The sequence below is a fragment of the Equus asinus genome, chromosome 10, assembly GCF_041296235.1.
Source record: "Equus asinus isolate D_3611 breed Donkey chromosome 10, EquAss-T2T_v2, whole genome shotgun sequence".
NCBI classification, from domain to species: Eukaryota; Metazoa; Chordata; class Mammalia; order Perissodactyla; family Equidae; genus Equus; species Equus asinus.
Genome location: NC_091799.1, coordinates 69506263 through 69650441, shown reverse-complemented (window position 1 = coordinate 69650441; position 144179 = coordinate 69506263). Strand labels below are relative to the sequence as shown.

General features: G+C 36.7%; 1 protein-coding gene across 1 annotated transcript; it reads left to right on the top strand.

Annotated features, from left to right (window-relative positions):
• Positions 1–26301: 26301 nt before the first annotated feature.
• On the top strand, positions 26302–127526 carry NDUFS4 (NADH:ubiquinone oxidoreductase subunit S4). Its single transcript, XM_014860325.2, has 5 exons — positions 26302–26452; positions 70193–70271; positions 102623–102795; positions 108655–108728; positions 127308–127526. Exons 1-5 carry the CDS (start codon positions 26355–26357, stop codon positions 127409–127411), a joined length of 528 nt encoding a protein of 175 aa, XP_014715811.1. The 5' UTR covers positions 26302–26354; the 3' UTR covers positions 127412–127526.
• The last annotated feature ends 16653 nt before the right edge of the window (positions 127527–144179 follow it).

The following is a 144179-nucleotide window of genomic DNA, read 5'->3' as shown; positions in this document are numbered from 1 at the left end:
GAGTCTTGAACTTTACTATGCATTTACTCTTCAACTTCCTCTAATATCTATAATTCCATGGAAACTTCTCTTGCAAGATCACTGTGTCAGAGGTGGAGAGAGTGAAGAGTGCAAGAGGTTTATTTGGGAATAGCACCTGTGAAATATGAAAGAGGAAGGAAGCAGGATCTGGGCATGGAAAGCCTTCAGATGGTGATGCAAATATGAAAAATTCTCAGTCAATCAACAGGAAGCTCTGGGGCAAAAATTGTTCCTTAAAGGAGTCCTGTGTTTGGCAGACATGTCCTTACTTACTCGATGTCCTTGTCATGCTCCACCATTGGCTGTGGGCTATCCAGGAAGAGTTCGGCCTCAGGTCTGAAAGCTGAGGCAGATTCCGAATGTGCTAAAAACTGGACTCTCTCAGCTCAATGCTATTGATCACTCTGTCCTTAAGAACCATTCTTCTCTGATTCTCACCTATTACTCTCTCAGCTTCTTCTCAATCACATTTGAATGATTCTCTTTCTCTGGCCATCCCACTTATGTTGTTCCTCAGGGTTCTGTCCTAGGTCTTGTTGGTTTTGTACCCTGAACTCTCTATCTAGAAAAGTCTCATACATGTTGATAGTTTCAAAGATGTTGATGACTTGCAATTGTATGGCTCTAGCCAAGATCTCTGTCCTAAGCTCCAGACCCATATAGCCTAAAGCCCACTAGACATTTTGCTCACATGTCTCACAGGCACCTTAAGATGTCCTAAATGAATTCTTTTCTCCCCTCCAAACCTGCTTCTTCTCCTCTAGTATTTTCGATCTCAGTAAATAGCACAGTTATCCATCATCCTCCTCTCCTCCTCTCCACAGTCTTATTCAGTCACTGTCTTGTCTTTTTAAACTTCAACCATCTCCCCAGTCCATTCTCTTCATCTTCACTCTGCTATCTTATTTCAAGCCATGACTTTTTTCTCCTCTAAAATATTGCAGCAGCCTCCAAACTGGTTTCTCTCCTTTCTGCTTTGTGTCCCATCTTCACCCAACCTTATTATTAATTAAATAAATAAAAGTTAAAATGACTATGTCTCTGGTGAGGGAAATACAGATTAAAGCAACGTTGAAATACGATTTTTACCCCTTGTATTCGTTTCCTTCAGCTGGTATGACATCACTACAACTTGGTGGCTTCAAAGAACAGAAATCTCGTGTCTCACAGTTTTGGAGGCCAGAAGTCTGAAGTTAAGGTATTGGCAGGGCCACGTTCTTTCTAGAGTCTTCAGGGAAAATCTGTTCCTTAGCTCTTCCATCTTTTGGGGACTGCCGGGACCGCATCCCTGGGTTTGTGTCCCCACCACTCCACTCTCTGCCTCCATCTTCACGTTGTCTTCTTTGCGTGTCTGTCTCAAAACTTCCTCTGCCTGTCTCATAAAAATACACACGATCGCACTGAGGGCCCACCTGGATAATCCAGGATAAACCCTCCTGTCAAAATCTTTAACTTAATCGCATCTTTTGCAATGCAAGGTAATATTCACAGACTCCGGATATAAGGATGTAGATTTATCTTTCTTGGGGGGACCATCATTCAGTCAACTCACCTATCAAATTAGCAAGGCTTTCATTACAATGCAGACTCAATGCAGGCATGAGAGCCAAAAAACAAGATGCGTACACATCCACAGCTGGTGAGGCTATAAATTGGTACAACTCTGTTCAAAACAATGTGGCAGTACGAATTAAGACTTTTAAAAATATTCATACTCCTATCTAGTAATCTCATATGTAGGAATCTGTCTTAGACAAATGTATTTAAATACAAACAGAAGATTCAAATTTATATATGTATACAAATCTATACACATATCCAGAAAAGACTAGGAAAAAATATCTTTCCAAAACTTAATGGAAAAAGCTGCCTATGATGGTTATCTCTGGACAGTAACACATTCTTATTTATACTTGTTTATGGTTTTCAAAAATTTTATGATAAGCATGCATTACTTTAAGAATCATTTAAGTCTCTTTTCAAGTTTAATCGTACGAAATGTGGATTGGAGTTTGATTCACAATGAAGGAGTAAATGACTAGCCATTGAAGATTTGAGAATTACTTTCCAAAATGTTTCAAATCCTATTTGGCTATATCTCTAGAGCCAAAGGAAGACAGAATAAAAAATGGATGCTGGGAATCAAACTTCTGGCATTTGTGATTAAACTCCCAATGTGTCAGGGTTCATCTGTCTCTGGAGAAAATTTAAAGAGAGAGGGGCCGGCCCAGTGGCATACTGGTTAAGTCCACACACTCCGCTTTGGCGGCCCGGGATTCGCAGGTTCAGATCCTGAGCACAGACCTAGCACCACTTGTCAGGTCACGCTGTGGCAGCGTCCCACTAAAATAGGGGAAGATTAGCAGAGATGTTAGCTCAGTGATAATCTCCTCAAGCAAAAAGAGGAAGATTGGCAACAGATCTTAGCTCAGGGCCAATCTTCCTCACAAAAAAAAAAATAAAATAAAATAAGAGAGAGAGAAGTGAAGCTGGCATGGCCTGCTAGGATCACCCTGCCATGTGGCTAAAGAGGACTCAAGAAGTCACCTTGTTCATTGTACTACCTAAAGGCAAGCAGCTGCACTCTAGAGAAATGTAAAAGCCTCCTTTTTAAAAAAAAGTACTCTAGAAAGAGAAATCCAATATCTCCAGTGGGCTTCCATGTTCTTAAATATATCAATTACATTTGACAATGTTCTGCAGGTTAAGTAACTGGAGGAGAGATGTGAGTTTATGAATTTTCTTTTGGGAACAATTAAAGAAACAAAGGAGAGTCTATTCCTTTGATTCTATGCTAAATCTAGCTACAATACAGCACAAAATTATTTTATGATTCTATTTATAACAGACTCCTGTATGAATTCTGGTTTAAGATCAAGGACTTGGTAACAAAATAATTTTTAAGCAAAGGCTATCTTTATGTAAAATATCGTTAAAAAAAATAAAATTTCTCCTACAATAAGAAATTTTTTAGGGGCCAGCCGGTGGCACAGTGGTTAAGTTCGCACGTTCTGCTTTGGCCACCTGGAGTCCGCTGGTTCGGATCCCCGGTGCGGACATGGGACTCCTTGGCAAGCCATGATGTGGTAGGCGTCCCACATATAAAGTAGAGGAAGATGGGGACGGATGTTAGCTCAGGGCCAGTCTTCCTCAGCAAAAAGAGGAGGATTGCCAGCAGTTAGCTCAGGGCTAATCTTCCTCAAAAAAAAAGAGAGAGAAGGAAAAAAAAAGGAATTTTTTAAATGTGCCACATCCAGCTAGGAGTAATGTGTTCAACCCGCATCATTTTCGGAAGAAATCACATAGTTCAACAAAACAAATGTTTTTTTCATTATGAAATGTTATCACATACAGTTAAAGGTAACCTGAGGGCACTAATTAACCTGAAAATATAGTTACAGTGAGTTTATTTAGCATGTGCTTATTTAGTAATTATTAACTTCATCTATTCAATGCATTACTCAATAAAATCACTGAGAAGTAAATATCTTGCAGATCCTGTCTCAGGAAGCCTTAGAAGAAATGATGGCTTCCCCATTCATGACACACAAAACATCGTAAGGATTAAGACAATTGTAGTCAAAGGACTCTCCTCTCCCATTATGTACAAAGATCCTCAAAGCCTTTAACCTCGAGAGATTATGCAGAAAATGTGCATACAGTTTCCCCAGAGGAAATTCAGTTTGGGTGACTAACTCCATGAGAAGATGAAGCACAAAGAAAGGGACAAAAATAACCAAGCAAGACAAGCTGAAGTCGTGCAATTATCCTCAGAATTAAGATCCAGTTAGGTGTATTCATCCTCAAGACAGTGGTTACAGTTCTGAAAGTCATCTTTCAAAGGAAGGGACTATGTTACAAGCAAGGAATTTATGTAGGCTTGATTTGCAAGTACTCTGTTATTTGATGAAGTTGGTAAAAATAGTTGTGTTTTCTTACCATAACCTGTGGCGGGAATAATTTTAAATGGAGAGTGAGACTTAAGAATAAATATGGCAAAAATAAGTACATACGTATGTCAAGGATACATACATATTTCAAAGTTATACACATATATGGGTTTATAAACTCATAAATACATACAAGGACTGTTTTTTGCATTCCTCAGTCGAAAATCACGAAATGATAGAAATATTCATTTTTGGAGTAAACTTGAGAAAGCTTTGGTCTCAAGAAATTGGTGTGGGGATAAGAAATTAAGACAGGCCATAAAAACAGTGATTATAAGTAGTCTAGACTGCATAAAGAAACACTAGACAAGCGTTAAAAATGATGATATAGACATATTTGTTGTCTGTGATGTTTTTTGTTATAAAAAAGCAAGTAACAGGACAGCATGTATGTTGTATCCCTATTTATGTAAAATTGTGTATGTGTATGTGTGTGTGTGTAGAAATATGTCTGTCATACAGCGAGCATAGAATAAATATTTTGTTAAATGAACACAGTTAATCTCAGGATAATAAGACCTGGAGTGAATTTCAGTCCCTTCTTTTTCTATCCATTTTTGCCAAACAAACAATTAAAAGCGGAAAAACATTTTCATTTTTTTTAGAAAGAAAAAGAAAACAAGAAAATAATAATATTGTTAGTTTCCTACACGTAATGCAGTATCCTTGAAACACTATTCATCACTCAGTTTGGATTTCAAAAGAATCCATTCTGCTATCCCATGTCTTCTCTTGTTCAAAAGCCCTGTGTTTTTCAGAGACAGAAGAATTTGGATGAGGAAAACTCATTAAAGATAAAGGTGTATATATGAACGACTACAAAGGTAAGGAAAGAAAAAGAGGATTGCACCTTTCTGTGTGTTAATACAGCATTTCTCACACTTTTCTACTTGGGCACCCTAATTGTACAGAAAAGAATCCGGAAGCTCTCCACAATCTTGAAATTTCTTTAAAGTCTTATGTTTGATTTTAAAATTTTGAGGATTTTGGGTTGTATTCCAGAGTACATCTGTAATTTTAATGCAAAATGAGGTTTAAATTTATTTATCTTCGAGTAAAATTGATGCTCCAAGAAAAAGCTGGCCACATTTTCCTCGTGGTTTGAGCGCCTGGGGGGCTGAGGGGGTGGGGTAACATCCCCGTGGAGAAGAATCAGTGTGTAAAATCCGTATCACTGACGGATTGCCTGCTCTTGTGAAATAAGGCTGCAACTTTGCCCAGGAGGTCTCAGCACCTGATGAAAATCGCGGAACAGGGAAGGAAAACACATGATGAGAATAGAATACATTCGATCGTGCTTACTGTTCATTTAAAAAATATTGTTCATTTTACTAGTTCTCTCTGTTCAACATTCAAGTCCTAAGAATTAAAATAGTATTTAAAAAAGTAAAATATGGACCGGTAAGGTAAATAAAACATTAGTTACTAAGTACTCGTATCAGTACATCGAAAAATCAGGGAAAAGCTGAAATAAATTTTTTATTTCAAGATTTTGTGTGTGAAGAATCTTATTGGTATTCTGACAATATTATGCCTTTAATACAAATGTTTTGTAAAATTTAAAATGTATACAAACATTTTTTAGAAAATGAATAATCCCAGATGTTCATAAATTACCCGCAATATCAAATTTAATTTTAAAATAAAGGGTGACATCCTCCTCTTCCAGGACAACATAACAAAATTTATATGTATCTAATCCTCTAGATAATAATGTTATCTTTTAAAACATGAAGTTTTTCTCTCTAAAAAAACTGTTCTCACAATCCTTGAAATTAAGGGAAAAAATCTTTTAATAAAGCTTTTAATAACTCCATATCTATTCATGACTTTTATCACTCTTCTAGTTCAGAAAGGAAAAATGTAATTACCCAGTATATCTCAATAAGGGGGGGCAAGGAGTAATAAAGATACCAATTGATGAATATTAAATTAAAACCATGTGGAAACTTGGCAAGAGGATCAAGACAACCAAATTACAATTTAAAAATTAATCTTCTTTGAATTTTTGGTAACTGAGTAATCAGGAAAAATAAATTCTATTTTGTAAACCAGTTACTGTTCAAAAACTCCAAAATAATATATCTTTCTGCAGGAGAATGTAGCTGGAGCTGATGGTCAGGGGATTTTCAGTGCTAAATGGAACTTTAAAAGGCTTCTTTTTCTTTTGCAGTTATTCATTTCTTGGGTTCAGTGAAACGTGTTGGGTTACAAAGAATGATCTAATTTTATTTTCTTCCCTAAAAAAAGATAGTGTTATAAATTTAAAATTATAGAAAAAATTAATCTACTTTTAGCAAAAAGGGGCATTTAAAAAGAACTACAAGTAGTTTTTTTACATTGAAAAGCAACTCAGTGCACTAAATTACTGTATCTGAATATTCTATTTTTGCGCCACATTTAAATTGTTGGAGCTTGAAAAGTAGATGCCAATGCTTGATTCAAAGAGATATTTATCACATTCCCTAAACTGATGGGAAGAATACACAGACACAATAGGGATTACAAGTCTCTTTGATGAAGTCTCCCTGATTTGAACCTGTTTTTTCCTCTTTCATGGAACAAGAGATAATCTCCCTGAAATAAATATTTCCCCCTTTGAAAAATGATTCAAACAAAAAATAATTGGGCAAAATAAGGTACAGAATACATCGTTATGGTGGGAAATATTAAGTAAATATAAACACATAAAACACTAAGATTATATCTCTCCATTCTGTTTTCAAAAGAAAAAAGGTAATGAGCAGACACCCACTTGTAATTTACGAGCTGAAGTCTTCCTTTGACAGCCCACGGATCAATTAAATCCTCTTCAAATTAGTTTTGATGTGTTAATGTGTAAGTTCCCCACCTCCTCAAGTTTCCATGGACCATTACTGGGTTTTTATGCTGGCTTTCCACTGAACTGTTTCTAGTGTTTTGTTGCATGTTAATGCAAGGTCATTTAAAGCTATGTAAATACAGAGAAAAATAACTCTAAAGCAGATCATTTCCTACTTTGCTTTATTTTCTCACACTGTCTTCTCTTTTCCACAGGTTAAGAAGAGATTTGAATCTTGATTAGTGTTTCTCTTCTATAGCTGCATTTATAATCTTTAGCAACACTTAGATTATCAAAACATAGCAGGTGGCCATATCCCAATTTCCACAACCTGTTCAAAAACACCTAGCTTCTAAAAATTGTTAACCTTAACCTGTCACAAATACTTAACTCTAACACGGAGCGACTAACAGGTAAAGAAAGAATATTTTAAATTTATGACTGGGTAATTCTTTTCACATATGATGGAATCCAAAACAATACCTCAGTTTTATCTGACAGGGAATTACTGTCACGTTTGCCTCCCCAATGCTTCCTGTTGGGGGTGAGTGGTCTATTCTTCAGCATGACAAAGTCTGATTTCTGAATGGCTGGTAGTGTCAAAGGGCCATTAGTATGCTAAGCCTTTTAGTGGCATGGGATAGCTCCATCCTGCTTTCCTCAATTGTTGCAATTGGGCCACGTGATTAACTGATGATTTCAAGGCAAGCTTTGGAATCTTGATATCTTCCAGAAATTAATATTCCTTCTAGTAATATAATCTATTGACTCCTCCTGCTCAGTTCTTTAATGCCAGAAAGGAGGCAAAGTCTTAGTAAAACTCCCGAACAATAAGAAAACAGAAGACTCAACAAACAAAATTGCTAGCTTCTCTCATGATTGGGTTTTAAGAGTTTAAAAAGACAAGTCTAATCTGTTTGGAAAAACTGTTGACAGCTTTTATCATGTCCTTCATTTCTTAAAATTCTATAGAGAACGGTGACAATTAGACTTTGAAAGCAATTTTTTTAAACTGGAATTAACTATAAAAATGTTTACGGTAACTTTTTTTGTATAGTCAACTCTTTATTACCTAGCACTGGTATTTCTTTTGCACTTCTTGAAAATATTTTTTTCATACTTATTAACTGCCAACGCCTGTAGTATAGCAGAATAAGCATGAAACACTCATTTGAAAATTAAAGGAACTGGACCAGATGATTTCTGATTCTATACTTAGTTATTTATTTTATTATGTCTTATTCTTATTCTACGTTTAGCCTGAAAACCAACAAGGAAGTTTATTGAAATAGCACATTTAGCTCCAAAGAAGATTTGAAAGATGATATACTTTAGATTAGTTTGCTAGCAGTACCAAAGGAAGAGCTAACCAGGGGAGAGGGGTTGACAAAACGGATCAGTTTCTCAGCCTTGCGGGAATGAGACCTATATAGTGCATGTTATTTGGTTAGAGGGGTATTCCAGGAATATCAGCCACATGCATGTTCAAATATAGAAGAGAAAATGCCTGCCAAAGTCCAACACACAATGTTTTTTAGATTATTAATGTATACATTGTTGACAAATGTGCCTTTATTCCTAATGGGTGAAAAACTGAGAACTACGAATATCTTGTCACATTGTGACCTAAAATATCAGAGACTGCCTGGCTTTTCAGAAAACTTGTTTCTTTTTTTTTCCTGGGCACACATCTAGACCACACATCCCTGCCTTCCCTGCAATTAGGTATAATTATGTGACAGTTTCAGCTGTAGGGTGTATTTAGCTAATAGGGTGTACTTCACTGCCAGGACTGGTCCAGAAAAGTCTCCCACGTACGATCTTTTGTGCCCTTTCTCCACCTGCCAGCCTGATTCAGAGCACGGTACTGAAAACCTGTGACCAAGAGGGCAGGCCCACAGGCTAGAACTAGCCTCTATTCCGGAAACACTGCTGAGAGGAGAACTGCCCGCCAATCGGGAATACTTATATTGGACTTTACGTGAGTGAGAAATAAACGTCAATGATTTTTGAGCCATTGCACTTTACATATTGGAAGTGGAGTACTGCCGAAAATAACAACCCCAAATTGGTGACATTGGTTTAGTGGTTGAGCATCAAGCAGTGAGGAAACTAATATTGGAGGCTAGAAAGATAGAAAATCATGATAGCTAGAAGCAGAACACATGGTAAAACTGTCTCCAACGAAAGCTTGAAGGAAGCCCATATAACCACTGGCCCTGTAGCACTAGTGGAAGTGACTAGAAAAAGCAACAGTGACTTCTTTTAGCAAGTTATCACAAGAAACTGATGTACTCAGAAAAGGACAGTTTGCAAACAGAAATGAAAGCGTCCAGAAATCTAGTTCCTCGAAGGACTGGAAAAGTCAACTACTTCTAAACCCTACGGAATAGGAAAGAAGACTGAAAAAAAAAAAGGTTTGAGAAACAAAGGGCCATAAAGCAATTGTACATTCTAGTTTGGCCAGGATAGTCATGGTTTATGCCTGTTGTTTCTGCCTAAATATTAATAGTATTAATGTGACTCATTCTGAAGCAAAAATCAGATCACAGGTGTGGCCTTCCTACCCAAAGTCCAGGTGCCATGAAAGTAGCTAGGTTGTTAAGAGAAAAGAAAAGGACACAGGATAATATAGTTATCTATTGCTGTGTGACAAACAACCCCAAAATTAGTAGATTAAAGCACAATCTTTTATCTACTCATGATTGCACAGTTGGGAAAGAGCTCAGTGTGGATGTCTCATCTCTGCTCCACAAGGAATCAGCTGGGGTCACTCAATAGTTGCATTTAACTGGAACACTGTTTGCCATAAGAGGCAAGGAAGCAAAGAAATAAATGAGGCTTGAGAATTATGTCTAAGAAGGACCTTTAGGTGTGGTTACCGACACATGGAACTGACTGAAAAGTATACGAATCAGAAATCTACTATGATTTTGAAGGAATTGAACTATCAACACAATTACAAGCCCAAACTTTCACATCAGGAGTAAGTGGTAAAAACTCAGCAGCTTTCAAGAAAGGCACACTTCAGATGTATCTATGGAGGATATTGGACAAGGAAGTACCTCCCAGAGGGCAGGGTCTAGAAACCAAAGAGAACAAACAACAAGGGACTTCCTACCAGGGAGAAGAATCAGGGTCTAATCAAGGTAGGGAGCTTCATAATGCCCATTCAACAAAATTTCAAAGTTGCAAAGAGGATTGATGGCTGTGTATCTCTAAGTCTTTCCTTTCCTGAATAGGAGTGTTTATTGCAATTATCTGTTCCCAATCCACCATTATAATTTGAGTGTATATGTTGATGGCACTTGTCTGTTTATTTCATGTTGGTAGGCTATGGATTGGTACATCAATATGGACTTCATCTGGATGTGGTATCTTGCATGGAACTTTGGTTTGTTTTCCTTGGGAAGGGAATGAGTGTTTTCCATATGTAAGGAGAAAAGAGAAAAATAGATACTTGGTGATCAGAAGAGCAGACTGTGGTAGAGACCTTTATGTGTTAACCAAAATCCGTTCCCTTTTTCTTCAAAGTACATAGACATGCTACTTGTTCCAGGATTCCTTATACAGTTAAGTGTGACTATGTGACTGAATTACAGACAATGCAATGTAGATAGAAGTGATATATGCCACTTCCAAGTCTGATCCATTAAAAATTTCCCCATCATGGGGCTGGCCCCGTGGCCAAGTGGTTAAGTTCATGCGCTCCGCTGCAGGCGGCCCAGTGTTTCATTGGTTCGAATCCTGGGCGCAGAGATGGCACTGCTCATCAAACCACGCTGAGGTGGCATCCCACATGCCACAACTAGAAGGACCCACAACAAAGAATACACAACTATGTACCGGGGGGCTTTGGGGAGAAAAAGGAAAAAAGTAAAATCTCTAAAAAAAAAAGTTTCCCCATCATCTTCATAGTTTCTTTTCTTATCCATTTACTGAATGTAACGTTCTCCAAAGACCTCGTGAAAGGTAGAGCTTGGGTCCCTGGCCTGACTGGGAACACTTTATTTTACTGATATGTGAGAAACAAACTTTTATTTTGATGAGCCATCGAGAATTTAGGGTTTATTTATTAAAGCAGTTAGCCTCATCTTAACTAATACAAGGAAGTTAAATGTACCAGAGATAAATGTTATGTGATTCACAAATTATTATAGGGTTAGTCTTGTTTATGATGAATAAATCCAAATGTGTTCATTGTCAAAAAACATTCTTAAGTTTTTATTTTCTTTTATGGGTTTAGGAGAAAAATAAAACATGTATCTCTTAGGCAAAAGTTGGGATATTACCTGGCTCACACGCTTTCTTTTAAAATTTGTCTCTTCTGAAGAGATAGGCACAGGCAACCATATCTAGCCCATGTAGTACCACCATCTAGTCCAGCTGATTGACAGGGGTGGAGATCTGACCCAAGATGGATCAATCTGATTCCTCTTCCACAGGAAGTTGGTACTGGAAAACTAAGTAGGGCATAACTGAGTAATTTTAATGGTGGGATCTTAATGTGAACTCCATAAGCTTCTGCTGATTAATGAGTGAAATATATGATGTCCAAGATTTGTTTTAAAATACTCCAGAAAAAAATGTTGAGGAGGACATGTGTGTATATGGGTCTTAATTTTTTTTTTATTGAGTTAATGATAGGTTACAAACTTGTAAAATTTCAGTTGTACATTATTGATTGTCAGTCGTGTTGCAGGTGCACCAATCCACCCCCTGTGCCCACCCCCCACCCCACCTCTCCCCTGGTAGCCACCAATCTGTTCTCTCTGTCTACATTTTGAAATTCCTCATATGAGTGGAGTCATACAGAGATTGTCCTTCTCTAATTGGCTTATTTCACTTAACATAATTCCCTCAAGGTCCATCCATGTTATTGCAAATGGAATGCTTTTGTTCTGTTTTACAGCTGAGTAGTATTCCATTGTATATATATACCACATCTTCTTTATCCATTCATCTGTTGATGGGCACTTAGGTTGCTTTCATGTCTTGGCTATTGTAAATAATGCTGCAATAAACATTGGGGTGCATAGGACTTTAGGAATTGCTGACTTCAAGCTCTTTGGATAGATACCCAGTAGTGGAATAGCTGGGTCGTATGGTAGTTTTATTTTTAGTTTTTTGAGGAACCTCCATACTGTTTTCCATAGTGGCTGCACCAGTTTGCATTCCCACCAGCAGTCTATGAGAGTTCCTTTTTCTCCACAACCTCTCCAACATTTGTTACTATTAGTTTTAGATATTTTTGTCATTCTAATGGGTGTAAGGTGATATCTTAGTGTAGTCTTTGATTTGCATTTCCCTGATGATCAGCGATGATGAACATTTTTTCACATGCCTATTGGCTATCTGTATATCTTCTTTGGAGAAACGTCTGTTCATGTCTCCAGCCCATTTTTTAATCAGGTTGTTTGATTTTTTTGTTGTTGAGTTGTGTGAATTCTTTAGATATTATGGATATTAAGCCTTTGTCAGATATATGACTTGCAAATATTTTTTCCCAGTTAGTGGGTTGTTTTTTTCTTTCAATCCTATTTTCATTTGCCTTGAAGAAGCTCTTTAGTCTGATGAAGTCCCATTTGTTAATTCTTTCTATTGTTTCCCTTCTCTGAGAAGACATGGTGTCTGAAAATATCCTTTTAATACTGATGTTAAAGAGTGTACTGCCTACGTTTTCTTCTAGTAGCCTTACGGTTTCAGGTCTAATCTTTAGGTCTTTGATCCATTTTGAGTTTATTTTGGTGAATGGTGAGAAAGAATGGTCAATTTTCATTCTTTTACACGTGGCTTTCCAGTTTTCCCAGCACCATTTGTTGAAGAGACTTTCTTTTCTCCATTGTATGCCCTCAGCTCCTTTGTCGAAGATTAGCTGTCCATAGATGTGTGGTTTTATTTCTGGGCTTTCAATTCTGTTCCATTGATCTGTACACCTGTTTTTGTACCAGTTCCATGCTGTTTTGATTACTGTAGCTTTGTAGTATGTTTTTAAGTCAGGGATTGTGATGCCTCCTGTTTGTTCTTTTTTTCTCAGGATTGCTTTAGCAATTCGGGGTCTTTTGTTGCGGGTCTTAATTTTTAAAAAATATGAGAATAGTGTAATAAACCCCCATGTACTCATTAGCCAGCATCAACAACTATTAGCATTTTGCCACTCTTGCTTCTATGTGTGCACCCGCAAACACACACACACATACAAACACACTTTTTTAGACAGTGTATCTTTTGTGTGGTTAAAAATTTAGATTCTGGGGGCCGGTCTGGTGGCCGAGTGGTTAAGTTTGCGCGCTCCACTTCAGCAGGCCCAGGGTTTCGCTGGTTCGAATCCAGGGCGCGGACATGGCACTGCTCATCAGGCCATGCTGAGGCGGCATCCCACATGCCACAACTAGAAAAACCCACAACTAAAATATACAACTATGTACTGGGGGGCTTTGGGGAGAAGCAAAAAAAGAAGATTGGCAACAGTTGTTAGCTCAGCTGCTAATCTTTGAAAACTGAAAGAAAAAAAAATTTAGATTCTGGGATGTGATGGACTGGGCTTCGTATCTTGTATTTGTCTCTTTCTAGTGGTATCCAGCTTGCTCAAGTTACTGTGTCCTCTGTAAAGCGCAATATTCTCATATGCAATGTAAAGAAAATGTTAGTGCTTATGTTGTAGGGATGATTAAAGATTAAATGAAATGTGTAAAGCACTTAGCACATTATCCAGCACATAGTAGGTACATAAGATTTACTTTTTTATTTTTAATAGTACCGTGGTGAAAATTTGTACAGTGTACAGTGGTGGCACCAGGGAAAGACGATGGATACCCCTGAGGGCGTGGGGGAAGGGGCAACATTAAATGAGAGAAGAAATTATTAAGCTGAGTCTTGAAGGTTGCGTTGGACTTTTCTAAAAGGATAAGATAGTGTAAAGGGTGTCCAAGAGAGAAAAGCCACAGCATTTTGGATATATACAAAGATACAGTGAACATTTGTTAATTTTTGGCTGCCCAGTGTGTAAATCCCCTTTGTAAGTTTGAGAAATTATCAGCTTATGAATACTGATGAGAGGTAGAGACTGCATGTCACCAAGAAACCTGAAAATAACACATACCCTTTCCTAGCCCCCTGTGCAGCTAGGATATAAGCATGTGACCCAGACTCAGGCGTTTAGACACATTTGCCCTGGATTTTGGATAGGGAGCCATTGATGCCAAGGGCCCAGGGCAGTGAAGAACCCTTTATGGAGACAAGTGGCAGTAGTAGTGGCAGCGATACCCAGTTTTCATGACAGCAGTAGCCATGGTTCCAGCAGTGGGGTCTAGTGTCCAGTGACACTCCAGGCAGCTATGCATCTGTATTTAACACAGCCATACTAGAGTCCTCACTGGGCTAGTTTCTATGGCATGCTTTGGCTTTGGTCTGGCTTTCTGTCTAGCTTCCCTTGTTGCTGCCCCTTTCTAGTGGAGCTCAGTTCTTCAGACCTGTGATTCTATCTCCTACTCAATACACTTTGAATAACCTCCTTTTCTACAGTCACAGTAGGTTTCTGTTGTGTACATCTAGGAATTCTGATAGATAAGAAAGTGCAGCAGGGTAAGGGGGACTGGTAGTATGCGGTAGATGTGAGGCTTGGGATCTTGCAATTTTAGATAGGGTGGTAAGCTAAACTTTTGCTGGCTTCCCTTAGATTTCTTCCCTGATTTCCCTGCTCTGCCATTTCAAAGGAACAATATCGCCCAGGTTCTCTTGACTTCGGGCTTCTTGGTAGGGTCAATTAATAAGAGGCACTGGCAGACGGGAGGGCAAGTTGGGGTATTTATCTGCCCCCTTGCCAGCTTGGGGGCTGATCTCAGGCACTTTTCCCATGATTCTATTCTAATTCCTGTTGGACAGCCTCTCCCTTCCTGGTCCTAGCTCCCACTTAGCATCCCTTGCTATGGTTTCAGATCCCGCTGGATGGCCCCTCTGGTAACACCACTGATTCCCTGTGGTGCTTAGCCCCAGGGGGTGACAGCAGCTCCTGCTAATTCTGATATCTGAGTTGCCTCTTGATCTCCCTTGTTTGGCTCCTCAGCAGTTCCATCACCTGTGTAAACAATTCCCTGAATTAAATTTCCTCTGTTTGAAATAGTGGTCTCTGTTTTCCTGGCAGGACATTGACTGATATGTATGTCAGGGAAACCCTCATTGAAAAGGTGACATTTGATCAAAGACTTAAGAGAGGAAGGAGTTGGCCATGTTGATATCTGGGTGGGGGGAGTGAATTCCAGGCAGAGGGAACAATCCATGCAAAGTCCCTAAGGTGAGAAAATGCCTGGCATGTTGAAGAAAACAACAGAGTGAGGAAGGAAAGAATAATAGGAGATGAGGTGAGATTGGCAATGGAGCCAAATCATCTGATATGAGGACCCATTGGAGAGTTTTGAACAAGGGGGTGACATGAATTGCCTGCCTTATATTTTAAAAGGACCATTGTGGCAAATGTGTTGAGAATATACTGTAGGGGGCAAAGACGAAAGAAGGGATATGTGTTAAAAGACTATCAGTACTGTCGGTAAGAGATGATGGTAGCTGGGACCTGTGAGCTAGCAATAAAGGTAGTGCGAGTGGTTGTATTATAGTTATACTTTGAAGGTAGAGCCAGAAGAATTTATTGTAGTGAGAAAGAAAGAGAAGAGTTACGGAGGACTCCAATGATGTTGTGAATATCTAACGAGGGATATACAAAGTGGCCAAAAGTCTTTAAGCACGGTAGTGAGAAGTTACCTGCATGTGTTCCTCTAATATCTGCACAAATTTTATTTTTTTATTTATGTTCTTTTGGACATCTTCTAATGTTAATGGTTGAAAGCACTAAAGCCATTTCTGCTGTCTTTAGTTCTTTGACTGTTGTTCAATCTCATGTATAAAGACTTTGTGGCCACTCTGTCGTATAGAATCATTTTCAAGAAACATCCCAACATATTTCAGAACTAGTGTTCCAAAGAAAGTGTGGGAAGTCAAGGATAACTCCAAAGTTTTTAGCCTGAACTACTGAAAAGATGAAGTCGCCACTAGTTAAGATGGAGAAAGGAGATGGATTAAACAGATTTTGGGGAGATCAGGAATTCAGTTTTTGACATGTTAAGTGTGTGATATCTATTAAATATGCAATGGAAGAAATCAAGTAAACAAGTATAAATGCAAATCTTTGATTCATGAGAAAAGACCAAGCTGGAGATAAAGGTTTGGGAGCTGTTGGTAAATAGATGACATTTAAAAACCATGAGACTGAATAAGGTTGTCAAGGGAGGGGGAAAGAAGACCAAGGATTGAGCCTTGGGACTCCAACAAGAACAAGTTTGGGAGAGAAGGAGGAACCAGCATTGGAGTCTGAGAAGGAGCACATAAATGAAGTGGGAGGAAAACCAGGACAGTGTGGGGTCCCGGAAACCAAGTGAAGCAAGTGGATTGTGGACTGAGTAATCAACTGTGTCAAATGATAGTTCAAATAACATGAAGTCTGAGAATTGATCATTGGCTTTAGCAACATGGAGGACATTGGTGACCTTGAAAGAGCAGTTTCAGTGAAGTGGTGGGAGAGAAAGCCCGTGGGGTGGGTTGAAGAGAGAATGGGAGAATTGGAGACAGTGTATATAGGCAACTCTTTAGAGGATTGCTGTTGCAAAGAGATGGGGCAGTAGTTGGTGGGACAAATTGAGTCAAGACAAATTTTGTTTTTTAAAATGGGAGAAATGACAGCGTGCTTGTGAATGGAGGAGAATATTCCAGGAAATAGTGAAATATTTACAGTGTAGAAGAGAAGGGACTGAACTACTGGAACAACGTTCTTGGTTAGGTGGTTTAGGATGGGATGAGATCCAGTGCACAAGTGGAAGAATTCGCTTTAGAAAGGGGCATGAAGAGTTCGTCTAAGGAAAATGATGGAAGGCAGAGCATGTAAGTGCAGCTGCTGGTAAGTGATATGGTGGTGGGTAATCTGATTCTTCTGATTAATTCCATTTTCTCAGTGAATTTGGAAAGTCATCAGCAAGAAGTGACGATAGAAGAAGAAATAACAGAGGTTTGAGGAGAGAGAAGAAGGTAGGAGTGATTTAATAAAGTGAGAAAATGAACGGGATAGGAATATACAAATATAGAATACCGGAAAGTATAATATGACTGCCAAGTAGTGTTCAGGGCCAACTTGAGGTTTGTGGTCCAGTGAGGCAAGTCAGTATGGTTTGGTGCTTTACCTCAGTTGTGTTCAGTTGTGTGGTTGCAGGTGCAAGATAGAAAGAGAGTTGGATTTAATTTAGGTGGCAGTGTCACTGAGTACAAAGAAGTGATAGAGGGGAAATGGAGTTGTTAGTGTAAGCAAGGAAATGATTATAGTAATTGGCTATGGAATTTAATCTTGATAAGGAGGGAGAGTGCTCATCAAGGGAGAGAAGAACAGGGAAATAGTGGTAGGATCAAGGGATTGGCAGTTCTTGTGGAATCAAACGATACTTGGAGTACCAAGCTCCTTCCACCTCATTGTTTGCTCATCATAGAGATCTTGTCTTCATGATCTGAATCTTCACATTTATATCCAGTTAGCAGGATGATAGAAGAAATAAAGAAAAGGCAGGGGAAAGGAGGTACAACTACTATCTATGTTTAAAGAAAGTTTCCCAGAAGTTGTCACATGATGCTTTTTTTTTTACATTTCACTGGCCAGAAATTGTTACATGGCTATTCCTAGCAATGGAGAGGCTGAAAAATAATGTCTTTATTCTGGAGACTTCTATTACTAAGACAAAGGGCAGAAAATATATTGGGTTAGGCAATTACTATATTTCTTTGCTTCTAAAATGTACATTGTCCCAATTTTACTTCCCTGAAATCAGGATATATAATATAGTTGATAGTGTGTCATGGTTTAATTGCTGCATTTTTTCGTGCTTAATAGTACAGAAAATAACGATGCGTTTTACAGTTGATGACATCTTTTATTGGAAGAAAGATGGTAGAATTTTGCCAAGACAGAGAATACTGGATGCGAGGAACAGATTTGCTTCAGTTAAGAGAAAGGGAAAGAATATAATTAGTTTGGTTTTCTACATGTTAAGTTTGAGAATATCCTATGAACAGTTGAAAATTTAGGATTGGAACTCCAGACTGTGATGGGGCATGTGATCAAATTTACATGGGAAAATTCCTGAGTTCTTAGGAGTTTTGATTGTTTGTACCTCTTGTTTTCCAAAAATAATTTCAGTGGCTGTTCTTCACTATAGGTAGAAATTATCTCATTTGTTGCCAAAGCCTTGGAAGCCCTGCCAGATGTCATGATAACTTTATAAGATGATAAGATATTAATTCAAGATTTTCAATTAAATTAGCAGTGAAAAATAAGATGTGATTTAAAACATTAGTTTGTAGCCAATAAGTGACGGTGGAATTTTCTCATGTCTATAGTGATTGCATGTGAAACTTCTGATAGAAATGTCTGGTTTTAATTTATTTTCTTCTGGATGCTTTGCTGAAGACCCATGTGCAAGGGGAAAAAATTAAAACCAGACAACTTTAGATCCACTGTAAATTTCACATGCCATCAGAAAGACTAAACTAAATGTTTCTTTTGGCCACCATGCTTGAAATGCAAGCAAAAAGTCAAATCAATTCACATTTTAATACTCCTATTTGAAATAATAAAATGGTATTTGGATCCAGACAATAATTAAGCCTAGTTGTAGTAGCTATAGTTTCGGTGAAATTGTGAAAAAAATAAATGCACACAATGAAGTATTACTGTTCCATTTTCAGGTCTATATCCTGTATTTGAAATGTGAGAAATAAGGAAATGAAAGGGGTTATTAAATTTTTTTTAATGCAAGCCAAGTGAAAAGTAGATTTATGGTATCCAGTCTCTTGCCAGCAACACTGGGCCCCTCCCGCAACATCCCACCAAGGTCTTCAGGAAATGGCACTTGATCAAAGATGAAATATTAGAAGCCAATAAGATCTGTAGACCTGAGAGAACAATCACATTAAAAATAATTTGTACAAGCTTTTTCTAAGCAAAAGTTAAATAAAGAAAAGCCACTACCTTCCTATTTTTGACATTTTTAAAGTTCCAATTAGCTTCATTTATTCATTCATTCATTCATTTGTTCTACACCTTCTTTGGGGTCTATTATGTGTCAGGGACTAGGCTAGGTATGGGAAAATGATGAGCAAAAATGGATTAAAAAAGTAAGTTCAGAGAGCTTACTTTACCTTCTGAAGAAAGACATGATTACATTGCATTATAACTGCACCATGGGAGGTGCTCTAAGGGAGAAAGATACAGTGCTAGGTGGGTCTACAAAAAGAGGAGCTGACATAGTGAAGGAAGTCAGAGAAGTATTCCTTGTGTGAGAGCATTGGCTGCAGGCTATCTAGCAAATGGAGGCTTAAACAATTAAGCCAATTGTTTTTCCATATAACAAGAGTCTGGAGGTATTTTGATCAGAGTTGATTCAGAAGCTCAACAACGCAATTAGAGCCCTAGGCTCTTTCCCTCTCTCTACTCTTCCATTCCTCCTTGTAGCTACGTTCTTATGCTTGTTCCCTCATGCTGAGATGTCACAGCTCTAGGCATCATGTCCTCATACAACTGCATCCAAAGACAGGAAAAGAGATGTTTTTCCTTGTGTGTCTCTTTTTTTCTGGAAGCCTTTTATCCCAGAAAGGATTTCAGTTCCCCTCGGCCTTGGGCATGTCACGTGCTAGCTGCAAGAGCTGATGGGAAGTATACGACCTTTTTTAGTCTCTATAGTAGGAGTCAGGCTCTGGCAGCAAGGAAGGGGGAGGTGGGAAATGCTTCTAAGACACCAACAGTTTCTACTACAGGGAGTGACTCACCGGCTGTGATCTGGAGGGCAAGGAAGATGATTCGGGAAGAGGCAAGGAAGAGCACTCCTGTGGGCGACAGCTTGTGAAAGCCTCTGGGGTGGGACAGAAGGAGAGCCAGAGAAGAAGGTGGGGGACAGACCATGTGGAATCTATCAGATCAGGATTTTGTCTTTATCCTGGGGGCAGTGGTAAGCCATTGGAGAGATTTATAGAGGTGATATGATCATATGTTCATTTCCAGAGTGGAATATAAATTGGAGGCCAGAATGAGTGTGGTAACCCAGTAGGAGCCATTGCAGATCTCCAATTCCAAGTGAGAGTAAAATTATATAATTTACTAATTATTGTAGGTGAAGTAAAAATTTCCTCATTTGATCAATATTTATTGCAGACTTAAAACAATTGTTCCTGGAAGCATTACTGTGAAGGTAAGGAAAAGTTTACCTCCATAGCTGGAGGGAGATTGACCTCATTTACTGAGGGATTTTCCCTCCTTACTTTATAATTCATATTTATCATAGAAAGTTCATAAAGTACTGAAACTTACAAAAATGCTAAGGAGGAAAAATAAAGCGGAGAGGATGTATAGAAAGTGTTGGAGTGCGGCCAAAATTTTAGAGAGGGTAGTCAGGAAGGATCTCACTGAGAAGGTGATGTGAGCAAAGACTTGAAGGAGGTCAGAGAGAGAGAGGGAGAGAGAGAGAGAAAAGAAGGGTATTCCAGACACAGGGAACAAGATTCTAAGCACAGAGAACAGCAAGCACAAAGACCCTGAGATAGGAGTGGGCCTGGTGTATTTTGGGAATATCAAGGAGGCCATTGGAGTTGGCCTGTGGCTGAGTGGTTAAGTTTGCACGCTCCATTTCGGCGGCCCAGGGTTTCACCAGTTCGGATCCTGGGTGCGGATGTAGCACTGCTCATCAGGTCATGTTGAGGCGGCGTCCCACATAGCACAAACAGAGGCACTCACAACTAGAATATACAACTATGTACCGGGGCCTTGGGGGAGAAGGAAAAAAGAAAAAAAAAGATTGGGAACAGATGTTAGCACAGGTGCCAATCTTTAAAAAAAAAAAGGAGGCAATTGGGTCTAGAATGTAGTAAGTGAACTGGATAGTAGTAGAAAATGAGGTTGGAGAACCTTTAGGGTGCCCATTGTACAGGGCTTTAAAGATTTTATTTTTCCTTTTTCTCCCCAAAGCCCCTCGGTACATAGTTGTGTACTTTTAGTTGTGGGTCCTTCTAGTTGTGGCATGTGGGACACTGCCTCAGCACGGCCTGATGAATGGTGCCATGTCCGCACCCAGGATCTGAACTGGTGAAACCCTGGGCCACCAAAGCGGAGCGCACGAACTTAATCACTTGTCCATGGGGCCGGCCCATGTACAGGGCTTTATATGTTATAATAAGGTCTTTGGCTTTTGCTCTGACTGAGATAGAAAGTCCCTCAAGGGTTGTGAACAGAGGAATGGCATGACCTGACTTTTGCTTCAACAGCTCTGATTGCTATGTGGAAGCAGTTAGAAGGCTACTGTAATGGACCATGCAAGAGGCGATGGTGGCTTGGATCAGAGTAGTAATAGCAGAAGAAAGGAAAACAGTCAAATTCTGGATATCTTCCGAAGATTGAGGTGGAAGGTGAAAGAAAGGGAGGAATTAAGAAAGATTCCAAAGTTACCACATGACTGAGCAATCCCACTTCTGGGCATAAATCCAAAGGAAATAAAATCACTATCTTTGAGAGATATCTGCACCTTTGTGTTCATTGCAGGATTATTTACAACAGCCAAGACATGGAAACAACCTAAGTGTTCATTGTGGATGAATGGATAAAGAAACTGTGCTGTATATATACACAATGGAATATTATTCAGCCATAAAAAAGATGGAATTCCTGCCATTTGTGACAACATGGATGAACTTTGAAGGCATTATGTTAAGTGAAATAAGTCAGAGAAAGACAAATACTGTATGATCTCACTTATATGTGGAATCTAAAAAAACCAAAGTCACTGACACAGAGTAGATGGGTGGTTTCCAGGAGGGAGGTGGGGGTGGTGGGAGTGGGGAAGTGTTAGTGGTGGGGAATGGATGAAGGTAGACAAAAGGTACAAACTTCCAGTTAGAAGATGAACAAGTTTTGGGGATCTAAGGTATAGCGTGGGGACTATAGTTAACAATATCATATTGTTTGCTTGAAAGTAGCTAAGAGAGTAAATCTTAAAAATTCTCACCACACACACACAAAAAGGTAACTATCTGAGGTGATAGATGTGTTAACTAACTTTATTGTGGTAATCTTTTCACAATATATGCATATATCATATCATCATGTTGTACACTTTGAATTTACACAATGTTACTGTGTCAATTATATCTCAATAAAGCTGGAGAAAAAACAATGATTCCAAGGATATTATGACTATTCGAGCCTCTAACATTAACAGTATAGAATCAAGTTTTAGGAGTACCTATTAAAGTCTCTCACGGGGCCAGCTCCGTGGCCGAGTGGTTAAGTTCACGTGCTCCGTCTGCTTCGGTGGCCCAGGGTTTCACCGGTTCGGATCCTGGGTGCAGACATGCCACCGCTTGTCAGGCCACGCTGAGGCGGTATCCCCCATGCCACAACTAGAAGGACCAACAACTAAAAAGTATATATATACAACTATGTACCGGGAGGCTTTGGGGAAAAAAAGGAATAATAAAATCTTTAAAAAAAAAAAACCTCTCTTACAATTAGTGTTCCCCAGAATATCATTTGGGAAATGAGGTTAAAGATACTAAGTGAGTTAAAAGCTATGCTAAACTACTGAGAAGTTAGATAAGGTGAGATAGTGAGTACTCATTGGTAAAACAAGTGTCTTAGGTTGCTGTTTTGTTTAGCAATGATGAGCAGCTCAAGAGGAGGTTTCTGGTCACCAAGTATGAAATGCAAGCAAAAAGTAAAGTCAATTCATATTTTAGTACTCCTATTGAAATAATAAAATGCTACTTGCATCTAGACATTCTCTTAAGCTTAGTGGTAGAATCTATAGTTCAGATGAAATTGTAAAAAAAAAAACACAGCAAGTTATTTCTGTTCCATTCTTAAGCCTATATCCTGTATGTGAGGTCAGCAAGACCTCAGGTAGAGGCGGCTGAAAGAATCCAGCAGAAGGTCAAGAGAACCAGAGATTCTACACGAGTGTATTGCTGGCAATGCTGCTTTTGGATCATGGGCTGTGTAGAAAGGCAAAAAGCCGGAAAGTGGAGGCTTCCCTGGGGATCCTAAATTCATAGAAGGAGGGGACTAGAATACATGGTAGGAAGAGAGGTTGGGTTTTGGTCAATGGGACTCGGGTCAGGGCTACAAAAGGTTGTCCTTATGAACGTTGGCACAGAGAGTAAGTTACTCCTTAAAAAAGAAAAAATCTTCATTAAAATTTAACCCAAACATTAAAGCCACCCTTGGGCTTAAAATTCCCTCTGAAATAGAGAAACCCGAAGCAGTCACACATAAGTATGGCCAACTGATTTTTTGACAAATGTACAACACAATTCAATCGAAGAAGGATAGTCTTCTTAACATATAGTGATGGACCAAGTGGATATCCACAGGTAAAAACTGAATCTCAACCTAAACCTCACATCTTATTAACTAAAAACTTAACTTAAAAACTAACTCAAAATGGATCATGGACTTAAATGTAAAAGGTAAAACTAAAAAAACCTTTAGAAGCAAACATAGGAGAAAATCTTCAGGACCTAGGGTTGGTGAACAGTACTTGGACATGACACCAAAAGCACAATCCATAAATTGAAAAATGACTAAAGTGGGCTTCGTGAAGTTTTAAAAACATTTACTAAGCAACAGATCCTGTTAAGAGGATGAAAAGACAAGCTACAGATAGAAGAAAATATTACTAAACAACATTTCTGATAAAAGACTTGTATCTTGGATATATAAAGACCTCTCAAAATGCAACAGCAAAAAACAAATAATGCAATTAGAAAATGGGCAAAAGACATGACATTTAACTAAATAGAATATACATGTGGCAAATGAACTCATGAAAAGATATTTAACATCATTAGCCATTAGGGGAATGAAAATTAAGACCATAATGAGATATCACTAGATACCTATCATACCTATTATTTATGTTAGCTGAGCTGAAGTTAAATAGTAACAATGCCAAATACTGGTGAGGATATGGAGAAACTGGATCTCGCACATTGCTAGTAAGAATGTGAAATGGTATAGCTACTCTGGAAAATAGTTCGGCAGTTTCTTAAAAAACTAAACATACATGTATCACATGACCCAGTTTTGCACTTTTGAGAAGTTGTTCCAGAGAAGCGAAAATTTATGTTCACACAAAAACCTGTACATAATTGTTCATAGCAGTTTTATTTGTGATAGCCAAAAACGGGAAACAACCAAAATGTTCTGCAACAGGGGAATGGTTAAACCAACTGTGGTCCATCCATATATATATATCTATCCTATTGGTTTTGTTTTTCTGGAGAATCCTGACAATACACTATGGCACGCTACTCAGCAATAAGAAGGAATACACTATTGATACACACAATAACTTGGACAGATCTCAAGGACATTATACTGAGTGAAAGAAGTGAATCTCAAAAAGTCATACACTGCATGTGTCCATTCATAGAACATTGCTAAAATGTCAAAATTATAAAAACGGAAACAGGATAGTAGGGGCCAGGAGTTAGGGGTGGGTGGGCATTACTATAAAAGGGTAGCATGGGGGAGATCTTTGTGGTGATGGAATAGTTCTGTATTTTTTTTTAATTTCTTGCTTTTATTTATTTATTTATTTATTTTCTTTTCAGGAAGATTAGCTCTGAGCTAACATCTGCTGCCAATCCTCCTCTTTTTGCTGAGGAAGACTGGCCCTGAGCTAACATCTGTGCCCATCTTCCTCTACTTTCCATGTGGGACGCCTACCATAGCATGGCTTGCCAAGCGGTGCCATGTCCGCACCCGGGATCTGAACTGGCGAAGCCCAGGCCGCCAAAGCAGAACGTGTGCACTTAACTGCTGTGCCACTGGGCTGGCCCCTCTTGCTTTTATTCTTGAATACTGTGTTTTTTTTTGAGGAGGATTAGCCTGAGCTAACATCTGCTGCCAATCCTCTTCTTTATGCTGAGGATGATTGGCCCTGAGCTAACAGCTGTGCCCATCTTCCTCTATTTTATATGTGGGACACCTGCCACAGGATGGCTTGATAAGCAGTGCGTAGGTACACGCCTGGGATCCACACTGGTGAACCCCAGGTGGCCAAAGTGGAGTGCGTGAACTGAACTGCTACACCACCAGGCCAGCCCCGAATAGTTCTGTATCTTGATTGTGGCAGTGGTTTCATGAACTGACACGTGATAAAATGACGTAGGACTATACAAACACTTTACATCACTGTCAGTTTTCTGGCTTTGATATTGTACTAGAGTTATATAAGGTGTCATCAGTGGGGGAAACTGTGTGAAGGATACACAAGATCTCTCTGTACTATTTTTGCAGCTTCCTGTGAAATCTATCATTATTTCAAAATAAAAAGTTTAAAAGAAAATTCCCTCTGAGACAGCTCTCCTTAGCTTTCCTTCATCTTTCTGTGCGTGAGCTAACAACTGTTGCCATCTTTTTGTTTGTTTCTGCTTTTTCTCCCCAAATCCACCCAGTACATAGTTATATACTTTAGTTGTGGGTCCTTCCAGTTGTGGCATGTGGGATACCGCCTCAACATGGCCCAATGAGCTGTGCCATGTCCTCATCCAGGATCTGAACCAGTGAAACCCTGGGCCACCGAAGCAGAGTGAGCGAACCCAACCACTCGGCCTCGGGGCCGGCCCCTCACGTGCTTAATTTTAAGAGCAGCAATGTTCCAGCGTTTAAAAAAATCTCTTAAAAAACAAATCCTGCAAATTAACCTGCTTTTTATTTTATATAATCCACAGTGAATCATTGTTCTTAAGGTCAGTATCCCATAATACAAACATGTTTCCAACACTCGGCTCAGAAGATAATTTTGTTTTATATGAATAGAGCACTAATCAGATTCTTAGTGGCAATTGATGATTACACATTCAGAATTTACTGGGAAAACAGTGATATCAAATACTATGTTCCATTAGTTTTTAATATAAATCCGCACGTCATAAAAATAATCTTTTTCCAGGCCATGTGTCCAGACTTGCCGTTTGGAAAATATGATCATTACAACTACAGAACATCAAACTGAATACAGCCCTTTCCTGAGGGCTTGCAAACTGAATCTGGCAACACTTTGGAAAAGTAATACTTTAGGTTCTCAAGAACCCAAAGAGCCCTCTGGCTCTTCCAGTGGGTTCAGCCCTAAATATTCTGAGTCCTTTGAAAAAACTTATGAGTTGCAGGTGTTTAAGTTTTCAAGTATTTTCTTTTGGTCTTTTCATTAAATAACCAGTCCTAACAACAAACAAGGATTACAATTTATGGGGGTAATATTTACATTTAATGTACTTCTGCATTTTTCTTCCATCCATTTTCCTTTTTATCTCTTTCAACCAAACCTTTCACCTCTTTTCTAAACTCCAGTATTTAACAAAACGTCAAACAAAAAAATAAAATAAACCAAAAAACCACTCCATTACAGTGTGGTTGCGCTAGCTTGCGAACGAAGGAAGTTTGTCCCTTGCGGTGATCCGTCCTGGTGTTTGCCTGCAGCAAGATGGCGGCGGTCTCAATGTCAGTGGCGCTGAGGCAAGCGTTGTGGGGGAGAAGGGCAGTGGCTGTAGCTGCCGTTTCTGTTTCCAGGGTTCCAACCAGGTAATAGGATTTCTGTGCATTTCCTCTCCTTCAGGCTTCTCGCGTCTCTCCACTTTTGCGGTGATGTCTACCGGCCAGGGCCCGGACCTCGGGGAAAGCGTCCTCTCTTGACCCTTTCCTTGGGAGAGGGCGGGCGGATTTGGGACTAGCTGTGATCAAGGGGCGCTGGCCAGGCGAGTGGGGGCGTCACTGCGGGCAGGGGCGGGCAGGCCCTCTGGTTTCTTGGAAACTTTGGGGCTGTTGGTCTGGGACAGGTTCTGTAGGCTGGCGTTGTCTCCGGAGCGGGAGCCCGGCCCCAGCCTCTGGAAAAGGGGCGGAGCCTCACGCGTTTCCTCTCCCCTTCCGCACCCCTCCATTTTTCACCTGTTCACCCATCACTCCAGTCCTTGCTGGAGGGATAAATCCATCTCTTCGTTCCGCGGCTTCAAGTGGTGTTGATTTGGTTTCTGAACAGAAAGATTGTTTTATTCATCAGTCCGCTTGGGAGGAAAACTTGGTTGGAATTCAATGTTAGTAAAAATCTCACTGCTAGGAACCTTGGAAGGTAATTTTTAAAAGGCTGGTGGTGATGTTGGGAGGGTGCCCATCCAGAATTTTATTAAAGCCTCACAATAATTCACAGATTGTCGTTATTGTTTTGCCTTGAAGCATTTTTGTGCTGATGAATTCTTTTTTTCTGACTGCTTTACTTAATTCTCCATTTCCCTATTTTTCCGAATTTTCCCGATTTGGTTATAATACGACCACAACAGCGTACATGCACACACACTAGCATTTTTATCTGCGAAGAATTTTTTATCGCTGTTTTCGCAGCTTGTTAGTATAAATATAAACCAGGGCTTATGTTGAGTGTCTTCTACATGCTGTGGCGACTGCATTAAGGTGCGTAGAACAAGGATGGAAAGACTGAATGGACAGATGTGAAGGAGGTGGGAGGATTGGGGGTGATTAAAATTGAAAAAAGGGTCTAGTCAAATGCTAATTAGTGTTTCATTAAATAAATACGAAGGGAAAGCAGAGTTAGAACTAGAGTTAATTAGAAAGGATTTTTGAAGGTAAGTTTTATTAAGGTTGTAAATAGTGGGTGTTGGATGGGAAAGAAGAGGATGTCCTGGGTCGGGTCAATGGCTTGTGAAAAGACTTGAAGGCAATAGTAGAGACATATATGCATAATATAGTCATTGAAAAATAAGGATGCTAAGATTGGGGAAAGGTAAAAAATTTTTAGTTAACTGTTCTACATGTGGGGAACTTGAAGAATGGAAAGTATTTCTCTGAGGTAAAAAACTCCACTGGTTGACTTAGGAATAGAATCGAGGTACCCGGGTTAGTTTTTGTTTCCTAGACATTATGGAGATTAATTTTGGATTCCTTTGTTGTTGTTTTTTTTTTTGAGGAAGATTAGCCCTGAGCTAACTACTGCCAGTCCTCCTCTTTTTTTTGCTGAGGAAGCCTGGCCCTGAGCTAACATCCATTCCCATCTTCCTCTACTTTATACATGTGGCGCCTACCACAGCATGGTGTGCCAAGCAGTGCCATGTCCGCACCCGGGATCTGAACCGGCGAACCCCAGGCCTCCGAGAAGCGGAACGTGCGAACTTAAGCGCTGCGCAACTGGGCCAGCCCCAATTTTGCATTCCTGAATAATAATGTGTTCACAGTAGCCCTAGAACTGAAAACAGATTTTTAGGGTCCTCTGGTGCATGGCTAATCAAAACATGATTGTAAATCTAAACTTAAGTCACATTTTGTCAGCAATTAAGTAGTTGAAGGTAAGATACTAGATTTTGGAAACTTTCATGATAATTAGTGCTACTTACCCAAATTTAAAGAATTTCTGCTTGAAAATGTATTAGAAGACATTTGAAAATAAAATTTTAAATCGTATTAGATCGCCTTTGTTTCACACTTTAAAAGACTTAAAAGCCAAGGAAAACAAATTTTAAACAAACCAAATGACATTTATTTGCTTTCCGTATATACCACTTTTTTACCCAAAGAGCTTACGATGTCTGTCTCACGTCGAGGGAGATTTATGGCCCTTCTCCCTTACATATTATTTGCTTTTCGTCTTTAAGCCCTCTTTCCATTATGGTTTGATAGTAATGAGGATCCAAAAAAGTTGAGTGTGGACAGAGAACAGTAAATGGGGAAGTCTACATCTAAAATTCACTTTATCGTAATGCTTAGAAAACATTTGCAAATGATGTACCATTTCAGATCACTTGAGTAAAATGAGGGAGAGTAAAATCAGTAAGGCACTTGGTAAGGAGGAGAGAAGTGAAGAAATACGGATATTGAAGAAAAGGAAGTGTCAGTTGAAGGCAGGAAGCAGTTAACTGCTACATTAGCTTATATGAATTTAACTATAGTATATCAGTAAAAAACAAGCAAACCAAGAAACCCAACAACATATACACACAAGAGAGAGAGAAAAAAATTGTTTTAACAGTGTAGATGATTCAGCTGCTAGTTACTGAACTCATGCTCTAGAGTGAGTCCCGGTTTCCACATGCTTCCCATTTCCCTGGACTCAATGAGAGGGGGCAAAACTCTGGATAAATGGCCTACGTTTATCCTTACTTTCCTAAGGGCTTGTCCAGGGTAAGTTTAACTATTTAGGATTTTAATCTGAAAGCCGGATCAAATAGCACTCTATTTCAAAATAGTAATACTTAGGACTCAGAACATTTGGTGCAGTGGTTTTTGTTTTCGTTTTCTTTAACCTATTTATGTATACTTTTCTCAGCCTTGTTTCATCACTTCTCAGTTAGACTGAGTCTTGTGTTTACCCCATCATAGCTCCTTAGGGTCCTCAGAGGGTATTAATTAATCACTGTTTTGGGGACTAAGCCTCTCTGGGACCTGTTTGTGAGGCCTATTTTATGCTCCAATCTCTGGCTTTATTTTGTTGCTCTATTTCCTTTTTCAGCATTAGATAAGGCAGTATGAAGTTATGAGTCTGCAGGAACCTCCAATGAGTAAGAGGTCCTAAGGGTGACAGGAGTTCTGTGTATATTACACCTTGCTAGGAAACTCTCTTAGCCCAAATTTGAGAAGCATTTAGGACATTTAAAATCAGTAAGTGGACTTCTACTTTAGATAGGCTGGATAAACAAATTCATCTCTGAAGGGCAGATACTTTTGCTGTCTTTGAACATATCAAAGCCTAGTATTGTGAACATGAAATGTTTCTACAGTATCCTCTAATAGATTTCATTGTTTTGCTTATTTTCCTCATTAAAAAATACCTATATTTAGTTGGTCTGTTTTCATCAGTAGCAGACTCTTTGTTGAATTCTTAGGAGAATTAGATTTTTCTTTTTTGAGGAAGATTAACCCTGAGCTAACATGTGCCGTCAACCCTCCTCTTTTTGCCGAGGAAGATTGGCCCTGAGCTAACATCTGCGCCCATCTTCCTCTATTTTATATGTGGGACGCCTGCTACAGCGTAGTTTGACAAGTGGTGTATAGGTGCACACTGGGGATCTGAACCCAAGAACCCCGGGCCCCCAGTGTGGAACGTGCAAACTTAACCACTACGCTACCAGACCAGCCCTGAGAATTAAATATTTTAATACTAATAAATATTAGAATAGTGTCTGACACATAGTAAACTTTAGCTAAATAAATGCTAATTTTATTTTTGGTTTGAATAGCCTTAATATATTTCTTTTCTTTAATTTTGGTGGTAGATACTGTGGTAGATGGTATTATTGTTTAAAATATTTTCTTCCATTCCCTGTGACAGCATTATATATCACTGCGCCATTGGCTAAGTGTCTTGTTTTGGCCAATGAAATGTTACTGGAAATGATATGGCATGTCAAGCCGAATCTTTAAGAGCTGTCTCATGTTTTCAATGTCCCTTTTCCCTTGGAAATGAGTGTTTTGCCAGGTCCCCTTTCTCCTGGAATGATGATAACATGGAGCAAAGCGGAAGCTGATTCTTGTAGGTTATATAACATATAAAGTGACTAAGAAATAAACCTTTGTTGTAAGCCACAAAGATGTTTAGATTGTTGGTTACCTTTACTGACTCTTTTTTATACATACGGATACACATTTGCGCACACACACATTTGCAGATCAGCAGGTTTTAGCACTTGGACTGATGGTCTGGTGAAGTCACACACTTTTAGAAGGCTGGAAAAGATTTTATTTATTTTTGTATACTTCACAGCACCTAGTTTGATGGCTCACACATAACAGGTAGATGATTATCACATAGATGAGTAAATATATATTTAGAGATACATGATTGTGAGAACAGACAGGAGCCATAGGCAGTATTTCTGTTAATAGCCTTATCAGTGAAAACCAAGTAGGCACTAACCTACATAAATGTGAATATAAAATATCTATAACATTCTTTTCTAATTATTTGCAATGGTCTGAGTTTAGGATATTCACCTAACCCTCTGTTAACTTCTGGATTGAACTTGTCTCATAGATAGATTGTTTTTGTACTTATATATTTCGTTGACAAGTGTTCTGACTCCTGTATTCAGATTTAAAAAAAGAAGTGGAAATGAATTTATTTGGGAAAGGGTACTCATGGAACATGAAAGCTTTTTAGGAATAATGGTAACTAAATGGGATGATTAGACTTGCTCTCTGCAAGCTGCTTTACATGAAGTTTTTAAAAATTAATAATACCTGAGGCTTAATGGGGAAAGATGCAGCAGCTTGGTTCCTATGTAATGCATGTTAGAAGAGGTCTCTGGGTATGGGGTGAATACAAAATAAGACAATTTCAAATGGGGAGGCTTCTAAAATATATCATATCCCTTCGTGAAAGTTGAGAATCATTTTTATTGTATTTATTTTGAGCACAAATTAATAATAGCAGTTAACATTTATTTCTCACTTACCTTGTGCTAGCCACTGTGTCAAGGACTTGATCTGCATCGTCATGTAATTTTCACAGTAATCCTGTGAACTCAGGTGTTCTTAGTCTCATTTTTCAGATGAGGAAACCGATACAGCTGAGGAAACAGATTTTTAAGTTTACTAGGAAATACGAGGAAAAACAGAAATAAGTTTACTAGGAAATTTAGCAGTCTAAAGGAATATGTTGACTTTTGCAGTGAGAAATATTTTGTCTGATAATAGTAAATTAAAACCCCAGTGTCTTCTCTGTTTTCTTTTCCTTTTAACAAGGTATGTTCTTTATATGAGAGACTATCCAATGGTCTTTACTTTCACTCCACTGTTCCTTTTGTACAGTGAGGGTCTCCAATTGAGGAATTAGGGCTTTTATGTGTGTGTGTGAGGAAGATTGGCCCTGAGCTAACATCTCTTGCCAAGCTTCCTCTTTTTGCTTGAGGAAGATTGTCGCTGAGCTAACATCTGTGCCAGTCTTCCTCTATTTTATGTGGGATGCCGCCACAGTGTGGCTTGACTAGCAGTGCTAGGTCCACGCCTGGGATCTGAACCTGCGAACCCTGGGCTGCTGAAGTGGAGCACGTGAACTCAACTGCTACGCCACCAGCCAGCCCCCCTTGTTTTTTAATAGTATGGATTTTTTCCTCTAAATTTTGTAATTATTTGTGGTGAGAGACTTTCTATAAATGACTTCTTATATTTTCTTACCCTCTTAAACAAAACACATATAATATGTGTATTAAACAAGGTATACTGAAAACATTTTTTTCTTTTACTCCAGTGATCATTAGGAAAAACAAGTATTGTGTTCTGCTGCCTTTAAAAACTATCAGGTGTCTGCTGTGCTTTCAGAGTTCTTGTGTCTGTCTTTTGATAGGGTTTTTGTATCCTTCCTTGGTTGGTCTGCTTCCTTTTAGCAGTTTCACTACCCCTTTTCATTTATCATGGGTTTGAATACCAAGCAAGGAAACCTGTTAGAATTTTGTGTAAGATAAAGTAGGCTTGATGAAGCTCTTGATGATGGCCACAATTTATATTGTTGTGATTAACGCCTTGAGCATTTTTAAGATTGACAGATAATTACATATAATACATGAAGTCTTATTATAACTTTTCTTTTTCTTTTTTTTTAAAGATTTATTTTTCCTTTTTCTACCCAAAGCCCCCCGGTACATAGTTGTATACTTTTAGTTGTGGGTCCTTCCAGTTGTGGCATGTGGGATGCCATCTCAGCATGGCCTGATGAGTGGTGTCATGTCGGCGCCGAGGATTCGAACCAGTGAAACCCTGGGCCGCTGAAGCAGAGTGCATGAACTTAACCACTTGGCTGGCCCCCTATCACTTTTCTTTTTAGTTTTCAGTGTCCAAAGACCCAGATGGAACCTTATTGTACCTGAATTACGCAGTGGCCACATTCTTCATAATGAGTTTCATCTAAATATTTGGATATTTTAGCAAACTAGTCTAAGTCTTTTGTCCTTTAAGTAATGGCATGAGAGCAGTTCAGAATTTCTGCTTTCAAATTCTCTTTCTGTTACTTGTTATTGGGCATTTTGATAGGTGAATACAACCTTAGTTTCTTTAGAACTAGTTAGTTGCTCACATGAGACATTTTCTTTTTGCCTTTACTCACTAGACTTAATTTTTTCTTTATAGGATCATGTTCCTTTTCAGTGTTTTTAAATGCTTGCAGTGCATCAAAATCACCTGTTGTGAACATAAGAAGTTCAGATGTCTTGGCCCCAATATATATTGGTTCAGTAAGTTTAGGTTAAGGTTTAGCTCCATGGCTATTCTAATGGGAAGCTAGGGCTGAGAACTACTGTTTTATTTTATTTTTTAAATAGTTTCCATGCTATATCTTGAAAGACTTCAAAATGCTTTTTTCCTTGTGGGAGGGGTGAAGGAGATTTCCAGAAACCCACACAAATGCTCACATTTTTGCATATTTTCCTAATCTAAGCTTTATGTTTTTCACCCATGCACCGTATAGAGCCTTTTTCTTGGAGAAACTTTCCTTTGAGGCAAAGCAGGCATTTTGATAATTTTGGAGAAGGCAGGCCATGTTATTCACTCTCTAGAGACCCTTGGTCTTCCTTTTGGAAGGGCTCAGGTTTAATATAGCGCAGCTGTTGAACTCTGCCCTTCAAAGAAAGTGTTTTGTCCTTTAAAATGGAAATGGAAAGTTTTAAGAAAGTGTTTTGTCCTTTAAAATGGAAATGGCTTTTTTAGGGAGGTGGTCTTTGGGTGGATGTAGTTCTCTAAGAAAGTTTCATGCTTTTCTAGAGTTCTTTTGTTTCAGTGATTTTTTTTTTTTTTTGCAGCACCTGTATCTCATCAGTCTTTATGTTACTTTGATATAAATTTTAGAGAGAGAGATATATATATGTTCACTCACACACAAATATATCATGCACTCTAACTTATTCCAAACAGAATCAAGAAATAATACTCATACTCATCAAATGCACGGTTTTGCAGCTGGTTCCCTCTCGGTAGCTGGTATTTATAAGCACCTTCTTCCAGGACCCATTTCATCTTCCCTTCGCCCTCCATGGTCATGGTGCTCTGCCTGGTTAGGGGACCATAATCTGCCTTCCTGAAGGGTCTGGGTCATGGCAGTCCTACCTGGATTGGATTCTGCTCATTCCCTGGGGACTTCAAACCCAGGACGTGCTAGCCCACAAAATGCGGTATGGAATCTCCTGTTTCAGTGATTTTTTTAAGAATTGTTTCAGATGTGAGCACTATCTCTGAGAGTAAAGATCTGGCTGCTTTGTAATATGTTTTGCTATATCCTTAACAAAGCTAGATGAAGAGTTTCTTTCTTTGTGTTTTCTAGGACTCAAAAATATGTTCTTTCCTTTATTCAGCCACTCCGTACATAAGTAGATGGTCCTTGAATAGGGTTTACTAGACAAAAGATCCTGTTCTAGATGACTGTTCAGCAAGCCATATGCTCCTTCTGAAACTGTCAGTCTGTCTCGATGAGTTTTAAAGTGAATACAGATGTTTTGGCTCTTTTGAGGACTACCACTCTGTGTGGAAAGAGTACTTTTTTTTCAAGAGATTTCTTCAATATACTTATAGAAATTTGCATGAAATTTGTATTTAATAACTTTTTGTCTGTCTAATGAAATTAGATTTAATTTGACATTAGTAATTTGAATTTAATTTTAATATCCTTAGTATAAATGAGATTTGGAGAAATAAAATAGGTCTCAATATGGCTTTTGTTAAGATTTTGTACTTTAGTCTTTTTAAAAATTTGTAACTTGAAGTGCTTTGTAGTATTTACTTTTGTGCAATGAAAGGTGATATTTTGGCAGGAAGGGATAAGCTTTTAGATGTTCAGTGCCTTCTACTTTGGTGGGTTAACTCTAGAAATTATAGTTCATAGATTCACTTAATGTTTGAGTTGGAAGAATTTAAGGCGAGAATCTCTAGAACTTTCTGCGTGTTGATTATCTAGCAGTTGAGGAATATATGAGAATTTCTGGTAGCCCTAGAAAACCCTCTATACTTTTAGACTCAGAAACTGGTGTTTCCCTTGAATACTACATAGAAAAATTCTAACTCCCATGCACATGTCAGCCGTTCAGATAATTGAAGACGTTTGTCATCACTCATTCTCCCTCCAAGTCTGTGTGCTAGGCTTAGCATGTCCAGTTTGTTTACCCTTTATTAGTGACCAGATTTCCTAATGCTTTACTACCTCCGGGTACTCCTTAGGATGTATTTCATTTTGCCAGCATCTTTCTTTGAACCATATACTGTACTTTTAACTAAATGAACTATATATTGTACTTTTAATTAAATGAGATTATTAGTGACTTGAAAGTAAAGAGTTGACTCTAGGTTGGATTTAATTATTTTTTTTTATTTTTAAAATTATAAAGAAAAGTTTACATTTTTCCTTTTGGTGAGCAGTTTTTAGAATTTTAACACATGTATAGATTGTGTAACCATAATAATCAGGGTATAGAATAACGAAAGGCTTTACGCCAAAAGACTCCCTCATGTTATCCCTCCCAACGCCTCTAATCCGTGGCAACAAGTTATCTTTTCTTCATCTCCATGGTTTTCTAATATTGAGACTAATATAAATGGAACCGTACAGTATACAACTTTGTGAAGATTGTTTTCTTCGCTCAGCACAGTGCCTTTGAGATTCATCCAAGTTGTGTATATCAATAGTTCATTCCTTTTAATTGCTAAGTAGTATTCCATTATGTAGATGTACCACAGTTTATCCATTCACCTCTTGAAAGACATTTGGATTATTTCCAGTTTTTGACAGTTGCAAATAGAGCCGTTGTAAACACTTTTGTACTGGATTTTGTGTGAGCATGATTTCATGTCTCTAGAGTAGATACCCAGGAGGGAGATTCCTGGATTGTAGGGAACATATGCTTAATTTTATAAGATACTGCCAAACCACTTTGCAGAGTGGTTGTACTGTTTTGCTTTTGGTATTGTCAGTATTTTTAAATTTAGCCATTTTAATAGGTGTAGAATGGTATTTCATTGTGATTGTTTTATAACAACTTTATTGACATATAATTAACATACCATAAAATTTCACTCATATAAAGTGTATCAGTTGATGGTTTTTAGTATTTTAACAGAGTTGTGCAACTATTCACAGTCAATTTTAGAACATTTTCATCACCCCAAAAAGAAACCCCATGCCCACCAGCAGACACTCCCTGTTTCTCCCTTCCCCCTAGCCCTAGGTAACCACCAGTCTACTTTCTGTCTCTATAGATTTGTCTACTCTGCATATTTCTTATGAATGCAATTGTGTCATCTTTTGTGATGCCTCTTTTCCTTAGCATAATGTTTTCAACGTTTGTCCAAGTTGTAGCATCTATTAGTACTTTATTCCTTCTTATTGATGACAAATATTTTATTGAAAGGACATACGATTTTTTTTTTTTTTTGAGGAAGATCAGCCCTGAGCTAACATCTGCTGCCAATCCTCCTTTTTTTGCTGAGAAAGACTGGCCCTGAGCTAACATCCGTGCCCATCTTCCTCTACTTTATATGTGGGATGCCTACCACAGCATGGCTTGCCAAGTGGTGCCATGTCCGCACCTGGCATCCAAACCAGTGAACCCCGGGGCACCGAAGTGGAATGTGTGCACTTAACCGCTGCACCACTGGATTGGCCCCGATATATTTTTTTTTTCCTGATTTTTCTCCCCAAATCTCCCTAGTACCTAGTTGTATATTTTAGTTTTGGGGCCTTCTAGTTGTGGCATGTGGTATGCTGCCTCAGTGTGGCCTGATGAGCAGTGCCATGTCTGCGCCCAGGGTCTGAACCTGTGAAACCCCAGGCCGCTGAAGCAGAGCGAGCGAACTTAACCACTCAGCCACATGGCGGCCTGACGATATTTTCTTTATCCATTAGTTGATGAATGTTTGGTTTGTTTCCACTTTTTGGCTATTATGAATAATGTCCTATGAACATTCCTGCACAAGTTTTTGCATGGACATATGTTTACATTCTTTTGGTTATATACAGAGGAGTTGAATTGCTGGGTAATGTGGTAACTCTATGTTTAGTCTTTTGAGTAACTGCCAGACTCTTTTTCCAAAATGGTTGCACCATTTTACGTTCCCACCAGCAGTGAATAAAGGTTCCAGTGTCTTCACAACCTCATTGTAGGGGCATTAGCTGGCGGCCCCCCATGTGTCCTTGAGGCTCCTTATCTGGGCTATGTGCCAGCACTCATCATGATAACACATCATGGTAACAGTCCTGGGCTTGGTCAACCCAGCTGCTTTCTTGTGGGATAATTGGCACAAAGACCATCGAGGTCTGGAGGAAAACAGAGGCCCTTTGGGAGGAGGGGTTCTCGTCCTTGGAATGCAGGTCATACAGGTATGATCCCCCTTGGCAAGCACGCAGCCTTTGTTCCTCTGCCTACTTAAACAAACTTCTTTGGGGAGGCTGTAGTGGTGCGCAGATATACGTCCAGCCGGCAGCCCCTGAACTCTTTCCCTTTACGTAAGTCCCAGTAAATCTATATGTCTCGCCTGCTGTCTCCAGGTCGTTTCTTCGGTCTCTCGGCACAATATCCCACTGCCCTAGCTCAGCTGGTTGTGCAGCCTTACACTCATCAATGCTTATTATTATCTTCTTTATTATAACCATCCTAGTTAGTATGAAGTGGTGTCTGGTGGTTTTGATTTGCATTTCCATGTGGCTAACTCATTGTGATTTTAATATGCATTTCCCCAATGGATAATGATGTTGGACTTTGGTGAAGTGTCTATTCATGTCTTTTACCCATTTTTTAATTGGGTGGTTTATTTTCTTATTGTTGAGCTTTGAGTTCTTAAAATATTCTGGATACAAGTCCTTTGTCAGATATGTGGTTTGCAGATACTTTCTCCTAATCTGTAGCTTTTCTTTTCGTTCTTTTAGAAGTAGTTTTCATACAGTAAACATTCTTAATTTTGATAAGGTCCAATTTACCAGTTGTTTTCTTTTATGGATTGTACTTTTGTTGTCATATCTAAGAACTCTGCTTAACCCCAGGCCATGAAGGTTTTTTCCTATATTTTCTTCTTGAAGTTTTGATCCATTTTGAGTGGATTTTTTTTTCTGCTGAGGAAGATTCACCCTGAGCTAACATCTGTGCCAATCTTCCTCTATTTTTTTTTTTCAGTGTGTGGTTCACCAGCACAACATGGCTGCTAACAGAGCCATGTAGGTCTGCACTGGGAACAGAACCCAGGCCACCGAAGTGGAGCGGGCTGGACTTAACCACTAGGCCACGAGGGCTAGCCCTGAATGAATTTTTTTTTTTTCTGAGGAAGATTGGTTCTGAGCTAACACCGTCAATCCTCCTCTTTTTGTTGAGGAAGACTGGCCCTGAGCTAACCTCCATGCCCATCTTCCTCTACTTTATATGTGGGACGCCTATCACAGCATGGCTTTTGCCAAGTGGTGCCATGTCTGCACCCAGGATCTGAACCGGCGAACCCTGGGCTGCCGAGAAGCGGAACATGTGAACTTAACTGCTGCGCCACTGGGCCAGCCCCTGAATGAATTATTTTTATAAATTATGAAATTTAGATTGAGGTTAGTGTTTTTGCGTATGGATGTATACTTGTTCCAACACCATTTATTGTAAAGACTATCCTTTTCCAATGAATTGCTTTTGTACCTTTGTCAACAATCAGTTGTCTGTATTTGTCTGGGTCAGTTTTTGTACTCTCTGTTCTGTTCCATTGCTTTAAATCCCTTTGCCAGTATCACGGTCTTGATTACTGTAGCTTTATAATAAATGTGTATTATAATTGCATAGTTGTGATTCTTCCAATTTCATTCTTTTTCAGAAATTTTTGAGCTGTTCTAGTTCCTTTGCCTTTTCATCTAAATTTTAAAAGCAGCTTATCTATTATCTATGTAAAATTCATCTGGGATTTTGATTGGTGTTGTTTTAAATCTATAGATTAATTTGAGGAGAGTTGTCATTTTTACTATGTTGAGTCTTCCAACCCATAAATGTGGTATGTCTCTTCACTTATTGATTGATTTCTTTCATCAGAGTTTTGTACTTTTGAATGTGCAGATCCTGTATATGTTTTGTTAGATTTATGCGTAAGTATCTGAATTTTGGGGGACTATGGTAAATAGCATTGTTTTTAAAATTTCAATTTCTAATTTTACGTTGCTGTATTGAAAAATAGGATTTATTTTGTGTGTTGACTTTGTATCCTGCAACCTTGCTAAATTCACCTGTTAGTTCCATAAATATTTTGTAGATTCTTTGGGACTTTTTAAATAGGTAGTCATGCACTCTGTGAATAGGGACAGTTTATTTTTTCTGTTCCAATCCCTATGCCTTTTGTTTCTTTTTGGTTTCTGGAAGGATGTTAAATAAGAGTGGTGACAGTAGACACCCTTGGCATTTGCCAGTCTTAGGGAAAAGCATTCAATTTTTCACCATTAAGTAAAATGTTAGCTAAAGATTTTTTTGTAGAAATGCCTTTTATCAGATTGAGGAAGTTTCCTTTTTTTTTTTTTTTTTCCTTTTTCTCCTCAAATCCCCTCAGTACATAGTTGTATATTTTAGTTGTGGGTCCTTCTAGTTGTGGCATGTGGGATGCCATCTCAGCATGGCCTGATGAGTGGTGCCATGTCTGCACCCAGGATGCGAACCCATGAAACCCTGGGTTGCCAAAGCAGAGTGCTCGAACTTAACCACTCCGCTACAGGGCCGGCCCCAAGGAAATTTCCTTCTACTTCTAGTTTGCTAATAGTTTTTTATCAAGAATGGGTGTTATATTTTGTCTAATCCCTTTTCTGCATCAATTGATATATTCTTGTGGTTTTTCTTATTTAAACTGTTACGATGGTGGATTATATTGATTGGTTTTCAAATATTGAACCAGCCTTGTGTTCTCAGGATAGGCCCCACTTGATTGTGTTAATTCTTTTTATATATTGCCATATTTGATTTGCTAGTATTTTGTTGAGGATTTTTGTGTCTATGTTTTTGAAGGATATTGGTCTGTAGCTTTCTTTTTCGTACTGTTTTTGTTTAGATTTGGTATCAGGGTAATGCTAGACTCATAAAATGAGCTTGGAAGTCTTTCCTAATCTTCTGTTTTCTTTTGAATTACTTTAGTTTCATACAAATTTTGATATGTTGTGTTTTATTTTCTTTTGGTTCAAAGTATTTTCTTATTTTCCTTGAAACTTCCTCTTCGATGCATGGATTATTTATAAATGTTTTATTTAATTTCCAAGTATTTGGAGATTTTCCTATGTTTTGAAAACGCAATTCCCTGGGATTTCCCTTTGCAGATTCCATCCGGAAACTTGTGGCTCTTGTTAGCCTGCTCTGTAGTGCAGTCCTACAGTTACACTCGTATCAGGGGCTAAGGAACAGGAGGACAGAGAGAAAAAACAACAGGAAAATAGATGTTGGTTCTACCTTCTTAGAATTGCAACTTCAGTGAATGGAGAGAATGGTTTCCTTCTCTCAGAGTTTTGGCTCTTGCAGGTTTCCATGTGGCCACAAGATTGCCTCTGGCTGGTATATGGTGATGAGAGAACGGAGAAAAGAGAAAAAAATGGTTGACTTGCACTCTCACCCATTTCTATTAGTTCCCTTTCTAGTTCTTTGGAGCAGAGTGCTTCTTTTGGAGTAGTGCTCACTTCTGGGTTTCCAGCTGCATTAAGTTCAGGCGTGGGGGGCGGGGCGGCGATGGACCCCCTGGCCAAGTGGTTAATCATGTGCTCCACTTTGGGCAGCCCAGGGTTTCGCTGGTTCAGATCCTGGGCATGGACATGGCACTGCTCATCAGGCCACATTGAGGCGGTGTCCCACATGCCGCAACTAGGACCCACAACTGTAATATACAACTATGTAATGGGGGGATTTGGGGAGAAAAAGCAGAAGAAAAAAAAAAAGATTGGCAACAGTTGTTAGCTCAGGTGCCAATCTTTAAAAAAAAAGAAGTTCAAGCAGGGGATACTGGTGGGAAAAAACATGGTAAACTCACTGCTCGTTCAGTGGTACTTCCAATTCTGGTGATCTCTGAGCTGCCTGCTATTTACTTTTCAGAGTCGTCAAATAACTGTTCTGTGCATCCTGTCCACAGTTCGTGGTTGCATTCAGCGGGGGAGAGAGGCCAGAGTGTGCTTAACTACATCTTACCAGGACCAGCCATCCTAAGAGGAATTATTTTTAATACTATTTTTTTCAAAGATTGGCACCTGAGCTAATAACTGTCACCAATCTTCTTTCTTCTTCTTCTTCTCCTCCTCAAAGCCCCCCACTACATAGTTGTGTATTCTAGTTGTAGGTCTTTCTGGTTGTGCTACGTGGGACGCCGCCTCAGCATGGCCTGATGAGCGGTGCCGTGTCAGCTCCCAGGATCTGAACTGGCGAAACCCTGGGCCGCCAAAGCAGAACATGCAAGCTCAACCACTGGACCACGGGGCCGGCCTCTAAGACGAATTATTTTTAAAGCTAAATTCTAATATTTCTTATATTTTAGCACGTCTAAATAGATTTGGAAGATCTAAAAAGGATTCAAAAAAGTTGTTCATAACTTCAGATTCTACACCATTGATTCTCAACTGTGGTGGGAGGAAGGGAGGAGTTAACATATCAGAATCTTAGAAATGGGGCAGAGAAAGGGTTTCAAAATACGTGTGCCCTGGGTTGAAAATCATGGCATTTAATAAAAGATGGAAGTTTGTTGTCCATATAAGTGGACAGAAAAAGACATTGAGTCACTGGTTTAGACCATCAACCAATAAATCTTAACTTCTTTGTGAGAATGTGGGAGTCACAGTTTTATTTTGAGTAACTGATGGAAGTTTTGGTGACTTCTCTCTAGAAATATGTATACTCATATATATAATATCAGAATTTTTAGGGGATTCATGGATCCCAGGCTTTACAGCCTGTAGAGAGTATTAGATCTTACAAGTTTTGTTTATGACTAGCTCTTGTGTTAGACCTTTCTCAGTAACAAGTCACAGAATCCTAGAAACTCAGATGACTGACTTAGGGAAGAAAAGGGAATTGGTTTATGTCACCAAGCAATGGAAAGGGCAAGGGTACAGCTAACTGGTCTCAGGGACCAGAGCTAGAAAGCAACTAGGCTCTCTTTCTGGTTTGTCTCTGTCATTCTCTTGAGTGACAGCTACTACTTCAGATTGTTTTTTCCTATGTGGCAGATATCATAGCTGATGGAAATTTTTTCAGTTCTAGAGAGGAACTGAAAATCCGTGTCTTTGGTACCAGGTTTGGAAAATCCTGGGGAAATATTGAATTGAGTTAGATTAAAGTGACTAAGGGTACGGTCATTGTTTGTAATTCTACTTACACTGCTGTATCATATGCATGTAGATCATGGAACCCTGAAAGTCAGGTATAGTGAAAGCTGGGCTCCCTGAACAAAAATTATGAACACGAATATTTTATATTGAGATATCTTTAGGGAACAAATAATGTTTATATATAATTGTGGCAGCTGACCTCTTAACTTTTTTCCTAATGAACTCTGGGGTCTTTGCTTGCTAAAGTTTGTTCACTCGTTATAGAAATATTTGTATTTCTTTTCTAGTCTCACAGGACTGCATTTCTACAGAGTTTACTAGGATATATGCCTTTGGAACTTCTGCTTTGAGGATGAATGTATAGGGAAGAAATAGTCAAGCAAAGGCTAGATGATCATTTCTCAAGAGTCTTGCAGAAGGGCTTTGTCTTAGATTGGCATTTCCTAAAATTGAGTCTGAGACAAGGACTTGGGTGTAGGTGGTTTATTTGAGAGTTGACCTAGGAACTAGAAGTGAGGAGCCCAGGAATGAGACAGGGAAGAAGGAAAAAAGTGTGATGCTGAGATTGCTGCTGTGAGCAGTAGAGGCTCAGTTCCACTGGCACCTCCTGAGAAGCTTACAGAATGCCTTTCAGTATTGTCGACTTGAAAGATGGAAGGCTTGAACATTTATCCACTGGTTCTCATTTCTCTTTGGTTGAAGGTGTTAACTCTTCTGTACTTTGAGCTATACTTGTGCTTCTAAAGACCCTGAGGCATAATGGGATCGCTTGAGGTGGTATGCTGGAGGAGGACCTGAGTCTGAGCTCCTATAGCTATGGCTGAATGACAGATGGGTCAAGGGAATGTGACTTGAGTACCAAAGGTGTCCATTACAGGCTTCCTTACAACTCAAGAGTCCCTGTAACCTATTTTTTTAGGGGGTGCTAATAGTAAGAATTCTTATCATTAATAATCTTTATTATTAATTTATGATAAGAATTCTATTCTAGAATAATAATTCTAGAATTCTAATGATGAGTTCTATATATAAGAATAGCTATCATATATTGAGCACTTGGGCACTGAGGTAATTGCTTTATATATGTTATTTCATCTCATGAAAGTGAATGATCTCATTTTAGATGGTCTGTTGACAATTATGTTATAGTTTAATCTGTTCCTAGGGTTGTAAATAACTCATATTTATTGGAATTTGCTTTATTCACCAGTATTCTGAAGGACATGACAAAGGATCAGGAAGCTGAGATCTTATAACTCACTTAACTGTAAATAATAATAGAAGTTCTCCAGGGAAGAGATGGTTTCTTCTATACAATTCCATGTTTAAAAAATTCGTAAAGGCAGAATACTCCCATATTCTCTACCAGATGGTTGACCAGGAACTGCGTATAACAACATCCCAGCAAACAAAGATCAACCTACAACGTTTTCTTTGAATTTGAGACTGTAACAGATAAGGTTAGTAGCCAGTAACCTAGATGATCTCATTCTCTGGGTGAGCATATATTTTCTCTTCACTGATACTACCTAAATGATTCAAAGATAGTTAAGGGAATTTTTTTCTACAGTTGCCTTTTAAGCTCTTGCTCCTGTCCCACTGTCATGTCTAACTGATTACTGTGGTAGTGGCCTTGTCTTCCATCTTATTAATGTGTTTTAGCATACCATTTTCGTGCATTGTTAACACTGGGAGGGGTATAACGTGCGTCTGAGGTTATTTCACAAATTTCAATTTCCTCTTCCCTTAGTTGAGACTAAAAACGTTGTTATTCTGTTGCTAAGGAACAACAGAGGATTTAAGTTCATCTTAGTTACTGCTTGTAAGTGGCCCCTCATTAGGGCTCAAGTTTTTATTTTGGTCTCAAATTTAATCTTTTGGCTTTGAGTTCAAACTCTTCCAACTCCCTTAATAATCTCTTACTAGCGTCCTTGACTCTAGCTTTGGGAAAAACTGCTTTCCAGAGATTTCCTATTAGGTCCTGATATTAGCTGTGCTGCCAGGCTGTGTTCTTAGCTTCCTCACACTTGAACTACTCTATTGGATCCATCACATCAGTCTAAAATAGTAGTTAGGAGCACATGTTTTGCAGTGAGCTCTACCTACATTTGAGTTCCAGATCTGACACTTCCTAGCTCTGTGCCTACTTTGTGCCTGTTTTCTGTTCAGTCAAATGGACATAATAATCTTTGCTTCATAAAGTACATAAAGTGTTTAGGGCAGTGCCTGGCATATGCGAAGTGCCTGATAAATTGTAATGACAACATTATCATCATCCTCAACAGCATTATTCTTTCTTTGCTGACTTGTTTCTTTCCCTTCTCTTTTTACTTTTTGCTGAGGAAGATTTGCCCTGTGCTAACATCTCTTGCCAGTCTTCCTCTTGTTTTGCTTGAGGAAGATTAGTCCTGAGCTAACATCTGTGCCTGTCTTCCTCTATTTTGTATGTGGGCCTCTACCACAGCATGGCTGGTGAGTGATGTAGGTCTGCACCTGGGATCCAAACCCACAAACCTGGGCTGCCAAAGCACAGCGTGTGGAACTCTTAACCACTCAGCCATGAGGCCAGCCCCTTTTCTTTTCCTTTTTGTTCCTTTGTTTCTTCTCCACCATTTTTTTTAATGGTAATTCTATTTTTAATTTTTTAAGGAGCCTGTGTAGTGTTTTCCTTAATGGCTGCACCAGTTTACATTCCCCTCAACAGTGCATCAGGGTTCACTTTTCTCCACATCCTTGCCACACTTATCTCTTGTCTTTTTGACGACAGCCATTCTAACAGGTGTGAGGTGATATCTCATCGTGGTGTTTTGTTTTGTTTTATTATTTTAATGAGGTCATAATGGTTTATAACGTTATGAAATTTCAGGTGTACATTATTATTCATCAGTATTCTTTTTTTTTAAAGATTTTATTTTTTCCTTTTTCTCCCAAATCTCCCCTGTACATAGATGTATATTTTAGTTATGGGTCCTTCTAGTTGTGGCATGTGGGATGCCACCTCAGCATGGCCTGATGAGCAGTGCCATGTCTGCGCCCAGGATTTGAACCGGCAAAACCCCGGGCCGCTGAAGAAGAGTGTGTGAACTTATTACTCAGCCATGGGGCCAGCCCTGATCATTAGTATCCTATATAGACTGCATTGTGCTCACCACCAATATTCTAATTTTTATCTGTCACCATATATATGTGCCCCTTTAGCCCTTTTGCCCACCCCCAAACCCTGTTTTTTTTCCTTTTGTAAATCTTACCTAGATTTTAGTTCCTCTTCCTGGCTTATCAGAGCATCTTGGATTTTGTCTATTTACAGTTTTTATTCATGAGTATATAAAGGAATTATCTGCACCTGGCTTTTTCCAGATTGTGACCTCCCATGCACTCGTCAGCTCAATGCAGTCTATTTTTGGCATCCACCATTCTGTGGAAATAGCTTTCATCAAGGTCGACAGTGATCCTCTTGATACATGAATAGACTCTAGACTCTTCTCAGTCCTTATCTTACTTGATCTTTGCAATCCAAAAAAATGACTTTGTCATTCTTGAGAGATTCTTCCTTTGACTACTCTTTTGGCTTTCCTCCTTCTCACTTCCCTTTGAATGCCCGTCATCTTTTGCCCACTCCTTGAACTGTCAGTGTTTCTCAGAGTTTGATTTATAGCCCTTTACTCTTTTTAAAATGTTTTATATTATATAATATTTTATAAACGTATGAATATATGTAACATATAAAGGTTAGAAAACATAATGGCAAAATGAGTTTGTATGAACCCACTGTCCAATTTAAAAGCGAGAGAATTACCAATACCTTTATTCTTTGTGTACTCTCTGGTAGGCTGACTAATGTCCCCCCTCCAGTATGTCCATGTCCTAATCCCCAGAACCGTGAATGTTGCCTTAGATGGCAGAAGGGGCTTTTGCAGATACAGTAACGGATCTTGAGATGGGAGATTATTCTGGTGGGCCCAATGTAATCACAATGGTTCTTCTAAGAAGAAAGATGCAGGAGGAGTCAGAGGAGAAGGAAATGTCACTATGGAAGCAGAGACTGGAGTGCTGTGACCACCTGCTAAGGAATGCAAATGGTCTTTCAAAGCTGGAAAATACAAGGAACAGATTTTCCCTTGGAGCCTCCGGAGGGAACCAGCCTTACTGACATATGATATTTGCCCTGTGAGACTCATTTTGGACTTCTGATGTTCAGAACTATAAGACAATAAATTTGTGTTGTGTTTTTATTTATTTTTTATTTTTTTGAGGAACATTGGCCCTGAGCTAATATCCATGCCCATCTTCCTCTACTTTATATGTGGGATGCCTGCCACAGCATGGCTTGATGAGCAGTGCTAGGTCTGTGCACGGGATCTGAACCAGTGAACCCCGGGCCACCAAAGCAGAGTACATGAATTTAGTCACTACTCCATGGGGCCAGCCCCTAAATTTGTGATGTTTTAATCCACGTACTTTGTGGTAATTTGTTAAGTAGCAATAGGAACCTAATACACTCTGCCTATATCTTGTTATCTACCATGACTTCAGTTACCAACTAATTACACTAAAGCTTAAATGTATATAGTTCATTCGCATTGTATACACTTTTCACTCAGGAAAGTCAACGCACATGGTAACTAAAAAAGTCTAGAAAAGGTTTTTTAAAACATTTAGAAATTCAAGTTAATTCTCTCATTATTCTATTTAGTGATCATTTAGTACCCAACCAAAGAAACAGCAGTTGGTTCCAGTGATAGAGGACTGGCTCATTAAGAGATGGTATGCGGGTCTCCACTGAGGGGAGAGGGCGCTTCCGAAAGGATTTCCAAAGATAATTTTTACTTTTTACAATTTTTGCCTAACACACTCACTTTAGGACCTACTGTCCATGTAAGATGTAACTCTGAATCTTTTGTCTTGATTCTAGACCCCTTAGGTCTAACCAAGACATCTCCACTTGGATTTTCCACAGACATCTGTCTCAGTCACGGCATATCTGAAACAGTTTGATGATCACCCCCTCACCATTCCGCTCGTTTTCCCTCTTAGTACTGTCACCAACACCCAGCTGGTTATCTAAGCCAGAAACCTGTGTATCATTCTTGTCTCCTCCCTCTCTTAAGCCTTTTCTTATCAGTCATTCAGTCCTAGCATTCATTTTCCTAACTATCATTTAATTTCCATCCTTAATGCAACTGTGGTTACTATCATCCTACCTCTTAACTGGTCTCCATGTCATCAGTCTTAGTTTATTCTCTGTTGCCTATAGGCTAATGTCCAAACCTCTCAGCATGCCACAGAGTCCTTCATATTCCCTGCTCATATCTTTTGTTTACTCTTTGGCATTCATTCTCTCATCAGTTTCCTTCTGGCCCAATCTCTACCCATACACAAACTATATTTTAATGATTCTGAACTACTTGCAATCCCACACTGCTCACGCTCATCTTCTGTCTCCCCCCCGCCCCCATTCCACCCTCTCCTATAATTAAGGTCCTGTCTCCCTAGACTGTTTTTCTGCTTTCCCCTCTGTTCTCTTTGCCTTTACCCCACTTCAACACCCTTTGCCTATTTAAGTCCTATTCATCCTTCAGGTGGCACTTTATTTTTTTGGTGAGGAAGATACGCCTTGAGCTAACATCTGTGCCAGTCTTCCTCTACTTTGTATGTGGGATGCCTCCACAGCATGGCTGACAAGTGGAGTAGGTCTGCACCTGGGATCAAACCCATGAACAGGGGCCACCAAAGCAGAGCAAGGAACTTTACCCAGTTAACCACTGGGCCTGCACCAGGTGGCACTTTAAACATCACTTTCTGTAAGGAGCATTATTTGAGTCACAATCTTAGATTAAATACTAGTCCTGTGTGGTCTTAGAGCCCCCTGTTCTTACCTCTTACCTCTTTCTAGTACTTATTATGCTTCATTGTGATTGCCTGTTTCCTTGTCTGTGTTTCCCACTAGACTTAAGTTCTTTGAGAGCAGGAACTGTTTCTTTGTCACCTTTGTGTTTTCACAGCGTAACACAGTGCTTAGCATATAATAAATATTTAGTAAACATGTGGGTTCATTTGATTATGGAATAGTGTAGAAATTTAAAAATATTTTCTAGCATCTCCTTAAGCAGCATAGCATTTTAGATTTTTGTTTTCCTTATGGAATGACTATTTGGGTTTTAAATGTAACCATCATGGACAATGATGTTTTAGATTACTGAAAAATGATGACTTTTATAGTTTTATGATGAGTCCTGCTTCTTCCGTATATTGAATAACAGTATTGCAGACTTTATCTTAAGGCAATATTTACTAAAATGTGTAAGTGGAATTCTGTCAGAAAGATAGCTTTTTGTGTGATTTGGGTTTTTACTAGGACTCCAAAATTTTCCATCAAAGAAAGAATGGAAAAGATGGAAATGTATTGCAAATTTAAAGAATTGCCAATAATAAAGTAATTTTTTTTCTGTAATAAATAGCTGTGTAGCTATTATACTATGGATTTTGGGATGGCAGAATGCTCAATATACAGAATAAACCCTGATCTTTGAGATTGAGAATTACACATTCTGCTGTTACAGTCCACATTAAACAAACCACGTGATTTTGCTTAGTTAAATTTGTTCAGTTCTATTTATTTTAGAAATAAAAGCAAATAAAAAATGGAATCTATTAGAGTTTAAGTCATTTTGGAATATTTTGGATACTGTTAAATTTTACCATTTTATTTAATTTACTGGAAGGGAGTTAGGAGCAGGCAAAATAAGAAGTATTGGTGGAAAGATAAGCATTTTTGGGAAAATAAAGAATTCATGACCAGAATGTAAACTACTGGTTTTGTGGTACTATACCTAATTTAGTAATAAAACTGTATACCACACATAATAGGCACTAAATATGTGAATGGATCAAAGTGATATGCTAAATGTTTTTAATTCCGTTGTCAGTCTTCTGCCTTCCCCTCTATTCTCCCTGCCTCTACACCCATTGCCTGTTTAAGTCCTATTCATTTAGTGAACCCAGGCATCACCTCAGAGAGCTACTGAGAAAATTAAAAGAGATCTAAATGATAAGCACTTAGCTCAGTTCATGATATATTCCGAGAAAATTATTAGCAATCTTGTTATTTATTTTGGAAAACTAAAGTTGTTAAATTAACAAGTAAATTCTGTTTAGAAATTTTACATTTTTATTAGCTTAACCCTGAAATTCAGACCAATTCTAAGACATGGATTCAACTACAAAAACTGTTCAGATTAAAAATAACAACAGGGGCTGGCCCCGTGGCCGAGTGGTTAAGTTCGTGCGCTCCACTGCAGGCGGCCCAGTGTTTCGTTGGTTCGAATCCTGGGCGCGGACATGGCACTGCTCATCAAACCACGCTGAGGCAGCGCCCCACATGCCACAACTAGAACGACCCACAACGAAGAATATACAATTATGTACCAGGGGGCTTGGGGAGAAAAAGGAAAAAATAAAATCTTTAAAAAAAACCCCAAAAATACCCACAACAATTCGTTTCTCTAAACATGTTTACTGAATACTTATTACATACTAAGCACGGTGTTATGCTGTGAAAACACAATTGAAGAAGCAGCAGTTGTTCCTCCATTCATAGAAAAACACCTTGTATATTCTCTTATCATAGAAATTACCACTAGCATTTAAAGTAGTGACATTGAAATTGTTGTTTATATGTCTGCCTTCCTCCAATAAAATCTTTAAAGCCAGCTACTGGGTCTAGCATTGTGCACCAGACATAGTAGATGTTTCAATAGATGTTTGATGAATTAAGAATAGGAATTAGAATCTTGGTATACATTCTTAAGTATATGTGGTCAACAGAGTTCAGCTGGGCTTTTTGAACATACATACACTATTTTTTAGTTGATAAGTATTAACTCTTGCCAGATCTTCCAAACTTCTTTTCAGCAAGTACTTTATTGCCTGGATGTTTGGTAACATAACAAAAAATATTTTAAAGTTAAAGCGACTTCTTTAGGTATGGCATAGTGACTATAGTAAATAATACTGTATTGCATATTTAAAAGCTGCTAAAAGAATAGATCTTAAAACGTCTCATCTCACGAAATTTGGTAGCTATGTATGGTGATGGATGTTAACTAGACCTATTGTGGTGATCATTTCACAATATATGCAAATATTGAATCATTATGTTGTACACTTGAAACTAATATACTGTTATATGGTAATTATACTTCAGTTAAAAAAATCTCAAGTGAATTTTTTTTTTTGAGGAAGTTCAGCCCTGAGCTAACATCTGCCGCCAATCCTTCTCTTTTTGCTGAGGAAGACTGGCCCTGGGCTAACATCCATGCCCATCTTCCTCTACTTTAAAGAGTTTTTTATTTTTTTCCTTTTTCTCCCCAAAGCCCCCCGGTACATAGTTGTGTGTTCTTAGTTGTGGGTCCTTCTAGTTATGGCATGTGAGATGCCACCTCAGCATGGCTTGATGAGCCGTGCCATGTCCACTCCCAGTATTCAAACTGACGAAACACTGGGCCGCCTGCAGCAGAGCACTCGAACTTAACCTCTCGGCCATGGGGCTGGCCCCCCCCATCTTCCTCTACTTTATATGTGGGATGCCTACCACAGCATGGCTTGCCAAGCTGTGCCATGTCCGCACCTGGGATCCGAACCGGCGAACCTTGGGCTGCCCGAAGTGGAACGTGTGTACTTAACCGCTGAGCCACCGGGCTGGTCCCCTAAGTGAATATTTTTAAAAGATGGAATGTTTTTATGAAAAATCATTGGAAAAAGTACTGGTTTCGTGTCTCATTTTCTTATTAATTATATTAGTTTTGTGATTGAAATCAAATTGCATATACAGTTCTATTTTTTATTTAAAAGTCATAAACTTAGGTATTTAAGTAATTTACTCAGAGAAGTCAGCGGGAGTTTTAATTGCTCTTTTCAGGTCTAGTAGTCTGCAGCTTTACTGATTAGATTTGGATAAATCTAATAGTGATTGTCCAGTTTTTCTTAAATGGTATGAAGCTCTGTAAAACTAGTAATTGAATAACAGGCTATTAAGCTAACCACAGTGCAGTTTAGTGTGTGTGTGTCTTTATTTTTATGTGGCCTTTTGTGCTCTTGTGAATATATATTTTGTTGTGTTACGTTTAGGAGGTGATAAAGTCTAGATGGTATTTTACACTTTTTAAAAAAAAATTCTCTTTGAATTTGTTTAAACAAATCAATAGGTCTCTCCAGTTTACAGACATGCATTATTTAAAAAAAATACTATATTTCAAAGTGGCACTGCTGTGTTAACTAGTACAGGATATTTTCAGTTTTTCTTTTAACAACTCACCTGTAGTTACAGTAGTTTACTGAATCCTTCCTTGATTTGTGCCTGATTTCAAAATCAGGTCATAGGTAACAGACATCTACTGTGGCTGCTTAGGGACATGAATTGTCGTTTACTTATTTTTAATCTGAACATTTTTTTGTAGTTGAATCCATGTCTTAGAATTGGCATGAATTTCAGGGTAACCGAATAAAAACTTAAAACTTGTATACAGAATTTACTTGTTAATTTAACAACTTTAGTTTCTCAAAATAAATAATAATGATTGCTAATAATATTCTTGGAATATATCAGGAACTGTGCTAAGTGCTTATCATTTGGATCTCTTTTAATCTTTTCAGTAGCTCTATGAGGCGATACCTGGATTCACTCAAGGTGGATGATGAATTCTGATGATAGGAATGGCCTGCCATCTAGACAGTTCAGGTAGCAGGGTCCTCTATGAAGAGGTGATTCACTGGCCCTATGATGAGAATTGTGGTCCACTAAAGATAAATAATAATAGTAGTCTGATGGCAGGACTGGTCAAGTCAGGCAGCAGTGTCTTCCTCAAAGTAGGCGATCCTAGGCCCAGATGGCGCTGTAGCCCTTGAGCGTTGTTCTGAAAGTCTAGGCTGCTGAGCTTGCTAGATTGTTAAACCTTGTTCAGTGGTGCCCATGCAGTTTTTCTAGCCAGTCATATATTTCAAATACCACTCATTTCATCAAGAAAAAATAATTTCAATCTTGATGTATTCCAAATCAAAAACGTTCTTTGATGTAAATTTTGATACTAGTATTTGAAATTCATGTCTGTAAGTAGCCACTTCTGGAGAGTATAACTAACCATCCCTAGGATGTGGGTTAAAATTAACTTGTGCACAATAGATGGTACTATTAATACTGACGACTTTTTTTTCTTACTTTAACAGCCGAACTAGCTAAGATTTGTTGAACCTTGACCGAGTGCCAAACACTTGGCTTTACATAGGTAGTCTCATTTAGCCCTCATAGTAACCATATGCAGTAAGTAAAAATAATCAACATTGCTTTTCAGTGCAATATTTGGATAGACAATGCAATCACAGAGTTATGCGTATACAAAGTAAATTAGATGTAAAAGTCTTCCTCTTATTTCTCACCCCAATCTGCTCATTTACCACTGCTCTCCCCACCTCCCAAGAAACCATTGTTATTAGTTTCTTATACTTGGAGTTTGTCTATGTATATTTAAGCAAATACATTTCTCTCTTTTTTTTTTTTTAAAAGATTTTATTTTATTTTTTCCTTTTTCTCCCCAAAGCCCCCCAGTACATAGTTGTATATTTTTAGTTGTGGGTCCTTCTAGTTGTGGCATGTGGGATCCCACCTCAGCATGGCTTCATGAGCGGTGCCATGTCCTTGCCCAGGATCCAAACCTGAGAAACCGTGGGCCGCTGAAGCGGAGTGCATGGACTTAACCACTCGGCCACAGGACCGGCCCCAAAAAGCAAATACATTTTTATTGTTTTCCATTTTTCCACAAATGAAGCATCCTAATGATAATATTTTTCGTTTTGCTTTCAATTTTCTACTTTTTGTTAAAATCTTCACACATCCAAAAAAGTTATAATACAGTGAATCTGTAAACTCACCATCTAGCTTTAGCATTGTTAATATTTTTCTGTTTTTTGCTCATTTTGCATTTCTGTATTGTATGCATATAGATCAGCAAAAAGCAGATATAGGAGTATATATGCATATATATACATATATATGTTTAAAATATACATAAATTCTTTTTTACCTAAGCTATTTGAAAGTAAATTATAGCTATCGTGGTACTCCATCCCTAAATACTTCCATTTTTTAAAATACGTTATCACCAGCCAATGAAGGATTTTAAGCAAAAGAGTGGCATGATTGAATATAATTACTTGGTGATGTGGAAGATGCCTTCAAGGGAGATAAGACTAGAGGCACTGAGGCCCATTAAGTGATTGTTGTATTAGTCCAGGTGAGAGGGAATGACATAGAGTAGTAGATTTAGTAAAAAAGAAAAATTAGCTGTTTATATGTTTGAGAGAAAATGGAAAAGATGTGTTTGTTAGTCTTTTGTAGGGTTCCCTTTCCCTCTCTTGCCACTAAAGGAACTGGTCCTGCTTGTTTCTAGAGGGAAAGAAATGAACATTTATTTCTTTACACCAGGCACTCCATGGGCCAATTACTTAACATGTTATTTAATTCTGCCAGTCATTCTGTGAGGTATTATTATCCTTATTTTTGCAGATGAGGAAATTGAAGTGCGGAGTTGTGAAGTAATTTGTTCAAGATCATATTGCTCTTAAGTGGCAGATCTGGAATATTAACATGGGTCTGACTAACTCTGAAGTCATTACATGACTGTTTTGTAAATTGTTTCATGAAGTTAAAAAAAAATTTGTTATGATTTTTTTCTTCTAAATGTATTTGTAATTATTCTTAATCATGTAATCATCAGTCTTTAAGAAATGGTGTCCCCAAGAGTGCCAGAGTTGCTGATGGATAGATATCTCATCTTTGAATTGAAGAATAAGTGACACCTACCAACTGGCTTTCTCTTTGCTGGATGATGAATGCTGGTCTGTTCAACTATCATGTTTTATAATGTCAGCATATTTTCTGTGATTGAATTTACTATTTTGTTTTTTTTTGTTTTTTGTTGTTTTGAGGAAGATCAGCCCTGAGCTAACATCTGCTGCCAATCCTCCTCTTTTTGCTGAGGAAGACTGTCCCTGAACTAACATCCGTGCCCATCTTCCTCTACTTTTTATGTGGGCCTTTTGCCACAGTGTGGCTTGCCAAGCGGTGCCATGTCCACACCTGAGATCCGAACTGGCGAACCCTGGGCCACCAAAATGGAACGTGCGCACTTAACCACGGTGCCACCCGGCCAGCCCCAAATTTACTATTTAATTTATTTTAAATACATGATATAAACATAATTCCAGTGGTTTTATGGCAGAAGTTTTAAACCAAAAGATTCCTAAACTGAAGCAAATAAGCAACAAGTTGGAATACTTCAAATGAAATGAAGATAAAATACATACTTTTTTTTTTTGATGAGGAAGATTGGCCCTGAGCTAACTTCTGTGCCAGTCTTCCTCTACTTACTTTGTATGTGGGATGCCTACCACAGCATGGCTTGATGAGTCGTGTGTAGGTCTGCGCCTGGGATCTGAACCTGTGAACCCTGGGCTGTGAAGCGGAGCCTGTGAACTTAACGTTGTGCCACCAGGCTGGCCTCGTAGCCATTTTTTTTATAAATTAGTTGAGCTATCCAAAATGAAACAGTAGCATTAAAGCTCATGTGAAGCAAATCATCGAGTGACTTTTATACCCTTTCTAAGCTTTGGAGGCATAAGAAAATAAATACTGTTCCCCTCTAGACCAAAAATGTAGCTTTTTAAAAGTGACATCTTGATTTACTTGAAAATAGTAAACTATCAATATGTAACACTTCCAACCTCAAACAGTCAATGTAAAACAGATGTCATACAATTTAAGTTCTTATATGACATTCCCTAGAGGAGTACATGAATAGAGAATTGCTTATGAAGTTCTATCAGTCAGGATACTAAACCCCAAAATATCTGTGGCTTAAAATAACAAAGATTTATTTCTTGTTCATGCTGCATGTACCTTGTAGGGTAGCCTGGAGCACTACTCCTCCATTTGTCCTTGCTTGGGACCCAGACTGACCACCATTAATTATTCTGACTGAGGAAAAGAGATAGGCTATTATGCACTGACTTTTAAAGCTTCTGCTAGGTAGCGTCACTTCCTCTCACTTCGTTGGCCGAAGTAAGTCAGTAGCCCACATCTAACTTCAGAGACAGCTGTGAAGTGTTACCTCGCCGTCTGCTTGGAAGGGGCTGGAATACTGATGCGCAGCTGTATGACTAGCACTCAGGCCTTATGAGGAGCATAGAGAATTGTGCATGGTTGATCAGTAGAATTATTATTTTGCAAAAGATGCTAAGTACCTCTAAATGCTGTAATTGAAGTAAGCGTCTTGATGCTGAAAGGTGAACAAGATAGATAACTGAAAATGTCCAGTACTTACTTGCTTAGAGGAGTCAGCTGGTTTACATGGGCTTGCTTTTCTTTCTGCTTTGTCCTTTACAGTTTTGTAAATATATTAAAGAGGATTTGCTCTTACGTGCTTATTTGTGACATAAATCTGTTAGTGAAGAAAAATTCAAAATTATCAACTATTTTTATGCAGAATGTGTTCAATAATGGTGCTAATGGTCTGAAAATCAGAAGGGTGGTAATTGGTATTAAGTATGGTAACAAAGTATCGCTTATTTCGTGTTTACGTAGACACGCACTAGAAATTTTTTAGAAGTGTATGATGTTGGAAAATATGCTAATGAGGCAATAGAAATGAATAATCCTCTTGAAGGTCAACAGCTTCAATTTGGTCTTCTAAAAATTTGTGAAGAGATTCGTGATTACTATAGGTATATATGACGTACTCCTACATATATACATGCATACATACATGACGAGGCTTTCTCAGGCAAAGTCGTAAATCTTCAGTTTTATCAAACTTTTATGTGTGTGTTCCTCTCTGTTGGGGTGTAAATCATGGTTCAACAGTTTTCTCACAAGGCGTATTCTTTTTTTTTTAATTGTAAAATTAAATGCACATAAACAAAATTTAACATTTTCATCATTTTTTTTTTTTTAAGATTTTATTTTTTTCCCCTTTTTCTCCCCAAAGCCCCCCAGTACATAGTTGTATATTCTTTGTTGTGGGTCCTTCTAGTTGTGGCATGTGGGACGCTGCCTCAGAGTGGCTTGATGAGCAGTGCCATGTCCGCGCCCAGGATTCGAACCAACGAAACACTGGGCCGCCTGCAGCGGAGCGCGCGAACTTAACCACTCGGCCACGGGGCCAGCCTCCATTTTCATCATTTTTAAGTGTAGTTTAGTGACATTAAGTACATGCATATTGTTGTGCCACCATCACCACCATACATCTCTAGATGTTTTTTCATCTTCCAAAACTGAAACTCTATGACCATTAAACAATAACTCTCTACTCTCCTCTGCCCAAGCCTCTGGCAACCACCATTCTACTTTCTGTCTCTGATTAACTCTAGGTACTTCATGTGTGGAATCGTACACTCTTTGTCCTTTTGTGACTGGCTTATTTCACTTAGCATTTCTTCAAGGTTCATCCCTGTTGTAGCATGTATCAGAATTTCCTTCCTTTTTAAGGCTGAATAATAATTCAGTATATGTATATACCACATTGTTTTTAATTCATTCATCCATCAGTGGACACTTGGGTTTCTTCCGTTTTTTGGCTACTGTGAATAATGTTGCATAAACATTGGTGAACAAATACCTAGTCAAGTCCCTGCTTTCACTTCTTTTGGATATATATCCAGAAGTAGAATTGCTTGATGGTAATTCCATTTTTAATTCTTTTTAGGAATTATCATACTGTTTTGCTTAGTGCCTATATGATTTTACATTCCCACCAGTGGTTCCGGTTTCTCCACATCCTTGCCAACACTTGCACCTTCCTCCCTTCCCCCCACGCTCCCTTCCCCTCCCTCCCTCCCTTCCTTCCCTCCTCTCCCTCCATCCCTCCCTCCCTTCCTTCCTTCTCCATCCTAATGAGTATGATGTGGTATTGCTTGGTTTTGATTTGCATTTTCCTGATAATTAGTGATGTTGAACATCTTTTCATATGCTTATTGGCCATTCATTATCTGCTTTGAGGAAATGTCTATTTGAGTCCTTGGCTCATTTTTGAATTGGATTATTGTTTTGTTGTTGAATTTTAGTAGTTCCCTCTATAATTCTGGACATTAATCCCTTGTCGGATATGTGATTTGCAAATATTTTCTCCAGCCCATTTCTTTTTATCACTGAATTACATTCCATTGTATAGCTCTACCACAATTTATCAATTCACTGATTGAAAGATTTGTTTTTGGCAATTATTAATAAAACTATGATAAACATTCTCGTGCAGATTTTTGTGTGGGCATATGATTTCAGTTAAATTGTGTAAATACCTAGTAGCACAACTGCTGGATTGTATGTTAAGACTATGTTTAGCTTTGCCAGACTGTCTTTCAAAGTGACTGTACCATTTTGCACTCCCAGCAGTATGGATGAGACTTCTTGTTGCTCCACATGCTCACTAGTATTTGGTGTTGTCACTTTTGGGGATTTTTAGCCATTCTAATAGGTGCATAGTGGCATCTCATTGTTGTTTGAATTTTCAATTCCCTAGTGACATATGATGTTGAGCACCTTTTCATATGCTTATTTCTCATCTATATATCTTCTTTGATGAGGTGTCTAACCAGATCTTTTGCCTACCTTTTAAAGGGCTTGTTTTCTTATTGTTGAATTTTAAGAGGTCTTTGTATATTGTGGAGGCAAGCTCTTTATCAGATACGTGTTTTGCAAATATTTTCTTCTGGTCTGTGCTTGTCTTTTCATTCTCTTAAAGTCTCTTTCACAGAACAGAAGCTTTTAATTTTAATGAAGTCCAGCTCATCCATTTTTTCTTTCATGAATTTTGTGTTTGATGTTGTATCTAAAAACTCAGCACCAAGCCAAGTTCTCCTAGAGTTTTCTCTTATGTTATCTTCTAGCAGTATGATAGTTTGCTTTTTTCATTTAGGTGTATGATCCATTTTGAGTTAATTTTGTAAAAAGTGTAAGGTCACTGTGTAGATTCATTTTTTTGCATGTGGATATGTTTCAGTTCCACTTATTGAAAAGATTATCTTTTTTCCATTGGATTGCATTTACTCCTTTCTCAAAGATCAGTTGACTGTATTTCAGTAGTCTATTTCTGGGCTCTTGATTCTATTTCATTGATCTATTTATCTGTTCTTTTACCAATACCATACTATCTTGATTACTGATATGTGTAGTGAGTCTGAAATCAGTTAGTGTCTGTCCTCTGACTTTGTTATTCTTTTTCAGTGTTATGTTGACTAGTTTGGGTCTTCGTATTTCCATATGCATTTAGAATCAGCTTCTTGATATCCAACAAAATAACTTGCTGGAATTTTGATTTGGATGTGTTGGATCTATAGATCAATCATTTAGGGGAAGAATTGACATCTTAATGATATTGAGTCTTCCTATCTATGAACAGGGAATATTCATTGATGTAGATATTTTGTGATTTGTTTCATCAGAGTTTTCTAGTTTTGCTCATATAGATCTTATACATATTTTGTTAGATTTACCCCTAAATATTTATTTATGTTTTGGTGCTAATGTAAATGGTATTGTGTTATTAGTATTAAATTCCAGTTATTCATTGCTGGTTATATAGGACAGCAGTTGACTTTTGTATATTAATGTTGTATCCTGCAAATTGATATTGAATTACTTTTTAGTTCTAGGGGTTTTTTTGTTGATTCTTTGGGATTTTTCTCTATAGACAATGATGTCATCTGCAGACCAGGACAGTTTTATATCTTCCTTCCCAATATGCATACTTTGCATTCCATTTTCTTGTCTTATTGCTTTAGCTAGGACTTTCAGTACAATGTTAAACAGGAGTAGCAAGAGGGGCTATCCGTACCTTTTTCCCAGTCTTAGAGGAAGTGTCTAGTTACTAACCATTATGTATGTCAGTTGTAGATTTTATGTGTATGTTCTTTATCCAGTTGTAAAAGTTCCCCTCAATTCCTAGTTTGCTGAGAGTTTTTAGCATGAATAGGTGTTGGATTTTGTCATATGCCTTTTATGTGACAATATGATCATGTGATTTTCTGTTTTAGCCTGGATTAGGTTCTGGATTATGTTAATTGATTTTTGAATACTGAACCAGTCTTGCATACCTGGAGTAAATCCCATTTGGTCATAGTGTATAAATCTTTTTATACATTGTTGGATCTGACGTGCTCATATTTTGTTGAGGATTTTTGCATCTGTAATCATAAGAGATATTGGTTTGTAGTTTTCCTTTATTTAAATGTCTATTTATCCAGTTTTGGTATTAAAGTGATGCTGATCTCATAGAATAAATTAGGACATGTTCTCTTGCTTCTGTTTTCTATATGAAATTATAGAGAATTAGTGTCATTTCTTCTTAAGTGGTAGAATTCACCAGGAAACCAATCTGGGCCTGGTGCCTCCTTTTTTGGAAGGTTATTAATTATTGATTCAGTTTCTTTAATAGTTGTAGGCCTATTCAGATAATTTCTCCTTGTATGAGTTTTGATAGTTTGTGTTTTTCAAATAATTAGTCCAATTCATCCAGGTTATCACATTTGTGGGCATGAAGTTGTTCATAGTATTTATTTATTATTCTTTTAATTTCCATGGTATCAGTAGTGATGACACCTCTTTCGTTTTTGGTATCAGTAATTTGTGGCTTCTCTCTTTCTTGGTTAGCTTGGCTAGAGACTTTTCAATCCTACTGGTCTTTTCAAACAGTACTTGGTTTTGTTAATTTTTCTTTACCAATTTCTTGTTTACAACTTCTTTGACTTCTGCTATAATTTTTATTATTTTTTTCTTCTGGTTGCCTTAGGTTTGTATTGCTCTTTTTTCTACAGTTTCCTATGGTGGAAACTTAGATTACTGAATTTAGACTTTTCTTTTTTTCTTCTTTTTTTTTTTTAAAGGTTGGCACCTGAACTGACAACTGTTGCCAATCTTTTTTTTTTTTTCTTTTTATCCCCAAATCTCCCCAGTACATGGTTGTATATTTTAGTTGTGGGTCCTTCTAGCTGTGGCATGTGGGATACCACCTCAGCATGGCCTGACAAGCAGTGTCATGTCCACGCCCAGGATCCAAACCAGTGAAACCCTTGGCCGCCAAGGGTTCTTTTCTAATATATGTATTCGATGCTATAAATTTCTAAACACTGCATTTACTGCATCCCACAGATTTTGAAAAGTTGTGTTTTCATTTTCATTTAGTTCAAAATATTTGAAAATTTCTCGAGACTTCTTTGAGCTGTAAGTTATTTAGAAGTGTGTTGTTTAATCTCCAAATAATTGGGGATTTTCCAATTTTCTATTAGTGATTTCTAGTTTAATTCCATTTTTGACTGAGAGCGTATGTTGTGTGATTTCTCTTCTTTTAAATTTGTTAAGGGGTCTTTATGGCCTAGAATGTGGCCTATCTTGGTGAATGTTCCATATGAACTTGAGAAGAATTATATTCTGCTGTTGTATTTTGAAGTATTCTGTAAATGTCAGTTAAATCCAGTTTATTGATGGTGCTGTTCAGTTCAGCTATATCCTTACTGATATTCCGCTTGCTGGCACTGTTAGTTACTATTAGAAGAGTGTTGAAGTCTCATCTGTTAATAATGAATTTGTCTTTTTCTTCTTGTAGTTCTTTCAGTTTTTGCCTCACATAATTTGATGTTCTCTTCTTTGGTGTATCCACCTTAAGGATTATTAATGTCTTCTTGGAGAATTGACCCCTTTATCATGATGACATGCCCCTCTTTATTCCTGATAATTTTCCTTGTTCTGAAGTCCACTTTGTTTGAGATTACTATAGCTACTGCTATAAGATTTGATTATTGTTAGTATAGTATATCTTTCTCCATCTCTTTACTTTTAATCTGTCTGTGCCTTTGTATTTAAAATGCATTTCTTTTAGGCAACATATAGTTGGATCCTGGATCCTCGTTTTTGTTAACCACCCCGACACATTCTCTCTTCCAGTTGGTGTATTTAGACTATTTGATTTTAAAGTGATTATTGTTGTAGTTGGTATTAATATCTACCATGTTCATATCCTCTGCTCTCCTTCCCTTTTTGGGGTGATTTTTGTCTTGCTTTCTAAAAGTCCTTTGTATATTCTAGATATTAGTCTTCTATCTGGTATGTCTATTGTACTTATTATCTCTGATATTTCCTTTATTTTAATTTAGTTTGTAGCACCTTTTATTGTTCAGAACTTAGTTTTCTTTCACAGTTTGTGGTATTGTGTCTTGATTAAGAGAACTTTTACACCCAAAAGTTATTTTAAAAACTCTAATACTTTATTCCAGTAATTTACACACACAACACAGTGTGTATATATATGTGTATGTATTAATCCCTCTGGAGTTCTTTGGTATATGATATAACTATTTTATAAGATGATGCAAACATTTTTTTCCATGAAGGGATAGCCAGATCTTTCAGTATCATTTATTGACTAGTTCAGCCTTTTACCACTGATTTGAAGTTGTACTTTTATTATATAATAAATTTAAAGATCTACATAGTCAATCTTTGTACTCTGATCTGCCCTGTTTATTTGATCTATGTGTGTGTGCCTCTGCTAATACCATGATATTTTAGTTACTGTAGGTCATTAACTGGCAAGGCAAATCCTGCCTTATAGTTGTTTTTCAAAATTTTCTTGTTATTTTTGTGATTTTTTTCTTCCTGTTGAGAATCATGTAATTTTATAAAAATTTGGTTAGAATTATTATTATTATATTTAATTTATAGATTAATAATTGATATCTTCATGGTAAATTTTCTTCCAGCTATTTACAAGACATGCTAAAGTACAACTCAGTTCCTTCCTTTACGGCATTCCAAACCAGTAGAGTTATTCTTTAGTGGCCAAAACAACTCAGTGATTTGACCTTCCTAAATATGAACTTTTCATGTATTAATTGTGTTTTATAATATAATTATCATCACCATGACTTCTATGTTTCTTATTCACTTTATTTTCACCTCATTTATATTTATTTTGATAACCTCTTGCTATAAACTTAGGTATATGTCTTTCTCCTTTACATTTTCCATCATGCCCTCGAGTTTCTTTGTTATCACCCTCTAAAACCTTGCCCACATTCTCCTTATTACTTCTCAGTTCCATTCCTAAGTCTGGTATGTGAGCATAATTACCCTTATCCCTCTTGCACAAATCTTTCCTTAGTTGTTGGATGATTCTCAAAGGATTATTTTAAGTTTTTGGCTTGAGTTGTGTCCAGAGGCACAACTGCTATTAGTTCCTCCTACACGTTCCACCTGGCTCAGAAGAATGGGAAAAAGGACATATATGAGCAGGAGATTATTAATTTTTTACTGACTTGACCAGTCGAACATTTTAAGATAATATTAAGTACTGTAAGTGAAGATTAGAACTTGATGTCATAAACCTGAATTAGAATCAAAGAACTTGTGAATAGGTTATAAACTATCTTCACTGTTATTTCCATTGAACTTAATCAAAGCATTTGTAGGATCTTTGCCTTTCTCTGTATGTCTGTGTAGGGACATATGTGCCTTCTCCACATATTTTCCCCCCAAATTAAAATGATCCCTTGACCCATCATCTTTATTTTTTCTGTTAACAATTAGTTCTTTGTTGCTTCTGTCTAGTGAGTACAGTATGATGAAGACAGTTTAAATTTTTTCTGTTGAGTCAAGATCTTGAAAAGCTTCAAGGTCATTAACTTGAAGGTGATTTACCCAAATATCAACATATTCTAAGTCTGAGATAATTACTGTGGCATAGAGTATATGTATGTATTGTTATTGTATTATTTCAGTTAAAACTCTTAGTAATATTTCCTTTTGGTTTAGTATGGAACTATAAACACTTTCGGATTTAATGTGAATTTGGGTTAATTCAATTTGCAATTTATGGACAACAAACGTAATTGGTTTTAATCAAAAGGCTGAGGATTAATTGATTCCTTAATAATTTCTCTAGAATTAGGAATTCTACTTTGTCTACAAGTCCAGCAGATTATTTCTCGTCCCTTGAAGTTGCTGATTCAGTTTTAATATTTATAAAACCATATTTAGGGGCCAGCTGTGTGGCCAAGTGGTTAAGTTCGTGGGCTCTGCTTTGGTGACCCAGGGTTTCACCAGTTCAGATCCTGGGCGCGGACATGACACTGCTCATCAATCATGCTGAGGTGGCGTCCCACACAGCACAACCAGAAGGACCCACAACTAGAATGTACAACTATGTACCAGGGGGCCATCAGGAGGAGAAGGAGGAGGAGAAAAAAAAAAAAGATTGGTAACAGATGTTAGCTCAGGTGCCAATCTTTGAAAATAAAATAAAACCATATTTAATTATTTGTAGGGATGTTTTCATTATCTATAGTTAGGTACAAACTACCCCACTACTCAATTAAGTTGTTTAAAACACAACAGTCATTTGTTTTGCTCACAGATCTGTAATTTGGGCAGGATTTGGCAGGGAAGCTTGTCTCTGCTCCATGTGGTGTCTGCTGGGATGACTTAATGGACTAGAGGATCCATGTCCAACAGCTCACTCACATGGCTGGCAAAGTGATATTGGCTATTGATTCCTCTTCACAGGAGTCTTTCTGTGAGGCAGCTTGGATTTCCTCACAACCTGGTGACTGGATTCCAAGAGTGAATATCCCAAGAAACAATGTTATGAGACAGGAAATGGAAGCTGCTAGTTTTTTAAGGCCCGAGCCTGGAAACATGCATAGCCTCACTTCTGTATTATACTGATCAAGGAGTCACAAGGTTCAGATTCTAGGAACAGGGAACAAAGACCTCTAGCTCTTGGTGGGAAAGAGGAGTGTCCATAGAAATTTGGAGCCAGGTATTCAAACTGCTACAAGAGATATGGGAATTTTACTGTTCGGGGTTGATAAGTTTAATTTGCTTCAAAGGGAGAATTGTGTTAGTGCTTTGTCAGTAATATTATTCTTATTCAGATACTATTTTCCATTGCAAATGATTTCTTTTTATCTTTTCACCATTAAGACTTTTTGAAGAGTATATTTTGAAGTATAAAAACAGTATTTGCAAGATATATATGAAGAAAACTCCAAAACTCTGATGAAAGAAATCAGAGAGACAGGGCTGGCCCCATGGCCTAGTGGTTGAGTTCAGCGTGCTCTGCTTCAGTGGCCCAGGTTTTGTGGGTTCAGATCCTGGGCGCGGGCCTGTACCTGCAGGCTTACACACCATGCTGTGGCAGCAACCCACACGTGAAATAGAGGAAGATTGGCACAGGTGTTAACTTAGGACTAATTTTCCTCAAGCAGAAAAAGAGAAAGACTGACAACAGATGTCGGCTCAGGGCTAATCTTTCATAGCAAAATAAATACATAAATAAAAAGAAGTCAGAGACGATCCTAATAAATATACATGGATAGGACTCCATATTGTTAAGATGTCAGTTCTTCCTGACTTGATCTATAGATTCAGCATAATCTGCTCAGCTCACCCCGCCATTTTGCTCCGCCCCTTCCTATTCAGCATAATCTGAATCAAAACCTCAGCAAGCTACTTCACAGCTATCAAGAAACTGCTCCTAGGGGCCGGCTGTGTGGCCGAGTGGTTAAGTTCGCACACTCTGCTTCGGTGGCTCAGGGTTTCACTGGTTCAGATCCTGGGCGCAGACATGGCAGCTCTTGTCAGGTCACACTGAGGTGGCGTCCCACATGCCACAACTAGGACTCATAACTAAAATACACAACTATGTACTGGGGGGATTTGGGGAGGAAAAAAAAAAGAAATTGATTCTAAGTTTATATAGAAAGGCAAAAGACCGAAAATTCAATATAATACTGGAGAAGAATGACAAAGTCAGCAGACTAACATTAACTGACTTCAAGATTTAGTACACAGCTACAGTAATCAAGACAGTGTGGAACTGGCAAAGGAATAGATAAATAGATCAATGGACAGAATCAATAGCCCAGAAATAGATCACTGAAATATAGTCAACCGATCTTTGAGAAAAGAGCAAAGGTAATCCAATGGAGAAAAGATAATCTTTTCAATAAGTGGAAGTGGAACATATCCACGTGCAAAAAAACGAATCCGTACATTGACCTTACACTTTTCACAAAAATTAACTCAAAATGGATCATACACCTAAATGTAAGAAGCAAAACTACCAAAATTCTAGAAGATAACATAAGAACAAATCTAGGTAGCTTGGTTTGGTGCTGAGTTTTTAGATACAACATCATAAGCACAATCCATGAAAGAAAAGAATAGATGAGTTGGACTTCATTAAAATTAAAAGCTTCTGCTCTGTGAAACAGAGTTTAAGAGAATGAAAGACAAGCACAAAACGGAAGAAAATATTTCCAAAACACATATCTGATAAAGAGCTTGCCTCCACAATATACAAAGAACTCTTAAAATTCAACAAGAAAACAAACAACCCAATTAAAAAATAGGCAAAATATCTCAACAGACACCTCATGAAAGAAGATATATAGATGGCAAATAAGCTTCTGAAAAGGTGCCTCAACATCCTATGACATTAGAAAATTGAAAACCAGTGAGATGCCACTACACACCTGTTAAAATAGGTAAAATCGAAAACACTGACAACACCAAGCACTGGCAAGAACAAGGACAGGAAGTCTCATTCATTGTTGGTGGGAATGTACCATGGTACAGCCACTTTGGAAGACAGTTTGGCAGTTTCTTACAAGCTAAACATAGTCTTAACATATAATCCAGCAATTGGTCCCTACATATTGACCCAAATGAGTTTCAAACTTAGACCCCCACAGAAACTTGCAAATGAATTAGGAGAAACAACCCAAATGTTCATCAGTAGATGAGTGGATAAACAAATGTGGTGTATATACATGTTTTTGAAGGATGTACCTCCTTAGGTTTTTAAAGGAAAACAGATTATGAGTTGAGTAATTATTATACAGCATTTCCATAGGGAATTATTAAAACAAACTAGAACTATACTCAGTTCCACTTTTAGCATCACATAGACTCATCACTAAAAGAAACTTTAGAGTAATAAATCCTCATTTTACAGATTTACAGAGAATGAAATTGAGATGCAGAGAGGTTAAGTGATTTGTCCATAGACACAACTAGTAAGTAGTAAAACCAGAGTTGGAAATAAGATCTCTTGATATCCATTTCCAGGATATATCATTTTCTTACCAGGAAGCTTATAAAGAAAAACTAAATATAATAAATGATTTTTACACTCTAATAGTGATAATTGATGATAACAGTCACAGCCCTCAGAGTTTATCCTTTGGGCTCCGAATTAAGGTTGACACTTGAGAAACCTGGAAATATGAACAGGCCAGTTAACAAAACAAATGGGTAGCCAGAAAGGCAAGCTCACGAGGCAAATAAAATTTCTAAGTTTCTTGAAAATGGTTGCTAAATAGCAAAGTAAAATTAGCATTTACTTGCTGATGATTACATATTAGTCATTTCTCCATGTACACTTAACTTCCTAGTGTTAGACGTTGTCCAGTAAAATATGATTATTATTTTGGTAATTGTTACTTTCGGCTATTGTGAATAACCCTGCTATGTACTTTGGTGTGCAAGTATATATTTGAGTCCCTTCTTTCAGTTCTTTTGGGTATATACCCAGAAGTTAAATCACTGGGTCATATGTTAAGTCTATGTTTACTTTTTTAGGAAGTGCCATACCGTTTTCCACAGCGACTGCATGATTTTACATTCCCACCAACAGTGCACAAGGGTTCCAATCTCTCCATATCCCACCAAGACTTGTTTTTTTGATAACCATCCTGTTGGGTATGAAGTGATATCTCACTGTAGTTTTGATTTCCATTTCCCTAATGACTAGTAATGTTGAGCATCTCTTCATGTGCTTATTGTCTATTTGTAGATCTTTGGATAAATGCCCATTCAAGTCCTTTTCTCATTTTTAATTTGGTAGTTTGTTTTTTGTTGTGTGACGCCCTCTTTTGAAACTTAAGAATTATCCATAGGGGTCAGCCTGGTGGCGCAGCCGTTAAGTGCGCACGTTCCGCTTCGGCGGCCTGGGGTTCGCCAGTTTGGATCCTGGGTGCAGACATGGCAGTGCTTGGCAAAAGCCATGCTGTGGTAGGCGTCTCACGTATAAACTAGAGGAAGATGGGCACAGATGTGAGCTCAGGGTCAGCCTTCCTCAGCAAAAAGAGGAGGATTGGCAGTAGTTAGCTCAGGGCTAATCTTCCTCACAACAAAAAAGAAGAAAGAAAGATATGGAAGAATTATCCATACTTACTGGTTTGTAAAAGCTCTTTTACTTATTTTGGATATTGATTCTTTACTGTTTTATGTTGTAGATACTTTCTCCTTGTTTGTTATCTTATTCTTCATTTATAATACCTTTGGTTTAGAGGTTTTTATGTAGTAGCTTCTGTCATTTTTTCGTTTATGCTTCCCAGATTTTGTGTCTTTTTAGTAATGTTTTTATACTCTAATATTATTAAAAATACTTTTTTTACTTGGCCATTTCACTGATGTGACATTCTTTACAGGCTAATCGGTAAATAGATATTTGCTATATAATTCACATTTAATCTAAAATTATCTGTAGATTATATTTTGTAGGTATAACTAATTAAATGCTGTGTTTGTAATTGACTCTGGACCTCTGTTGCTACCTTAACTATCTAGAATTGGAGGGGCATTTTTCTCCACATCTGAGATTTGATTTTTTAAATAATTTCTCTCTCCATGTTTGAGGAATAGTTACTTAGCACATGACCTAATATAACCTGCACACACACACACACATACATATACATACACGTGTATTATGTGTCCTTTTTACTTAAATTTTTCTGAAATAAATTATATGAATATATTGTTTCAAATAATAAATAAAAATTCTTTTTTATGATCTCTTTGCAATCTAGCCTATCAAAAGTTTTTTCTGACAAAAAATTTTGTGATTTTTAACTCTTTCTGGTAGGATTATTTTACTTAACATCTTTTGTCTTTTTTTTTTATTGTGTTGCCTTTTATATATAGCCTGATAAAAATATGAGATTATGTGTTGTTTGTGTATTGGTTTATAAAAATTATCTGTTTACAGAAAATGATATATAACTTCATTCTTCTGATTAATTGGAAATTAACTAAAATTACTAAAATATATCTCTGAAGCATATATGGTTTTAAAAATTTAAAAATTTACCTTGTGTTATGACTAATGTACTTTAAGATTTTTTTTTTTTTTTTGGAGGAAGATTAGCCCTCAGCTAACTACTGCCAGTCCTCCTCTTTTTGCTGAGGAAGCCTGGCTCTGAGCCAACATCCGTGCCCATCTTCCTCTAGTTTATACGTGGGACGCCTACCACAGCATGGCTGCCAAGCAGTGCCATGTCCGCACCCGGGATCCAAACCAGCGAACCCCGGGCCGCCGAGAAGCGGAACGTGCGAACTTAACCGCTGCGCCACTGGGCCGGCCCCTACTATAAGATTTTATTACACAATTTAAGAGAATATTGTTTAAATCGAATCTACTGTGCAGTCCAAAATTGCATAGTTCATGGATTGTGGAGTTTTAATATATCTAATAATTTGCACTATTTTGATCTAATACTTCTGTTAGAGAAACTTCATTTTCTTAAAATGTAGCTAGATTTTCTAATATTTCAAGTTCTCTTAGTTTCTTTATCATTGCCTAATTTTTTCTTGTAATATTTGGATTTGGTTAAAAGTATTCAAGACGTTTTTAGTGTCATGTTGTTGGTCTTAATGATTTCCAGAGGAAATAGATTTTAAAAGGTGATTAATTATGCTTTAATATTATAAAAACCAGAATGTGTATTTTAACGGTTTGTATAAATGATTTAGAATAACTTCCATGTAGATGTATTTTGTTTAGATACGTTTCTGAGCAGGGTATTTACAGTGGTAAAGAATTATATTAATTTTGGGAAATAATTGACATAGATATTTCTAAAAACATTTTCATAAAGCAGAAGAGCCTTTTGTATTATGAGTTATCTTTAAATTATATTAGTAAGTAGGTTTTCTCTAAAGCTGTGTACACCATAGCTATTGAAAGTTGAACCTTTGGCATGAAGTTTTGCATCAATTATTAGTGATTATGTTACAATAAAATTATGGTGATTATATTGCATTTCAAAAAGAACTGAACACTATATATTCATTTGGTTTATAAATTTGAGTCATAATTGTATATACTAACTTACTTTCAAAAGAGAAATCTCCATAAGATGGCTTAATGTTTTGGAAAACTTTAAAATGCTTAATTGTCACAATCAGTGATAGCTATGGCATCCATTACTGTAAACTACAATGTGTACATGAAAGAAGACATCTGTTAGCTTTAAGTAGTTTTTGGGGGGTGAGGGTAGGACAATGCTAATATAAAAGAGCTAGATTCTGTGCCCATTTTATTTTTGACTTAATATTTCTCTTTTAACTATTCAGACTTTCTTCAATTCTGTGAATGGGATATAGGACTAAACTCATAACATTAGTTAAAATGATCATACAAATCCTTCCTATTTAAACTACTTTTGTTTTGAAATTAAAGTGAAGAAACTTTTTATTTGTTAATTAAATAATTAAATTCTACAACTTTTACTTTATTTAGGCCATTAAGAATTTGGTTGAGCTTTTTCTTTTTCTTTCTGCTGCCATAATTTAGGAATCAGCATGCTGGACGAGTTGATATAGTTTTGCATTTTTCTTCCTGGTAGTGACAAACTAGCTACTGTACACTCATAGCAGTACAGTACTTGTCACTGGTGGCCTTTCTGTGACAGAGAGCCTATAGACTGATGTAAAGTGCAGCCTGTTATCAACTGTCAAGTGAGAGTCTGCCAAAAACTCAGCAGACAGAACTAATTGGGGAGAAAAAGGATTTTTGTGCCCTCTTCTCTTTCTTTCTATTCTCTTTGTTTTATAAGACAGATATTGTTAGTAGGTAGTTTGTTTATGTAACATTTGTCTGCCTCTCTTTTCTCATTGCATGGATCATTTTTTAACTTAAAGTTTTGCACTGCAGGTCATTGAGCACTTCCACATGGAGGCTGGCACAGGACCAAACTCGAGACACGCAACTCATAACAGTTGATGAAAAATTGGTAAGAATTTTCTGTTACACATTGCTATGATTCTGCCTTCAGGGTTATTTTTGTGCAGTACATCTTCAGTATGATGTTCTGGGTTCTTCTAAGAAAGTGATTTAAATTTGAATTTCTAGATCATATGTAAATTTTAGGAAGAAATGCTCATCACTAAAAGATAATTTGTGTTAAGCATTATGCACAAATATTAAGTCATATATTAAGAAATTAAAATTATAAAAGGCTTCCATTTTTGTGATGTTTATAAGTAGCAATCAGAACATTTTTATTTTTGTAATAAATGTATTTTTTATTTTCTCAGTTACTCTCTTATTTGATAAGTTGTAAGACACCGGTACTATCCAAAATTAAGTATATTGGTTTTTTTCTGGAACCATTTATTGTTGTTGTTGTTACTGTGCATATGTATATGTGTACCTACACACGTATACATCCCATTTCTACATTATGCATGAGAGATTACAACTGGCAACAAATGAATAATATTCTTCTGTTATCAGTAGCAGATAGAATTGTCACTTCTGAAATTTTTTAATGTGATCTTAGTTTAGATGCAACTTGTTGTTTATGCTTATATTGTACAATAGCATACATTTTGTAAAGTTTCTAAGACTCCTAGTAAAATGTGTAATAGTATAAGCATGCTTTTCATTTTGTATCTGTTTACTATTATCAAATAGCTAGGTGTGTTTCTTAACTACTCCCCTTATAATTGTTGGACATTCTTTTATCAGTCAATTTTGAGCCTGTAAGCATAAGTTAAATACTAGGTCACACTTAAGTTTTTATTTATACCATTAAAGATATAATACAGGTAAATAAATAGTAAGTAAACAAACAGACAACTTGGAAAACTCACATCTTATGCTTAAGGCTGCTTGGTTTTATCTTTAGTTATCTCTTTGATCTACTTACTGACATTGCCGTCATCCCAGTCTAGGCTGCCATCATGCTAGTCTAGGCTGCCAGTATCTTTCACCTAGATTGCTGCAGTAGTTTCTTTCTTTCTTTTTTTTTTTTTAAAGATTTTTTTTTCCTTTTTCTTCCCAAAGCCCCCTGGTACGTAGTTGTATATTCTTAGTTGTCAGTCCTTCTAGTTGTGCATATGGGATGCCGCCTCAGCATGGCCTGATGAGCCATGCCATGTCCACACCCAAGATTCGAACCAGTGAAACTCTGGGCCGCTGCAGCCTAGTGCGAGAACTTAACCACTCAGCCACGGGGCTGGCCCCGCTGCAGTAGTTTCTTGATTGATCTCCATAGATGCTTGAATCTTCCTCTTATTCATTTTCCAAAGGATAACCAAAGTAGTCTTTTTTAAAATGCTAGTTTTGTCATCCTCTTGTGTAAAATCCTTTGGTGTTTCTTACTGACCTAAAAGTAAACATTAAAATTCTAACCTGGCTTTTGAGGTATTGCATGATTTAACTTCTGCCTTCCTCTGTAGGGTTATCTTGTGCCACTGTCTTTTATACTCTGTACTCCACTCTCACAAAGCCTGGAACTTGCTGTTCTTTTTCCTGCTTCAGGGCATTCAGATTCCAGTTCACCATGCCTAGATGCTTTTTACCAATCCTCTAGCTCTTCATCCAGGTACCGTCTATTTATTCTTCAAATGTTAATCAAACATCACTTGCTTAGTCAAGTATAAAAGAAATGAGGCAGGTATGTGTGAGAGGATGATGATTTACACATGCCATGTGTTCATTAATTAATGAAAGTACTATTATTTTAATTTTTCTAGTGACCGTCTCTTTTAAGCCCCAGGAGACTGCCTTCTTGTTTCACTGTTATGGGATCTGCTCTATATAAAATTTTTTAATTTTACAGACTTCATTAGTAATGTTTCTAAGTTCTCTTCTTTCTAGTTTGAAGAATGAATGAGTCAGACAGCAACTTATTGCTCTAAATAAGGTACTGTGAAGCGTACCAAGGAGGTATACAGACTACTTTGAGTTTTGTGTTTTTAATTCTATCTCATAAAATCAGTTGCACACTTTCAATGAATTTTGTTGCCCTGTATAGATTTCCCCCAACTTTGTTATGTGTTTCTTGAATATATTAATCAAAATGTCAGTATGGTATTCCAGTTGAAATCACTTGAAGTCTTATGTATAATTATTCATAGTTATTGAAGTAATATTTAATATGCATTACTGAAACCCATAGGTAGTTTTCAAATCTTAGTTTTAGCCATTCATTTAGGTTTATATTAAAATGAAAGTATTAAATAAGCAAATAGGTAACGTAATGCTCATAGGGCTTCCATGTTCCTACACACTGTCAGATGGAGGGTCCAGTAAGTAGCATAATGACAAGACCAGGGGCCGAAGGGTACTTCTAGAAATATTGAGCAATTGCAGTTGATTATATTTGCATTTTGAACAAAAATTATTCTAAAAATATATATCAACATCGATGATGATAACTTTTCAAAATGTGAAGTAAACCCTTATGAGTATTTTAAAAGGAGATATGGAAATAGCACTTTAATGTCACTATTACATAATGTAAACCTGTTTATTAACTTAGTATACCATTTTTATTAACTACTCATTAGTAGATTACTGTTATATTTGTATGTGAAATTGGATAGAAGCTAGAATCTTTTTTTTTTATTAAGGTAACATTGTTTTATAACAATATGTAAATTTCAGGTGTGCATCACTATAGTTTCATTCCTATGTAGATTACATCACGTTCACCACCTAAAGACTAATTACCATTCGTCATCAGACACACATGCGTACTCACCCGTTTTGCTCTCCTCCCTCCCCTCTGGTAACCACCAATCCAATCTATGTCTCTATGTGTTTCTTTGTTCTTGTTTTTGTCTTCTATTTATGAGTGAGATCATATGATATTTGATTCCCCCCCCCCGACTTATTTCGCTTAGCATAATACCCTTAAGGTCCATCCATGTTCTTGCAAATGGCAAGGTTTCATCTTTTTTGTGGGTGAGTAGTATTCTGTTGTGTGTATATACCACATCTTCTTTATCCATTCATCCCTTGATGGGCACCTAGGTTGCTTCTAAGTCTTGGTTATTGTGAATAATGCTGCAGTGAACATAGGGGTGCATGTATCTTTATGCATTCGTGTTTTCCTCTTCTTTGGATGAATACTCAGCAGTGAAATAGCTGGATTATATGGTAGTTCTATTCTTAATTTTTTGAGGAATCTCCATACTGTCTTCCATAGTGGCTGCACCAGTTTGCACTCCCACCAGCAGTGTATGAGAGTTCCCTTTTCTCTACATCCTCTCCAACACTTGACAACTTCCTCGTAAAGACTGTTCTAATGGGATTGGTGGTGGTATTAATGAATGTGATTTTTAAAAATACTGTGTAATGAAATATGTTAATGTTTGGAAGATTTGCATACCTCTATGAACCAGTATTTTCCATATGACCAGTGTATGATGTTATAAAATCACACATGGGTAAAAGTTTAATTTAAAGCACAAGAGGGAACAATGGATTTAATGAAACTGAGTATGAAAATATTAAGGCTGTTAAAATATTGCTCCCTTTTCTAATTACATATCTGTGTGAGGATGAATTTTCTTCATATATTGCAACCAAGACAACTTAGCACAACACTTGGAATGCAAGATGTTAGAATTCAACTTTCTATTAGCTAGACATTAAAGAGTTTCAAAAATGCAAATCATTGTCACTCTTCTCACTTAACCTTTTAGTTTTTGAAAATGTTATTTTTCATAATAATGTTATTTATGTTACTATATAATCAGTTTCTTATTTTAAATTAAGTATATATTTAAATTTTTCTTTATTTTCATTTCTTATATGCTAAGTATCTATAGATATAACTCATATAAACAAAACTTCATTGGAGTCCCAATAATTTCTAAAAATGTGTAGGAGTCCCGAGACCAAAATGTTTGATAATTGTTCTCCTAAGTCTTCTCTTTTCTGGGTTAAACATCCCCAGGGCTTTGATGCATTTCACATGAGTTCCAGTTAATTCGTCATCTTGATTATCTTCCAGTTTGACTGAATCCCTTTTAAAATGTTGCCAGGATTTCTCTGATACTCCAGATGTATGGTGCAGGGTATGGTGGGAATTATCTCTATTCCTTTTAATCTCAGCAGTTCTAGTAAGGCAACTTAAAATTTAGGTTCTCATACTTCTTCCTTATGTGGATTTCATGGAGAGCTAAAACCTCAGATCCTTTTTTATTTGTACTATTATCAAGTCATGTTTCATTTCTTGCATCTTAAGTGTATGCTGTTTATTATTTTTAACTCTCATTCTCAGATTAGCTCAAAGGGCATGTTACTAAGTGAAGCTTAATTTTCTTTTTTTTTAATTGTTATGTCTGACGGGCAGAATATAATATATAGAACACAGCAAATTAAAGGAATTTTTATAGTGTTTTGTGGATGTCAGTACCATTATAAGTACAAAGGAAAAAATGTTTTATTCTGGGCATCTATTGTATATTGACAATATGTATCCTATCTTTTTATTAGGCATAGAATGTAGAGGGGGAAAGTCTGCCTGGCATTTTCTAGTGTAAAGAATCTGTTCTCTCATTTTATAACTATGTACAATGTTGACGTTGTTAGAGTACAAATCTTCAGATAATAAAATTGTAGCAATTCCTGGATTACTCTTAATAATGAATTTTATATCAGAGCACATGGTAAATTTCTAATCAATCTTAAGACTGCCTTCTCTCTTGTTTGTTATGTATAAAGTGTTAACTATCCTTTACATTTACTCTCAGAACTAATACATTTTTAAATATCGAAAGAGTAGATGACAGCATCTTAAAATAATCTTGTCAACTTATGTAGAAGCACAATGATTTAAAAAAAACTTTTTGTGGGTTGCACCATTTTTATTTCCAAATATGTGATACTTCCTCCAGATTTATCAGCTTACAAATGGTTGTCTGCTTGGCCCTTGGTTTTTGTTGCAAGAGTTGCTGTGCTATGGAGGTGGGGTGAAGAATGTCTTTGCCTTTGTGCTTTATAAGAGAGTAACTTTTTTTCCTTTATGCCACCCCACCCCAATCTCCTTTCAGTACATTTGGTGAATACTCAAGTCCAATGAATATGTTGTCTTTTTATATTCACTTCGACTATACAAAAGAGAAAAGTTAGATTTTCAATATTCTAAAGATTTTGAGTAGGTGCTCCCCCACAAAAGGACCAAAGCATAAATTAGACCTCCATAGATAATATTTTTTATTTGTTTTAAAATCATTTTTCTTAGGTATTTTTAAATACTAATTCCTGTTTGTCACAGTCACCTTATATTAACTATCTACTGATATAGTTAAAATTTTAATGCAAAAAATACCCTCATAAAATGTAGGAATTGTTTCAATTTATTAATTGAAAAATGTGAAATAAGCCTTAAGAGTTTACATTAGTATATTAATTCTGTAAATTATGTTGGCTGCCATGTTTCCTTACTTCATTTATTTATTCAGTAAATACTTACTGAGCATTTACATGTGCTAGGTACTATGCTTCAGTGTTTATGTTGACACTTCAATGGTTTGTTTTCATTTAGGAGCTTAGTTATTTTGTTTAAAAACTATTAAGCACCACCTGTTTGAAATCTTGCAAAGGTATTATGAGTATACATGCATCCTCAACATAAATGCATATGAAAAAGGAAACTTTTTATTTAGCAGTCTGTAATACTATCTCAAATTTTTGGGATGGGGAAGGATGGCTATTATTTGTAAGCTTTTTTTGAGAAATTATAGTACACACTATTAATGTTTAATTGTACTATTGTGGACATTTTAAGTAGTCTGTATTGACGTCTTTATTTAGAAGTTAGGTATGCATGTAAAATAGTCAGTGTTTTGAATGTTGCCAATTTTTTGTGTTTTATTGCTTAACAATTTTTTCCAAATAACAATAACAGTTAAAGCTTTGTTACTTGCTGATGTTTGCACTAAGTACTTGCTGTTTGATTAAACACGTGTATTAATAGCACACTCAGCCAGCTGGGTGATACTATTGCTGTTTTAGAATGTCTGCAAGCAGCAAGTTATTTAATAGAAGTTTTTTGTCACTTTATTAGGTTTAAAATTTTTCCATTGCTTGAACTTAATCTAAGAAATTTGTAAAAATGAATGATTTTTTCAAGCCTTTAAAAATAAAACAATTATATTTGCTACACAAGTATTTGTTTTATCTTGCTTTTGCGTTCTAACATACTAAAAGTTTATAGATGAAAATTTTTTTTCTAAGTCTGCAAACTTGAATTAAAAATCGGTCATTAAGAGGTGACCTGTACAAAAAGATAAACCTAAGTTAAAGGCTTAGCTTTGCTCTGACTGCTCGCTTTTTTCTTTTTTTTTTTTTAAAGGGGTCAGTTTTCTTTTGGTGAGGTTACTTTCTTTTGGTGTATGGCAGCGCTATCTCTGCTAGATTATTGGAGCGAGTAGTGTCTGCGATTGGGGTTATACAGCCTTCTAGCATCTCAAGTGTCTGTTTTGTCTGGACTTTCCTCGTGCAGCATTCTTTTGCAAAAATTTCAAGGCTTTAGTCTGGAGCACTGGGTCAAAGGATATGTCTCTTTGAAGGGTAGACAGGAGTTTTTTATGTTTTATTCACTAAGTAGTATTTCATTTTACATCAAAGAATTGCAGCCTTTGAGAACCTTCCGTGGTGGCTGTTTAGCATGGGTTTTTTTTTCCGTTAGGACTTTCACTAAATATGGAATAATGTTTCTTCATGTTTCTCAGTTTACAGATGCTTTTTATATTCTTGTATTTAGATGAGATCGTTTAAATAAAAAGAGAAAAGGCATTGACTAAATATAAATGTTGATTTGCAGTATAGTTTTATGTTTTAAAAACAACTGTAGTTTTTTACAATGTACTTCTCTCTGTTGGTTATACATACTACCCACAAGCTATTGAAAAAAAAATTGGTGAATAGCCTTTAGGATTGTAGCAATGCTATTGCTTAAAATTCTAAAGAAATAGTAATGACTAATGATTTTAGAAGTGTAAATTTTATAGTGAAATGGCAATTCCTTAATTAGCCTTTTTTCAAGTACTATTTTGTGTGTGTGTTAGTGCCGGGGAGAGTGCTTTTGAAAAATATCAAAAACTCAAGTAATGAAAAATGTTAAGACTTAGTATAGCTACAAGTAAATGTTCTTCTTTGTATACTTTTAGGATAGCTTAATCAGTCAGTGTATTACGTACCTATAACATTAATCACGTAATGAGTGATTGCTTATATGTTTAGAACATTATTAAATTGCAGTTAATATTCTTATCACATGACATATATACCTAAGCATTTGAACTAATATTAAAATAGCTTGTTATGTTTTTGGGTAAAACATGCTCTTACTGAAAATTTATCTAGAGTTAATCAGTGTTTAAAATTGAAATATTTCTACTCTCATTAATGACATTAGTTTTAAACAACTTCAGTTAACTTTTACATTTAACGTTGATTAAAACGTCAGATTCTTTATTACATACAATTATTTTAAATAAAATTATATTGTTAAGTTCAGAACTTTGTTTTCTAAAATGTACTCCCAATTACAAGCTATATAAAACTTGTGCTTATTACTGCTTACAGAGGAAATGAATGTTTAATAATAGTTTTTATATGCAGACAGGAACCATTTAAACTTAAAATAGAGAATGATCTTTCTATATTAAAATTATTTAAGGAACAAAAGATCTTTCCTCTGCAGTATTCAGCCGTCTCTATTATCTGTGATTCTTCAGCAATTAAAGCAGATTTATTTTCCTCTTTGTTCCTATTTGGAATACTTGAACAATGCTGTAGAATTGAACTGACTGGAATGTTTTATCTTTCAAAAGCTTTAAAGTTCTATGTACCAATTAGCAAAATACAGTAAAGGTTTAAACTGTTAATAGCCACAACATCTTTAATGCATAGATCTGTGGTATGCTAGCGCTGTGTAACAGTTCTCCATTGTATGTCTCTTTTAAGGAGAGTAACTGTGTCAGTTCTTCTCTTGCTTTACTACCTGCTGTGTATGGAAATTGTGTATAGTACTTGACACTTGCTTTCAAGAATTTAAAATTCTTGCATGTTATTATGTAGGAGTTTTGGCTTTCAATAAAGTAGAATTGATAATATTTTATTTATTTGGATTTTATATCAGGATTTTTTGGTCATATTCTAGAGACTATACAATTTATATGTGAAAATACATTATCTATTTTTCTTTAGTGAATTCAGAGTACATAAGCTATGCGTTATCTCCTTGGAAATTGCTTGTCTAATTTTATTCATTTAACTGAATATAATTGTAAACTAATCATCAAGGTTTATATCAGACTATGGAGATAACATGATGTTTTATTTTATACTGTATTTGAATGTAGGTGGGGCTTTTTGTTGTTTGTTTCATTGATAGTAGAGAGTATTTTGTTTTTAGAGTTATAGTTTTTCTAATTGGCTAGCTTACCAGATAATTTCAAAACTCAAGAATTCACCCAAATACCTACCTTAAATTTTTAATGCCTCATGTTTGTCATTTTATAGTAAGTTCTTAATGAAGGCAGGGGTGAGAGGAAGTGAAAAAAATAGGAGCAACGTTTCTGGTGACAATTATTTTTTCTCTTTATATTGTTTATCTCTGGGAATAGAATTGGAGCAAGGAAAGGAGAAGTAGACCTCAGAATTTGAGACTAGCAAACTTCGATTGTTTCTGTGTTGAGGCTTTCTAATCTTGTGTGACTTAGTCTGTGCTCCAGTTCTACTCTTCAAAATACCACTTGCACGCTTGCAAATATCGTTCATATTTTACAAGATGAAGAAGTTTAAAAAACAGGGTAATGACATGGAAACTTTACTGTATACAGTGTACTATGCCTCCACAGAACTCTGCCTCTTTATAAGGCATACTTTTCCAGAAATGTGTGAATAGGCTTTTTGTTCAGTTCCTGTTTCGTGTTTAATACTTTGTTTCTTTCAGCTATGAGTATATTGCATATTAGTTAATGAGGTTTTTAAAAAATTTTATTTTAATGCTTCCAATAAAATAGGTATAAAAAATGATCTTGGCTTTCTCCATGCAACACAGAGACACAGATATACCAAAATCTTGGGCTGAGAACACTAATTTGAATTCAAGAACTGAGAATCTGATTAGTGTACTGACTTGCACTTATTACATTGACTACTGAGTGTTTATTGTTGTAATTAAAATCTATCAATTAAAAAGATTTTCAAACCTAATTGAGTAGTTTGAAATGTGACATCCAAAAAATTAAAATAGTGTTTCCAGATTAGTAAGCATTATAATGTATTAAACATTCAAATATGGTTGATGTGGCCTGTGCCTAGACTGTGTAGAGAGTAAACCTTCTCTAGGGCTAGGAGTTGTCAACCATGACAATCTGTAGTTTTTTGTGAAGATCTTGCAAGGGATTTTTTACTCGTCTCTTATGTAGAATATAAAATATTACTGTACTTTTTCATTGGTTCATTCAGTTATTTTAAGCACCTGCTATATGCCATATTTTAGCTCCTGGGGATATAGCATTAGAATTTATATTCTCATGTGTAAGAATATGCCAATTTTATTTATAGATAATTAAGATATTTTCACAGATTAGTGAATGTTATAGAAGAAGATCAAGCAAGGTGATGGGATAGAGGGTAGTTGGGGGCTTTTGGTGGAATAAGGTACATTTACAGAGCAATCAAGGAAGGCCACCTTGTAAAGGTATGATATATGAACTAAGATTTGAATGATGAGAAGGAGCCAGCTATGTGAGAATCCAAGGTGAGAGCATTCCAAGTAGAGGAAAAAGCATGATGCCCAAAAGTATAAAGTATCTGGTAGTTGTCAAAGAAAAGAAGGAAACCTATGACATAATGAAAAAGGGGGACAGTTATATAAAATGTCAGAGGGGATCAGGTATGATTTTTAGGTCCATATGAATAAGAAATATGAATTTTATCTTAGTTATAATGGAAAGCCATTGTAGGCTGTTTTTTTTTTTTTTTTTTTTTGAGGAAGATTAGCCCTGAGCTAACTTCTGCCAATCCTCCTCTTTTTGCTGAGGAAGACTGGCCCTGAGCTAACATCCGTGCCCATCTTCCTCTACTTTATACGTGGGATGCCTCCCACAGCATGGCTTTTGCCAAGTGTGCCATGTCCGCACCCGGGATCCGAACCTGTGAGAACCCCGGGACGCTGAGAAGCGGAACATGTGAACTTAACCGAGGCGCCACCGGGCCGGCCCCCATTGTAGGGTTTTAAGTAGGAAAGTGATTTGATCTGATTTACTAATAAAAAAGCTTGAGAATTACTTAGCTATTATGGTCAAAGGTCACTTCAAAGACACTGAAAATAAGTGATTAATTTGTTGCCATTTTTAGTTACTCATATGCCTTTTTTTGACATTCAGGAAATAATTTTTATAGTTTTCGTGAAGTTTTCTACATTAAGGTTTCTGCAAGTGATGGGATTTTTAACAACTACTTTTTTAAAGGATTTCAGTTTTTGTCTTTGCGTTTGATTTTACATATGGTATAACAATTCACTGATTCTTCCATTAAAGCGTCTTTTGAAGTTGAAATTGCTTTTTAATAAAGGTCATATTGAGAACTGGAATTTTTCCCCCAAAAAGGGGGAAACAAGTTAGTCAACACAGAAGGGAAGATAAGATGGAGATTTGTCATCACAGTAGCGGAAGATAAGAAATTGACTAAGCTGCTGTCCACCAGGTAGGTGCTGACAAAGCCCCAAATACATTTAAGCTTCTGTACCTTGCTTTCAGCTGATGGTGATGATTGTCTTCATTTAGCTTTGACTCTACTGCTCTGTCTGCCTCTGCTTTCTTCCTCTTTCTCTCTGCTTCTTGGAATTTATTTCTCTTTCCACTGTTTGTATGGCTTTTCCCCTCTGTCTTTGTGACTCTCTGTTCCTCCTTTGCTGACTATTTAGCTGGTAGTCATCTCTCTCTCCCTTTCTAGCTGCTTGTGTTCCTCCCATCACCTTAAGTCCTCCCTTCCAGTGGCTGGCTATTTCTTTCTTTTCCTCTGCCCCTTTCACCTCTGTCTGTCTGGTTATGGCTCTCTGGTCAATTCATTGGCTATCATAATTCTTTTCCAGTCCTCTATGTCTCTTCTGCTCACTTTGTTGTTCTTCTTCCCTTTCTCTCCTTTCTTCCACACTTCTGTTGCTTTTGTCCTTTTTCTTCTTTCTTTACTTCTTTTTTCCTCTCCTTCTCCCAAAATGACTGGAGAGCTACATCAAATCTAGACGGAGACAGAGATGGACCTACTCTCTAATTCCTTTTTTTCCCATTGTCTTATTTCCCCCTTTGGGAATACACAGGACTTTTGAAGACATTTACTAACTGGAAAAAGAAATGCCATGATTTGTACATTATTTGAAATTTTCACCCTAATGAGAAACTTGGGATACTGGGAAGACCATGGACTTATTAAATAGACTTAGCATTAGGTCTTTAAACCCCCTCTTTTAGATGTGTAACCTTTAGCAAGTTATTTAACCTCTGTGAATGTCTTCATATTATAAAATGAAAGCACCTTTTTGGAGTTGTTTTCAATGTTTGAGAATACCTGCATTAAGCAACAGGAGAACGCAATATCTTGTTTATTTCATCATTCATGAAAGTTCTTTTCCTCTATTTTTTTTTCGTATTTTGAGTTGTCTGAAGACAGAAGCAGACTGGAAATATAATTGTTATTCTTATTTGAATCTGAATTAATTGAGAAGATTAGTATTCTGCACATTTACTATTCAGGTGCTGAGTTCTAGGGGATCGTGGAGCAAAATATTGGCCTCAATTACAATGGTCTTATATTAGAAAGACATGTTAATTTGTGTATGTACATGTGTGTATAGTTGGTATTTAACAATTTTTGTCGTGTAACTTGCCTTTTCGGACAGCCTGTGGCATTTTACTAAATCATCTGTGATACTACTATTTCTCATGACATAGTTTCTGACAATCAGTTGTGTAGATGTATTACTATATGCTTATCATTCCAATGAGAAATTTCTGTAGTCATTTATAACCTATTTTTAATGATAGGAATTATAAACTGTATTACTCCAAAGAAGTTTCTGAAGGCTTTATTCATATTATTGTTATTTTTTATTTTATTTTTTTAAAGATTGGCACCTGAGCTAACTGTTGCCAGTCTTTTTTTTTCCCCCCCTGCTTTTTCTCACCAAATCTCCCCCAGTACATAGTTGTATATTTTAGTTGTGGGTCCTTCTAGTTGTGACATGTGGGACGCCGCCTCAGCGTGGCCTGATGAGCAGTGCCATGTCTGTGCCCAGGATCCGAACCAGTGAAACCCTGTGCCGTGGAATTGGAGGGTGCGAACCCAACCACTTGGTCACGGGGCCAGCCCCCTTATTCATATTATTTTACGTTATATTTGGTCATTAAACTGTATGTAATTAAAAAAATTTTTATATTGATTTTAATATTAATATGCACATTATAGGAACATTAAGTTGGAAATGTTAAAATATAAAAAAATTAAAATCACCTTTAATTTCATAGTCTTGGTGAATTTACTTCTTTTTTATGTGACTATTTAAACATATCAATATCCAGCCATATTTATATATAACACAAATCATGCTTTATAGTTTGATGTCCTGTTTTTTTCACTTTATTTGCATTATATTTTGAATATCTTTGTGTCTTTAAAATTATTCAAAAGCATAATTGTAAATGGACATATGATCTCCCATTGTATGACTGTACCATAATATCTGTTGTTATGCTGCATATTGTTTACAATTTTTCACAATTATACACAGTTCTGGAATGGACATCTTTATACCTAAGTCTAATCTTTGATAACATATTTATTTTAGGATTGATTCTTTGAAGTGGAATTACTAAATCGAAGGGCTTAGTATTAATATTTTAAATATTTTTTAATACCCAGAGATAATTGATACAGAGTAGTTCTAGAAAGGTTTTTGGTACTGAATTCTATGTAATTTTAGAGATAGGGCTCTTCATAGCCTGTGCTTTTTTCTGGTATACCTGGTCCAGTTCTGTGGGTGACTTTCAGACTCTGATGCGGGGCTGTAACAAATTCTGCCTCTAAGATAATAGGTAAATACTATACATCTAAGAATTAGAAAATAATAAAAACACATAATACTTAAATGATGTAGCATTGAATTAGGAAGTACTTCAGAGCTTAGTATATCCTGAGGATCAACATTATGAACCGAGCTATCATTGGTGGATTATCAATTGGTGGATACACAGGTTGATGAGATTTCTATCATAACTATATGTCAAATATTAGGCTAACACATAGCAATTAGTACCACGACTGCTATTACTGTTATTTTGTAATGCATTGTAATAGAGTTTGTATTATAAAGAATGTATCTAAGGAAGTTATGAAACATTCTCCCTATCTTATGGGTCAGTCTATATTTTTCTTTTTACGAAGCCTTTCCAGAACAATGCAAGGTGATCATCCTCTAAAATATCTATAATACTTACCTTCATCGTCTTTTTTGGTGAACTACATTATTATTGATTTTTAATTTAATTTCATTGTAGTCAGCAACACACTTTTTAAAAAAAAATTAGCCATTTTATTTATTTATTTATTATTTTTGGGGAAGTGAGGAAGATTGGCCTTGAGCTAACATCTGTTGCCGGTCTTCCTCGTTTTGCTTGAGGAAGATTGTCGCTGAGCTAACATCTGTGCTAGTCTTCCTCTACTTTGTATGTGGGATGCTGCCACAGCATGGCTTGATGAGTAGTGTGTGGGTCCGTGCCTGAGATCCGGACCTGAAAACCCTGGCCGCCCAAGTGGAGTGGGCGAACTTAACCACTATGCCACTGGGCCGGCTCCAACAACACACTCTTTAGGATTTCGATTCTGAAATTTCTTGAGACTTTTTTTTTATGGCCTGAGTATGGTCTATCTTGATTACTGTTCCATGTATGTTTGGAAACAATGTGCATTTTCTAGTTTTGGGGTTTAGTGTTCTATAAATTTCAATTAAGTTTTAAGTTGGTTAATAGTGTTGTTCAAATTTTATCTTTGCTGATATTGTGTCTACATCTCCTGTCAATTACAGAGAGAGAAGTATTAACATCTCCAACTATAATTTGTCTGTTTCTTCTGTTAGTTAGATCACATTTTTGCTTTACTTATTTTGAAACTCTACTATTAGGTGCATAGACGTTGAAGATTGTTGTGTGTTCTTGGTAAATTCATGTTTTTATCCTTATGTAACATCCCTCTTTATTCTGGTGCTAATCCTTGTTCTGAAATCTACTTTGATGATGTTAATATAGCTGCTCCTGTTTTCTTATTTTTAGTTTTGCATGGTGCATCTTATTTCACCCTTTTACTTTTAACCTATTTGTGAGCTTATATTTAAAGTTTGTCCCTTGTACATATGTTTGATTCCTGCTTTTATTTTATCTAGTTTGAAAATCTCTGTCTTTTAATTCCCATCTGATTTTTTTTTTGACTCCTTCACCCCCACACCCCCTCACCTCTGGCAACCACCAATCTGTTCTCTGTATCTATGAGCTTAGTGGGGTTTTTTTTCTTTTTTCTTTTTTTAGATTCCACATATAAGAGAGATCATACAATATTCATCTTTCTCTGTTTTATTTCACTTAGCATAATGCCCTGGAGGTCCATCCATGTTGTCGCAAATGGCAAGATTTCATTCTTTTTTATGGCTGAATAATATTCCATTGTATACCTATACCACAGGTTCTTTATTCATTCATCCATCGATGGACACTTAGGTTGTTTTCATATCTTGGCTCTTGTAAATCATGTTGCAGTGAACATGGGGGTCACATATCTTTTTGAATTAATGTTTTATTAGCTTCAGGTAAATACACAAAAGTAGAATTGCTGGATCATATGGTAGTTCTATTTTTAATTTTTTGAGGAGCCTCCAAACTGTTTTCCATAGTGGCAGCACCAGTTTACATTCCCACCAACAGTGCACAAGGGTTTTCTTTTCTCCACATCCTCTCTAACACTTATTATTTCTTATCTTTTTGATAACAGCCATTCTAACAGGTGTGAAGTGATATCACATTGTGGTTTGGATGTGCGTTTCCCTGATGATTAATGATGTTGAGCATCTTTTCGTGTATCTGTTGGCTCTCTGTATGTCATCTTTGGAAAAATGTCTATTCAGATCTTCTGCCCATTTTTAATCAGGTTGTTTGGTTTTTTTTGCTATTGGGTTGTAAGAGTTCTTTGTGTATTTTGGATATTAGCTCCTTATCAGATATACTATTTGCAAATATTTTCTCCCGTTCAGTAGGTTGCCTTTTCATTTTGTTGATGGTTTCTTTTGCTGTGCAGAAGCTTTTCAGTTTGATGTAGCCCGACTTAGTTGTTTTTGCTTTTGTTGTCAGATTGAAAAAAATCATTAACAAGACCTGTGGAGCTTACCACCTATGTTTTCTTCTAGGAATTTCATAGTTTTGGGTCTTATTTTTAAGTCTTTAATCCATTTCGAGTTAATTTTTGTGTGCAGTGTAAGATAGTGATTGACTTTCATTCTTTTGCATGTGGCTGTCCAGTTTTCTCAACACCATTTATTGAAGAGACTGTCCTTTCCCCTCTGTATATTCTTGGCTCCTTTGTTGTAAATTAATTTACTGTATTTGTGTGGATTATATCTAGGCTCTCTGTTCCATTGATCCATATGTCTGTTTTTATGCCAATGCCACTGTCTTAATTACTATAGCTTTGTAATATAGTTTGAAATCAGGGAATGTGACACCCCCAGCTTTGTTCTTTCTCAAGATTGCTTTGACTATTTGGAGTCCTTTGTGGTTCCATACAAATTTTAGGATTTTTTGTTCTGTTTCTGTGAAAAATGCTATTGGAATATTGAGTCTGTAGATTGCTTTGTGTAATATGGACGTTTTAACAATATTGATTCTTCCAATCCATGAGCATGGAATATCTTTCCGTTTATTTGTGTCATCTTCAATTTCTTTCATCAGTGTCTTGGAGTTTTTGATATACGGGTCTGTCACCTCCTTGACTAAATTTATTCCTATTTTATTCTTTTTGATGGAATTGTAAATGGAATTATTCTCTTAATTTCTCTAATAGTTTGTTTATAGTGTATAGAAATACAGATTTTTGTGTATTGACTTTGTATCCTGCAACTTTACTGAATTCCTTTTTAGTTCCAACAGCTTTTTCATGGAGTCTTTAGGGTTTTCTATATATAATATCATGTCATCTGCAAATAGTGACGGTTTTACTTCTTCATTCCCATTTTGGATGTCTTTTATTTATTTATTCTTTTCTTGCGTAATTGCTGTGGCTAGGATTTCCACTACAGTGTTGAATAAAAGTTGTAAGAGTGGGCATCCTTGTCTTGTTCCTGATATAGAGGAAAAAGCTGAAGACTTTCATGTTATGATGTTAGCTGTGGACTTGTCATATATGGCTTTTATTATGTTGAGGTACGTTCCCTCTGCACCCACTTTGTTGAGAGTTTTTTGTCATAAATGGATGTTGAATTTTGTCAAGTGCTTTTTCTGCATCTATTGAGATGATTATATGATTTTTATTCTTCATTTTGTTAATGTGGTGTATCTCTGTTAATGTGTTATCTCTGACTTTTAATTCTCATCTGATTTCTTTTCTCCCCTTCTCCTGCCACTCCCCCTCACCACCTTTCCCATCTTCATTTTGTATTGGGTACGTTTTTAGAAAGCCATTTTATCTCCTCTATTGATGTTTTAGCTGTATCTCTTTTTTTTAGCAGTTGCTTTAGGGATTACAGTATGCATCCTTTTGACAATCTATTGTGAACTAATAATATATCACTTTATATGTAACATAAGAATCTTAAAACAATGCTTCTAACTATCACTCTAGTCCTTTGTGTTAATGTTGACTTACATCTTACTTCCACATATGTTATAAATCCCATAGTAAATTATTATTATTATTTTTCCCTTTTTCTCCCAAAGACCCCTGCTACATAGGTTTTTCTGTTGTTTTTTCTTGTTGTTGTTGTTGTTGTGGGTCCTTCTAGTTGTGGCATGTGGGATGCCACTTCAGCATGGCTTGGTGAGCAGTGCCATGTCCATGCCCAGGATTCAAACTGGCGAGACCCTGGGCCACGGAAGCAGAGCGTGCAAACTTGACTACTTGGCCACGGGGCTGGGCCCTTCCATAGTAAATTATTAATAGCACTTTGAATAATCAGTTATCTTTTAAAGAAATGAAGAAACAGGAAGAAAAATCTTTTATATTTATCACAGATTTACCATTTCTGATGCTCTTAATTTCTCCGTATAGATACAGATTTTCATCTCGTCTCTCTTTTCTTCAGCCTGAACTTCATTTAACATGTCTTGCAGTGCAAATCTATTGGGACAGAATCTCTCAGCTTTTGTTTATCTGGAAATACCTTGATTTTGCCTCTGCCTTTGAAAGACCTTGTGTTAGCTCAGGCTGCCATAACAAAATGCCATCAACTGAGTGGCTTAAATAGCAGAAATTTATTTTCTCATAGTTCTGGAGGCTAGAAGTCCAAGATCCAGGTGCCAGCATGATTGGTTTCTGATCAGGACTGCCTCCCTGGCTTGTAGATGGCTGCCTTCTCAACTGCATCCTCACATGGCAGGGAGAGAGAAAAGCAGCACTCAGCCTCTCTTCTTCTAAAGGCACTAATCACGTCATGAGGATCCCACATCATGACCCAGCTAATCTTAATTACTTCCCAAAGGCCCTGTCTTCAAATACCATCATATCTGGGGGTAAGGCTTCAGTCTATGAATTTAGGGGGCAGTGGGATACTGAATGTTACGGACGTTAAGTCTATAACAACCTTTTTATTAGATATAGATTTCTAGGTTGAAACCTTTTATTTTAGCACTTTAAAGATATCACTCCACTTACTTTTTGTAATTGTGGTAAATATATGTAACAAAATTCACCATTTTAACCATTTTTAAGTGTACAATTCAGTGGTGTTAAGTACATTCACGGTGTTTTACAGCCATCACCACTATGTATTTCCTGAACTTTTTCATGATTCCAAACAGAAACTCTGAACTTGTTAAACAATAATTCCCCATTACCTGCTTCTCCCATCCCTGGTCACCTTTATTATACCTCTGTCTCTATGAATTTGCCTACTATAGGTACCTCATATAAGCAGAATAATACAATATCTTTCCTTCTCTGTCTGGCCTAATTCATTGAGCCTAATGTTTTCAAGGTTCATCCATGTTGTAGCGTCTGTCAGAATTTTATTCCTTTTAAAGGTTACATAATATTCCATTGCATGTATATGCTATATTTTGTTTATCCATTCATCCATTGATGGACATTTGGGTTGTTACCACCTTTTGGCTGTTGTGAATAATGCTGCTGTGAACATGATGTACAAATCTTTCTTCCAGCCCCTGCTGTCAGTTCTTTGGGGTTTATAACCTGAAGTGGAATTATTGGATTATATGGCAATTTTATGTTTAACTTTTTGAGGAACTACCATACTGTTTTCCACAGTGGCTGTACCATTTTCACATTCCCAACAGTGACACACAGGGGTTCCACTTTCTCTACATCTTCACCAACACTTAGTTTCCATGTTTTAGATAATAGCCATCCTAATGGGTGTGAAGTGGTATCTTATTGTGGTTTTGTTCTGCACTTTTTTTTATTGAGGTCAAATTGGCTTATAACATTGTGTAAGTTTCAGGTGTACATTATTATATTTCAGTTTCTGTATAGACTGCATCATGTTCACCACCAGTAGTCTGGTTTTTATTCATCACCATACGTAAGTTGCCATTACCCCTCTCTCCCTCCCCCTACCCTCCTCCCTTCTGCTAACCACTAATCTGTTCTCCTTATCCATGTGTTTGTTTATCTTCCACATATGAGTGAAATCATACCATATTTGTCTTTCTTTGTCTGACTTATTTCACTTAGCATAATACCCTCAAGGTCCATCCATGTTGTCGCAAATGGCACGATTTTGTCTTTTTTTAATGGCTGAGTAGTATTCCCTTGTGTATATATATATATATATATATATATACACACATGTATATACACACATATATATATATATGTACTACATCTTCTTTATCCCTTTATCCATTGATGGGCGTTTGGGTTGCTTCCACGTCTTGGGTACTCTGAATAATGCTGCAGTGAACATAGGGATGCACAAATCTCTGCATTGTTGATTTGGTGTTCTTTGGATAAATTCCCAGTAATGGGGTGGTTGGATCATATGATATTTCTCTGTTTAATTTTTTGAGAAATCTCCATACTGTTTTCCTTAGTGGCTGCACCAGTTTGCATTCCTACCAGCAATGTATGAGGGTTCCCTTTTCTCCACATCCTCTCCAGCATTTGTTATTTTTTGTCTTTTTAATTATAGCCATTCTGACAGGTATAAGGTGATATCTCATTGTAGTTTTGATTTGCATTTCTCTAATAATTAGTGATGTTGAACATCTTTTCATGTCCTTGTTATCCATCTGTGTATCTTCTTTGGAAAAATGTCTGTTCATATCCTCTCCCATCTTTTGATGAGGTTTGTTTTTTTGTTGTTGAGTTGTATAAGTTCTTTATATATTTTGGAAATTAACCCTTTGTTGGAAATATGATTTGCACATATTTTCTCCTAGTTGGTATGTTGTCTTTTCATTTTGTTGATGGGTTTCCTTTGCCTTACAGAAGCTTTTTAGTCTGATGTAGTCTTATTTGTTTATTTTTTCTTTTGTTTCCCTTGCCTGAGTAGACATGGTATTCAAAAGATTCTCCTAAGACTGATATCAAAAAATGTGCTGTCTAGGTTTTCTTCTAGGAGTTTTATGGTTTCATGTGTTACATTCAAGTCTTTTATCCATGTTGAGTTAATTTTTGTGTATGGTATAAGATAATGATCTACTTTCATTCTTTTGCATGTGGCTGTCCAGTTTTCCAAACACCATTTATTAAAGAGACTTTCCTTTCTCCACTGTATGTTCTCGGCTCCTTTGTCAAAGATTAGGTGTATGTGGATGTGTGGTTTTATTTCTGGGCTTTCAATTCTGTTCCATTGATCTGTGTGTTTTTGCCAGTACCATGCTGTTTTGATTACTATAGCTTTGTAGTATATTTTGAAGTCAAGAAGTCTGAGACGTCCAGCTTTGTTCTTTTTCCTCATGATTGATTTCGCTATTTGGGGCCTTTTATTGTTCCATATAAATTTTGGGTTCTGTTTCCATGAAGAGTGTCATTAGGATTCTGATCAGGATTGCATTGAATCTGTAGATTGCCTTAGGTAATACAGACATTTTAACTATGTTTATTCTTCCCATCCAGGAGCATGGAATATCTTTCCCTTCCTTTATGTCACCTTCGGTTTCTTTCAGTAATGTCTTAGCGTTTTCAGTGTATAGGACTTTCATATCCTTGGTTAAATTTATTCCTAAGTATTTTATTCCTTTTGTTGTGATTGTAAATAGGATTGTCTTCTTGACTTCTCTTTCTGCTAGTTTGTTATTAGTATGTAGAAATGCAACTTATTTTTGTATGTTGATTTTGCACCCTGCAACTTTGCTGTAGTGGCTGATTATTTTTAATAGTTTTGATCTGCATTTTCTTAATGACTAGTGATGTTGAGCATCTTCTCATATGTTCATTGGCTGTTTGTATATGTTCTCTGGAGAAATGTCTATTTAAGTACTTTGCACAATTTTAATTTGGGTTGTTTGTTTTTGTTGAGTTGTAGCAATTCTTTGTTCTGGATATTAATTCTTTGTCAGATATATGTCCTTTGGTGCACAAAAGTTTTACTTTTGATCAAGTCCAATTTATATGTTTTTTCTTTTGTTCCGTTTGATTTTGACATATCCAAGAAATTCTCACCAAATTCAATGTCGAGAAGATTTCCTTCTATGTTTTCTTTTGAGAGTTTTATAGTTTTAGCTCTTACATTTAGGTCTTTGGTCCATTTTGAGTTAATTTTTATATATGATGTAAGGTAAGGATTCAATTTCATTCTTTGATATTTGGATATGCAGTTTTCCCAGCACCATTCCTTGGTGCTTTCCATAATGAATAGTCTTGGCACTCTTGTTTGAAATCATTTGACTATATATGCAAGACCTGGGCAATCTGTTCTATTTCATTGGTCTATATATCTGTCCTTACGCCACTACCACACTGTTTCAAATACTATAGCCTTGTAGTAAGTTTTGAAATCAAGATATTTGAGTCCTCCAACTTTGTTCTTTTTCAAAATTGTTTTTAAGCAAAAATTCCATATGAATTTTGTGATGAATTTTTCTATTTCTGTAAAATACATCATTGGGATCTTGCTAGGGATTGCCTTGAATCTTTAGATTGATTTGGGTAGTATTGTCATCTTAACAATCATCTTAACTCCAGTGCATAAACATGAGATATCTTTCCATTTATTTATGTCTTTAATTTTTTTTTTCTTCTTCTTCTTCTCCCCAAAGGCCCTAAGTACATAGCTATATATTCTAGTTGTGAGTGCCTCTGGCTGTGCTGTGTGGGACACTGCCTCAGCGTGGCTTGATGAGCAGTGCCATATTCATGCCCAGGATCCCAACTGGTGAAACCCTGGGCCACTGAAGTAGTGTGTGAACTTAACCACTCAGCCTCGGGGCCAGCCCCATGTCTTTAATTTCTTTAATCAGTGTTTTGTCGTTTTCAGTATACAAGTCTTTCACTTTCTTGGTTAAGTTTTTTTCTAAGTATTTTATTCTTTCTGATGCTATTCTAACTGTAATGGTTTTCTTACTTTCCTTTTCATATTGTTCATTGTTAGCATACAGAAACACAGTTGATTTCTGTGTGTTGATCTTTTTATCTTGCCACTTTGCTGAACTTGTTCATTTGTTCTGACAGGTTTTGTGAGTGTGTGTGGAATCCTGTAAGTCTGTGAACAGAGATAATTGTACCTCTTACTTTCCAATTTGGATGCCTTTTATTTCTTTTTCCTGCCAGCTGCTCCTCTTCAGAACTCTGCTTCACAAATGTTAGTCACCTCAGCAGCCCTGAACTCTGATCTGTACCTTTTCTGCTCAGTGAGACTGCTGTGTTCTGCTTCGGCTCCACCATGGTCTGGAATGTGCCTCCAGGCATAGAGCTGGGAGAAATGTAGGACTACATCATGAGTTCTCCTTCTTCAGGGATTATAGTATGATACTGCCTGTTATCCAGTTGTCCAGTATCTGAAAATAGTTCATAAAATAACTTTCCCATTTTATATGGCAAGAGCAGTAGTCTGGTACCTGTTACTCCACCATGGATGGCAGTGAAAGTCCATGTACTACATTGTAACAGTTCTTTTACAATAATGGCTTTGTTAGCATATCTTTACTTTTTTTTTTCTTTTTTCTTCTTCTCCCCAAAGCCCCCCGATACATAGCTGTATATTCTAGTTGTGAGTGCCTCTGGTTGTGCTGCATGGGACGCTGCCTCAGCATGGCCTGTTGAGCAGTGCCATGTCCTCGCCCAGGATCTGAACCGGCGAAACCCTGGGCCACTGAAGCAGAACACGCAAACTTACCCAACTCAGCCATCGGGCCGGCCCCAAATCTTTACTTTTTTTAAGCAAACTTTAATAGTTATTGATGGTCTCAATTCTTTCTATAAAACATACTAACACCTGACACGCTACACACTATGGCTTAATTTAAGTTTTGTTTTAGTATACTACCATTTCTCAGTAGTTCAGACTTAGGCTTACCAAGACTCAGCTGTGGGGCCAGCCGCTTGGCCGAGTAGTTCAGTTTGTGCGCTCTGCTTCAGCAGCCCGTGGTTTCACTGGTTCAGATCCTGGGTGCAGACCTAGCACCACTCATCAGGCCATGCTGAGGTGGTGTCCGACATGCCACATCTAGAAGGACCCACAACTAACATATACAAGTATGTACTGGGGGGCTTTGGGGAGAAGAAGGAAGAAGAATAGTACTCTTCAACCAACCTTAAGAAAAGAAAAAGACTCAGTTGTGCTTGTTTCCACACCTTTCTATGCCAGTTTTATTTGACATTGTAATTATATAACTTAATTGAATACTGCAATCTGAATGCTATGTCAGGGACAAAGAGTTCTTTCTATGACAGTTCTGTTGAATACTTGGAAAAGACAATATTGGTGAATTTCTAACAAACAATTTTTGTCAAATTAGGTAGAGGTGAAGCAATTATAAAAGGTTGTGATATGAAAGGAATCATAAAATTCTAGACAGATTTTGGACTCACATTGTTTCGCAGATCTCTTTACATTCTCATTTCACATTTTAAAAAACCACAACTATAAATTGTAGTTGATGTATTTTCTTGTTAGTTTATGGAAGAAACAACACTTGGAATTCTTATCACTGGACGTATACTCAAAGCAAAGGTACTGGCCATATGTCAGAAGATTATTAAAAGAATGTACATGTATGCTTTTTGAGTTATAATATAGTGTTTAAGGTGTGGGTGTGTATGTGTGCACACATGCACACGTGCATGCATTTACTTACTTGGCGATCCCATTTTCACTGATATTTTCAGGTAACTGACAAACTGTCAGTTCCTAAGTCAGCAAAGAGACTTTTATTGCATAGTTTTACTTTTATTCTTATGCTAAGTTAACAAGGGCTTGTCTTAAACTTAGGTGTACTTCCTTGTAATCCAGTTGGACTTTCACACATTGCCTCTTGAATATTGCTTTATTAAGCCAGAAGCATTCACCTTTGGATCCATTATTTTCTGTTATTTCCAGCTTCCTTTCCAGGCTTAGTTTCATTTATTGCTTAAACCATCACTTGACTTTAGGAAGTTTGTTTACCTTCCGTTCCTTTCCCGTGGTGTTTATTCAACAGTTATTTCATATTAAGTTCTCTGCTGCTGTGGCTTTTACTCTCACAACTCTTAATGTACGTTGTATGTGTGTCAGCCTTTTGATTTGTCACCAGGGTATGAGGAGGGCTGTTTGATTAAGAAATAACAGATTGGATCTTTTTGAAATGTAATTTGCTGTATATGTTCCAATGCTTTGTGGCCAAACTTTTTTCTCTTTTATATTAGTTTCTGAAAAAGCTTCTGTGTGACCCTAATATAGCTACGTGACTTAGTGATTTAGAAATTCAAAAAATTCTGGATCATTAGATTAAAAAGCCAAAAAAAAAATGTCTTTCTGGCTGTTAAAAAGTTGATCATTATTAATATGTTGTACCTTTCTTCTTATAAGTTAAAAAAATTTATTAGCTTAATACTTCCAAAATGCTTCAGTGGAGCCTGTTGGTTTTCATTGAGGCCGTCTTGATCATTCATTTATTTGTTAAGCATGGTTTGTTTTTTTTAGTAACTTTCATTTGTTTCAAAGTTAGTAGAAAATGAAGATTGTTTCAAGTGTTTCCTTGTAAAATTGAGGGGAGTCTTCCAATGGATTTTCCTGATTTTGGGGAAAACAGTTTATTGCTATATCATTTTTAAAAATTGTAGCATTCTGCCCTAAACAGCTGCTTAGTAGACTTGATTCGGTTATGCCATATGTCAAATCATGTGCTACAGAATATAACTATATATGCAGTAAAAATCTGAAAATATTTGCCATCCCAACACCATTACAAAGAGATTGTACAACTCTGTGATGTCCGAGACTTATATTTTGAGCAGTTAATTAGAGTTTAGGTGAGTGTTACCTTTTTGTGCCTCTTTCTTCTGGTAGCAGCTCTTATAAAGTAACATTACATCGTTTGGATTAATTTTTTTTTTTGAGGAAGATTAGCCCTGAGCTAAACATCTGCTGCCAATCCTTCTCTTTTTGCTGAGGAAGACTGGCCCTGAGCTAACACCTGTGCCCATCTTTCTCTATTTTATGTGGGATGCCTGCCACAGCATGGCTTGACAAGCAGTGTGTAGGTCTGCACCCAGAATCCAAACTGGCGAACTCCAGGCCACCGAAGCAGAACATGTGAACTTAACTGCTGTGCCGCCAGGCCAGCCCCTACATCATTTGGATTAATTTTGAGGAAATTTTGTTATTTTTTTATGTTTTCACAAGTCAAAAATCAACCTCATCGTCTCTTTCATAGTTTTGCTTGGAAGAACACACACTAAATAAATTCAAGCCAATTAATATATACCTATTTCTCTGTGTCTTGAGAGGATAAAGGGAAATTGGCCTACTTTGTTGGTGGCAATATAAAATTTTACTACCTTTTTGGGAAGTAATTTGATAACATGTCAGGGACCATGGTAATTCTTATAACCTTTGACTCAGTTAATTCTCTCCTCAGTGACTAACCGTAAGGGAATTAGATTAGTGAGATTTTCATTGCAGTAATCTATACTTAAAAAGCAATGACAACAAAACAGTTTAATTTTTCAAGAATAAGAAATTGGCTAAGAAATGGTGGCATATCAACCTAATAGATTATTAATGAGACAATTCAAACAAGAAAAATGAAGACTGGGTAATGGAAAAAAGTTAGTGATAGTGATACTTGAAAATAATCAATGCAAAATAACATTATTATAACTGTGTAAAGTAGATATGTATATGGATTGTTGGTAGGTAATACAGTTAAGAAAACAGTTGCTATGGTATTAAGCATATGGATATATTTTTTTAAATTTCTCTTTAATATTGTTATAATGTTTTAACACAGTCTTTTTAAAATCATAAGTATCTTGAAAAAATTATCTTCTGTTTCTCTCTTTGGTTAGGTATTTTCTGATATCGTTTCACCCTTAAAATCAAATGCAATCTATCTTTTATTTGACCCCCATGGCATTAATAATATTTTCCTTTACATCCTAATTGAATCCTTCCAAACAGTGCTGTGAGGTAGATTTTGTTGTATATTTTTTAGAGGAGGAAACTGACATAGAGAGTGTTTAAGCAACTTGTCAGTACTGCGCAGGTAGCAAATGATGGAGCTTGGGTTCCTTCAGGTTTATCTGAATCCTAATTCTTTGCTTTTAACCAGTATTGTATTTCATAGTATGATTATTTAGTTATCCCCCCTGCCTCCCTCCTTTGGGTACACACATTATACTTAAGTTCAGGAATGATGTCTTATCCTTAGATCCTCTGTTGCCCCTGGCACAGATAACTTGGCGTAGTAGGATCTTTCAATTTGAATTGAAGCGAACAAAGTAAATTATACCTTATTTCTTCATTTTAATGAATGTCATAGGCTTTTCAGCATGTGGTTTCATACTTAATAAAACATTTATTTTACATATGTTGTATTCAAGTGTTTTTGGTGTATACAAGAAATGGAACTTTCAAGCCCTTCTTAAAAAAGAAAAGCTAGGTTTTTCTCTCCTCCAGACTTGAAGCAACTTATTGACTCTAACTACAAAACCGTTTGTTGTATTTTAATTACTAACTCCTATTTTTCTTTCTTTTTTTTTTTTTTTTTGAGGAAGATTAGTCCTGAGCTAACTGCTGCCAATCCTCCTCTTTTTGCTGAGGAAGACTGGCCCTGAGCTAACATCCGTGCCCATCTTCCTCTACTTTATTTGTGGGACGCCTACCACAGCATGGCTTGCCAAGCTGTGCCATGTCCACACCCAGGATCCGAACCGGCGAACCCTGGGCTGCCGAAGCGGAATGTGCACACTTAACTGCTGTGCCACTGGGCCGGCCCCCTAACTCATATCTTTCAAGGAAAGTGAGAGATTTTCTGGATCTTGACACTAACATCCCATTACTTCTTCACTCTGTCCTTTCTAAAATATTCAGTAGTAATTTTCACGAATAGAGATCATGTCTATACTGTTGAGTATTGTGTCCAGTGTCTAATATATAGGAGCTGAAAAATATGTTGAATAAATGAGACAATATTCTTTCTATTGCCTAAAGTAAGCACTTTACATACATTATTTAGTCCCCATTTTATCTCATTTAATTGATTTTATAGATGACGAATTAGGAGAAGTCTATTAATTTGGCCAAAGTTGTGAGCTGGGATTCTAACCCAGTTTTGACTCAGCCCTTTGCTTTTAGCCTTTGCTCTACCCTATCCTGCTCAGAAGGACCTAGCAGTAATGAAAATAGTTTGAGATTGAGACACATGTGTCTACTTCTTAGTTTTTCACCCGTTACATGATTGGCAGCATCATTTGCATAATCTATCTTTACAACATTCCATTTAAAACTTAACTTTTGGTTCCCTGACAGCTTTGCTCACTTTTCAAAATATAATGGATGTCACATTCCAATATTTGTTTCATTACCTGATGGACTTCCCCATCACTGTGTTGCTTAAACAAACAAAAATTGGTTTTTTTTTGGCACACCTCTTACTTTTACAGTTTTGATTGTATCTGAATGAGTATGGCTACTAACTTTTTAGAAATGTTTAAAGTTCTTCCGTGGTAAGTAAATGTATATGGTTATGATATCTGCCTACTCTATATTTCCCAAACTGTAAAACTTATTTTGTGAAATGTCCTTCATTATTTATGAGACCATTTAATGAGTTTCTTGTGTTAAGTATCTGTAGGGTACTTGAAAGGAAGTTTTTATTACAAATCTAAGATTGTTTTCCTTTTAACATCTTTCATGGTTGAAGTAGAATATAAACACAGTCATCAAACTTAGATCAGTTTTAGCCCTAAAATAAATTTAAACACATAATTGGTAACTACTAGCCTGCAATAAAACAAATTTCTATAAGCAATATTTTTACTTAATTTTCCAATATGTGCTCTATTAAAACTTTTCAACATTGATTCATAATAACATGCAGTTTAGTGAACTTATCACCCAAAAGCCTGTAAAAATTTTGGCTCTTCTAGGTGTATTAAGAGATCCATCAAAAACTCATCCAGAGTGACAAAAACCATTTTCATTTATTTCTCTTTATGACTAGTGTAAACTATTAAGGTTAAGTGGGTGGGGCAACCGGAAGTAATTACTAAGACCAGTGGCATTTTTGTGGTTTAATAAAGGCAGAAGCTAATTATTCAGTTTTTATTTAAGTGAAATGGTGCCAAAAAGGAGGTTCCTGCAGAGCAGCTGCACTCCTTCAGTGTTACCCTAATTTACCAAAGACACAACTGTCACAAACAAAACTTTTAAACTTGATATATAGCCACAAAAGTAAGGAGGCTTTTGTTTGGAGTGCATGCAGAAGAACTCCTTTATACAAATCAACCGGCAGATGACGGACAATGATGAAAATTTGATTCTTTGAAGTCATAATAGTCATTGAAATGTGTGAAATTCTGGTATTGAAAAGAGAGCAGCCAGCAAGACTCTAAATCCTGGGTGGTTGCAAGAAGCTTGCTGGGAGGTTTTTCTGCATTTTGACACCAACTTCCCATTGCTTGTTCCCTGCTTCCTTTGTTAAAAAAAAAAGTTGAATTCACATAAGATAAATGGGGACAGTTGATAACCGAATCATACAGTTTTTATATGGAAAACTAATATTTTGTAATGGAAATTGGTATTTGAAAGAATAAAGTTTTTTTACATATACTGGCATATACTTTCTTAATGATTTTTAAATTCCTCCATTCTATTTAACTAGACGTGTGAAATGGAAGATCAGCTATCAGCTCTTCCAGAATTTAAAATTGTGGAAGAAATGGTGCTGAAAGAGTGGAACTTTGGAATTATGCATCTTTTCAGTAGCAAAGTTTATTTGAGTGCCTTTTAATCTAAGAATCGTGATTAATTACTTACTATTTCATAAAATAGCATATTGTACGTAAGATTGTGTTTCTGAAACTTTATTCTATTAAGATAGTGACATTCTTTAATAGAAATGTAGGTTTCATGCTTGACCCAACTGCTTAAAAATTAAGAGTTTTAAAATTCAGTAAATCTGTCTATATTTTCTACAGGCTATCTTGCTTTGTTAGAATTTATAGATAATTATTAACTGGTGAGTCTTGAGGTTCTTCAGGTGCCAACTTGAAGGCTTCTCCTACCTTATGTGATTTAACTTGTTTGTAGTCACAGAAAATTTATGAATTATTTATAAATTATCTATTTTAGTAATAAAATGACAAATCTGTAAAAGGCAATATTGACATCTTCAAAGCATTTCTTTCTTTTATAGATAGGTTTTTTTTGAAAAATTACAGATGATTCATATTGCAATACAGAAGTAGCAATCTAGAGAGAATATCATTAGTTCAATATAGTTTCAGTAGTTTGCACATGTTTTATTAATTTTTTGCAAAAGTTGAGCCACAGGTACATCAGTGAGAACTTTGACAGAAAGCAAAGCGTTGAAGACACAAGTAAAGAGTTCAACATAGTGCCTCGTAGTTCTTTTCAAGTATTACATTGTTTTAATGGAATCTTGGAGTGGGAGCTTTAGCCCATTGAAATGTCGCTTAAAGGACAGGTTCGTCTGTCAGTCGCTGAAGCTGTGTGGATGAAATGATAACAATAGAGTGTCGTAATGCATTTTAAAAGTGTGAGAAATCAGTTTGTCTAGACTAAGAGTGTGGCTACAGGGACTAGGAGTTTTAGAGATTCTGTGCCCTTTAGGTGTCAAGTATGTTGAGAGATGCCAAGCCTTTTTATTCTGTCTTTGGCAGCAGCTCAACTGGGCTGCAGTACCCTACATGTCTTCTGCAGGCAAAAACAGGGCTTCTATGTCAGAAGAACTTGGGTTTCAAAATTCAGAAACTCATTTGTTTGAGTGCCAGCTTTAAATTGGGGGAAGATATCAATAAATAATTGGCATAATTTGAGAATGCATGGAAGCACTGGTTGTTAGGAGTTCAAAATATAAAGAGTTTACAACATTTTGTAGCCACTTATTTTAAAGAGGCTTTCCATCCTAAAAAATCATTCTATCCCTTTGTACTTTAATAAGATAATACAAATCAAGAAATACAGTTTCCATTTTTAAAAAACTTTATTGGTTTTTAAATTACTTTGGCATATATGCATCACATTATAGAATTTTATAAAGAAAAAGTCTCTTTCCTATGATCTTGTCTTCCTGAGGTAACTAGTGTTAAGAGTGTAATGTGTTTCCTTTCTTATAAGTCTTAATTTTGGGAGTAGCCAATTTATAGCTCCAGTTTTTATGAACTTAGCTCAGAATGGAGGGGTTGCTGTGGAATTTGGAAATGATGCCTTATCCCATAATTTTGTAACACATAAAAATTGTTTATTTATACCCTGCTTCAGCAATAGCTGAAGAAATAGCATATATTAACACAAAAATATCTAATATTAAATAAGTTAATATGACAGATTACAAATGCTGTAGTGGATTCAAAGAGGGAAATAAGCATTGAGGATTTCTCAGGAGCTGAGTCTCTTTCAGGTTCTTTCTTGAATAGAGTAATATGCTTTAGAAAGTCATTAAATGTAATAATACCCGAAATGACTTTTTTTTGAAGTTGAACTTGACAATTACAAATTACCAATTAAAAGTTATATTAATACCTTTAAAAATCATGTACCAATTGCACTCATTTTGTTTTTATCCTACCTGCAAAGAAACTTTTAAAAAAGGTAGGCACATATTAGAATTGCATGTTTGTGTAAATATTTATATGGATCATTTTGATAGTTTCTCCAAACAGACAAGCTGTGACAAAGTAACCACACCTAGGTATTGGTGCAAGTGCAAAGGTATTGTGTTAAGCAGAGGATTGGTTGCCAGCTAAAATAACTTTCAAGAATTGTTTTTTTAATCTTTGGGTAGAAAGACTAATCAAGTCAGAAACACACTTATGCTGCAGTATGTACTGGGAAAATGCTAAGTATTTATACTAATTCTTTGGTCCATAGCATTGATTAGAGTGGAAGTACAAATAAACATTAGCCTTCATTAGGAGAGCTATTAACAATAAAATGAAAATTCACAAAATGGGTTAAATTTTCTAGTTTTACAAGTTTGATATAATCATTTTCATGTTACTCTTGTTTGTAACCAGTTATTTAAAATATACTTTAGTAAGTGAACCATGATTTTAAAATACTTCTTTATAAGAATGATATAGTTGACCTTAATATAATCTTATTTTGACAGAATAAAGTATTTTACCATTACTGAATGGAGACAAACTCTGAATTACTTTATTATTTTGTGTCCTGGCTGCCACTATAATTTGATAAATATATCTAATCTGAGGCATCAAAATGGTATGCGTTCATCAGTTGAGCATTTGTTACTAGATAGAATTATAGAAAAAGAAAGGAAATTTACCATTGTTTTCATCTCACATTTCTGCAAAAATCTTGCAACTTTTTTTTTTTTTAAAGATTTTTTATTTTTTTCCTTTTTCTCCCCAAAGCCCCCCAGTACATAGTTGTATATTCTTTGTTGTGGGTCCTTCTAGTTGTGGCATGTGGGACGCCGCCCCAGCGTGGTCCGATGAGCAGTGCCATGTCCGCGCCCAGGATTCGAACCAACGAAACACTGGGCCACCTGCAGCGGAGCGCGTGAACTTAACCACTCGGCCACGGGGCCAGCCCCAAAATCTTGCAACTTTTTGGCTTACCTTTGCCAAATAGATTTGATGTATCATTTTCTCTTCAGTAGGTTTCACCAAAGGGAGATAAATCAGAAAGGGGATTAAAGTTGTTAATTGATTTTAATTGTTCACAAAAACATTCAGGCTTTCCTCTGAAGGGAATGCCTTGTTGTAAGCTGTTTGACACAGAAGCCACTGATAATAGATTTTTTCCTATTTAAAATTTTGTCACTTTTTTTATCCCTCCCCCCTTTTTGTTTTTTGGTGAGGATGACTGACCCTGAGTGAACATCTGTTGCCAATCTTCCTCTTTTTGCTTGAGGAAGATTGTTGCTGAGTTAACATCTGTGCCAGTCTTCCTCTATTTTGTATGTGGGATGCTGCCACAGCATGGCTTTATGAGCACTGTGTAGGTCCAGGCCCGGGATCCAAACTGGCGAACCCTGGACCACTGAAGCAGAGCATGTGAACCTAACCACTACACCACTGGGCCAGCCCCTTCCCTAACTTTTAATATCCCTTTGCATTCTTTCTCTGCTGACTAGTAACCCCTACTCATGAAATAAGAATCTATTGACCAGAGGGTCTTCTACCAGCAAATTCTTCAGAAATTACCAATGCTTTGTTGGACAAGAGGGACCTAAATTTTTTTTTTTATGAATCCTTTCCCACTGTACCCTAACCCTCTCCCCAGTATACCTCTTCCACATATCAAAATAGCAATTTATGTGGTAAAATAGCAGAGTAGTGAACTAAGCCAGAAAGCTAAAAAGCCCAATTTATAAATAAAACCCAGTTTATAAATAAATCTGAATAGAGTTGCATGAATATAGAAAGCAAAAAAGTACATTAGGGGGTATATGGGCTGTTAGAAACTGTTTGCTTGTTTTTCTATAGGATATCACTACTTTAACTGGTGTTCCAGAAGAGCATATCAAAACTAGAAAAGTCAGGATCTTTGTTCCTGCTCGCAATAACATGCAGGCTGGAGTAAACAACACGAAGAAATGGAAGATGGAGTTTGATACCAGGGAGCGATGGGAAAATCCTTTGATGGGTTGGGCATCAACGTGAGTACTTTAGTTTAATTTGAATATTGTTTTCAACTCTCTTTTTCTATGTAGATTTTCCTTTTAAATATACTGATTTTTAAACTCTTTCATGTATACTATGCTTTATAATACTTTTTGAGACCATTTGTATAGGTGTCACTATGTTCAATGACATAGATATATTACATTTATTTACATGTATCATATATATATTTTAATATTCATATAAGTGTAGCCCAGCACAACAAACCATAGAAGCAGTCCTTTTCAGAGTACTGTTTATTGGATAAAATGGCTGACATTGTGAGTACTCTTAGCACGGTCCCCAAGCTATGTATCTTAGTTTAAAAGGTACACAGTGTGAATAATTTAGTGACACTTTCTTATTTTTAAATTAAAATAAAACTTTCTTTTTAAAGATTGACACCTGACCTAACATATGTTGCCAATCTTTTTTTTTTTTCTCCTTCTTCTTTTTCTTCTTCTCCCCAAAGCCCCCCAGTACATAGTTGTATATTCTAGTTGTAGGTCCCTCTGGTTATGCTGTGTGGGACGCTGCCTCAACATGGCTTGATGCATGGTGCCATGTTCCTGCCCAGGATCCAAACCGGTAAAACCCTGGGCTGCCAAAGTGGAGCACGTGAATTTAACCACTCCGCCACGGGGCCGGCCCCCTAAAATAAAACTTCTTTATAAAGTATTTTTTTGTTTTTAAGGAGAGGAGACTACGTGAGTTTAGAATTTAGCTATTTTGGGGAAACTACTAAGTCCCTGAGATCTTGCGATTAATAAATTTACAGTGCGTTGGAATAAAGTAGTCATAAATTCTGTGGCACCAATGAAGTCAATGACGTAAATCTCTATGGTGGAATAAGGCCCAAATGTTAAAATAGCAAGACTGCCTCTAGTCGAGTAAAAGAAGCTGCTTCTAGAGAAAACAGCCAGATAAGCTAGAAAATTGTCATTCTTATTGAGACTCCTAGAACATTATATGTGTCCAGTCTCCAGTTGGAGGTAGTTATCAGTTTAAATTTTGTCTCATTTTAGAAAAGTATGATGTATAACATCTTTTCCTGTTGATGTACCTGGGAGAATTTTTGTTAAAGACATCTGCCATTTTGCAGTTTAAATAGAATTATATTTTATTTGACAAAATGATATATAGGCACAGTTTTTTAGGTGTTTTGGTATCTTTAAATTTTATGTTTCATGTAATGTATGGAGTGGCATTGTAAGTTGCATGCTTCTAGAAACTAAAGGAATTTATAAGGAACAACTTTGTCCATACCCAATGGTTGAAATGTTATGATTACTCTTTTTTAAGTCACGTGAGATTTTATGTGTTCATCTATATACAAGATTTATCCATTGCACTATTTATTGATGGCTTTTGGGTAGTTTTCAGTTGTGGTTCTTATGCATAATACTAAAACGAAGATTCTTGTACATATCTTTTGGTGAACATATGACTGCTTATTAATATGCTAACTAACCCCTGAAATATTAGTTATTAGTTAATAATCAAACCAACTTATCTTAAGAAGTATCAATAATCTATTAATTCGCTATCCCTTATGCTTATCTAGTTGATGATAATGGCACTGTGATGAGTTTTGTTCTAGCACACAGTTAAACTACTGATAGATCACCTTGAACTTGTGGAGGATATATTTTATGCATTGTGTAGAGGAAGAAGACATTTCCTCTACCCACTGTGGGTTCTTCTGGCTGGAGAACGAATTAAATTCACCTGAGACAGAATAACAGGAGAAAATTAAACAAAGCTTTATAACATGTGTATACATGGGAGAGGCCAAGGCAAGCTGAGCAGCTTGCCAAAATGGCTGAAGCCACCACCTTAAATATCATCCTCAGCTAAAGATAAAGGAGGATGTTGGGGGTAGGGGGAGTCAGTTATAGGAGGTTACCAGATTATGCTGATTTAAGTCCTTGCCTTCCACATTGATTTATCAAGAGTTTCTAGAGATAGGGTCATCCCCCCCTTCTTCCTGGTACAGAGTGGAAGACACCTTGACAGATGGAGATTTCCTTAACAATGTAAATGTCTCTTAACAAAGGGTAAGTAAATTCTACTTTTTAGAGTTGCTTTCCTGTCTGCAGTTTATTAAAAGTAACCAGCCCCAAATAATCCTCATGCCAAAGAGACATATCTTGGGGTGGCCAATTCCAGTCCCCCACAATTGTTACGGTGGGTCTGTTTCAGTTTTACTCCTCATCTTAGTCCTAGAACATAGTGTTAAAAAGTAAAAAAGGCATGGCCTTTCTGAAGTTTCGATGGAAAGTGCAGGGTGTTGACCAAGTCCTTCTGACTCCGTGGAACTCCAAATGTAGTCTCCTCTGTACCAAGCAGACTGCTGCTGAAATCTCTGCTCATTTCTTTCAGTCTTCTCAGCTGTTGTTTTAGAGCCTGGCACATTCACGTGCAGTTCAGCAGTTCCCTGCTCAGTAGATTCCTCCTTTTTACTGTTTTCCCCGCTAAATTTCCAGCTGCTCTGGCAGTCCATCTCCACACTCCCTTGTGCTGACAAGACTATGGCTTTCTGCTTGAGTTCCTGATGTCCCTAGCTGTGTGGACTAGAGAGTACCTTTAGGGGAACAACTGTAAACTTGGATCTAATCTAGTTTGATTCTCTTCTTTCAAAGGTTGGGGAGGTCCACTTTCTTTCCTGTTTTTGGTCGTTCTCTAGTCCCTTCAAACAGTTTTTTTCCTGTTTTGTCCAGAGTTTATACTTATTATGTAATTGTTTGGCAGGTAAATCGATTTTAAAGGCTGTTATATCCGCCATTACCCAAATTGGAACCTCAGTAATTAGAAATTGAGCTAATAAAATCTAAAAATATAAGCACAAATTATATTTGGTAAAGATTGAAAGGAGAGATTATATACAATTGGAAGAGGGTAGGATATGAAAGACTTCATGGAAAAGATTGATATTCAGTGTGAACCATGAGAGATAATTGGGATAGACTTCCATATGCTGAGATAGTGGTCTTCCGCTATACTGCAAGTGGAAGGAACAGATTGAGCTGGTGGGAACATACAGGCTACCTTTAGAGGAACAGTTAGCAATGTGGTTTGACTTGTTGTTTACTTCCATGAGGAGTAATTAAAAAGAAGGCTGGAAAGTGGGTTCTGATCATATTGTAGAAGTGCTTAAATGCCAGAGTGGAAGATTGAAATTAATTTGGTAGACAGTGGAAACTAAAGTTTTTGAATTGGGCAGTGAGTTTGGGAGATGAACTTTAGGAAGATTATTCTGGCAACATGGCAGAGGGTGGATTGGAGTCAAGAAAGATTGGTTAGGAAAGTATTATAGTAGTTTGGTGAAGAGTGAAAAATGGTGTAAGCTGGTGGTGGCAACATACCTAGAAAAAGAACGGCAAAATATAGGAGATGAGGGAAATGAGAAGGGTAGAAACTGAGTGAATGGTGGCTTATTGATGCAAGTGGTTACTATTTAACCTATGTATGTATTTCTTCATAAATAAAGTGTGGATAATACTAAAGGCTGTTCCACATTTGCAGGAAGTAGAACTCCTGGCTCCTAAGTTTTTCCTACAGTTTTTTCTATATTATTTATTATTCCCAACTAAGCTTATATATATGTCAACACTCATCAAATTATTGGATCATATTTATGTTGACACTTCTGTTCTCATTATAGTTTATATAACTATCAACTGAGAAATCATATGTGCTTTGAAAAGGAGGAACCAATATAAAATTACCATTTGTTATAGTACTAATACAGCCAGCCAATGTGAAGCGCTTTTGCTTACAAGGTGGGGTTTACGGTAAGAATACCATACCATGGTAAGATCATTATAGGGATCTCATAGGAGTCCCAGAATAGTAACCACAGTGTATGACCAGAACTTAAGCAGCAACAACTTGTGGATCTTCAGTGAGAGCTACTTCCCATGTGTTCTCTTCTGTGTATATCTCATATCTTTCCACTATCCAAATTACTTCCTGAACCCTCTTTTCTATATTTTTTACTTCCACTTTCTAAACAGTGTTTCACAGAATGCTGTACAGCTGTCCCTCGGTACCTGCAGGGGATTAGTTCCAGGACTTCCATGGATACCAAAATCTGCAGATGCTCAAGTCCCTTATATAAAATGGCGTAGTATTTGCATATAACCTAGGCACATCCTCCCATATGCTTTAAAGCATCTCTAGATTACTTATAATGCTTAATGCAATTTAAATGATATGTAAATAGTTGTTATACTGTATTGTTTAGGAAATAATGACAAGAAAAATATGTCTGTACATGTTCAGTATGATGCAGGTATCGTAGGCCTTTCCATGTGTAGTTGGTTGAATCCATGGATGCAGATTCCACGGATTCAGACCCCGGGGATACAGAGGGCTGGCTGTATTTGCTTTTTTTTTTTTTTTAAAGATTTTTTTTTTTATTTTTTCCTTTTTCTCCCCAAAGTCCCCCGGTACATAGTTGTGTATTCTTCGTTGTGGGTTCTTCTAGTTGTGGCATGTGGGACGCTGCCTCAGCGTGGTCTGATGAGCAGTGCCATGTCCGCGTCCAGGATTCGAACAAACGAAACACTGGGCCGCCTGCAGCGGAGCGCGCGAACTTAACCACTCGGCCACGGGGCCAGCCCCTGGCTGTATTTGCTTTTGAGAGATTCATAGTAAACATGTGTAGCAAACAGTGCTCTACCTTTTCGTAAACATATTAATAATGATTAATGGCCAAATGATTGAGTTCACACACTGTACTTTGGTGGCCCAGGGTTTTGCCAGTTCAGATCCTGAGTGTGGAGCTAGCACCACTCATCAAGCCATGCTGAGGTGGCATTCCACATAGCAGAACTGGAAGGACCTACAACTAGAATATACAACTATGTACTGGGGAGCTTTGGGGAGGAAAAAAAAAACGAAGATTGGCAACAGATATTAGCTGAGGGCCAGTCTTAAAAAAAAAAAAAAGCAAAACTGCAAAAAAAAATAAAGGTGACATTTCTGAAGTTAAATGGTATTTTGTAAAGAGTCTATATAGATTTGTAAATACTACCATTATGCTAATTGAAGAAATCAATTAGATGTCACATCTTGGAGCTTTATTTTGTTAAATGGCCATATGCTTAGAAGAGTATTGTCCATAATGATTGAAGGTTCATTAAGAAAAGTGGATGTTTTTGCCATCTATTTTGGGGGGTGGGTAATGATAGTACTGACAGTTGCACTCATCAGTAATTTTCTTTATATTGAATGTATAAGGTCAGTTAGAGAATCCCCTTGGATTTTTTTATTCAACTCTATTTTTCTCCCCTTTTTTTTTCATTTTAAGATTGGCCCTGAGCTAACATCTGTTACCAATCTTTTTTTTTTCTTCTTCTTCTCCTCCCCAAAGCCCCCCAGTACATAGTTGTATATCCTAGTTGTAGGTCCTTCTAGTTCTGCTGCGTGGGATGCCGCCTCAGTATGGCTTGATGAGCAGTGCTAGGTCTGCGCCCAGGATCTGAACTGGCAAACCCCAAGCTGCTGAAGTGGAGCATGCGAACTTAACCACTCAGCCAAGGGGCTGGCCCCTCTCTCTTTTGTTACGAGTTGAATAAATAATTTTATTAAAGACTAAAAATTACTGAATGTCTTTGCAATTATAAAGTTTTTAATTTGATAACACCTGTTAGAAAATCTCCCAAATTTAACACAGAAAGAGATCTTCAAACAGTTACCAGTTTTAAAGAGATTATTCACAATATTTCATCAGTAGTGTGCTTATTTGATATTATAACAACTGTTTGTTTTCTATACTTTATTTTAAATATTGGGGGTTTTTTTCAGCCAAAGCTTAATGTTAAATCCTGGAAAAAAATTGTTTCTTACAGGGCTGATCCCTTGTCCAACATGGTTTTAACCTTTAGTACTAAAGAAGACGCAGTTGCCTTTGCAGAAAAAAATGGTATGTTTGGTCTGTTTTTGTTTTGCTTTGACAAATAAAATTGAGATATGATTTTAAGTTCTTAATGTTAATTACAACCAGTCAAGGATATAGAATTTGAGTTGAAAGAAATCTTTCAATGTATCTAATCCAGTAGTTCTCAGATTTTTTACAGTATCAGAACTCCCTCTCCAAAAAAAAAAAATCTCACATGGAATGCCCATGTAACATGCAAAAGCTGAACTGCTCTAATTTGAAGTAGAGGCAGGGGATAAAACTACTTGTCTAACTCCTACCTTGTTTGTGAATCCCTCTGCAAAATCACTAACATTTGTTTTTAAACTCTAATTGAACATCTCATAAGGCAGCCTGCTCCAGTTGTGACACCTCTGTTTTTTTTACTTGAGCCAAAATCTCATGTCTCTTATTCTACCTAATAGCGCTTCAGTTATTTGAAAATAGTTATCATTATCATATTCCCTCTAAAATATCATGTAAGCCTAAATGTCTGTATTTGCCACTTATCTAGATATAGTGGGTCTAGTACCAAGCATATTCTCAACTCTACAATTATATTAATGCAGCCTAAGAGCATATTAGCTTTTGAAGTAGCCACCTAACACTATTGATTTATGTTGATCTTGCTACCAACAGAAATGCAAAATGTCTCTTCTCATTTTTTGCTGTTAAGCCATGGAACACAGTAGTGAAAAGAGACTTTGGAGTCAGACCAGTCTGAATTCTAATCCTTTTTGTGCCACTTTGAAGCTATGTGATTTTGGATTAATTTCATAATGGACTTAATGGATTTTCATTGTTGAAATAACAGTATTTATCTCATGGTGTACCTAGTCCAGTACCTGGTACATAGTAGACACTTGGTACCTATTGGTTCTGACCCTTGCCTCCCTCCATCTGGTATTTCTGCTGTTTGCCTCTCTTTGGTTTAAATGCACTACTATGCATTTTTACCTAATGCATTCTGTTGTTCTAGTTGGTCATATTGAATTTGAATCTAATTTTAGTTATCTATTTGAATGAGATAATGTCTAAGTGTATTGTTATTGAGTCAGTATATAAATATAAAAGATTGTGAGTGTTATGTAACATATTTGACATATAAATGTGAAAGCACCATAAAGGTTATTATTATTATCTAGAATATTTGCTTTTCACCCCAAGTTAGTGTTATAAATAGTTTATGATTAAGTTTCTTACTATTTGTGTGACTTTGTACTTCCATTTTCCCTTATGTACAATGGGAATTGTTGTGAGGATTCAATGGGTTAATAAAAGTAAAGTGCTTGGAACATAGTCAAGTATATAATAGTATATAAGTTTATCCAATTATTTTGTTAGGAATAGACTTTTAAAAACTTAAGATTTTGTAAGTAAAATTCCTTATTAACACTTGCTTGGTAATTTCCAAATTTCTTAGTTACCTAAGTATTCTTAAAGTGGTCCTATTCTTTAAAATATTATTTTGACTTAAAATTAGCATTGCTTTCTTTTTAATTAAACTGTAATATAGCTTATCAAAAACAGTTCTATTAATGTTTTCCATCTTTGCAGCCTACCATATTTCATGTCTGACACCTTGAAAATTATTCATTTGAGGTCTGTAACATGAGTTTAATAACAGGAAATCTAATTAAACTGTTAAATCTCTGGTTAGTGTCTCTCTAAGTGGTCACAAGGACTGCTTGACTACAGTTGCCATGTGAATTACAGGTGTGAACTAGCCACTGCTGCTGTTGAAATCAGGTGCTTTTCCCATCTGATTTCTGCCTCCCCAGGAAAGAAAACTGAGGAATGTTATCAAAGTCAATAGACAGTAAAACTTGAAAAAGCTTAGTGGATAGTACTTATAAAACTCTAGGCTAACAGTGGTAGCAGGAATTATATCTTTCTTAGTCATTGCTTTGTCCCCAGCACAAAACCTACATAATGGACACTCAATATCTGGTGAAATTACTGACTTTGTAAAATGTATTCCTCTACTCAAGAATTTGAAGCCACTGTCATCTCCTGGGAAAGTCCTCAATGATTATTCCACTCTTGGATTCACTGTATTACTTGTGATCTGCCTCATTTATTTAACATTTAGCTTTTTATATCTTAAATAGATAAGTCAAGTCCTGTTTCTCTAGCTGTTGTGGCAGCAAGCCTAAACAAACACTGTTGAAGTGATACAGAATCATGGGGCGGAGAATCTTTCCCAAATTACCCAGCATCCCCTCCATTCTGATTTGCCTCTTAGTAGGTGGATAGTGGTGGGAGACATACAAATGAATCCTCTCTCCCCACCACACCTAACATTCTGTTGTGAGTTAGTGCTATTGAAAGTTGGGTGAAACAATGTTCTGGTAAGTTAAGGCATTAAAAAGAAGTGGTTCAGAAGCACTGATATATAAAGACTTTTGGAGTAAGAGGATAGTAACTAGGATTCTCATTCCATAATTGTCTGCCTCACAGGAGAGCTTGAGCAAGTCATGTTTCACTATACGTAGGCTTTGATAAGCATGTTTCTTCATCTTTGAAATGGAAAGTTGGATTGGGTAATGCTCAAAAACTACAGACTTAAGGATGTTAAGTCCATGGACTAGCTCACATATATCTTTATGTCTTTACTGTCTAGCCCAGTGCTTATTCATTATATGCTCTAGGGGAAATATGTGTTTTTGTTGATAGAGATGATTCTGTGTTGATAGTGAAATCTGGCAAAGGTTATCCATTTATGAGCAGTAAATGTTTGCCTTTCAGTAGGATCTAGAAGTAGGAGGTTAGGGTAAAACTGCCACCAAAAAAAGATAATTTGTATACTCAGGGACTATTCTGAAAATGAACAATCTACTTTTCATCCTCTTCTCTGTTTTCTCATTTCCCTTATTTTTAAATGGTTAAAAAACAAAAAAGTTATAAGCATTATTTCCCTTGACATAAAAGACTGTATTGTAGAGTATCAGTATGAGAAACAAGATTTTCAGATTCAGTTGCTTTCTAGAAAACATTTTTAATGCCTTCTGTTTATATTTCAGACTCAAGTAATGAGTATCATCATCACAAAAGCTAACGTTCATAAGCACTAAGTCATGAGCTAGTCACTCTGCTAAGTGCTTTTCGTTCATTCTAATTTAATGCTCACTACAACTCTATGAAGTAGGAACAGTTACCCCATCTTCTAATTCAAGGAGTCTGAGGTTTTAGAGACGTTAAGTAACATTAACAAGGTCACATACCTATAAGTGGGTGAGCAAGTTGTATTTAAACAATCATATTCATTTATGTATTGTCTGTGACTGCTTCTCGGCTATAATAGTAGAATTAAATAGTTGTAATGGAGACTGTATGGCCCCCAAAATCTAAAAATATTTTCTGTTTGGCCATTTACAGACAATATTTACTGACCCCCTGGTCTAAACCATTATATATACTAACTCAATACTGAGACCCTTTCTTCTCTGACATTTTTATAAATCCAAACTACTGTTTATTCAAACATCTTGAAGGGCTTATGTTTAATAGATATATTCCTGAACTGGTAATTCAAAGCTCTTCACAATCTAAACACTAATTTAATTAGTAAAGCACTAGCCTATCTTTGTCTTACTATGCCAACCCTCTTTCTGCCCTTATTCCCAAACCGGCTATATACTTTCCTTCATCCACAACCTTATTCATCCTTTTCCCTTTCTCATTCTTATCCCTGCTTATGAACTCCACCCTAGTCTTCGAAATACATTTTAAATGTTATCTCCTTGCTGATCCCTTTTCCCCTTTCCCACCTGCATCTCCCACCCACAACTGGATGTGCTGTCTCTTCCTTTTCACTTACACAATAATTTGTTCTTTTCTTAACAGCTCTTATAGTGTGGTTTTTATATTTGACTTTTTTTGTATTGCATTCAATCAGATGTATGTTGAGCACTCTCTCACATGCCAGTGCTGGTGGCTAGGCTCTGGGGATCAGTAGTAAATAAGGCATAGTCCTCATACTCAAAGTGTAATATTTTATCCTGCCTACTGGATTGTAAGTACGTACCAGGGAGAACACCCAGTCCCACCCATATTCATCTTTTAATGTGCTCAGTAAAAGTATTGGTGAATTTGAACAGTACACGTAGTGATGTTATAAATTATTCTCCAGATCATGTTTTAAACTTTACTTTAAATCACTTTAAATTAATTTGGCTACTTATTCTGTCTTTTAGAAGAACTACTAATTCCCTCTAATTAGAAATTTGAAGAAAGAAAATTGTAGTATTTTTAGCAAAATAACCAATAACCATTCTATAGACAAGAGAAATAAGGTGAGTTTTACTTGAGCCAGAGTGAGGATGATAACGGGGAAGGCCTTAGAACACCTTCCAGAAAAGCATGGTCTTCAGCACAGTGTTATACCTTTTTTGGAAAAGAGCATACATTAAATACACCCAGGATACATTTTCAGAGTTTCAAAGAGGTATTTAGTTGCAAAATAGTAGGTCAACATGAACCTGATGTCTGGAAATGAACTACTATTTACCAATAGGGCAAAGGAGGGGAAGTATGCATTCTTATCTTGAGAGAGTTCATTCTTTTCTTTAATAGTTAAAGCACATGTACAATGTACGTTTGATATGCCTTAAGTCAGGCTTCTTTTGTTCAAGCTGAATCAGTTTTGAACCTGAATAGATAGCCCATATACCTCAATATGTGAAAATCTCTTGTCAAGTAGAATGATGAGCAATTTCTTATATTTTAGTGTCTTTGTAAAATAAAATACAGCCAATAAATGTTTTAATGTCAAATTAATTTGGAATTTATCCTGAGTTTATTAAGGGTTAGTACCCTGAAGTATATTGCAGTGTACTCAACATGATCATTTCATAACCTTAGAGTAGTTTCCAAGCTGTATGTTATTCGTTCTAAACTTTCTTTTTTAAGGATATTAAGACCTAGAGAACTTAATAAAACAAGACCAAGATCAATCATGTGTTCCTAACTGATAGGGCGCAAGTTTCTGGATTCCAAGTCTCGTGTTTTTTTCTGTGATACTATGCTGTTGGTAGACCTTAAAAATTAACCATCTAGGGGCCAGCCTGGTGGTGCAGTGGTTAAGCGCGCATGTTCCACTTTGGCGGCCCAGGGTTCACTGGTTCGGATCCCGAGTGCGGACATGGCACTGCTTGGCACGCCATGCTGTGTCAGGCATCCCACATATAAAAAAGTAGAGGAAGATGGACATGGATGTTAGCTCAGGGCCAGTCTTCCTCAGCAAAAAGAGGAGGATTGGCAGCAGATGTTAGCTCAGGGCTTATCTTCCTTAGGGGAAAAAAAAATACCATCTAGGCTCTGCACTGTCCAATATGGTAACTACACATGACTGTCTAGCACTTGAAATGTTTCTAGTTCGAATTGATATGTGCTGTAAGTGTAAAATATACACTGGATTTCAATGACTTAGTATAAAAAAGCATATAAAATATCTAATAATTTTTATATTGATCACATTGAAATTAGAATATTTTGGATATATATTGCACTAGGAAAACATGATTAATTTTACCTGTTTTAAAAACTTTTTAGCCATTTTTTAAATGTGGCTACTAGAAAATTTAAAATTATATGTGTGGTTCACATTATGTTTCTATTGGGCAGCACCAATCTAGAGTACTTAGCAATATACAGGATACATATTATATACATATTCTAAATATTTCATTTATGTATTCTATAGTGGATATAAGTAGGAGAACCTTATCCAACAAAAAGCTCACATTTTATACTTAAGAAATAGAGTTCTATTCTGCGATGCTCTTACCCAGGATGAATCAAAGATAAGTGGAAACTCTTATATTACATATACTATAATAAAGAAATAAAATAGCTGAAAGAGACCTATATTATATTACAAAAATCCCCTGTTAATCACGTTTTCAATTTTTTTTTTGAGGAAGATTAGCCCAGAGCTAACTGCTACCAGTCCTCCTCTTTTTGCTGAGGAAGACTGGCCCTGAGCTAACATCTGTGCCCATCTTCCTTTACTTTATATGTGGGATGCCTACCATAGCATGGCTTGCCAAGCAGTGCCATGTCCACACCCGGGATCCGAACCGGCAAATCCCAGGCCGCCGAAAAGGAACGTGCTAACTTAACCGCTGCACCACCAGGCCAGCCCCACACGTTTTCAATTTTTTAAGCAAATAAGTTATTGTGTGTGGGGCCAGCCCTGTGGCATAGAGGTTAAGTTCATGCACTTGCTTTGGTGGCCTGGGGTTTGCAGGTTCAGAATCTGGGCCCCCACCGCTCATCAAGCCATGTTGTGGTAGCATCCCACATACAAAGAAGAGGAAGACTAGCACAGATCTTAGCTCAGTGCCAGTCTTCCTCAAGCAAAAAAAGGTTTGGCAACAGATGTTAGTTCAGGGCCAATCTTCCTCACCAAAAAAAAAAGTTATTGTGTGAGTCCATCATTTTATATATGAATGTCTTCATCTCTGAGACTAAAAGAAGTTCTCTTCTTCCAGCTAGTAATAATCCCTGCAGCTACTCTCCCCCTGCTTCTGTCTTTTTTCTTAGGTCTCTCTCCCCACCAGACCTCACTCCCTGTGGAAGGCTGGTTCTGTGAAACTGGGGAATGGGAAAGCAGAAAAGACTTGAATGCCCTCCCATGACTTCTTTCTCCCCCTGCTCCCCACCTTCTACTCCCCCACCTCCTCCTTCTCATCCCCCAACCTACACACAAAGTAAAGAAAATATAAATACCCCTGTGTCTTTTGGCTTTAACCTCAGGGCCTCATCCAAAAGGTCTCCTTTTGAGCTCAGCATATATTCCAGAGGAACTCTTTCAAGATACTCTTTCTCTTTTTACAAAGAAAGGTTATCTGGGGTTTCCTCTGAAATGTAGATGAACCTTACTTTAGTTCTTTCTCTCTCACCCATGAGGCTTTTGTCTTTCCTTGTGTTTCATGATAGAGTTGAAGGGTGGGTGGGGAGGAGGAGGAAGCTGCATCAATGATAGAGGAGGTGGAAGATAGCTGTGGAAAATTTCAATGGTAGAAGACTAGGCTCTGCTACTATTTACATGCTAATGAAAACCAGAAATGGCTTTTTTTCCCGTTTGATCTGATTTGAAACTTTGTGACTTTCCTCTGGTATGCCATTTTACCCCCTGTGTTTTTCTCATTGTTGTTAGTTGTAAACACTCTTTGAAATTCTCAAAATAGAGGAGAGTTTCTTTCACGAATAGGACAGAGGATAAGCTGTGAAACTGCTTTCTGTTCATAGTGGGTCTATTGAGGAAGAAAACCCGCCTCGGAAGTAATAGAAGGTAGAAGCAGGGAAGGAAGCACACAAGTCTATAAAATTAATTCTTGTTTCACTGGATCATAAAGTTATCTGCTTCTCAACTAAAGTTCTGGAAATCCTGACTCCATCCACTGGTACTGGCTTATAATTAAGTGATGCCATCAGAAGTCTCTACCCAAAAGTACCTAACATAGTCCTTCTCCACGGGGCTCTGAGACAGTCTTATTTTGTTGACGACAAAGCTCTCTGACCTGTAGCTGATTACAAGAGCTTTAAGGGAATCATCAGAGTAAAACAAAAAATCTATCCGTAAATGATAAAAGACTTAAAATGGCTATAGTTAACATTACTGATAAATTTCAAAAGTGAAATATAAGAGTTCATAACAAGATATGCAGCTTAAAGTCATCCCAACAATGTTATAGACAAAATATCTGTAAACAGTCATTAAACTTATTTTCAAAGAAGACAGTGAACGTTTATCTGATTTATAAAAATGGATGAACATAATCTTTACAGAGAAAAAATCTTGAGATATGATGTAATAATCCTGAGACATACCATAAATATGCCAAACGTATAGTAAGAATATACCAAAAATATATCAGGAATATCAAGTGAAGAGATTCAGTAAGTCTGGGGTAGGTCCTAAACATCTGCGTATTAATAAAATTCCATAAATAAATGATATGGATTTCCAGTTGACATATACTTACCTAGAAGATACAGGATCCAAACTAAAGAAGGATAGATGCAACCAAGTTAATATTTTTTAAAATAACTCAAATTGTGACTGATAACCTATACTGTTGTCTAATATCAGGTAAAGCAGTACCAGGACTGTGATAAGTAAAACATCATATCTTGGACGCTGAGGGCATTAACAGATCTCTGTACTTCACATACGGCATATAATTTCTGAAATACTTATTAATAACATTTTACCCATAAAAATAATAACATCAGGATGGTTAAGCATCTGTTCTGACTTGACAGTTCTTAGTGCAGCTCATCAATAGTAATGTGTCAAATAAACTTAATTATTTCTAGCACCTCCCTTTTTTACAAGATTGAAAGAATATATCTTTGTGATTTTCCAGAGGCCCTCTGGGGAATCTCAAAGATAGTTTTAAGGTGCAAAGGTATTCTGAATGTTTTATTTTATTTTACATTTAGGATTTGATTTGGGAGAAGCAAAAATAAAAATTTTTCAGTAGATTTGAACGCTATGATAGGAATAGGATCATGGGTGCCCGAGAAACAGTATTTGGCTCATAAATTTGAACACTTGGCATAGGAATAGGATTATGGGTGCCCGGGAAGCACTTTCTGGCTGCTTATTTCAAAGTGACAATGAAACTTATAAACATAGAAGGTAATGTGATTATAAAAAATTTAAGCTCTTACATAAGTCACCAAGGACTTAAAGTCAGCATAAATCATGTACAGTTATTCAGATAAACCACAGACCCATTGTAATCTGGGCAGATTAGACAAAATGAATAACTCTTCATATTGTCAGGGAAGGCAATAAACAGTAAACTATGAAACAAGCCCATCAAAATTGAGTAAACTTTGCTGAGATTTTTATACATTTCATAGTTTTTCAGACTTACTTTTTAGACATACTATAAGGCAAATAAAATGTCCTTTTTGCAAATCTCTTACAACAACTTTCTGTATTCATTCAAGTTTTTTCCTTCACCATTCTCTTTCTCATTCTGGAATAATCAGTCATTTTACTTTAGGACCTAAATATTCTTTCCCTTAGTAAACGAAAACACCTCTTATTACCTTGCATACAAAGTTATATCTCTTTGCCACTATTGCTCCTAGTAGAGTTTCATTATGTATATTAATTATATCTTTTAACCAAAGTTACTTTGATTTCATAAAGAAAACTGAAAGACCATTGAAAACTATTACATACCAGCATTTTAGTAAACTAGCAAAACTCCTAAGTACACATAACACAACTTTCTACAACTGTGTGTAGAAAGTGTCCAGCTTCTCCAGGTGGCAAAAGTGAAGATGTACATTAACAAACCCAAAGATACAGTCTCTCTGTAGCATATAAAAAATAGGAAGCAAAAAGTATATAAAAAATTTCTGCTTAGTAATCCATGGTTCAGTATCCTATCTTAGAAGTGATCTGGGTATCTAATAAATATCCATTGATATCATCTAATGTTTTAATTTACCCAGAGATCTTGGGAATTAATTTTCAAACTGACATATTACAGAACATAATTACTGTTGAAATAAAATTTTCAGAATAATGAATCATTTTGGAAAAACACAAATTTACATTTTTCAGAATTATAAACATTAGAAAGAAGTAATACTAGCTTATTTGATCAATAAACCTGTATAAGTTTAGAAAGAACATACCCAACTGGAATAAAAAAAATCTATGTTTGTGTTACATTTAACCCTGATAGATAGCACAGCTGTTTTTATGAAACCAAAATTATTAAATTTGTCTTGTTTGCTAAAAACCTGCGTATACTATCTGAACTTGAATTCTTAAATGTTTCCTAGGTCCTATAAGAGTACTTTTTAAATCTAGCACATTAAAAGTATTCGAAGTTCAATTTCTTTGGTTTCTGGGAATTTTAGGAATACTCCACTTATGCAAGTGCTTATTTTTCTCTGTAAGCCAATCAGAACAGAGCCCAGAGCCCCTTAAAGAGATTTTATAATCTAATTCATTAATATCATCTGGAGGTAGAAAAACATTACCCACCCACATAATGGGAGAGAAAGACCTTTCCGAATTAACAGACATGTAGATAGACATATAGTCATACCGAGAGCTTATAACTTGAATCGTAAAATTTCAGCCATGGGTTAATAGGAAACACAGAATTATGAATTCACTGGTTCATACTAAAGAGCTGTTCTCTTCTCAGTGAATTTAAGTTCTTCATTTATTTGAGTTCAAATAGACAGAAAAGACTAACAAACTAGATTTTCTGTCTTTTCTCACCTAACAGATAATACATCTCTAAAACCGTTAATCCATTTAAAAGAGTCATCAAATGATCAGACCATAAAACCAATTCTCAAAATTAGTAGACAGCACAATTAAAATGAAAAGACCAGAGAGTCAGCAAAGTTCTCTTGTGTTTACTTCTTGGAGCCAAGAAAAGACTTGCTTGGGCTTAAAATAATGTGTACCTCTTCTGGTGAAGAAGTTTGCCTGTCTTTGGTTGGTGAATCTAATAGGTGTCTCAGTGAGACCTCCAAAATTGGTAAAAGATATTTACCAAAAAAAATAAAACCATGACTCTAATATAGATATAAATAAACATGTGTTGAAGGATTTATTTTACTCGTGAAATAAGGGAGCCAGGGAGATGTTATAAGCAGTTCAAATGAAAAGTCAATACAACACTAATTTCTGTAGAGTAAAAGAATGTTGAGATCATTGCAAATAGAGACAACACTGGTTTTGAGGGCTGGGGGAGTCACCAGACAGGACAGAATTTATGTATCTATCAATTACAGTTGATACTGGCTATTCATTGGTATTATGGTAGTTATGTTCTGTAAAGTCACTACAATCACTACATACACTAAATTTGCAAATACTCAAATATTGCTCCTAGGGAAAATATAGGGTTAGATTCCTGTGAGCCTCTGATCACAAAACTTCGTCAACTGATTAATATGTAACCTTGTTCTTATGAATGTTTCTGTTTAAAAACACCTCATTTAGTGTATATTGTTGATTCCTGAACTTGAATTCATGGTCACCAGCACTGTAACTTGTGTCTGAAGGAAACTTATCTAACGCACCACACATTGGCATATCACAGCCTCTTGAATTCAGGAACTCTGGAAAGTACTAAAGCACTATATTTGGGGGCCATTGTAAACAGCGAAATTACCAACAAGAAGCACAAAAATGAAAAAAAAAAGTGACTGTAAATAAACCACAAAAAGGACACTTGTTTACAATATGAGCGCTGAAACAAGAAGACAGAGCATTACCTTGCTTGACGTCAGCTAGCAATGTGTGTGTTGGTGACAAGTTTTTCACCATTCTATGCATGTCACAATGACCATGGAAGCATTGTGAGTATTGTTTTGGGGTTACAAATAGATTTTAGTGAATACGCAAATTCACAAAGACAGAATCAGCAAATAGTGAGGATTATTGGTACCTACAGCTTACAGAGTTGCAAAATAAGTCAAAGATAGTGAACGTGGCTAACGTCTGGTGCGCTGTAGACACTACATTGTTTTCTATTAAAGCACAAAATTTTTTTTCTACAGAACTCTTTCTTCCTAATCTCCAATCCCAGGTCCTGGCTGTCTTGGGGCTAGGGAAATGTTCAACTTGACTACTAAGGTTCCTGAGAGAGCGAAAGAGGTGAATTCCTTAGATTCCCAATTGGAAGTCTGAAATAATTTTTCTCTTAGAGATATCGTTATACATGGTAGCTTAGTGAGGTTCCTAGTGTATTATAGGTTAAATAAGATTCTGGAAATCCCCATGCACAGACCACTCCCCAGACCAATTGCATCAAAATCTCTGAGAGTGATTTTTAGACATCCACCGTTGGATAGTTTTTTTCTCTAGAAAAATGTGTTCTAACTTTCTAATGACTGATTTTCAAATGTACTTTTGGAACCAGTTTGTTCTGTGGCAAGTTCTGAATAGTATGGTTCTAATTACTGCTTTGGAAATAATAATAATAATATTGTATAGCAATTATATTATTTAAAAAGATAAAATTTAAGGGGGCCATTCACTATCACATCAAAGGTGGGTTTTTTGAGATGTTGCAGCTGTGGCAGGTGTAGGGTATTACTAATCTAATAAATATTTCAGGTGCTTCACATTTTCACCCTATTTGCTTGCTTAAATCATTTTATATAAGTTCTTGGAAAGAATTGCTTTGCCATTGTATCCAAAGCCCTGTTATTTCTCCCCCATGTTTTCTAAAAGAAGATCTAAGATACTTTTAAATTGTTCTGAACTTCCTCCTCCTCCCCCCAAAATATTAGAATTATCAAGAATTTCAAAGTAGAGAGACTTTTAAAGTGAAATTCCTGAAAAGCTATTTTTCTTCCTTTTCCCTCCCCTTGAAATTACATTTTAAATGCATGGTTTGCTTTCACTTAGGCATAATGTGAGTGCATAGCCTGAGGAGGAATCTTGAAACCTTCCAAGTACCAACCAACATAGCTTGCGTTGGCCTCCCACAGCCTTTGCTATTCTGATCGCATGCCTCTCTCTGGTAGCAGTGACTGCCAGTTATGTCACTTTGTGCCAAATTATGTGGTGGTTCTTGCTTTGTACACAAATGGACAGTAGGAAAAATCATTAAACTGTGCACTTCCGAATGTCAGGGTTTGAGATTAGGTTATTAGAGGCGAAAGACCTTTTACAGGACTTGAACCAAGGTTACTAGAGGTAACATATTTCACAAGCAGTAGAAGCACTGATGAATGTGACTTTGTATTTTTGCATTACTGAAGCATAAATGAAAAGGTTCTATAAATATAAATGAATGGAGTTAATTTTCTTTTTCTGTTTCATGTATGGAATTCATAAGTTAATTGTTGTGGTCTGTTTTTTTTTTCAGAGGCTTTTTTTTTTTGGTGGCATTTGAAAAGATTACATCAAACATTCATATCATATGAAATAGAGTATCCCAACTACAGTCTGGAGATCAACAAAATAAATGGGCTTATTTCTGAAAAAGAAATTGAGCATAGATGTTACAGATCACGTTTTAAGTTTACTAGAGCATTTGCCAGAGATACTTCTCTGATACTAGGGCTTAAAGTTCAGAATATCTTCGTGAAAGCATTCCAGTGTGTGAAACAGCAAAGAGAGTCAGCTTCTCATCATTTAGGTGCTGGTGGTTGGATTTGTGGTTAATCCATGCCATATGGCTGCTCTCCTCAGTGGGAAGTGACGGCAGCCCTAGGAGCTTTACCCCATCCCTGGGGCAGCTGCCTTGGACTCAGTTGCTTTGATCTTCTTCTGTTGCACAGCTGGGAAGAGCAAGGGCTGGTTTTCAGCGTCCTAATAGAATAACATATGGGACCTTTGTCGTAGACCACACCTTGATTTTATACAAGCATTCATCAGAAAGTGCAAGTGTTTCCACTTCCGTGATCTCTCTCAGAAACTCGTTTGAGTTTTTTCTTTAAAAAAACCCTTGTTTTAGGGTTGAAAAAGAAATTCTTATAGACATTTAAATATTTCACAAATAAGATTTCATTCTTAAATTTCTACATTCTATTTGTTGCAAGTTATATTATGTTCTTTCTTTTTTAAAACAAGTTTCAAATGGGAAGTAGAAAAGATGAGTACAATTCATGTAACTTACCCATTAAGTATAAATGTTTGGTATCCTTTCAGGTGGTGTTATTCTATAGTTATTTTGTGTTGTTAGCTAAAGCTCACTGCTTGCTCCAGTAGCCTGTATATGGCCGCTGTATTACAAAAAGTAATTTGGAAAAGATTGTGATATGAAGGACAGTGGGACCAGTAATTTGTTCATCCAGGTACTGGAAGGTAAACACTTCGGAGAGGGATGCTTGGAAATGTGGTCAGATTCTTAACAGAGTTCTCAAAAAAGAGCAAATTTTCATTGTAACATACATAGTAGAAAAGTTTTCTGAATGGTGGATAGAAAATCCAAAGGGAGATTTATGTAGACTGACTTGAGTTTCAGTCTCTATTGTGAATTGTCACTAGACTTCCTCACACCCTTCTTCACTTTTACTTAATCAGAGAAGCACAGTTGCATGTGCAGCTTTGGGAGCAAAGTTGTTTTCCGTAGAAAAACGTGAGAGGAAGAAACTTTTTCCCCTGTGCATCCTAACAATCATGGGTGGCTGTGGTGGAGTGATAATATGGAGCTGGTACTGTTAGCACATGGCAGGTTTCTTCCATGTGTGTTTTTGTTTGTTTCACAGGGTGCTTTGCCCATCCGCATTCCAATCCCTATAATGATACTTCTATTTATTGTTGTTAGCACCATCAACAGCAACTATTATCTGGCTCACAATTCCCGAGAGCCAGCTCACTCCTTAGTTACCAGGAGAAAACCCAAACCAGTTGTTCTTTTATGTGTACAAAAGCCCAGTCTTCTCACATTGCAGTGACCCTGACAGCATTTTGAGGCTCCATGAACAGAACAGATAATTGAGCTATGTCTGCTTTCTGATGCAGTAAAAAAAAATTCTTTCTCTCCCTGGTGATTGAAAGACATTAACCATATAAATGAGTGAGTGATTATCAGGTATGTGTTTGTGTATAATACCAGTTCCTAAATATTTCCAAATGCTTTTTCGTTTCTTCTTCAGTTCCTCTTATACTGTCTTTACTGGGCTGGAGAATGTGTGTTGGGAGGCAGAGCAGGGAGGGAACATAGGTTCTGTCACCCATCATTTGGCAAGAAAAGGTCATGGAGTCTTGGGTAACTTACAGACTGACTTTCCAGGAATTCTTTTGTGGGGGTGTGTGTGTGCTTTTTCTCCCAGAATCCTCCCAGTACATAGCTGTATATTTTAGTTGTGGGTCCTTCTAGTTGTGGCATGTGGGATGCTGCCCTCAACATGGCCTGGCGAGTGGTGCCATGTCTGCGCCCAGGATCCAAACTGGTGAAACCCTGGGCCGCCGAAGCAGAGCGCGCAAACTTAACCACTCGGCCACAGGGCCGGCCCTTCCAGGGATTCTTAAAATAGTCTTTTCAACACATTTACCGAAATAAAAGGAAAAAAAGTTACAGAAACACAGAGATTGAAAAGAAATGGATGGAATAGTTACAAATGGCAATTACAGGCTAATTTTCAAGAAATAGAGTTTTAATTATGAGGTGGTCAGGTGCATAGCTTTAAAGTCAACCTGAGTTAAATCCTGGGTTTGCCACTTACTAGCTGTATGGCTTTAGGCTGCTTGTTTATCTTCTCTATGCTTTATTTTTCCTCATAATTAAATATAAAATTAGGATATATAAAATGCGTACCTCATAAGCCAAGCAACATGTCAACTCAATTTTAAAACTTAATAAAAATACATTTAAGCACTTAGCACAGGGCCTAGAACATAGAACATAGAATACCAGGCACACTCCTGCCCCAAAGTGTTTGTACTTGCTGTTCGCTGCCCGCAGGCTATTTTCGGTGACGTCCACGATAGCCACAGGGCGCACTCTCTGACCTCCTTCACGTCTTCACTCAGATGTGACCTTCTCAGGGAGGGAAAGCTTGCCTATCCTCTCTAAAATGTTCTCTTCTTTGTACTTATTAGCATGTTTTTTTAATCTTAGGTATTGGTGTATTAGCACCTAATATACTATACATTTACTTATTAATTTCTCTTCCCCTACTAACTTGAGGAAGTTTGGGAATTTATTCACTGCTTTGCCTCTGGTGTCCAAACAGTTTCTGACACAGAGTAGGCAATCAGTAATATTTATTAAATGAATAGCAAATGCTCAGTAAATAGTAATTATTATTGTTATACCTGCTGCATTGAATTCAGTATTTTTATAATTATCAGCATCATTTACTGATTAATGTAGGAAATGCTTGAGAAGTTTATATTAAAGTTGTCATGCTCAGTTCACAGTATTAATTTGCTTACCAAAACCCTATTCTATAGTTAATAACTAGGCCAAATTATCCCTAACTAGACCCAAAGCATCATAGATTCAAAATTCATGAGTTCCAGTGTGATGGAAATTTTATTTACACTAATACTTCACTTCATATAGAAGATGTGTTGCTTGGAAGTTGCACATTAAACTTCAGGGAGAAATAATCGCTTAGCATTTATCAAGTACTTACTGTAAACCACAAGAGACAGTATAGTTGAAGCACAGGCTCTAGAATCAGGCTGTGTTTCAAATCCTGATTCTGCCCCTTCCTAGCTGAGTGACCTTGTGCTAGTTACCTAATCACCCTGTGCCTCAGTTTCCTCAGTTATATAAAGGAAATAATAGTAATTCATATAAAGGTCTTACAAAAGGACCTTTCGCATAGAACTCAAATAACTGTTAAGTGCCAGGTGCTTTCGCAGCACTTTACATGAATTAGCTTATTTCATCCTCATGACAACCAACGAAGTAGGTACTATTTTATGCCCTGTAGTAAATTTTTTGAAATGCAAATAACCACTTGTTAATGTACTTATTTTTTACTTTATGTCCTCTTAAAGTAAGATATTTGTGATTTTTTTTTTGTTTTAATGGGTAGGAAAGTTCTCAAAACATTTTCTCTGCTCTGTGAAAGTAAGGTTATGTTAAGCAAGTGAATTGAATCAGCATTTTCTCTCCCGGCTTCTGATGTTTCATTTGAATTTTAAACCATTTATTTCCTTTGCTTTTCTGCTTCTCCGTTTCCTCTTTTTTTTGAGGAAGATTAGCCCTCAGCTAACTACTGCCAGTCCTCCTCTTTTTGCTGAGAAGACCTGGCCCTGAGCTAACATCCATGCCCATCTTCCTCTAGTTTATACGTGGGACGCCTACCACAGCATGGCTTTTGCCAAGCGGTGCCATGTGCGCACCCGGGATCTGAACCAGCAAACCCCGGGCCACGGAGAAGCGGAACGTGTGCACTTAACTGCCGCTGCCGCTGGGCGGGCCCTCCATTTCCTTTTATGGCAAATGGACTTTCTTTAAAGGTGGAGTTCTAGCAGTGGAATTGCTAATTCCCCCTTTTGGACACTGAAATAGGCAATAGTAGCAGTATACTTTGATGACTTGAGTTTCTTAGGGTTCACTTTTGTGGCAAAATTGAATTCTAAGTAAGGGGCTGTTGAAATGTAAAGCAGCCTTGGTGGTCCACATTCATTTCCAGTTCAGGGAACCACATCACCCATCATACTGTGTGTGGCTGCTGTGTGTTGCTGTGATGCTGAAAGCTATGACACTGGTATTTCAAATAACAGCGGGGTCACCCATGGTGAACAGGTTTCAGCGGAGCTTCTGGAGTCCACCCACTTCTGAAAAAATTGGCCACACAAACCCTATGAGTAGCAGTGGAGCATTGTCTGATGTAGTGCTGGAAGGTGAGAGGATGGCGCAGAAAGACCAGGCGGGGTTCCGCTCTGCTGTGCACAGGGTAACTAGGAGTTGAAATTGCCTCGAGGGCACTGGCAAAAACAAATTCAAATGTAAGCTTTGTGACAACAAATACTGTACTCACCAAGAGGTAGTAGAATTCATGCTAACTCACAGGATCAAGAAGCTCACTTAGACAACTATATAATATTCAGTTTGGACATTTTACACATGACTGCATGATCAGCTATGAATCAGATGTTTCAAGATGAGTTATTTGAAGAATGTTCTGAGAGAGAAGAATGATTAATTACAGGAATGGAAAATGGATCGTATGAAGAAAAGTGAAAATTATAGAGGTTGCTTGGTCTAGGGAATACAAAGGTGACAATTATATTTTTAAGGATGTTGATTTGGTTCTTCTCCATATTTTAGAACTAAAGAGCTGGACTTAAATTAAAGCAGAAGAAATAGACATAAATAAATCCAGTGTTCAAAATTATAAAACATGAAAAGGGCTTTTGAGAAAAGAGAAACTCTTAGAAGAGAATAGATATTTTAGACCAGTGGTTCTCAAACCTCTGCATAAACATCTCCTGGGATCAATAGTTAAAGTGCAGATTCCCAGGCCCCCACCAGAGATTCTCATGTGGCCTTTGGGCAGGCATAAGAATTTTCATTATTATCAGTACTTCCATGGGATTCTAATGTAGATAGCCCTTGAAGCAAATGTAGGAAAACTTTCTGAGTTAATCAGTAGCCCAACAAAATCCAGGGAATTTAACCAAGTAATCTCAACTTTGTGTTTTCTATAGATAAGTATGTACTTGTTTTTCTGTATTGCTTCGAGTGAGCTCCAAACTGCTGTAAATGGACCAGCTTTTAGAATACAGTGAGACAGGTTATATTATTCAATGCTCCTCATTGCAGTTATTCAAGAAGTCACATATTAAACAACACGGAATGGAGAATTTTACATTATACATAACCACTGGTAATTGAACAAAGAATACTGAGCAAGAAGAAATTGAATCATGGTCACACCCTTAATTTGAGATAAAGTAAATCATCTTCAGGCAATGTTTTGGACCCTCTTGTCACACAGGATTATAAGGGAACAAATTACTAAGTATTTATATTTCAGATGTGTTGACATGTACTCCTGATGATAAATGAATATTAAATTTATGAAAGTTAGCCTCTGCTTGCTGTATTCTTCAGGTATTCTCTTTAATTCTGTTCCTGTAGGCTTGTTTTTGTTTTTGTTTTTGTTTTCTAGGATGGAGCTATGACGTTGAAGAGAGGAAGGTTCCGAAACCCAAGTCCAAGTCTTATGGCGCAAACTTTTCTTGGAACAAAAGAACAAGAGTATCCACAAAATAGGTTGGCACTGACTATATCTCTGTGCTTGACTGGGAATAAAGTCAGCTGTGCAGTATTTATAGTCCATGTATAATACATCTCTTAATCTCCTAATAAATTTGACCTTTAAACTGCAGATACATTTTGTGGTGTCTATTTTAAATGTTTTTTGATGTCTCAAATTGAATATGTTACAATTCCCGATATATAGAGGAGATCTCAGGTGATCATACCTTTAAGCAGTTTCAGTACGTAGAATCCATTAAAAGGAATGCTTGAAATCAGCTGCAACATTAAAGTTTACACTTGCTTTTTATAGCCATTCTCAATAGTGTTTATAAACTACCAGCCATCATTATTAAAATGCTGTCTTAGAAGTTCTTCTGTTTTATCATAGGGAGAGGAATTCGTGATTACGTTGCAATCTGATAAACCTAAACCCAAATCTCCTTATTATTGAAGTTCTCTTCTTTAATTAGAACTTTATATTCTCTAAGCTTCTTTGAGCCTGAATGAATTATGTTCCATACTAAACTCTGCCCACAAATCAGTGCTTCATGATTGTGAGAGGTTCAGATGGAGATTTTATATTCTTATGAATTGAGAGACTCAGAGAAAATAAAAATCAGTTCATTGTTGGAGATTTTTAGTGTTCACTGTTTTTAGAAAATATAAGTAGATACGGCTTTTGTTATATGTTAATCATTTAAGTCATACAGTATGTTATCATGCAACCATACTTAGTCAGGCTCTTCAATAAACACTTTGTATACTATGCTTCATAGTAATTCTATTAGGTAGGCACTATTATGTTCCTCATTTTGCAAAGACATAAATCAAGGCTTAAAAGGACTAAATAACCTGCTCAAAATCACATAGGTCCTAAGTGCCAAAGGTGGGACTTGAACCCACGTTTGTCTGTCTTCAAAGCCCATACTCTTAATTGCTTTAGTTATAAAGAAATAGGAGTGATTAATGGCAGATGATTTCTTTGGATTGCTAATACATTGTTTGATGTTTCAAAAGTTATATACTAAATACATTCTTTCATAATTATATTTCATAAAAACACTAATAGCACATTGACCTAGCCCAGTAAAGAAAACATCTGAGTATAAATTTGTACAATCTTATTTTGGAGAGCATTTTGGCAGTCTCTTTTCAAAATGTTAACTGCATATTCCATTTAATTCTAAAAATCTACTTCTAGGCAAGCAGCCTATGGATGTACACAGAGGTGAATATACAAAGATACTGCAGAATTGTTTCTAGTAGCTAATAAGTTGAAACAATCTAAATGTCTATTAAAAGATGAATGAAGTTAAATGGAGTATTATGCAGCTATTGTAAAGAACAAGAAATAACTGTACAGGGTATTCAGAATGATGTTCAGGATATATTGCTAAGTGGAAAAAAACAAACGAATAATAGATAACATATCTGAGGGTGAGGTGACATGGCAGATGCTTACATTATGCACCTAGAATATTTCAGGAGAGATATATAAGAAACTATTAATGTGATTTTACTAGTTACCACTGGTTGTGGCAGAGAGGAGTCTGGGGTCTTTCACATTTATTTTAATTTTTAATACACTGAATATATTACTGTACAGATGTATTATTTGTATAATTAAATACATAATTATAAATGTACTTCTACACTATGATATCTTGCCATCTTAAGCTTTACTTAATGATTTTATTTAGAGTTTTATTTCAAGTAAATAAACTGCAAAATGATAAAATATAACTAAGTTGCACAGATATTTCAATGAGTATGAGTTTAAATTTCAGTTTAAAAAAAAAAAACCTACTTACATCCCATACAATAAGGCAATACAAGCAAGTTTTCTTCAAAAAATGATATACTTTCCACCTTAACTTTGGTTTTTAACATAGCACTCTTTATATCTGTTGTTACTCTGGTAGAACTAACTTCCTAGGTAACCTCATGCCTTGGCTGAAAAATTCACTATTGTTCTTTGCTTTTGTAATATCTTATCTTTATTTACATAGTTAATAAATGCCCAACTGTTTCTGGGTTGTTTCCATCTCTCTCATTATTCTAGAGGTGCTGCCGATACTATAATTTATTTCTGTAGAACTAGCATAAAGGGGCTCCCATTTGTTGTTTTTGAATGAATTTTTGCCTTTTGGGGTAAGTATGACAAATCCAAAAAGAAAGAGAATAACCTAGATGGCTCTCATTTTTATAGTATCTGTCTTATGCTAAGGGATCCTGTGATATAAATTTTCTTCATCAAAAAAACAAATACTCCACCAGTAGTCCTGAAATTTAGTATCAACACAAAAATGTTTTAATGACCTTTAAAATATTTAACTTACTTTTTTATAGTATCTTAATTTAAAAATTTTTGTACCACCATTTTGATTGTAGATACCAAGCTATTGCCTTTATTGACTGAGTCTGAACCCCAGATTTAAGTTATCCAGTTTTTGGTTGTAAACCATAGTGACAAAAAAGTGATCTTTCATTAACATACTAAGTTTTTCTTTGATAGCAGCTGTGTGCTATGTACTGTGTTATATACTTTATTACGCCCTGGGTTCACAGTGGAACAAGACTGATTAGATTGCTGCTCTCATGTTACCTGGAGACCTAATGAGGGAGTTTATAATCTGCCAGCAATTGCTAGTTACTTGGTATGAGTAAAGATTGAGTTAGACTACTTGAGCTTCAATTGTGGTTCGACCGCTTACTAGCTTTGTGAACCTTATAAAATTAAGTAAAGTTTTCTAAGTCTCAGTTTCCTCAACTCCAAAAAGGAGGTGTCTACCTAATGGGATAGGTGAAGATTAAGTGATAGAATCAGAGTGACTGTGTATCGAGCTCTTCCTGTGTCAGGTACAGGGCACTGTGCAGTGCATTGTATGGGAGCTCTGCCTCTTCTAGGAAGGCCTCCTTGAGCACCTGCAGCTCTGTGAAGTTGGTCTTACAGAACTAACCATTGAGACAGTTTGCTGCTTAGCGTATACTGCTCTCTATTTTTAGTTATGTTTTTAAATGATTTCTTTAAAATATTTGTGCTCTGATTATAAAAGTGTTGCAAAAATATTGGATATAGAAATCATAAGGAAGAATATAATCACAAATGCTACCACTCCCAGATAACCATTGTTATACAGTTGGGGTATATGTTTCTGGTATTTTTTTTCCTGTTCCCTACATACATGTATGTTGCTGTAATAAAACAAAATTGCAATAAGATGGTATGTATGTTTTTAAGAAACAAAATTGCATTGGTACCACTTTTTTTCACTGAGTATATCATTGTTTTCCAATACATTTTTCTATAGTATGGTAACTAATGGTCAATTTAACCTTCTAATTCTTCAACATTTAGATTTGTTTCAGTGTTTTGCTTATATATTTTTACAAGTATAACTGTTACCTTTCCAGCCAGACTGAAGGACTAGAAGGGTAAGGATTGTAATACCTGTTTTGGTGTGTGCCACAAAGGCTTGCTCCTGGGAAAGCTCAAAAAACAATGGTTAGTTTGATTGTTTAGATGATTCTGAATACAGACCAAAGCCGGTACGTCCCATTCCCTTCTGGTTTTCAGTTGATAATGTCTTTGAAACTGTTAGTGGGTATTTACTGGGACTACTCAAGAGCTGCTTGAGTTGATGTTTACTCCCATCTAAAAATTACACTGAGCACTTGAGTTATTTTTAAATGGACTTTTTAATGTTACAGTAATCTCCCATAAATTCTCAAAAACGGGAAAAAGTTGTACAGTTATTACAGTGGATTTCTTTGGAAGATAAATATGAAACCCACATGGGTAATGAAGATAAATAACCAAATTGAAAAAATATTAGATTATGAGTTGTGATTTAATTGATAACGCACAAATACAGACATGATTACATCTGTGCCTTGGACCCTAGTGGCGGTAGATCTAGGCTGAGGAAATTGAATGCTGGATTTTATGGCAGCTCTGGAAACCTGAGGAGAAGCATCAGTGTCTCCAGTTGTCACTTTAACAAGAAGTTCAGGAGGTAGGAAGCACATGATGCTTGACTTTGTGAACAAAGCCTGCCAACAGTGACATGTGGTAATAATATATTATAACTTAATAGATTTTCTCCTTATCTAAAGTTCGCTGATAAAGTCTTTTCTATTCACTGGAATTTTCTCTAAATTTTTATTGTTAAAAAAAAGGTTGGGGCCAGCCTCGTGGCCAAGCAGTTAAGTTCACGTGCTCTGCTTTGGCAGCCCAGGGTTTTGCTGGTTCGGATCCTGGGCACAGATCTAGCACCGCTCATCCAGCCATGTTGAGGCAGCATCCCACGTAGCAGAGCCAGAAGGACCTACAACTAGAATACACAACTATGTACTGAGGAGCTTTGGGGAGGAGAAGAAGAAAAAAAGAAGATTGGCAACAGATGTTAGCTCAGGTGCCAATCTTTAAAAGAAAGACAGGGTTGAAAATAAACACTCGTTTACTCTTCTCTTAAATTTACTAGTTAACATTTTGTCACATATATTTTTCCCTTCATTTAAAAGTAAGGTGCAGACAACATATCATCTCTAAATTCTTCGTGATGTATCTCTTCAGAAAAAAGACATCATTCTTCTACATACCACAATAACATTGTCACAATTAAAAATAATTTGTTGATAGTTTAACAAAATATAGTTCATACACAGATTTTGCCAGGTTGCCCCAATATTGTTCTTTATACTGATTTTTTAAAATCCAGGATCCAATCAATAATCATTGAATTTAGTTTCCTTTTATCTTGAACAGTTCACCTTTTTTTTTTCTTTCATGATATTGAGCATTTTTGAAGAATTCAGGCTAGTCATTTCATAAAATGTTCCACAATTTGGATTTTTCTCGTTTCCTCATGATGACATTCACGTTAAACAGTTTTGTTAACAATCCAAAGAGTGCTAAAAATATGTGGTAACATTTGGTGGGAAACAGGATTTATGCAGTCTCAAAGTATTCACCCATAGATTATGTAGTAACTAAAAGAGCTAAAAGTACTTTATGATGGAGAAATCTGGCATGTAGCACCTTAAACAAGTGATCAAAATTAACATCACCAATAATTAGTGATTTTATATTCTTCTCAAGGAATCACTTCTGGAGGCACATAATACCTGAATCAGGTATTAGACTGGAGATTACAAATGGTCATTTTCTAGTTCTGTCAATTCTCCGCTGACCAGGTGGCCTCACTGGTTTGTTGTTGTTGCTGTTAATTACTGTTGACATAGATTCTTTTTTATTTTATATACTTTATTGTCATATTTAATGTCCCAGATTTGACCCTTAGGAGCTCCTTTAAGCTGGCTTCTATGTTCCTTTGGCACATCTTCATCCATTTTTTAACAGTTCTTTGATTTCTGGAATAATATATTTTAGGTTTACCTTGTACATTCCTTCCTCAGACCTGGAATCAATCGTTTCTCCAAGGAACCTGTTTCCTTTTAGTGGGAAATAATATTTAGAAATCAAGATTAGGGTACTCCCTAGACCCATGTAGTGGAGAGAGTTTCCACACACGCACATACTTTATATCATGGTAACCTCAAATTGCAATCCAGTCACTCGGAGTTCTTCTTCTGCTTCTCCCCATTTTATATTTTATCACCCTTCTCTCACAATGAGAATCCTGCTTCTCAACATTAGTGTATTACTCATTTATTCTGTTCTACACTACACACAAAATGGTTTTAAAATCACTAGTACCACTAGTAAAAAACTACAAGGTAAAGTTCAAGATTTTTCCACAATTCTTTTTGTCTTTAGAAAAAGTGCAGAGGACTTACAGTACTGTGTCCCAAGTTACTTGAATTTATTCTTTACATTATCAATTTTCATATATAATTAGGTTCATTAGTTCCTTTGTATTCACCTCTAGAGCTTTTTCTTTCTTGTTAATTAATTAGTTAATTCATTATTATTTGTGTGTTTGTGAGGAAGATTAGCCCTGAGCTAACATCTGTTGCCAGTCTTCCTCTTTTTGCTTGAGGAAGATTGTCTCTGCACTAACATCTATACCAACCTTCCTCTATTTTATGTGGGAAGCTGCCACAGCGTGGCTTGACGAGCAGTGCTAGGTCTGTGCCTGGGATCCGAAGCTGTGAACTCTGGCCTGCTGAAGTGGGTGTGTGAACTTAATCACTCTGCAACCAGGCCAGCCCCTAATTTTATTTTTTAAATATGAAAAATTTTAATGTGGTTCAAAAGTCAAAACTGTATTAAAAAATTGTATTCTGAGGAGTTCCTTTCTTACCCATCCTCTGAAGTTCAACCAATTTTTATTTCTGATTTTTCCTCCGTTTCATTTTGCAATAAAAAGCAAATACTTATTAATTTTTCCCCTTTCTTACACAAAAGGAAGCATACTTTATCTACTCTTTTGTACCTTGCTGTTTTTCCTTATAACATTTCCTGTATACCTTAGAAAGTGCTCCGTATCAGTTTTGCATTTGAAATTGGTACATCTTAGTCTATGTAAATTGTACTTCAATAAAATTGACTTAAATATTTTAAAGACCCTCAGTGTGATGTCAGAGCAGCAGTTTATGACATGCCTGATCTATGAGCATTTAATATGGCTTATGATGGATAAATTAAAAAATAGACACATAAAGTTGTTGATACTTGGTTGAGAAGATCATATTGTTAGAATTCCTATACAGAACTGTCTGAAAGTCAGATTTTCCATTCCTGTAATCATTTTGGCCATGACTAGGATGGTCCATGTGGAATAAGGCAAAGTGAAGAAATGTTGTAAGAAATATTACTCAAATTTGACATCTGCAAAAACCAAAAAATTAGATACTTCTCTAGTTTTCCATTATTGTGTAAAACAAAACAAAGCAAAATTCTTAACATACCTTATTTGATGAAGCATTCATTTTCTGGTGTGATTTGGTTTTCTGTTTGTAAATCTATGCATGGGAAGATGAACTCATTTTGAGTTATATTGAATGAATATGCCAGTGAACTACCCAGCTGAAGATGAACAGCAGACCATTGGAAATGTAGCTCTGGAGCTTAGCAGACAGGCCAAGAGCATTGGTGTACAGTGATAATTAAAGCTCTGAATAAAGTAAGAAGTACAAGATTATGAAGAGGAGAGGTCAAGGACAATCTTTTGGGGAAAATGTTTTTGGTAAGTGAAGAGGAAGAGGTGGTAAATAAGGGATAGAGGAGACCAATAAAGGATTTTTAAAATGAAAAGCATCATCTTTTAAGCTCAAAGGTTGCACAGCTCTTTGTAGGTTGGTAGGTGCTTAGATCAAGATTACTACAATATCAGAAATGGAAATTGAATAAGATTAGGTGCAATTTCATAAAGAAAATGTGGTTCTACTAGTAAGTATAAGGCTGTTTAGTCTTTGTATTAGTTTCTTATGGTTGCTGTAACAGAATACCACAAACTTTGTGGCTTAAAACAACACACATTTATTCTATAGTTTTGGAGGTTGAAAGTCCACAATCATTTTCACTATGCCCAAATCAAGGTGTTGGCAGGGCACTCCTTCCAGAGATCTAGGGGAAAATCCAGTTCCTTGCCTTTTCCGGATTCTTGAGCTGCGTTCCTTGCTCCGTTTTCAAAGCCATTAACATCTTGCTTTAGACTTCCCATTACCTTCTTTCCCTCAGGTCAAATTTGCATCTGCCTCTCTCCTATAAGGACACTTGTGATTACATTTACCACTCACCCAGATAATTCAAAACATGGGAAAACAAAGCCATGAAAAATGTCCCAGAAGTACCTCACTCTAAACTCAGTCTGCCTGTCATGTTTCTTTGGTAAGTTAATCAGTGTTTACATAAATGACTACATTTTAGAAGGACCTTCAAAAATAACCTAATAGTAGGTCTAATTTAAAGTTGTGGAACAAGGAGTAGTGTACGCCAGTTCATAAAACCAATCTTTTTTGTCACAGTGAGGCTTCATACTGTCTGTCCTTTTGAATAGTTCCCTAGAATAGTCACATGCCCATATTGACCTGACTCTGATGAATTTAGGCCTGCTTGAGTCAAGGAAAGTTTAAAATAAGTAAATATATCAGATTTAATATCCCCTCTGGAGGAGAAGCAAAAGTACAGTATTCTTAAGTAAGACAATGCTTAGATCAAACATCAGATGTGCCACTTGACCTCTTTGCACTTTAGTGTCCTTATCGAATGACATTGAATAAATCAGCACTTAGTAGATAGTTGATAAAGTTGGGCACTCTTCTTCATGAAAATTCACATCATTCATTCATTGTTATTTGTGGCCAGGCATTAGAATAAATTGTATATGCCTGCTAGGGTTTCTATTTAATTTTTTAAACTTTATTCATAATGTGAAATACAAAGATAAAGCAGGATGCCTACAGATATGAGTAGGATTTAGGTGGTTGCTGAAGGTTTGGGTGTGTGGAGGACTGGAATTGGCCACCCCAAGATACATCTCTTTGGCATGAGGATTATCTTGGGCTGGTTACTTTTAAAAACTGCAGACATGAGAGAAACTGAAAAGTTGTTGAAGCATTTACATTTGTAAAGGAAATCCCATCTGTAAAGGCTTCTCCCTCTCTGTACCAGTAAGTAGGGAAGATGACCTTATCTCTAGAAACTCTTATCAATGCAGAAGGCAAGGACTTAAATCTGCATAATAACCTTACTTTTGTTTACTGTGCTTTTCTGGTAACCTCCCATAACTGACTCCCCCAACCCCCAACATCCTCCTTTGTCTTTAGCTGAGGATGGTAGTTAAGGTGAGAGTTTCCGCCATTTTGGTGAGTTACTCAGTTTTTCTTGGTCTCTCCCATGTATACATGTTATAAAGCTTTATTTAATTTTCTCCTATTATTCTGTCTCATGTGAATTTAATTTGTAGTCCAGCCAGAAGGACCTAAAGTGGGTAGAGGAAATGTCTTCCTCCCCTACAGGTGGCTGTGGCAATTTCTTAAAGTAAGACAACAATGAAGTTTGCTACATCAATTGACTCTTCCTTTCATGAACGATTTCTCTGTGGTATGTGATGCTGTTTGATAGCATTTTACCCACAGTAGAACTTCCTTCAAAATTGGAGTCAGTCTTCTCAAACCCTGCCACTGCTTTATCAACTAAGTTTATGTAATATTCTAAGTCCTTTGTTGTCATTTCAACAATCTTCACAGCATCTTCACCAGGAGTAGATTCCATCTAAAGATACCACTTTCTTTGCTCATCTGTATGAAACAACTCATCCATTAAAGTTTTATCATGATATTGCAAGTCAGTCACATCTTTAGGCTCTTTTTTTTTTAAAGATTTTATTTTTCTTTTTCTCCCAAAGTACATAGTTGTGTATTTTTAGTTGTGGGTCCCTCCAGTTGTGGCATGTGGGACGCCGCCTCAGCGCGGCCTGACAAGCAGTGCCATATCCACACCCAGTACTTGAACCAGTGAAACCCTGGGCCGCAGAAGCAGAGTGTGCAAACTTAACCACTTGGGCATGAGGACAGACCCCCCCCCCCTTTTCTTTTTTTTAAAGATTGGCACCTGAGCTAACAACTGTTGCCAATCCTTTTTTTTGTTTTTGCTTTTTCTCCCCAAATCCCCCGAGTACATAGTTGTGTATTTTAGTTGTGGGTCCTTCTAGTTGTGGCATGTGGGACTCCGCCTCAGCCTGACCTGATGAGCAGTGCCATGTCCGTGCCCAGGATCTGAACCAGTGAAACCCTGGGCCACCAAAGCAGAGCGTGCAAACATAACCACTTGGCAACAGGGCTGGCCCCTAGGCTCTACTTCTAATTCTAGTTCTCTTGGTATTTCCACCACACCTGCAGTTACTTCCTCCACTGAAGTCTGGAACTCCTCAAAGTCATCCATGAGGGTTGGAATCAACTTCTTTCAAACTCTGGTTAATGTTGATATTTTTACCTCTTCCTATGAATCAAGAATGTTTCTTAATGGCCTCTAGAAGGGTGAATCCTTTCCAGAGGTTTTGAATTTACTTTGTCTAGATCCATCAGAGGAATCTCTATGTATGGCAGCTATAGCCTTGCACAATCTATTTCTTAAATAATGTGACTTGAAAGTCAAAATTACTCTTTGATCCATGGGCTGAAGAATGGATGTTGTGTTAGCAGGCAAGAGAATGACATTCATCTCATTGTATATCTCCATCAGAGCCTTCGGGTGACCAGATACGTTGTCAATGAGCAGTAGTATTTTGAAAGGAATCTTTTTTTCTGAGCAGTAAGTCTCAACAGGGACTTAAAATATTCAGTCAACCATACTGTAAACAGATGTGCTGTCATCCAGGCTTTGTTGCTCCATTTATAGAGCAAAGGCAGAGTAGATTTAGAATAATTATTAAGGGTCTTAGGATTTTCAGAATGGTGAATGAGCATTGGCTTCAACTTAAAGTCCCCAGCTGCATTAGCTCCTAACAAGAGAGGCAGCCTATACTTTGAAGCTGTGAGGCCATGCACTGACTTCTCTAGCTATGAAAGTCCTAGATGACATCTTCTTCCAGTAGAAGGCTGTTTCGTCTACATTGAAAGTCTGTTGTTTAGTGCAGCCACCTTCGTTAATTATCTTAGCCAGATCTTCTGGAGAACTTGCTGCAGCTTCTACATTAGCACTTGCTGCTTCACCTTGCACCTTCATGTTATGGAGATGGCTTCTTTCCTTAAACCTCATGAACCAACCTCTGTTAGCTTCAAACTTTTCTTCTCAGCTTCCTCACCTCAGCTTCATAGAATTGAAGGGAGTTAGGGCCTTGCCCTGGATTAGGCTTTGGCTTAATGGAATGTTGTGGCTGGTTTGATCTTCCGTCCAGACCATTAAAACTTTCTCCATGTCAGCAATAAGGTTATTTTACTTTCTTATCATTCATGTGTTCACTGGAGTAGCAATTTTAGTTTCCTTCAAGAACGTTTCCTTGGTATTCACAACTTGGCTAATTGTTTGGCATAAGAGACCTAACTTTTGGCCTATCTCCACTTTTGACATGTCTTTCTCACTAAGCTTAATCATTTCTAGCCTTTGATTTAAATTGAGAGACTTATGACTCTTCCTTTCACTTAGAGGCCATTGTAGAGTTATTAAATGGCCTAATTTCAATATTGTTGTGTCTCAGGAATAGGAATTCCTGAAGAGAGGGCGAGAAATGGGGGAATGGCAGGTCAGCGGAGGAGTCAGAACACACACATTTACTAATTTCACCATCTTATATGGGTATGATTTGTGGCATCCCAAAACAATTAGAATGGTAACATCAAAGACCACTAATCATAGATCATCCTAACAAATATAATAATAATGAAAAAGTTTGAGATATTGTGAGAATTACCGAAATGTGACACAGAGACATGAAGTGAGCAAATGCTGTTGAAAAAATAGTGCTGATAGATTTGCTTGATGCAGTGTTGCCACAAACCTTCCATTTTTAAAAAAGAAAAAGCATTATCTGTGAAGTGCAATAAAGCAAGATGCAATAAAACGAGGTATACCTGTATTTCTCACAGTTCTGGAGGCTAGAAGTCTGAGGTCAGGGTTCCAGCATGGTTGGGTTCTGGTGAGGGCTCATTTCCTGGTTCATAGAAAGCCATCTTTTTGCTCTGTGCACACATGGCAGAAGAAATGAGAGAGCTCTCTGGGCTCTTATATAACAGTAGTAATCCCATTCATGACAGCTCATGACCTAATCACCTCCCAAAGGCCCTACCCTCCTAATACCATCACAATGGGGGTTAGAATTTCAATCAACATATGAATTTTGGGGCGACACAAACATTCAATCCATAACATTCCACCCCGGGACCCCCAAAATGCATGTCCTTTTTGTATGCAAAACATTCATTCCTACCCAATAGCCCCCAAAGTCTTAAATTGTTCCCGTATCAACTCTCAAGTCCAAAATCTCATCTAATATCTAAATCAGATTCCTCTCCAGCTGTGAAAATGTGAAACCAAACAAGTTATATGCTTCCAAAACACAGTGGTGGGACAGACACAAGACAGTCATTTTCATTCCACAAGGGAGAAGTAGGAAAGATGAAAGAGCTTACAGATCCCAAATAGGTCCAAAACCTAACAGGGCAAACGACATTAAACCTTAGGGCTCAAGAAGTTCCTCTTTGGCTTGATGTTCCACCTTCTGGACCCACTGAGGTGGAGGCCCCACTTTCCAGATCCAAAGTGGTGGCAAACTTAGCCGCACAGCTCAGAGGTGCACTGCCCAACCTGTTGTTCTGTACAGTGGCCGTCTCCACACTGCAGTTCTTCATGGGGTGGGGGTTAGCTCCCAGGGCTCTGCCAGGTGGCCCCACCCCCAAAGTACCACTGGGCATTTGTACTGCCCTTTGAAATCAATGCGGAGGCAGTCCTGCCTCCCAGGCCCATGCACTCTGGACCTGTGGTGGCAGTGGCTTCCCAAATAGATCATCTTTATGTAATTATGAGAGTAATTGATAGAAACATGAGCCAATCAATCTACAAGTATTAATACCATTTCAAGGAAAGAATACACATATGAAAAACAAACAAAGATTGTTCTTGATACCAATTTAAAATCCTCAAAAGGGGGAATATTTTTTAAATGTAAAACTATCAAATGATTCTTAGAAAAGGATTTCCATGAGAGCCTAAAGTAATAAGTGCCACAATTAAAGCATGCTTTAGACTTTCTTGTGAATGGCAATTCATCTAAGGCCACACAGTGCAGTGCACTTGGCAAATATAAATTATACAAATGCAAGACAGAGAATGATTGAACTTTACATGAGAAAGAAGAAAATTGCAAGCAATGAGAATGAGATGAAGGATCATAGGGGACCATAAAATGAATATGAATTAAGTAAATATGTAACAGTATGGAAGGACACTGGAGAGTACAGAATGCAACTTCCCTGTGTATTTAATGAAGGATAAGTTGAACTAAATAAAGAATTGCTTCAGTTAAACTTCCATAGGATCAAATACACATTCCATTTTGCTTTAGGTTATACCTCTCAAAGACATACGTGGAGAGAATTTCAGAGAAGAAAACAATAGCCAAATGCCAAAAGGTAGGTCATATATATTTAAAAAAAAAAAAAAAAAGTTTGGGCACACCCTCAACTACTGGGAGCCATTAAAAATAAAATAGTCTGCTTGGTAATCACAAAGGTTTGCAAGACAACCAAGAGCTAGGGCAGGGTTGGTCTACATAAGCCCACTCCTCCAAGCCTGGGAGAGTTGGGTGTTTTATCTAATGCATAGAAACCAACACAGATAGTCAAGCAAAATGAAGAAACAGAGAAATATGTTACAAACAAAAGAACAAGATAAAACCTTAGAAAAAATCCTTACTGAAACTGAGATAAGTGATTTACCAGATAAAGAGTTCAAGATAATGGTCATAAAGATGCTCACCAAATTCAAGAGAAGAATGGATCAACACAGTGAAAACTTCAACAAAGAGAAAATATAAAAAAGTACCAAATAAAAGTCACAGAGCTAAAAATACAATAACTTAACTCAAAAATACACTAGATGGGTTCAACAACAGACTAGATGAAGCAGAAGAAAGGATCAATGATCTTGAAAACAAGGCAGTGGAACTCAATCAGTGCAGCAAAAAGAAAAAAGAATGAAAAAAACTGAAGATAGCTTAGGGGACTTATGGGACAACATCAAGTGGACTAACATTCTCATTATAGGGGTCCCAGAAGGAGAAGAGAGAAAGGGGTAGAAAACTTATTTGAAGGAATAATGGCTGAAAACTAACCTGGTCTGGGAAAGGAAACAAACATGCAGATCCATGAAGCCTAGAGCGTTACAAGTACGATGAACCCAAGGATTCTGACACCAAGACACATTATAATTAAAATGATAAAATTAAAGGCAAGGAGAGAATCTTAAAAGCAACAAGAGAAAAACAACTTGTTACATACAAGGGAACCCCCGTAAGACAGTGAGCAGATTTTTCAGCAGAAACTTTGCAGGCCACAAGTAAGTAGCATGATATAGTCATAGTGCTGAAAGAAAGAACCTTCCAGCCAAGAATACTCTACCCGGCAAAACTGTCACTTGGAATTGAAGGAGAGATAAAAGAGTTTTCCAGACAAGCAAAACCTAAAACCTGAAAAATTAACAGTGCTAATTAGTAACAGGAAAGCATAAGAAAGTATAAATCTCACTAGTAAAGGTAAATATATAGTAAAGATGGTGGGTTAATCATTTATAAAGCTAGTATGAAGGTTAAAAGACAAAAGTAGTGAAAATAACTATAACTACTATAACTACAATAATTAGTTAAGAGATGCACCAGATAAAAAGATGTAAAATGTGATGACAAAAACACAAAACATGGGAGGGAGAGTAAAAATGTAGAGCTTTAGAATGCATTCAAACTTAAGTTGTCAACTTAAAATATAGACTGTTATAAATATAAGTTGTTATAGGTGAGTCTCATGGTCACCACAAAGCAAAAGCCTATATTACAAAAGAGAAAGAGAAAGAAATCTAAGCATACCACTAAAGATAGATATCAAACCACAAAGGAAGAGAGCAAGAGAAGAAGAAAGGAACAGAGGAAGTACAAAACAGCCAGAAAACAATTAACAAAAAGGCAATAAGTACATACCTGTGAATAATTACTTTAAATGGAAATGGACTAAATTCTCTGAACAAAAGACATAGAGTGGCTGAATGAATTAAAAAAAAAAAAAAAACAAGATCCATCTATATGCTGTCTGCAAGAGACTCACTTTAGACATAAGGACACACACAGACTGAAAGTTATGAGATAAAAAAGATATTCCATGCAAATGGAAACCAAAGGAAAGCCTTGGGATCTATACTTATATCAGACAAAATAGACTTTAAAACAAAGACCATAATAAGTGACAAAGAAAGTCATTACATGATGATAAAGGAGTCAATCCAACAAGACGATATAACATTTGTAAATACTTAAGCACCCAAAATAGGAGCACCTAAATATATAAAGCAAATAATAACAGATATAAAGGGAGAGATAGACAGCAATACAATAATAGTAGGGAAATTTAATACCACACTGACATAAATCATCCAGACAGAAAATCAGTAAGGAAAAATCAGCCTTAAGCGACACATTAGACTGGATGGATTTAATAGGTATATACAGACCGTTCCATCCAAAAGTAACCACATACACATTCTTCTCAAGTGCACATGGAACGTTCTCCAGGATAGATCATATGTTAGGCCACAAAACAATTCTTAATAAATGTAAGAAGATTGTAATAATATTAAGCATCTTTTCCAACTGCAATGGTATGAAACTAGAAATTAATTACAAGAAGAAAACTGGAAAGTTCACAAATATGTGGAGATTAAACAATATGCTACTTAACAACAAATGGGTCAAAGAAGGAATCAAAAGATAAGTCAAAAAATATCTTGAGACAAATGAAAATAGAAATACAATATGCCAAAACTTGTGAAATGCAGCAAAAGCAGTTTTGTGTGTGTGTGTGTGTGTGTGTGAGGAAGATTGGCCCTGAGCTAACATCTGTTGACAATCTTCCTTTTTTTTTTTTTGCTTGTGGAAGATTGTCACTGAGCTAACATCTGTGACAATCTTCCTCTATTTTATGTGGAATGCCGCCACAGCATGGCTTGACAAGCAGTGCTAGGTCTGCACCCAGGATCCAAACCTGCAAACCCTGGGCTGCCGAAGCAGAGCACGCAAACTTAACCACTATGCCACCAGGCTGGCCCTGCAAAAGCAGTTTTAAGAGAGAGATTCCTGGTAGTAAATACCTACATCAAGAAATAAGAAAGATCTCAAATAAACAACCTAACTATACCTCAAGGAAATGGAAAAATAAGAAGAAATGAAGCCCAGTGTTAGACAGAAAGGAAATACAAAGGATCAGAGTGGAAAATGAATGAAATAGAGACTATAAAGAAAATAGAAAAGATCAATGAAACTAAGAGCTTGTTCTTTGAAAAGGTAAACAAAATTGACAAACCTTTAGCTAGATTCACCAAGAAAAAAAGAGAAACGATTCAAAAAAAATTAGAAATGAAAGAGGAGATATTACAACTGATACCACAGAAATATAAAGGGGTCATGAGAGAATACTATGAACAATTATATGCCAGCAAATTGGACAACCTAAAAGAAATGGATAAATTCCTAGAAACATACAACCTACAAAACTGAATCATGAAGAAATAGAAAATCTGAATGGAACAGTTACTAGTAAGAAGATGGAATTAGTAATCAAAAACCTCCCAAGAAACAAAAGCACAGGACTAGATGTCTTCACTGGTGAATTCACTCAAACATTTGAAGAAGAATTAATACGAATTTTTCTCAAACTCTTTCAAAAAATAGAAGAGGGAAGACTTTAACTCTTTTTACAAGGCCAACATTACCTTGATACCATAACCAAAGACGCCACAGGAGAAGAAAATTACAGGCCAATACCTCTGAAAAACAGAGATGCAAAAATCCTCAACAAAATAGCAAACTGAACTCAAGAATACATTAAAAGGATCATACATCATGATCAACTGGGATTTATTCCAGGGATGCAGGGATGGTTCAATATCTGTAAATCAATCAATGTAATACACCACATTAACAAAATGAAGGATAAAAATCATATAATCATCTCAGTAGATGCAGAAAAAGCATTTGACAAAATTCAACATCCGCTTATGATAAAAACTCTCAACCTAAAACCTCAACACAATAAAGACCATATATGACAAGCCCACAGCTGACATCATACAAAATGGTGAAAAGCTGAAAACTTTTTCTCTAAGATCAGGAAT

Excerpts from the sequence above, each read along its gene's own strand:
- NDUFS4 (XM_014860325.2), top strand. The coding sequence starts at position 26,355 with ATGGCGGCGGTCTCAATGTCAGTGGCGCTGAGGCAAGCGTTGTGGGGG. Across the intron at positions 26,453-70,192 it reads GTTTCCAGGGTTCCAACCAG|GTCATTGAGCACTTCCACAT; the intron begins GTAATAGGATTT and ends TTTGCACTGCAG. Across the intron at positions 108,729-127,307 it reads TGCCTTTGCAGAAAAAAATG|GATGGAGCTATGACGTTGAA; the intron begins GTATGTTTGGTC and ends TTTGTTTTCTAG.